This window comes from Phoca vitulina, unplaced genomic scaffold, assembly GCF_004348235.1.
Source record: "Phoca vitulina isolate PV1807 unplaced genomic scaffold, GSC_HSeal_1.0 scaffold22, whole genome shotgun sequence".
Taxonomy (NCBI): Eukaryota; Metazoa; Chordata; class Mammalia; order Carnivora; family Phocidae; genus Phoca; species Phoca vitulina.
The window spans coordinates 39932227-40065596 of record NW_022589725.1 but is presented as its reverse complement, the minus strand read 5'-3'; the positions used below and the strand labels follow the sequence as shown (position 1 = coordinate 40065596).

Genomic DNA, 133370 nt, shown 5'->3' with positions numbered 1-133370 from the left:
CACTCTGTTCCTTGCATTATCCTCAGGGTCAGGGTCAAGGTTAATGCTGGACATATAGTAGGCATGCAGTGAATGTTTACTCACTGAGTGAATGAATAAAGAATGACACATCTCGAGACACCTGGGTGGCTCAGTTGGTTAAGCATCTGCCTTTGGCTCAGGTCATGATCTCAGGGTCCTGAGATCGAGCCCCTGCGTCGGGTTCCCTGCTCAGTGGGGAGCCTGCTTCTCCCTCTGCTCCACCCCCTGCTTGTGCTCGCTCTCTCTGACAAATAAATAAAATCTTTAAAAAAAAAAAAAGACACATCTCTGTAGAGAAGCCACCATGAATTGCACTTGGCTAACAGAGAAAACTGGAGATACTGGGATGTCAGGGTGGAAGGTGGGAAAGCAGAGGATGCAGGGCTTGGCTACCAGGAATAAGGTGGCCAACTAGGACTGTGGGCTAGATCAGGAGTCCAGTCATGGCGGGATGAAACTGCAGACCTTAGAGATTCAAAGAGAATGGAGACCAGAACTCCATCAGTGATAGAGATGAAATGCAAGATCACATGCAAGATTCTTTCGGCCTGAAAAATGTTACAGAGCATGTTTCTTATCCCCTTGCAGGTATTTTTAAACATACCCTCTCCATTTCAAGGGCTCTGCTTTCTGATCTGGTTGCAGAGAAAGAACGGCCACTAGTAATTGGACAATTCAACGCAGCATCTAGTGTGGGCTTCATCTTGGGCCCCATGGTTGGTGGATATCTTACTGAGCTAGATGGTGGATTTTATCTGACAGCCTTCATCTGTTTTTCTGTTTTCATTCTCAATGCTGGTAAGTTGACATTTCATCATCAGAAGACTGGTGTATGCATTCATACTGACCAATCTACTTGCTTTACTTTTATCTCCTTAACACTTTGTTGTTCTTAAAACAGGCAGACTTTTTGTTGTTGTTGTTTCACTATAGTTGACACACAGTGCTATATTAGTTTCAGGTGTGCAATAGAGTGATTCAGCAATTCTGTACATCACTCAGGGCTCATCCTGATAAGTGTACTCTTAATCCCCTTCACCTCAGAATAGCAGACTTATTTTTCAAAGTTGGACCACCTCATCCCCTGCTGCAGACCGCCTGCCCGTGTCGTCCTATCATGCTAAAGCACGGATGTGTCTCACACAGCATGGTCGTGTGCAGGCCCTGCCCTGCCCCCTCCCCCAGCTCTCTCTCTCCTTCCATGTGCACCAGCCACACCGGCTTCCTGGTCAGGCTCATACACGCCAGGCTCATTCCCGCAGGAGGGCACTGCAATTTGCTCTTTCCTCCACCAACAACATTCTTCCCACATATCTTTACTGGGTCTTTCTTATCATTCAGGTATCAAATATTTACTTCCTTGGAAAGCCCTTTCCTGATGATTCTGTTTCAGATAATTCAGGTTTCTTCATAGCACTTCTGAAATTATATTATCAATTTGTTTTCATGCTTATATTCTCTCCTCCTTACCTCCCCACAAATACCATTAGAAACTAAATGCCACCGGGTAGAGATTTTCTCACTATTGTCACTCCTGCCCACAACTGGCCAGGCATAAAGCCAATGTTCAATAACATTTGATGAGTAAAAGAACACTTACTGGACTATGAGCTCCTTGGATGCAGGGCCAGTCGCCTAAAGCAAAGAGGATAAGCCTCTTTGCCCAGAGACTAGTACCTTCCTGAGCCTTAGATAAACACCTTCATAAACAAGAGGATTGGTTCATGTTACTCAGTTTTCCTTAAGTTTAATGATAGTCTACTCTACTACATCTTTTTTAGTCTTTGTATTCAAGGCTCCAGGTTGAGTGGTGGATTCCATGTTGAGCTAGGATATCACACTCAGAAAACAGAGTTCAGGAGTTCAATGTCAATCCTCATAGGTATATTTTATGATTTCCTGCCAGAAGTTTAACCTGTAACCTCGGCCAGGAGGTGAGGTCTGACGGATTAGTGTAAATCTAGATAAAATACTTGAGCACATGACCGGCTGGTGTGGCCAGGTACCTTCCCCTACAAAGGAATGTGATGAATGTGATGGCTCCCAAAGTCAGAAGTCAGTGTATGAACGAAGGCCATGATTATGGAGTTCTGTTTCGGATTCTCCAGCAATGATGCTGTTTAATATCATGCCCTAACCTAAGCCTGTGAATGGATCCGAGTCAGTCAGGGATAGTTCAGCCACAAGTGTTCTCAACCACAATGGCTAAAAATAGTAATAGGGATTTCTTGTGCATTCTTAAGAAACGTGGAGGTCAGTAGGCCAAGCTGATGCAGGGAATAGCAGAGGAGAGCGAGGGGGGCAGGCCAGCAGACAGTGTCTCACACCGGGCTTTGCCTTCCAGCACAGTGAACACAGCGTATTGCGTTTTTTTCCCTCAGTGACCTCGGCTGTTTTCCTCAACTCCTTTTACCCCTTCAGTTTCTCATATCCTCATTCTGATCGGCCACTTTGCCTGAGAAAGGCCTCTTAGGTCTTTCTTTCCGTGATTTCTGTTTTCATGGTTAAGAACTCAGACTCTGGAGTCTGACAGACTTGGATTCAGATTCCTGCTGTGCCACTTTTTAGTGTGGGCCTTGGGCGAGTTGCCTCGGTTCACTCATCCCTAAAATGGGGTAACAACACTCCCGGTCTTACTAGGATGAGCACCGGAGGTCTTGCCCACGAGCGCTTCACCCCACTGCATCAAGTATGCTAAGCATACTCAGTGAATGTCAGTTGCTGTCCTCATTATCATTTTTATTATTTTAATTATACTCTTCCTCTCAGTCCACCAGCGATGGTCCTTTCATAGTTTTATCAAGATTCTATAAAATGCCCAAGGGGCATTTTAAAGGTAAGAAGGGGTAAAAAGTCCAGGCCTGCATTCTTGCGTGGTAGAGTTTTCTGTCATAAATTAGTCCCTGGCGAATAGTCCACCTAGACTGTGGAGAAACCACATACACAGATGTGGTTGCTGAAAACAGCATGAAGCAGTCTGAATGGCCACTGGTCCGGGCTGAATTGAAGTGTGGAAGGACTGAAAACCCCACAGGATGAGTTTGGAAAAGATGTCCTAGTATGGCAAGAAATTTGGGGGCATGGATTGGCGATAGGTCATTCTACTTGGATGGCGTGGGATACATAAAATGACCGAGGCGGGAATGAGCCAGTCACAAGAGTGGAGGTGGGATTATCTGAATAGGAATTGAGCCACTCCATAATGGTCCATGAGAATGGCACCCCCCAAGATTTTGAGGTGTGACTTGTAAAAGCACATGGTGGCCCTGAAGTGGGGGCAGATCCAAGCAGGTGCTTCCTGACAGGTCATTGGTATCAAGCTGCCCTTCCTCCCTCCACAAACCAAGGCTGGCTGTCTCTGTTCATAGCATCCTGTGCTTCCCCTAACATAGCACTTACCCTGTAATCTAACTGCTAGGTTTTACTTGTCCAAACCCCCTTTTAGACTTAAATTCCTCGAGGGCAGGGATTTTATAGGCCTTGTGTTGTCAAGTTAATATATTCCTACTGGTTAGCACAGGACTTAGCATTTAGGAAGCATAAATATTCAGTGTTTAGATGAAGTATGGATGGGGAATGGATGAGTGGGTGGATGGATGGGTGGGCAAGATGGTGGATAGGCACAGAATTAGAAAGGTAATGAATTTAAACATAGGCATGAGAATTTCAATATCACATGATACAGGAAACGGTCATGGGCTCTTGAGCTTTAGAAAAAAGTGAACATCTTGTAGGTATAGATTTTTTTGAGGTGACTAGCGGAATTCTGCTATCAAAATGGAGTAGAAGTAGCTGTGGGAATAGTTAAAAACTGGATTCAAAACCACGGATTAGTAAATGGTCCAAATACAAAACTACACAATGGTGATCTCCCACACGTACTTGCTCCTCCCCCACGGGGCACCGTGGGAGCCGGGGCGTGCAGCCTGCTTTGACAGGTCCTGTGCCACCCTACCAGGTCTGGTTTGGCTGTTTCCCTGGTGTGAAGCGAAGCTCTCCAGTGCAGAGAAAGGCCTGCCAGCGAGGAAGGACTCTGCACCCTGGGGGAGGACAGACGGGCACGGGCAGGGAGCAGCCACCCCCCGCCAGAGCACGGCCAGCGCCAGGCCTGCCAGGCCGCCGTGGCTGGAGGTCGCATCCACGCTGCGCGACATGAAGAGCCTGGTATTTTCCGAGATGTGGGACATCTTCGCGGTGCGCTTGCTGATGGCCGTGGCGGTCATGCTGTACTACAGTAACTTTGTGCTGGCCCTGGAGGAGCGCTTCGGGGTGCGGCCGCGGGCGGCGGGCTACCTCATCAGCTACAGCGGCGCGGTGGGCGCCCTGGCCGGCCTGGCGCTGCGGCCCCTGCTGCGGCTGTACCGGCACGACGGCCGCGCCATCCTGATGCACTCGAGCGCGCTCACCTGCCTGCTGCTGGTGCTGCACGCCGCCGCCCGCTCCGTGGCCGTGGCCGTGCTGTGCTCCTCGCTGCTGGCCGTGTCCACCGCCGTGGGCAGGACCTGCATCACCGACCTGCAGCTGGCGGCGGGCGGGGCGCGGGCCAGCGGCGCGGTCATCGGCGTGGGGCAGTCGGTGACGGCCGTGGGCCGGATCATCGCCCCGCTCCTCTCGGGGCTCGTGCAGGAGGTGAGCCCGTGCGGGCCCCCCAGCCTGGGGGCTGTGCTGGCCCTCGTGGCGATTTTCCTAATGTCCCTCAACAGAGCCCGCTATGGCGGCGGCGGCGGTGGCGGCGGTGGTGGTGGGAGTGACAAATTAAAACGTGCGTAGCGTGGAACTGGATGGAGGATACCAACTCTGAGGCCAGGAAGGGTGGTTTCCCAGCGGGTGTGCTTCGGGGGCAGACGCCCAGGGCCGGCCTGCGGGCTGATCAGAAGTCAGAGCCTTGTCAAAGGGGAAGGTATTATTAAACCGTATGTAAAAGTCTCCTCTTCGAACCGGCCAGTGGGGTTAAAACTTTCCAGGGGGGATCCCTACCAGCTTCAGGACAGGAAGAGGGTGGTGGGATTACAGAAGGTGATGTGGTCCCCTGCTAAGTAAAAAATAGGGTAAGCCATTAATAACATGACCGGCTGGGTTCATGTCACCTTGTATAAGTAAGCTAAGAGGGGGTTTTTCTGCTATCAGAATCCTAGAGATTAAATAAGCTACTTTATTGAAATTAGCCTGTCCCTTACTCAAGTTATAACAAGGTTCCACCTGGGAAGCTGCGGGAAAATCACATGGCTGGCCTCACCCCCAGACATTGATTCTGCGGGCCTAGGGGAGGCCCAGAAACCTGTACTTAATAAGCAATACTTGCACTTTCTCATGGAGGCAGAAAAAGGGTCATTTGGAGACATACTGGTTTTGAGTCAAGTCAAAGCCAGAGACTTGGTTGTGTTTATTGATGGCTAACTCAGTTTGAACCATTAAGATTATGTGATCCCGATGTGTTACCTTCTCCCCAGCTCTTGGCAGTCACGCTCCATAGTAGGAGAAACAGGTTCATGGAGCTTGTCCTTTGTGTCCACTGCCTTGGAGGTCCCATGCTCTGCAGAGAGCTGAGGTGGTCCGTCTGGCTAGTTCTCCCTGGATATCAGGCATGAACTGCTTCCAGAAGCCGGTGCTCCATTGGGCTGCATCGATTGGATGATGGTAGAGCCCAGTGGAGAAGACAAAGCACAGGAATGCCTTTAAGATGAACGTCTCGTGCAGTGTAAGAGAGTCTGGTGTCATGACTCATCAGAAGGACTTAACTGTACAGCGTCTTATGTTGAAAGTCATTTCTTTTCTCTCATTTTAATACCCTACCTGAGAATGAAAGAGCTACACTGATCTACAGGGAAAATGCCTTTTCCTAGGCTTAGGCTAAACGGTCATTCCAAAAGTAGCACCCCAGGGTCCAGCTGAGAGGCTCAGAGTGAGGGTTAGCACAAACTCACAGGGAAGCATCTGTGTGGTTCTTGCTATTCGGATGATGTCACCTATTAATAATTATATTGGAGCCCCCCCCCTCTTTTCCCCATGCAAACTACCGAAGTTCACATTCCTTTCATTCTTTTTGATTGGTCCACTAGGAAATTATTCCTGTTCTCAACCTAACACATGTATAATTATAAATGCATTGTATGTAAAGCAGAAAAAAAATGTTTCTCTAGTTTTAGAAGTTGTGTATGGGGTAAACTCAAATATTTATGATAAAGAATTAATGGGATGTTTGAAGATTGTCCTTTCTCCTATCTAGCTACAAGGAAAATATTAACTTTTTATTAAGTGTTGTAATTGTGAACTTTAAGCGCTAAGCGCTTTTAAGGAAAGCAAAATATAATATAAAATGGCGTGGCCCTTAAGGAGCACACCAGATCGTCATAGAGGTTAGACTCAAAGGACAGGAAGTAATCAAGGGTTTATGCAATGAAGTAGAATTTCTCCAAAGATTATCTTTTCTGTGAACTCAGAAACAGCCAGGTTTCTTAGACATTCTTTAATGTAGTCATTATTAAATTTTTGAAATCCTAGCACTTTATTTTTGAAGTTAAATAAAGCCTATAAATTTATTAAGGCTTTACAGTTAATCAGATACATGGAAATACTGAAAACCAGGGTTGATCTTCATATAGAGAATAGAGAAACATTTTTGTTATTCTCCACACTCATGTGGGTTTTTTAAAGATAAATATTATACAGGCATACCTCTTTCTATGGCACTTCATTTTATTGTGCATCACAGATACTGCGTTTTTTTACCAATTGAAGGTTCGTGGCAACCGTGTGTTGAGTTTATCAGCACCATTTTTCCACCAGCATTTGCTCACTTTGTGTCTGTCACATTTTGGTAATTCTCACAGTATTTCAAACTTTTTCATTATATTTGGTATGGTGATGTGTGATCAGTGAGTGATCTTTGATGTTACTGTTGTAATTGTTTTGGGGTGCCATGAACCGTGCCCATATAAGGGGGTGAATTTAATCGATAAATGTATGTGTTCCAACGGCTTCACCACCTGGCTCGTCACCCGTCTCTTGCCCTCTGCTCGGGCCTCCCTATTTCTTGAGTCGCAACAATATTGAATATTGAAATCAGGCCAATTAACAACCCTACAGTGGCCTTAAAGTGAAAGGAAGTGTCAGCCGATGTGGCAAACTTCCTTGCTGTCTTACTTTAAAAAATTGCCACAGGCCATCCCAGCCTTCAGCAACCACCACCCTGCTCAAGATTGAAAAGACCCCCCACCAGCAAAAAGATTGCCACTTGCTGAAAACTCAGATGATGGTTGGCATTTTTTAGCAATAAAGTCTTTTTAATTAAGGTATGTACATTGTTTTTTAGACATAATGCTACTGTAAATTTAATAGACTACAGTATAGTATAAACATAATTTTTTTTTTTAAAGATTTTATTTATTTTTTTGACAGAGAGAGACACAGCGAGAGAGGGAACACAAACGGGGGGGTGGGAGAGGGAGAAGCAGCTTCCCACCGAGCAGGGAGCCTGATGCGGGGCTCGATCACAGGACCCTGGGATCATGACCTGAGCCGAAGGCAGACGCTTAACCGACTGAGCCACTCAGGTGCCCCTAAACATAATTTTTTATGTACGCTGAGAAACCAAAAAATTCATTTGACTCACTTTATTACAATATGTACTTTATTGTGGTGGTCGGGAACCAAGCCCACAATATCTCTGATGTATGCCTGTAGTTCCTCTTAAAAAGTCTGATATGTGAATATTCAGAAATGTGTTCCACAACCAGCAGCGTCCACATTCCCCTGGAGCTTATTAAACATGCAGACACTCACACCCCAGCCCGGACCTGCTGGGAACCATTCTCACAAGATTCCCACCTGCTCTGTGTGCACAGTAAATTTTGAAAACCACTGGTCTGTAGACAGTATTTGTATAATTTATGGAATATGATCTCAGGGAAATTAAATCTGCTCAACTAAAGTTTGTGTTATTTTGTTTTTGAGTTCTTGAGCAACTTCTCTAATAATTTCCCAAGTATTTAGGTTGAGCCACACAAAATTGCTGTTTTTCTAAGTCAAAATTACCTGCAGTTTCACATGGTTCAACTTAATGGTATATGGAATCTTATTTTAGGGGCATTGAACTTGCCCGAGAAGTTTATAAAGGATATGGCACCCTCCTGGCATTATGCCAGCCCCAACTGCTAAGTTCTGTGAATCAGCCTCAGGGTTTTGGGTTCTAGAAGACTCTGGCCTTCTCCACGGAGGGAAGGTGTACCTCTCTGCCCTCCTGTCCAGAGAGATGAGCAGACATCAGAAAGGGAGTGGGGCATGCGTAGCCAGGGCAGTAACATGGGCAAGGCTCCCAAGCCCAGGCGTGTGGGTCAAGAGAGATGCCTGCAGCAAACAGAAGGGGGGAGAAGCAGTGGTTCTGGCTGCATAGGAGCATCACCTGATGCCCTAGACCTCTAGAACCAGACTCCAGAGTGCCCCAGAGTTGAGAGTCCCTGGGTTGGATTATGAAGGGGCTCATGTACCATGCTCAGGACTGAGCTTCTATTCTCACAGGTGTGGAGGGAAGCCACTGAAGAATGCATGCTGGAGAATGCTCTGTGGACTTCCCATTAAAGATTCCTCGAGGGCAGTCATCCAAGAGCAATGGGAGGGAGAAGTCATGTGCTCTGAGGGAATCAGGTGGGGCACAAAATCTGAAAGGCCTGGGGACTGTCCGCTTGTGACCTCCGGGGAGACACTGGACAGGCTGTGGGTGACGCCCAGGTGTCTGGTCCAGGCAGAGCTCAGGCAAGGTTAGCTGGTAATGAGTGTTGAGGCCTTCTTCCCCGTTCTGTTAGCTGGCAGAGAACATGTGTGGGCATTTATGAGAGTTCGTTCTCTGCATGTTGTGAATATTAAGAAGACGTCTTTTCCCAAGGACACTTCTATAAGAAATATAGACACCTGTGGGGGCGGGGGAGTCAAGCCACTTAGGAGAAATTTGCAGGCTTTTGGGCACCTGCTATAAGAGGATAGCTTTTTATTTGGAATGTATAGCAAAAGCCAGCATGGTGATTCCCCGTGCCCTCTATCCCCAGGAAACCCTAGCCTCTCAGAAGTTTCTGAAGTAAGATTCCCACAGATCTAGCCAGGATGATGTATAAGGCAGCTCTTCTCAGAACAGGGTGATGGACTGAAAAAATTGTTTTTCTGTCCTAAAATTTTATTTTTCCCAAAGAACTTGCCAGTTACATGGTAATAATTTTCTTTAATAATACAATCCCTTTAAAAATTGTAGCAAAGTGTTATCATTTATTCTGATTGTAATTTTTAGGAGCTATTGCAGTATCCTGATTGTATATGTTAAGTCAGGGTCCAGAATCTCTTGAAAATGTTAACCTCCAGTTATGCTAAAACACGTCCTAAGAGTAAGAACAAGCTTAACTGTTTTCAAACCATATGCTAATACCAAATGTATACATAATCTGAAATTTATTGCACATCTTTGGCAAGCAAATCGTTTTAAGATGACATCTCATCAGTAGGATTTATTTTTTACTTAATCAGTACACAAATACTAACTTATTTTAACACAGTATTTTACTTTAGATTTCTCATTTTTCCCAAACAGATCATCTAAACTCACCACTTTACAGACAGCTGTGTGCGAAGACAATACAGACAATTTCTGTTTTCCTGATTTAGTACATTGTAAGAAATAATGCTGATTTTAATTTGGAATTGGATAGTCTCAAACAGCTTGCGCTGTTCCTCGAGGGGAAAAGATAATTATAAACATTAAGGAAGGAGGTGTTAATTATTACCCATAATTATATAGCATAAACTATAGCATAAAAGTGGACTAAGGACGTTGTTAGAATAAAAAATTGTATTTTGATCAGCCTTGATTTAAACTATACTGATAAATAAAAGTCCTTTTTTCCAAAGCATACACTGTGGAGGGAAAAATAGTTGAAATACCTGTTAATAGTTGCAATTTACAACATTGAATAGGAGATGACCTTTCTTTAGGCTTATCAAAGAATCTCTTCCATTTTGGATCACTGGGACTCAGGTGCTTACCCAGACTGAGAATTTTTTTTTTCGTGTGATAGCTTACCCACTTAAACCTATCCTGAGTTTGCCTAAAGAAACTGAAACCACGTGAACTATCCAGAATGAGCCTGATGTAATAAATGCATTTGCTGCTATGGGGCCTGGCCCTTGGATCTGAGTGCACGTGAATAGGTGCATGCTCCGGGCTTACCTTGGTCTGTGCTGTGGGCTGAAACATAGGCCTGGGAATCATAAGCCAATTTCTGCCAGTGCCAGGTGGTCATGACCCAGAAAAGGGTGAGCATTTTCTCCTGGTCACCTTCAGAGCATCTTCACTGTGCCATCTTTTTGGAATGAACAAAATGATAAAGTATGTCAAGTTGTAACACCTTCAAACTAACTTTCCAGCTAAAGGTAAGGACTTGAACTGGATGCCCAACAGTCAGAGGTACATAATTATGATAGCAAATACAGTAAACGGTGTTGAGCAGGTGCCAAAAACTATGTTAGTGAAAACCTAAAAATTTGATATGTTGGTCCAGAACCCTGCATAATCTTTACAAACCATTTGGTAAGACAGTGGATGGCATTCACCTAATTTGTCTTGCTTGAGTTGGCTTGGGAAGGCAGCATTTAATATTCCAGAGCATGCATGATTTTTGAACCCTTTACAAGGGTCTGTTTACATAGAGAAAATTAATGGACCAGTCATAATCTTCATTACGTTTCTTTAACACAGTTAACAATGTTAGCCCTGTTTGAGATACTATGTGTATTTGAAACTAAAGCAACTGAAATTTGTAATACTCTTAAATTCTTACCTTTCACAAATTCCGGCTATCATGACCCCATTTTAGCACACATGAGAATGGTTTTGATATATAAATGTAAAAATCGGAATTGGGGGGCTGTACTAGTTTCTTGTGATGCATTATTTTCTCCATAGTGATTATGTTTATTCCATTAAATGTTTCCACTCCATACTGATTTAACACTTAGACTTTTGTACATTTCACAGAAACCAAGAAAAATGCCTTGTTGGTATACATACATAAAATTTCTGTTTGGCAAGCGGAGTTACCAAACTCTGGATGCAGAGAGCCCTCATTTAAATTACAAATTTTGTTACCACGTGTAGTGATGACATAACAGGATCCCCTGACATAACAGGGGAGAAAAACATTTGCATGTTTAATTCAGGGCATTTTGTTACAGTAGTGAAAATGAGAAAAGTCACCGCCGAGGCGTCTGGCATTGTATCTACTGGGCATCTCATTTCTCCATACCACACAATACAAGGATAACAGATCCCCATGAGACCTCTGTGACCTAAAACCCCTGAAGTCGGTTCTCAGACATTCAAAGTCATCAGTATGCTGTGCAGATTGAAAATTCGATAATCCATTGAGAGCAGATATATTAACTCTACACATAGAAACTCCTGTTTCTCTGACCAGACAGGTAAGAGAACTGACCACAATTTCTCGACGGTCTTCTTAGAGGTAGTAAAATAGAATTTTCTTTGAAAAAAATTGTAGAAAGTTAGAAGACAGAAGGGATCCAAAAACTATGTACCATTGCAACATTAAAGAAGATGTTCAAAACTAACCATGGGGGTGCTTCGTCCGCACATCTGGAGGGGGTGACCACGTTTGAGGGGCTCAGCCACGTGTGGAGTGAATGACATTGGAAAAAAATCCGTAGGGAGGAGACCCTTCTCTTGAACAAAGAGCCATGCTCACAGCCAGGCAGCAGTTACCCAGATGGGGCTCTCTCTGCCTTACACGCAGATGGAGGAAAGGGCCTGGTTAAGATGTCAGATACAAAGTCCCAGCAAGCCACACGTTTTGCTCTAAAAGTTAGACACACACACGCACACGTACAAGATCTCAGATCGTCAGACAGCCGGGTCCTGAGCGCTTCTCGCTCATCTTAACAAAGGGAATCAACGTACAGCGTCCAGGCTCCGGCAGATAATGCCAATACCTACTTCAACCAGACGAAGAAATCTCTTTAATCACTCTTCAGAGAAGAAAGTCAAGCGTGAACTCTGAACTAACAAAATACTACAGTTCTCACACTTGTTTATAAAATGCCAGTTTTAACATAAACATGATTTGGGCAGCGTGACAAATGGAAAACACACTGAGACACGTAATAAATAACTTGTCTATGCTCTTTATATAAATAAACACTCCCCTCCCCCACTACAAAGCTTAGTAAAAGCCAAAGGGAATTTCATCCCAGATATTCTGGGGGTTTATACACAAAACGCACATGTTTTTAAAAGTTTCGAACTTTGGAGCCACTTTCTAGTTGTTTACTAACTGGCCTGTTCCCAACAGTCAGCCCTTAACATTACAGGTAAAGAAATAAGCCTAGACTGTGCACTTACAGGTAGTTCAAGTCAAATTTGTTGCAACAAATACCAAAGACCCATCAGAATTCTATTGTCCCACTGGAACTTTGGTTGGATCAAGTATTGCTTGAATTAGGGGAGTCATTTACAAAGGGTTGGCGATGTATCCGTAGTACAGAAAATTTAGACTTTTGATATTTACAGGGTTTCATATTCTCTCCTATAGTGTCTAGAACTTAATTTTATTTGAAGAAAAGAAAGTATAGAAAAAAAGCAAAATGAAGTCAAATTTATTTTTCATTGCTTCTGTCATTCAACAAGTAAGAAAAAATTAAACTGGTAAGATGACACGTGCTTTTTTTTTTAATTTACACAATGTCAACCAAATTCTTTATAGACTTTTAATCAGTGCAAGCTAAATTTGGTCTACCTGCTTAACAAGAAGAAATTTAATAAAAACTTTCATGTTTTCTCCTTTGGTTCCAGAAAATTAGACTCATTATAATATTTATTATTCTAGGACACCAGGAAAAATCAGGAAATTTATGTTTAAGGTCATTTTCCACTTTAACCTTTCTTTTCAGAAAGGTAACCTTTCTTTTCATTAAGTTCTAAAAATTTACTCCTGGCATTCTCAAAAATATACATCCCATCTCTTGATGAATCACATTCCTATAATAAAATTCTAAGTTAAAAGTCAGTTTCAATTTCTTTTCAGCAGATGAAATATATATATATTTTTTATATAAATATTTTCATTTAAAATTAAGATATTTGGCACAGAGTCCTAAGCTTACAGTTTTCAAATGGTGTCTGTCCTGCTCTCCACTGATCAACGTGGAAGAATTTGGGAAGGAAATTGTGCTCTTCATGAACTTGTACCTTGTGTGTTTATCTTTCCCTCTGCCTCACGCCCAATGATCTAGCAGTATTCCAAGACTGTAGATGAGAGAAAGGGTAGATTTATTTCTCCACATCAATGGGGATAAAGGGAGGGGATAAGAGAAGCAGCCCTGGGGATTTCTCAGTACAGAATCTTCCTGTTTAATTCATTCATGTTTTCCCACTAACAATACTGTGGTCATTTGTATCCTTTACTATATCTCCAATGTGCACCCAGGGGCCTATATGCATGGCCTCATTTGTATTTAAACCCAGACATTTAGAGTCTTGTTCCAGTCCAGTTTTAAAGAGGAGTTTTTCGGGGGGGGGGGGGGGGGGAAAAGCCAATAAAACCTCAGTTTAAGATGGAAATTCCAATATTAATCTTTAATGATTATATTCCACTTCTTATCTTTCTGCTGTACTTTTAAAAAGTACTCATATGAGTAGAATCCATTTTTATATGAAGAATTTGAGTCACTACTTTATTGAGGGTGGAGAGGTAACAAATTACAGACTAGTGCAAAAAAAAAAAAAATAGAACTCCTATATTCTCCAAAGTGCTTCCTGAATAAATTTCAAAACCTGAACTCTCACCAATTTGTTAAACATTGGAATACCATTTATATAAACTGTCTGCTTGGAGCCTCTGACCTGTTTTCAAAGTTCTAGAATGTTCTACAGAAAAATTCTAAAGCAGGCAGTCATAGATGGGCATGAAAGGGAATCTTCTGCATCCTCCTTCCAGTATTGCACAATATAAAACCTGCCAACAAGTTGTAAGCAGGTGCAGCCGTGTCTCCCCACATACAACATGAGGCCCACACGTTGGAACTTCATCAAAAGCTGCCACCAAGTCTGTCATACATCGTGTCACCCCCACAGCCTTTCTCTTTGCACCATTCAAACACAAATGAGAGATGGAATCTCTAGGTCACCCTCAAATGTACGGTAGCATGAGGAACAAATTAAATCCAGATGACTCATTATTTCACGGGAATCTGCGCTCTGGGAGCCAGGCCTCCTCATCTGCCCAGACGTTCTGACTGCCTCCCCAGGCTGAGCTCACCAGGCATCCTTGCTCCATGCTGTGCTCTCCCTTTACCGACTGCTCATCAGCTCAGGATGGGGAAACACCTTGACTCCAAGCAGATGGTCCACCATCCTCCTTTATGCCTTGGAAAGATATGGAGCATTTTTAGCGCCCTTTGCTTAAAAACTGATTACAGATATACATAGGGTTTCCATAAATAAAATTTGAGGCATGTATGTATATATTAAAATTTTCACCAACATGGGTGTGTTCAAAATTTCAAGTTCTGTCATTCAAGTTCAATAAAGGCACACAATTTTTTTTCTTTAGGCTTGCAAAGAATACAGCTGCTAGCGAGAAGTCATAAAAGGCATTTTATGGGGCTTTTTTCTTTGATTTTCCTCTTCTTGGGTTAAGCATTCATCCCGTCAATCAATGGCATGACTCTACTACCCAAAGAAAGTATTTAGATGCATAGAGGGTATTAAATGGATCCCACTGTTGTGTCAGGTTTCAAAGTAACAAGCCCCAGCCATGCCGGGTCAGTCACCCCAGGCCTGCTTTGGCCATTTCCATTAAGGCTTCTCACTTCCAAATCGGGCTTTCCGGTTGCCGGGTTCCGATGCCCTTCGGACCAGCCTGGGTGGCGGCTTGGGTCGGATGCCTTCAGTCCCACGGTCTTCCAGCACTGGGCCAAATTGGCCTTTGGAGAGAAGGGGCTGCCGCAGCACGCCTGGGGTTGGGGTGCCTCCCTCTTTGCTGTGGGGAGCTGGAGGGGTACAAGGCTGCCCCTGTCCGGAATCAACGTCAACCTCGTTCTTCCATTCCATCTTATAGGACTGTGGGGCTTTCTTTGAGAACTGTTCTGGCAAGAAGCACCTTGCTCGGGGCTGCAAATTGAGGACGGTGGTCCCAGCATCTGTCTCTGAGTCGCTGCTATTGCCGCCTACCACAGAGCAAAAGAAGGACAACATGGCAAGCATTTTAGAGAGAAGGGACTGTAGGTGACTCAGCAGTGCACGAGTGGGTCCAGCACCTGCTGTGCCCTCGGGCCCTGGGGGCTGGGCGGTGGGGGGCGGTCAGAGGGCTCACCACCTCTAGCCCCCAGACCTGGGCATGAGGCATGATCTCTGTGGGCCTTAATGTTGAATGCTCACACCCACGTTGAAGGGCTTACTGTCATGATAATAAGCACTTTTAAATGCATTCACCTATTTAATCCTCACAATCACCCATTTGCCAGGGGAAGTCACTGAAGTTCAAGAGGCATTAGTTGAGTGGTGGAGCTGGCTAGCAAAGTGAGAGTCCCAGGCGGCAGCAGCACTGGGTTCCCACCTGCCCCAGCAGAATGCTCCCAGGAGGGCTCAGCTCCGCGACTGGCGCACAGAGCAGCAATTAGCTGCTATTATGAAAACTCGTGACTTGATCTGGAATCTCAGAGACAACCTTCTTTATCTCCTTTTTATTTTCATAGAAGAGCCGAAATACCAATGTGCACTTTCCAAACAATGGGATCATTGATGGGACACAGGATCAGAACTAGCTGGTTGTCAAAATTCAGGTTCTAGAGAACGGTGGGGAGGACAGCTGGTGGGAGCTGGGATTCTTGGGATGAAAACGTGCTCTGGTGGATGCGCGGTGGTGACATGGCCCTGCCCTAAGTACTCAGTGCTGCCCGGCCTCCCTTCTCATTTCTCATCTCACCCATCATCACCACCAGCCATCACCAGACTTTCCTCTTCTTGGTTAATTAAATAAACAACCAAAAATAAAGGGGGGGGGGTACTCTTACATCCCACATTTTAATAACATGGTATCCTAATATACTTCTTCTGGGGTTCACAGAAAATGGCTTGGAGACTACATAAAGATTATTATTAAATCAAGAGATATTAGACTTTATATGCCAAAGCTTTAATGATTTGGGGCAGAAGTAAAATTTATGGCTGCCTATATGAAAATTGTAAAAATTTAAATATACCTTTGCAAATTTACAACTTTCTGTTTACCTGTTCACTAACCACAGGTAACAGCATTTGCTTGTGCTATATCCAGTAGAATTATTATGGAAGATAATGGACTCAGTTACTTTTAATATGTACAGAAGCTCCATCGAAAAAGCTTATGATGCTAATAATAAGTCACCATAGTCTTATTTTAGACTTGCAAATCATTAACCTCATTATCCTTAATGAAGACAAAGAATGGGGAAATTCTCTGTTTTATGAACATTAGTAGATAAATTTACTCATTCTGCACCAACTGAATTCATTACCTGCATTAGACATATTCTTTTTCTTTTGTAGCTTTTCTGGAAGCTTTGTGTTTTTTGGTAAGGACAAATATCGAGAGGCTGAAGTGGAAGCCTGTGGAAAACATGGAAAATCTTATTTAGACTATGCAGATATCATTTATTGTATATCAAAAATTTAAAATCTTATGTCAAACCCTGATGTTAAAAATTAAAATCGTACTTCTCTATTCCAAAATTACTTTGTGAGGAGCTGTGGGGATGGTGAATAAAGCTCCATGCAATAATTATTTCACTTAAAACAACTAAATCTCTTCTAAAATGTAATAGAAATCAGTATTAAGGAAAATGAAAATAAAGTGGGACCTTCAGAAAGAAGAATAATGAAATAATAATGAAAACCATTGATCTTCTGAAAGAGAAGCTATAAAGACACCTATTTATAAGAGTATTACCAAAAAAGAAGTAGGACCTATACATATAGAAAGAAAATATGTGAAAAATGTAGCATATTTAAGTTTTAATTACTTTAGTGAGTCTCGAAAATGAAAGAATGAAAAGTATTACCAAAGCTAATTGGCTGACAATTCCAATGCCACAATCTCTACTTTCTTTAACTCTTCATCAGTTCTGCCACATTTTCACATTAAAAAAAATCTTCTTGTTCCCATATTACCATTTTGGTCTCTGACGACCCAATACAGAATATTATTAAAAATGAGATGCAATCCAGGAACGCCTGTGTGGCTAAGTGAGTTAAGCGTCTGCCTTCGGCTCAGGTCATGATCCCGGAGTCCTGGCATCGGGCTCTTTGCTCAGCGGGGAGCCTGCTTCTCCCTCTGCCTGCCCCTCCCCCTGCTTGTGCTCTTTCTCTCTCTCTCTCAAATAAATATATAAAAATCTTTTAAAAATAAATAAATAAATAAAAATGAGATGCAATCCTAAAACTAACGCAGACTTGCGTGTCAATTATACTCAAAAAAATAATACTAAGATGCAATGTCTGCTGTGTGAAATCAATCGATCGTAATGTCATTTAAAAATGATTGTCCTTGTCTGTTGACAGTGCCCTGCGCCAGGTGAAAAGGTGGACACTCGCACGCCCCAGCTGCAGTGATTCTACAGTTCCAGCACAAGCAGCTTGCCCAGCTCTGGGCTGCAACCTCTCCCTGGGGAGATCAAATTAGCCTTTCCAAATGTAGCTTGGTCCAGCCATGCTGTTCAGATTTATAACTTGACTGACCCTTTCCTGTCCTCCCAGTCTCCCTCCTCAAGCACTGTTTTTCTCCACAGCACTCACTGTTTACTAACGTAACAGATAATGCATTCCATTGCTGGGCACCTTCTCCCCACTAGAATATGAATTCTACAAGCAAAGGTATCCTGGTCTGTTTCGTTCACCAACATATTTCAAGTGCCTACAACAGTGCCTGGAACACAACAGGTGTTCTAGAAACATCTAGAAAGACTTTACACTTTGCGTCCCAGAATTCCCATGAATCAACCCTCAGCGGCCATTCTGTCAGTAGGGCCTCCAGAATGGCTGTTGGCTCTACTCCTGGAAGCCTTCCTCGTCCCAGACAAACGGTAACAAACAGCAGTTACCCTGCGTTCCTGGTTCAAGCTGCTGTCTTTCCTGATACTTTCTCGCAAACTGTGCCTCCGTCTGATTAGAATCTCCTTGGCTTGTCGCTCACTTGTGTCGGCTGTCAGATTGTGTCTGTTGTAGGACAAAGTCTGAAATGAGAACACAAGAGACCTTTTACAAGAACTGATTGCTACCCTAGAGATCCCAAAATGTTACTGTGTTGCTTTGGCTTTGCACCTGAGTGAGGTACTTAACGAATGTGCAGAGCAGAAAAATAAATCAATAGAAAGCATAAAAGTTAACATGCGGGAAAAAAAAAAAAGTTGACATTCATTCCAGGTTTGAAAGCACTTGTCTTCTAATAAAAGTCTGTAAGTTATTTTTCACTGCAAAGTGTGATCTTCATAAATCGAAAGAATGATAGAATTTATCAAGTACTTCTATCTACCTTGAACTACTTTGTATGTATTTAGCCATCATTAACAGCTAGGGAAAAAATACAATTCATCTTTATACATTCTCTACTGAATAGGAATTACTGGTATAAAAACAAACCACTTTGAGCCACTTGGTGGTGCCATGTCCTTTTGATTAACTTAAGAACGCTTCTTTTCAACTGGGTTGTCAAACTGGAAAAAGCTGCTGCTAGAATCAGCAATAACCACGTGCTAGTACTTGAAGCAGTAAAATTTCTAAACCAGGGCTGCGCATGGCATACATTTTTAGTTTTATAAGTTTCCTAAAATGAATTGCAATTAGTAATCAAGTTCATTTTCTGATAGAATAAATACATATTTTTCTAGGAAGGCAGGGAGCCTTCGGCTCAGGTCATGATCCCAGGGTTCTGGGATGGAGCCCCGCATCAGGCTCCCTGCTCAGCGGGAAGCCTGCTTCTCCCTCTCCCACTCCCCCTGCTTGTGTTCCCTCTCTTGCTGTCTCTCTGTCAAATAAATAAATGAAATCTTAAAAAAAAAAAAAAAAAGGTGCTGTAGGGAAAAAGGCGGAACAACAGTAATGAGTAATGGAATGAGGACAGCCTTTGGGGAGACCAGCAAGAAGGTACAGAAATGACCCCAACAGTAGTGAGGAAGTCTCCTGACATACTATGTGGACTGTGTGACACCTCCCCCCTCACTGTACCTTAATGTATTCATCTATAAAATGGGAACAATAGTAACACCACTTGGAGGACTGAGTTAATACATGTTGCAGTGGGGCATGGCCAACTGCATGCACCCTCAAAATGTTAGCTATATTATTAGCCAATTGGTAGAATGAAGGGTTAACAATGGAACAGCAGGGACGCCTGGGTGGCTCAGTCGGTTAAGCAGCTGCCTTTGGCTCAGCTCATGATCCCAGGGTCCTGGGATCGAGCCCCACATCGGCTCCTGGCTCAGAGGGGAGTCTGCTTCTCCCTCTGCCCCTGCCTCTGCCCCCAGCTTGTGCTCTCTCTTTCTCTCTCACTCTCAAATAAATAAAATCTTTATTAAAGAAAAAAAGCAAAAACAATGGAACAGCAGTGAAAGAAGTCACTCGGGAGATACATTAAAGGGAGAAACTATAGCACTTTATGAATAACAAGAAAGATTAAATACATTTTAATAAGTTTTCTATAAGCTATAAAGCGATTGCATTAAAATAATTAAAAGAGAGCCACAATTAGTTAACTCAGATGCTTTTATCTCCATAGTAGCAGAACTCCTGGGGGACTCCAGGCTTTCCCCATGGTGTCCGAGAGGGAGTGGTACCCTAACAAGATAGGACTCTCAGAGAAGAGAAGATGGCTGATGTAGGACATGCAAAAGGTAGCCGTAATGGTTGGGCGACCTCCGCTACAACTGAGTAGCATGAAATCAGAAGGCATATTTTTAGCCAAAGGCAAGGAAACATTTTGCTAAATAAATTATTCTCACTCGCTGACGGATTTGATAGAGATTTCTGGATAATATTTCTCGAATTTCATCCATTTCACCAGGTGTGAGCTTCCTTATTTTTTCTTCACGACAATCACTGTGAAAGGTTAGAAAAAGAGTATCTTTTACTATTCAACAAACACTGGAATCCTAAATTTTCCTTTTTGGAGATATAGTATCATTTAAGAAGAATATCATTTAAGATTAAGAATCTTAGCTTAAAGAATAACACTTAAGGAGTATTCAATATTTTAAAATAACTCAAACTTCTAAAACTTTTCAGTGTTAAAATTATTCAAAATGAGTTTAGTCATGCACAGGTTTTCAGAGTCTGTTCATGCAATTATTTTTTTTCCACACAAGTATTCTTTAAGGAAGAAAAACTGTAGTAGCTTATAATGCTATCATTTTATTATTAATAATACTCTATTAATAAGGTAATACACAGGGTGCCTGGGTGGCTCAGTTGGTTAAGCGACTGCCTTTGGCTCAGGTCATGATCCTGGAGTCCTGGGATCGAGTCCCGCATCGGGCTCCCTGCTCAGCGGGGAGTCTACTTCTCCCTCTGACCCTCCCCCGTCTCATGCTCTCTCTCTCTAATTCTCTTTCTCTCAAATAAATAAATAAAATCTTTAAAAAAAAAAAAAAAAGGTAATACACAATTGGGTTTTTTTCCAACAGAAACTTAATTACCTACATTTTGCTAATTATTAAGTCCTAGTCTTTTAAACACTTCATTAAAAATATTTTCAAAGACACCATTTATAATATGTAGGTATATACAGTCAATCACCATTATTCAAGGATTTCATATTCGCAAAGTCACCTACTTGCTAAAATTTATTTGTAAACACAGTGCCAATACTCACGACACTTTTTCATAGACATGCGTAAAGTGGGGGAAAATTTGAGTTCCCCAACGCACAGGTTCCTAGATGAGGCTGAACACGGCGATGCCGTGCCTTCTTGTTTCAGCTCCTGTACTGTAAACAAACGTCCTTTCCATGGTCTATTTAATGACATATTTTTCATATTTTTGTGCTTTCTGTTTGGTGACTTCACTGTTTAAAATGGCGCCAAGCATAGGTCTGAAGTGATGTCGAACGTTCCTGAGCAAAAGAAAGCTGTGATGTGCCTTCCAAAGAAAAGTCATGTCAGATGAGCTTTGTTCAAGCATGAGTTATGGTGCTGTTGGCCAGGAGTGGAGTGTTAATGAAACAACATATATTAAATAAGGTGTTTTCAAATAGAAACATACATAAAACAAGGTTATGTATCGAATGGTTAATGAAAATGTTGTGACCAGAAGCTCACAAGAACCTAATCCTGCATTTCCCCTAGGAGCAAGGGTTCAGTATTCCCAAATCCGTGTTCATGACAATTTTATAAAACATAACTACTGCCCACAATGAGAACCAACTGTACTGATACGGTTTTATTCCAACTCCTTCAAAAAGGCTTTGAGGGGGCCTACAAAAATATATAGTACAATAAAATACACAGATAAGATAAATTAAAGCTGAGAAGGCTAATATACATTAATGCAGGTCTTACAGAAGATGGGCTAGGGACATACCAATTGAAGAGCATAGTTCTCTTATTTATTTTTAATGCAAACTTGTTACTGAAAAACAAGCATAATATTAATTACCTATGCCCAAAGGGTAATGGAGAAACACAAAGGAATGAACGCAGAAATCTAAGGCTTCAGCCTTAGACTTCTCTAGATATAAAGGATCCATTTTTGTCTCAACCTCAATTGCTTGGATGAGTTTTTAAGAAGCATCTTCTTAGACTGAGGCATTGTTGTTTAGACAGCTGTCTGAGTTTCTAATCAGGTTTTTTGATCAGCAAAGTTAATTCACAGAATTTTAGAAGGACTTATAAGGTCAAGAGGTAACAATCTTTTGGGGATCTGATATTCTTATTTTATCCAACAAATGTTTGTATACCTCTAGAGATAAGTGCACAACTACCTCCCTTGTTTATGCTTAAAATATATTTTATTGGAATATAATTCAAAAGAGAAAAGTACATGAATCTTACACGTACGGCTCAATGAACTATCACAAAGTGAATGTACTTGTATAACCACTACCCAAGTCAAAAAACAGAACATGAATTAAAACCCCAGAAACCACATCACATTCCACCCCCCAATAATCACTACTTCGCTCCCTCTTTGACAAAACAACCACTATCCTAACTTCTGAGTTGACAGAATAGTTGCACCTGAATTTGAACTCTATATAAATGGAGTCTTACCTATATAAATGGAGTGTACCTACTACCACAATAGGTAGTCAGTTATTTATTTATTTATTTATTTATTTATTTATTTATTTATTTATTTACAATAGGTAGTCTTTTAAATTTAGCTTCTTTTGCTTAGCATTGTGTTGGAGATTCATCTGTGTTATCTCACGTAGCTGTGGTTTGTTCATTTTATTCATTGTATAATATCCCACTACATGAATATATAACAATTTATCCATTTTATTCTTGATGGGTATTTGCCTTATTTCTGAATTTTGGATATGACAAACAATGCTTTTATGAGTATTCTCATATATATATTTTTGAACACGTATGATTATTGATTATTGACCATTTGGATACCCTATTTTGTAAACTGCCTGAACAAGTCTCTTGTCCATTTTCCCATGGGACTATCTTTTTTTTTTTTTAGACCTTTCTCAGTTTTATGTGAGGCAAGTATCTTCTTCCATTCTATGGCTTGCCTTTTCATTCCTTTAATGAAATATTTTCCTATCACAACAGTAACAGGATATTCTCTCATATAATTTTCAAAAGCTTTATTGTTTCCCCACTCCCATACATACCTATGATACTCCCTGGCTTGATATAATGTGAAGTACTGTTCAATTTCACTTTATCTCCATATGGATCCCTAATTGACCCAGGGCCATTTTTTTAAGGCCATCTTTTCCCTACTGCTTTGTAATGTAAACTTTGTCATTAATAAGTATCCATATATGTGTGGGTCTATTCCAAACTCTTACTTTGTTCCACTGGTCTATTTGTCCTTTTGTCTTTGTTCAGTATCACATTGTCTCAATCATGGGAGCTTTACAGAAAGTCTTGCTACCTAACAGTATAAATCCTCTAAATTTGTTGTTCAGTTTTGAAGACAATTTTGTCTTGGTTAATTTGGGCCCTTTATATTTCCATAGAAATTTTAGGACCAGACTGTCTAATGACACACCCACATACAAACACATTGGGATTTTTAATGGAATTGCTTTGAATCCATAGATTAATTTGAGAAGAATTAAAAATCGTATAATATTGAGTCTTTCTTTTTAGTAATACAGTCTTTATCTGTTTTGGACTTTCTGTGGAGAGGTTTCACACATATTCTCTAAATTTCATTTTGATGTTTGATACTGATGTATATGCCTCATAATATTATTATAAATTAAGCATTTTTTAAATGTCACTTTCTATTTGTTAATACTTATGAAAATTACCCACTGATTTATTTTTACCATGTATTAAGAAACCTGGATAAATTTACTTATTATGTCTAATTATTTATCTGTAGGTTCTTTTGGATTTTCTGTGAAAACAATCAAGCTGTTTGGGAATAATGAAAGCTTTACTTCTTTCCCTATCCTTAATCTTTAATTTTTTTTTTTTTTGCTTAGCATTGGTAAAATATTCATAGAAATAGTAATAATAGGCATCTGTGTTCCAGATCTTAGTATAAACCTTTCAACATTTCAACATTAAAAATATTATTTGCCGTAGATTATTTGTGAATAAACTTTATCAGCTTGAGAAAGGATTTCTTCTATTCTTAGTCCACTTAGATTTTTTTTTTAAAAAATCAAGAATAGAAGGGCACCTGGCTGGCTCAGTTGGTTAAGTGTCCGACTCTTGATTTTGGCTCAGGTCATGATCTCAGGGTTGTGAGATCAGGCCCCGTGTCAGGCTCTGAGCTCCGTGCAGAGTCTGCTTGGCCCTCTCCCTCTGTTCCTCCCCCTGCTTGTGTGCTCTCTCTCTCTCTCTCTCTCTCTCATAAATAAATAAATAAAATCTTTTTAAAAAATCAAGAATAGATATTCAATTTTATCATATAATTTCTCTGCCTCTATTACAGATAAATAATAACCTTTGATTTTTCTTCCTTTATTCTGTAAAAGTGGCAAATAACTGATTTTTTACTTTTAAGCTACCCTTATGTTCCTGGAATAAGTCAAAATTATTTTGATGTATATCTTTTTTACATATCTCTGGACTTGGTTTGCTAATACTATGTTTATAATTTTTACAGAAATATTACAATTTTCCTTCTGTATAAGTGTCTTTGTCAGGTTCAATACCAAAATTATGCTAGTCGCATAAAGTAATTTGGGAAGATTTCCATCTTTTCTTACTTTCTGAAGAAGTCTGTGCAAGATTGGTTTTATCTCCTCCTTAAATGTTTGGTAGAATTTACAAATAAAGCCATATGGTCTTGGGGTTTACTCTGTGGAAACTATTTCAATTACAGATTTATTTACTTAATACTTAGAGTACTATTCAAACTTTCTGGTCTTTTATGGGTTTAATTTGTTGTTCCTTTTTCTAATTTCCTAGCATGGATTATTGATTTTCAGCCTGACTTTAACATTTTCATTAAAGGTTAAAAAAATTTCCCTTTAAACAATGCTTTACACAAGTTTTCATACGTCGCATTTTTCAAAATATTTTCTGATTTACATCATAATTTGTTTGATCCAGTTTTTATTCAACTTCTAAATAGAGGGATATTTGACTTTTTATACTGTTTTATATTTTATTTTGTTTTTGATTCCCTTCTGGTAAGGGAACATGCCCTATATGAAACTTTTAAAGACTTGATTGTTTATTATGTGGTTGAAATCTATATCTTTACTGAAAGTCTGTCTGCTTGTACTATCAGTTTATAGGAGAAGAGCAATACAATTATCCACTATGATTATGAGTTTGTGTATTTCTACTTGTGGCTCTGTCAAGTTTTGGTTTATATATTTTGAGGCTATGTTATTATTTGTATGCTAATTTAGACTTTTATATCTTCTTTTAGAATTAAACCTTTTATCATTATGAAATGAATCTCTTTATGCCTAGCAATATTTTCCTCATAATGTTTACATTTTATGATAATAATTACACAAACTTTCTTTTGTTTAGTGCTTCAACAAAATATCTTTTTTTTTTTTTTAAAGATTTTACTTATTTGACAGAGAGAGACCCACAGCGAGAGAGGGAACACAAGCAGGGTAAGTGGGAGAGGGAGAAGCAGGCTTCCCACTGAGCAGGGAGCCCGATGCGGGGCTCAATCCCAGGACCCTGAGATCATGACCTGAGCCGAAGGCAGACGCTTAACGACTGAGCCACCCAGGCGCCCAACAAAATATCTTTTTATCAACCTTTCACCTGTAAACTTTCTGTACTATCTCTTATAGATGGAAGTACTATCTCTTATAAGCAACATCTAGTGAGTTGTATATTTTCATCCATTCTGATCATCCATCCTTTTAAATGGAATAAATTTATATTTAATGTAATTACTTTTGGGTTCAAAACTATCATCTTACTATTTGCATTCTATTTGTTCTATAATACTTTTTTTTTCTACTTTGTTTTTTCTACTTTGTTGCCTTTTTAAATTTTATTTTATTTTGCTTTTTATTTCCCTATTCTGTTAGCTTGTTACATTCTTTTACTGTTTTTTAGTGGTTACCTGGGATTACAACATTAGAATACAACAACGCCAGTCACCTCCCTCCAATTTATAAGCTATTTTTGTTGTTAATTTTAATTCTATTTACATTCAAAACCCCACAGACATTATTATTTTATGCAATTACTATTCATTTAGGTTTTACAAATATTCATCATTTCCATTATTTTAATTCCTTCCTTAATCTCCAAGCTTCTCTTCGAGACTCTTCCTTCTTCTGTCTGAAACTTTTTATCATTCAATTTAGTATGATGGGTTTTTTTTATCTGAAAATATTTTTATTCTACTTTTTTTAAATAATATTTTAGCAGGATATGAACCCTAAGTCATCAGTCACTTTCTTTCAGAATCTGGACGATACCAATGGTTTCCATGGCTTTTGTTGCAAAGGGTTTTTTTTTTCTCTCTTTTGAAGAAAATAGGGTCTCTTCTTTCCTCTGATTATGTTTAAAATTTTCTCTTTGTGTTTTTGACTTGTAGCAGTTTTACTAGCATTTGGTTTTGGTTTTCTTCTTATTTAATCTGCTTAGGGCTTGTCATAGTTCATGTCTTTTATCTATTTGGGGAAATGCTCAGTCATGATCTCTTAAAATACTATTCCTACTAATTTACCTCTCATTTCCTTTCGGAACTTTTCACAATATCCCATATATTTCTTATTTTGTTTTCCATATTTTCCATTGTTTTTTTTTTTCACTCTATTCTTCATTCTGATTATTCTTTCTTTCCTATCTTCCAATCAATCGATCGATTCTCTCTACAGCTGTGTCTAATCTACTTGTACACTATCAAATGAGATCCTAAATTTAGTTAATTTTTAGCTCAACTATTCCATTTAGATCTTTTTTATTTATATCATCTCTATGACAATGTCAAAAGTGTTGATGCCATTTTCCTTCCTTAAACATACTTTTAATTTTAAAGCCCCTAACTCAACTATCTGAAACCCACTTGTGTCTGTTACTACAGTTTTTGTTTATCTTTTTCTCAAAGTTTCCAATAACATTTCCTTGTCTACTCATATGCTTTTGACATTATATATGAAAAATCATGGAGGTAGTTTAAGACTCTTTAAAATCTTATTTTCCTCCAGAGAAGATTTAAGTTTATTTCTCTCAGTCAGCTGGGATAAAAGTAATATCAATCTCAGATAATTTAAACAATCATGGATTGAGATAATTCTAGGTCAGACTTCTTTCCTTTGAGGGTTAAGGTGTAGAATTCTGAAGTAATAACCTATAGCTGAGTACAAGAGCTCCTCCTTCTTGGTAGGTCCTAAATTCCAATTTAATTCTCGGAGACCAATCAGTCTGTCAAAACTTTTGTTTTAGCCTTTTAGACTCTCAGATAATTTCTCTGTGATCCAGGAAGAAAAGGGCACTAAATGCCAGTTCCATCTTCTTGGACTTCCCTTTTCTGTTGACTCTTGGCCAAGAAATTCCTCATTGTATTGGTACTTTCCAGCTTTTAAGCAGATTTTTAAAATATATTTTGTCCTTTTTTTCTAGTTGTTTTCATAGGATAGTTTGGTCTAGAACACTTAATCCTTTACTGTCAGAAATACAATTCCTTTATTACCTCCCTTTTTGCTTCTAATTTCCCCTAAAGAAAACATTTCAGGAGATGTGGAATGGTCAACATGGTACTGATTTATCTAACCATGCAGCTGACCATTAATTCTGCTACCTACTTCCATAACCTTTGCATTTGCTCTGCTTACTACCAGTTCCTAAATGAACTATAAGCAGGGAGTAAAACTAAGATATTTTATCTTCTGTGATCACAAAGACAATGGCTCTCCCTTGTGAAGCTGAATAATTGAATTATCCCTTGCTACAACTGCAGATGAATAGTGCATAAGAAAGATCGTTAACTTATAGAGCTAGAAGGAAACAAAGATCAAGTCTAGCCCCATTTTCTACTTGGAAGAAACTCAATCTCAGGGAAACAGATGACCCAGCTTAAGGTCACACAGTGAATTATTGCAGGGTGAGACTATAAATCAGTCACTCTGCTCACACCACTACTGTTTTTAGTGCAGTATAATGCCTTTAGCTCTAAGCCATCCTGACCACTATTTCTTTTTATTCTGGATTGTGTAAACTCCCGTATTTTTAATAGGGGATTTAGGGTCTTAGTAAAAATCCTAGTTTATATGGTTGGGTGTGATTTGGAGTTTCCTGTCTCATTTCAGCTCTCCCATAGATAGCATTTTAATTAGGTGACATGTATTTTAAATGTACTTCAAGCTCATCAGTGAAGGAAGAAATCAGCAGAACCTGTAATTTCTGTCATTTTTGTAGCAGGGAAGGATGGATGTTTACATGATAAAATGACCCATTGTTAACTGAGTGTTTACAGTTCTGCTACGGATTTGCTATAAGATTTTGGGTAAGTCACTTTACCATTCTGAATTTTCATTTCCTCATTTTTAAAAGTAGGGAGACAGACTAGATCAGTGGCTCTCAAACCTGACTGCATATTGGAAATATCTGAAGAACTTATAAATAAAATATACCCATACCCGGGCCTTACCACCAGAGATTTGGGTTTTACTGGTGTGGGTGGGGCCCGGACATGTGTATTATTTAAATGCTCTTAAGATATTTTTAATATGCAGCCTATGTTGAGAATCCCTGTACCAGATGATCACTAATGTTCTTTACAAGCCTTAAACTATGACTGTATGAGAAATCTATATAATTACATGCATATTTACAATCACACACCTTAAGATATTCCATTCCAAATTGCTTGCTAAAGAGGCACCTTAACAAAGCAATGAGTTACCGCAAGAAAATATAACAAAGACATAGTCGTCTTAAACATGACAAAGTATTTTCTGACAAGCCAGTTCTAAAATAACACAACATGATGTGACCTGGGGTGACGTAAAGGAAGGTATACATTTCTAGGGTTCACAGTTTAACCAGAATCTCATTCTTCCGTGAGGTCTAGGACGTAGGTGAAATTTGTTACTCTTACTGGTGTCAAAAAGCTAGAAAGATGGACTTAGTGGTAGTAACTTTTATTTGCAAAATGGTACTTACTTCAGAGAGGCAAAGGAAGGAACCGCGCTTATCATCCCCGTCTCCGCCATCTCGATGGCATGTTTTATTTCCAGCTTTTTATACAAAGACACAATGCTTGACTTGGGTTGGTTTTCCCGAATCAAAAGCTTCCGCAGGTATTTGTCATCGAACTTCTTAAACCTGGAAATAAAGAAAATCCAAGCTTCAGTTAATTAATACTACATTGACCAGAAAAACAAAACAAAACAAAAAACACAAGCCTGTTTTTACCATCATTTCTACCACACCCAGGGAAAAACTGAGTAGTAGTGTTTTGCTTGTCTGCTCAATATATATATTTTTATATGTGCATACCTGAATATATGTGTATATAAAATATATGTGTATATAAATGATACTACTGGTACATTTTTGTATATAGCCATGATATACATATATCTAATAATCCACTCATTATAGATTAAAATATGTATATTTTTAACATTTGTGATTTTGCTGCTTCTCTTTTCAGCGACATTACTCAAAAGTGTTAATACTTGGGGCATCAGGGGGGCTCAGTCGGTTAAGTGTCTGCCTTCGGCTTAGGTCATGATCCCAGGGTCCTGGGATCGAGCCCCGCATCGGGCTCTCTGCAGGAAGCCTGCTTCTCCTTCTCCCACTCCCCCTGCTTGTGTTCCCTCTCTCACTGTCTCTCTCTCTCTCTCTTTCTGTGTCAAATAAATAAATAAAATCTTAAAAAAAAAAAAAAAAAGAAATGTAAATACTTCCTCCAATTCCTCTCTGATTTTCTCTTGAATGTTCACAAATTAGGCTTTTGCCCCCAATACTCTGCTGAAGCTACTCGTATTGAGGTCATCAGTGACCCCACAGTATAAATCCAATGGCCAATCATTGGCCCTCACCTTTCCTGACCACTCCTGCTTAACACGTCATTTTCCAGAACATGACACACCCCTGGGTTCCCTCCTGCCTCTTTCTCAGCCTCGTTTGTCTGGTCTTTCTCTTTTTTCTGGCCTCTTGATGTAGGAGTGCCCAGGGTTCCATCTTGGCCCTCTTTACCTCCACTTGCTCTCTGGCCATCTTGCCCAGTCTCCTGATTTTAATGGCATCTCTCTGCCAGTGACTCCCACATTTGTATCTCCTGCTCCAGTCTTGCCCCCAAGCCCTAGAAATGACTATTCAGCTGCCTAGTCAACATCCCCACTTGGATATCCAGTTCTCAATCTTGATGTTCCCAGACTGAACACATTTTCTCCTATAGTCCTCGCCATTTCAGTTAATGACCACTCCACCAGGTCAAAAACCCTGATGTCACCTTTGATTCTTCTCCTTCTCTCACATTCCATGTTATGGCCTGAATTGTGTCCCCCTAAAAATTCACAGATTGAAGTCCTCACCCCTCGCACCTCAGAATGTGACTGTATTTGGAGACAGGGTCTTTACAGTGGCGACTTCGTTAAAATGAGGCCATGAAGGCAGGTCTCAATCAAATATGACTGGTGTCTCTATGACTAAAGGAAATTTGACACAAACACATAAAGAGGCAGGAAGGAGACCACCTGCAAGCCAAAGAGAGAGGTCTGTAACCGATGTTTCCCTTACAGCCCACAGAAAAAAACAAATCTGCTGATACTTTGATCTTGGACTTCTAGTCCCCAAAACTGTGAGAAAAAAAGATAGTAGGAGAAAATAAATTTCTATTGTTTAAACCACCCAGTCTGTGGTACTTTGTTATAACAACTCCTATCCACTCTATTGGCAATTTCTGCTAGTTCCACCATCAACACACACACACACACACACACACAATCCAACCATGCCTCACCACTTCTACACTCCTACCTCTTGGATCTACCCTGGTCCAAGACATCATCATCCCTTAATGGATTCTGGCAACAGGCACCCGACTGGTCTCCCTGCTTCCACCACTGCATTCCTACAGACTACCCTCGACACAGAAGCCAGAGTGAGCCTGATAAAATGTAAGTCAAACCATGTAAAACTCTGCATCTCACTTGAGTAAATGCACAATGACCTGGGGGCCCTACACAATTTGGAGCTGCGTCTCTTAGCAGTGCGCTTCTCACATCCAGCCTCACTGGTGTCCTTCCTGCCCTGGAAGCTCGCCAGCTCTGCTCCGACCCGTGGGCCTTTATACCCAGTGTCCCTTCCACCACGAACACCCTTCCCCCACACACCTGCAGGGCTCAGTTTAAATCTTTCCTCTGGAGTCACTTACCAGAAAAGCCTCTCCCATCCATCCCATTAGAACTGCATGCCTTTTCCCACCCCCTGAGCTTCCTATTCTACCTGCCAGCTATAATTTTCTCCATAGCAATTATCATTTTCAAACACGCTCTATAATTTATCTTACTTTCTGTCCCCTAGCACTAGAATGATATATATGGGCAGAGATTTGTTTTTTTCCCAGTTTCTCCTTATCACCAGTGCCTCGGACAGTGCCTGGCACACTCTAAGCACAGATAGTAGAATGGATCATTTGGTCTCAATTCCTCCCCGTATCCACACCGTCTGCCCTATTACTTGGCAATGTCCTTCCACCACGGCCTAGGTGACCTGCGCTGTCCTGTTTCCTCAACATTGTTCCCTGCTCTGGTCAGTGGGCTGTAGCAGACGTGACAATTGGGGCAGAGGCTTAAAATGGGTTTGCGTATTGAAGCTTACCTCTTTTGTTTCTATAATTACCATGAGAAGGATATGTGTGGAGTGACTCCTTAGTCCCAGGACAAAGGTGAATGCCACATGAAGCAGAGTTCAGTCACTCCAGTCACATCAGAGAAGGCCAGCCGGGATCAGCTGACAAAATCAACCAACCCTGGGAAGCATGAGCAAGACCAGTCCACAGCAGCCCAGCGCAGCCCAGAGCCTGGACTCTCAGACTCGTGCGTGACTCATGCACTTTAATAATGTCACTGTTGTTTGAGCAGCTGAGTATCAGGGTGGTTTGTTATGTAACATTATTATGCCAATAGGTAAGCAAAACAGCATGCAATGAATATTTGTTGAGAAAGAAAAAAAATGCGTTACGGTGATTACCATAAGCCCAAGGAGGTTTATAGGTACACCCGTGCTATGAAAGGAACAATGTGAACCCACATTCTTGGTACTAGCCCTTTGTTCTACACTGGAGGGCAAAAAACAATTAAAGAGTCCTCCTTTTGACTGGCCACTACAGGAAACAGGGGCCAAGTTTTTTCTATGTTTATTCTGAATTTCACATGAGGCTCATTGGGCTAGGACTCCTGGCAGCAACGCATCTTTTTAAACTTCTGTTATTCTTATTATTGTTTTGGCTTTTCACTAGAGAGAAACAAAAGAAAGAATAAGCATTAAGAGCAAGGGCATCTGATTTATAGGAACTGTGCACTTTCTTTGCTTTATTTTCACACCTTTCATTTCTCTGCCAACCTACACCTAGGCACTCTCTCTCGCCATCATTAGACTCCTTTTACCAAGTTTGAGAAACTTCCCTACTCAAAGGTTTAAGCCTTACCCTTTCTCAAAGGATCAGCTACCTCACAAATTCTCTGGCAAGACCACTAGAAATCCACAGCATTAAGGATTCCAGAGGAAATGGAAAGAAACCCGACATACCTAAAACAATCCACTTCTTTATATGTGATCTTTAGTAACATCAACAATTATGTACATACCAGAGATAGGATCTGAGCAGAGCTAATTTTAAGAATGACCTGCGTCAGCACCAAATTCCTCCATACCCACACACACTTCCCTGCTCTACCTGCGATATCCAGTGGGCTTGACAATCCAGGGAATTATTTTGAAATTTACCTGGAGAATGTCATGCATGGAAATATACAGGGGTTGAATGAAACATGTACACTGCAGAGAAAAACCTGAGACACGTAGCAATATTACCTTTTAGACGTGAAATCAGACTTGGCTCTGCCATCTTTAGTATTTATAGTCCAATTAGCCTGGCAGCCTCTAGATGTTTGCCTGGAACAGACTCATGTACCCCAGAGAACAGAGTATCTCTGCCTGAAAGACAGGATGTAACCAGACTTTCTTTGACGTTCCTTTACCTGAGGTTCCAGACCAAAACCACATGACCACAGGGTCCACGACTTCCTCCTAACACTGCCCCAGGGATGCTGACCTGATTCCTACACCTGCTCACGTCTATTTCCCCGTTTGGGAGGCAGAGGAGTGGTATAAATCCTTAACCCAATTTCCACTTTGGAAAGGAACCAGCTGTCCTGGGTGACTACTCTCTCTTGTCCCTCCGGGGAAGGACTGATGGGATGCTGGAGGAGGGAGAAAAGTGATCAGGTGGATAGGGAGGAGGTAGGTGGAAAACAGGCCTGGCTGAGAAAAAAAACAGAGGAAGAGAGGCAGAAAAGTCTGAATCGCTGACTTGGCAAAGACAAGGACCCGTCTTTGTTAGGAAGGTCCCGAGGACATAAAGCAGGGTAGTGCGTAGAGAATACTGTGCAGCTGGGTAGGCTTGGTTCTTTCATCCACCCCCTGCCTGCAAAAATGTGAATCCTGCCCAAGATAAATGGTCCTTTTTTTTCCCCCTATTTTAGCAATGAAGATTTTAGTTTGCTTTATTACTTTGTGCTCCCACATAGCTAACTGGGTGCTCTCACCATACAAATAAACTATTTTTTCTTTGCTTATAAAGTAAGGCTAGGTCAAAGAGGCTTTTCTACATTAGTAAACAGTGTGGTCAGGTTTGTAAAGGGTGTTTTAGCACTTAGAGTCTCTGTAACTCACCTTATTACTTAATGATAGCACTCACTCACACACACACACACACACACCCATTGCTGTGTTGCCCTTATTATATTGCAAAATTTTAAAGTCCTGAGTTCATGGTTTATACTTCTCCTATAATCCAGTATCATGTCAGAACATGTGAACAAACAGTAAGCACTCAAAACCTCCCTAATGTTAAATTACATAAATCGGTAGGTTGGTCAACTTCACGTAAATTAGCAGGGGGGAGGGAAGGCATCTATTAGCAAGTTAGGAAAGCAAAGGCAAGAAAGTAAGAGGAATCTACCAAAATATAGTTTAAATCTGTTGTCTGTCTCCTTCAAAAGGCTTTCCTAACCAGTGATGTGCTGATAAATGTTAACAAATTGTTTTATGGGGAAAAAAATAGGCCCTGGTTTATAGCATTTGTCAGTTCCACGGCACATGGAACACGACTCCGGCTACCCATGTGGATGGCACTGAATACGAAGTCAGGAGGAGAGGCACACGGTCAGCTCCTGGTGATTGGGTGAGCTGGCTCCTGCGCTCCGTGGTCCCCAACCCTGCTGTCCGAATTAATCCTGGAAGTCTGTTTTTCAATTTATATGAAAACATATATTTAATTCTGCCTGGATAGTGTACCTTGCCCATTTCAACTACAGGATCCTTGAAGAGGGGCGCCTGGGTGGCGCAGTCGGTTAAGTGTCTGACTCCTGGTTTCGGCTCAGGTCATGATCTTGTGGTACGGGATCGAGTCCTGCATTAGGCTCTGTGCTCAGTGCAGAGTCTGCTTGAGATTCTTTCTCTCTTCCTCTGCCCCTCCCCACTCTTACTCGTGCACGTGCGCGCTCTCTCTCTCTCAAATAAAATCTTAAAAAAAAAAAAAAGATCCTTGAAGAGAGACACTGAATCTTATTTATCCACCACAAAGCTTTTTTTTTTTTTTTAAATACTTTATTTATTTATTTGACAGACAGAGACACAGAGAGAGAGGGAACACAAGCAGGGGGAGTGGGAGAGGGAGAAGCAGGCTTCCCGCTGAGCAGGGAGCCCAATGCGGGACCGATCCCAGGACCCCGGGATCATGACCTGAGCCAAAGGCAGACGCTTAAGAACTGAGCCACCCAGGCGCCCCTACCACAAAGGCTTTAAAGGTTAAAAACAAACAGAGATAGATAGACACATTATATAAGCACACATAATCTTTCATATAAGTGCAGCTTTTAAAATATTTATTTCTATTTGTTATAATATTTGTATTTAAAATTTATTTGTAAAATACTTGTTAGTCTATTTATATTGTCAGGTGCTCCGAAGCTCTGCATTTAACAAAGCCCCTTGTCATGTGTGGGACAACAAACAGTAACAGAACCCTCAGTGCTTCACCAAATAGACTATATTCCTCAGCCTCCCTTGCAGTGAGAAAAGCCCGCATGACTGAATGCTGGCCACAGAAGGCCAGGCCATGTGTGTAACTGGAAGAATTGTGTGAAAGCTTCTGGTAACTCTAGTTAGGAGGAAGCTAGTACATATTCTTTGTCTCTTCATTATCTTTCTTCCTATGTGTAGCCTGGAATGTGCGCACGATGGCTAACGCGGGAGCAGCCATTCTGGTCTAAAAGGCAACCTTGGAAATGGAAGTGGTTCATGGACTGACCAGGACAGAAGCGTCCTGGGACCATGATGAGTCTGTGGAGCAGAGCTCACCTATTACACCTACATTGCCTACAGAGTTCTGGCTTTTTACAGAAGAGCAAGATAAGCTTCTATCTTGCTCCGGGTCTCTGTGATTGCTGAACTTTATCTCAAAGTACATACTACAGCACAATACAGGAAAGATTTGCAACACTGAGAAATAACACAGGTCAGTAAGTCCTGCTTCCAGAGTGAGCCAGAGCCCCTTCATACTATAATGGCATAAGACCTTCTTACTTGTCTCTCCAAAAGTTGTGACCCCAATGTCCACAAACATCTTCAATCCCAGTCTTCACATGATCAAAAAACTAAAACAGAAAAAGTAGGCTACTGATTAATTTTTACCTGAAATCAGTAATTTGCACTCTACTTACATCATGCCTACACTTCAAAGACCCTGACCGTTTTTGCTTTTTTCTGTTGTTGGGTTTTTGTTTGTTTGTTTTGTTTTGTTTTATTTTTACTAAAAGCAATGAAACAATGATTCCTCTCCAAATACACTGATTTTATTATATTAATAATAGGCAATTCTCAGGTTATTTTTCTCATCATAACAGTTTGTTCATGATTTTGGAAAATATGAAATATGGTGATAATTTTCCAGTAGAAACATTTTCAGATTGAAGGAAGTAACAAGAGGGATTCCTTGTTCCTGGGGTGCCTGGGTGGCTTAGTCGGTTGAGCATCTGGCTCTTGGTTTCCACTCAGGTCATGATCTCAGGGTCACGGATTGAGCCCCGAGTTGGGCTCTGCACTCAGGGGGAGTCTACTTTGGGATTCTCTCTTTCTCTCCCTCTTCCTCTGCCCCTCCCTGGTCATGCTCTCTCGCTCTCGCTCTCTCTAAAATAAAATCTTTAAAGAAAAGAGGGATCCCTTGTTCCCCCATTCCCAGGAGGTCTAGCAGGTTAATTTGGAGAAGCCACTGTGCAGCTGTGCTCACACCCCCCGACTCAAGTCCTTCTTGGCCCTCTCTCCCTTTTACCCTCTGCCACTTCCCTCTCCTTCAAGAAATGAGTGCCAGAATGTCAAGCTGTCGACTGAATCCAACAAGTTTTTCTTTTATCACTTAAATCATTATTACTACGTTAACACTTACCCGGCAATGGATTTCTTCACTGACCGCTTGCTGTTTCTTATTGGACCTCTTAACATCGAGAAATTCCACCAGTGGTCGGATAGTAATTCCCTGCACAAAAAAAAAAAAAATAGTATATCTTCTTATAGAATTAAGTGAAAAATTCAAGAATAACTTTTATTCTTCTGAGCTTTGATAACCAACAAAAGATATCCTCCTCTCAAGATTTAATACAGTACATGTAACACTTTATTAATTTTTCCTCCTCTCCAATAACTGGCACATTTTCATAGGGCCATGACCCAACATGTGCTACTAGAAACCAAACAATGGACAAAGTTCAAGAAATTGCAAACTAATTCTAAGTAATTCTAAGAAATAGAGAAAGAAAGAAATTCCAAGAAACAATAAAGTATTATCCAAATCAGAGGAATCACCTACTTGCATTATCCATAGAAAACTTTTCAATAATTCTTATATTCATTAATTTATTAAGACCATTTTAATGGTACTTCTGCTAGACACATGTTAGGGTCTTGGCATTTGGGATACAAAGATAAAATAGTTAAGGCACTCAGTTCTAGGCCTTTGTAGTTTTATAGGGAGAAGGATATGCCAAAAATAGTTACAGAGTAGGCAAAAGGAAGGATGAGAGAGACACAGGAAGCCAGTCCAGAAAGGCCTCATAGAGAGGGAACAGTGAATAGTAGTCTTAAAAGATGTCAGAAGCATATCTTAGCGGGGACCAACCACGAGCAAAGAATCAGCAGTGAGAAAGGGTACAGAGGGGTTTGGGCATGTTTGTGAACTTGAAAAGTGGAGAGAACCATAAGCTATTTAGTAACCTAAGAAGAGAAGAAAAATTTCCTTAACATGATAAAAAAGACATCTGCCAGAAATCTATAGTGAACATCTGACTTAATAATTAAACATTAAAAGCCTTTCCATTAGAACTAGAAATAACACAAGGATACTCTTTATCTGCTATTTGACACAGTTCTGCATGTCCCAGTAAATTAAATAAGAAACAAAGAGGTAGAAGTATAGATACTAAAAATGAAATAACAAGATTTTTGTTGTTCATGAGTGATCTAGTTTTTGTCCTAAAATATCTAACACAATCTCTTTTCATTTAAAAATACCAAGAAAGTTTAATAATGTGATTAGACATATCAACATATACAAATCCGTCCCATATGCTAATTTTAAAAAAGAAACAGAATAAACACCTACATGAGAGAGAATAGATATATATATTAGTGTGTACTCATATATAATAATATATAAAATATATATAGTATACTATACAGACACTAACTATATACACTTATATAATCCATCCATGTATATATATAATATACAATCCTATCATGAAATGCATAAAATCTTCACAAAAAGAACTATAAAACTTAGTAAAAGGATATTCAAAAGATCTGGGTTTTAAAAAGACACTTCCTAGATGGGATTACATACGATATTATGTTGACAATTTTATCTCAGTGCATGCAATACAATTCCGATACCTATTCCAAAAGGATTTTTATTAACAGAACTTGAGAAGTCAGCTCTAAATTAGTCGGGGGCAGTAAAAGTAACCAGGAAAATTTAGCAAAATAAGAATGATAGGAGAACTTAGATATCAAAACAATCAGCTAATATACTTAAAATTACGAGATATTAGCACTAAAACAGGCCAAGTGAGGAGGGGGTGAGAACATGGGGTCAAGGAAGATCCCAAAGACTCCTGCATGGTAGGCAGGTGGCTGGCCCTTCTTGGCATGGGGAACACATGCATGGGGGCAATAAGTGGATTTTGGGGGGTGAGGAGGGATGGGTACATTGAGATATGTTCCCTGTCACGCATTTGATTTCGTCTCGCCTTTCTGCATGTCTTTATTCGGGAATGCTTTTGATAATATAAACTGTGACACACACACACACACTTTTTAAGGGAGGTCATTCACTGTGTTCCATCAATCCGGTTTCGGGCATTTTTAAGCTTAACTTTAACTTTCTGAAGTGTAAACTGATTTTGACCGAATTTAGTAGAAGACACACCTTACGTCCTATTTGCTTTTCAGTCTGTCACTTTGAAATAACACAGGAGGTAATAAACAGTTTTCTAATCAACACGTATCCTGTCATTTTTAACTTACGTAAATGAAAATGGGTATAAACATGGTTTATGGAGTTGGGTGATTCCACTGAACTCCAGATTCCATGAAGCCACTGATTTAATAACCACTCCAGGAAAAAAAAAAAATCAACAAAATCAATGCAATTTTGAAACTATATAATGTATTCTAAGGACGCTAACTGTTGTTTTGCATGCTTTTTTCCTATCAGTATCCACTTAGGAAAAAAAATAAGTGAGGGCCCAGCAGTTGTAAATACGGGACATAGAAATAAAGATAGGACACAGGCCCCAATCCAGATGTTGACTCCTTCCACTGGACAGATAATCTAGAGGTTAGTGCACTGTCACAAATAAAACAACACTGATCAACTACCGGAAGCAAGTATGGCCTGGTACCTAGCGTAACCCCAGCTTCTAAAAATACAACATATTGTAGTTTATAACTAATACAATTTATTGGTTATATGCAACGGATCACGGACACTGTCTTTGAACAACCTCTACTTAAACAGCTCCTTTCAGAGTCTCCTATTTGCTCTTTGAAGTATTTGCAGTTGTCATGTCATGTCAACAGGAATGATCTGATAGGTTTCTCTCCCTCCCTTCTTCCTTCCTTCCTCAATCCATCTATTTTGGAGGCAGAGTACCTGGCATCTGCGAACGTCATATTAAGTTCCCTAGGCTGGATGCTATCCTCTAGGAGCCCTGAGTCTTGGGTTGGGAGAAATAAAGGAAAAGCACAAACAAAAACAAAAACAACAGCTAACGTTTGAGAAGGCACCTTATTTTAACCACATTGGAAAATTTCCAGTTCAGGTCACCTGCGAAGCAACCTTTGATAAGCCTTAGAAAAACAGCTTGTTACGATCCATGTAGGTTGAAACAATAAAGAAACACCTTGGTTTTCCATCAAACCACTGAAAACCATATTTGCAAAGGGCAAGTGATGGTTCCCCCATTCACTCGGCTTTGGCACAATACGCACAACACCTCGGGGCCAGACCTGATGGAAGGGAATCATTTAGCCGCAGGCACCACCAGGCAGCCAGCCCGGTGAGCTCTGTTTTTTCCACCCTGTGCCACCTCTATCTCCACCTGCCTGCTTCTGCAGACACAAAAAAGAACTGCTGTCTGATGAAGTAATGAGCATTCTTTTGGTTTGAGCTTTTGGAAGAAAATGATTTCTTGTTTGGTTGTTTTTTGTTTTTTATTTCATTAAATTTTGCACAAAAAAAAAAAAAGTGGGAGGAACTGCCTTACATTTCTCTGCTGATCTAGTAGACAATGTCCAGCAAAACTCAAAGAAACTCTCTAACAACAACCAAAAAAAGTCACTATCATTGCTCTGCTATCCCATATCCTCTGTAAGGCCTTGCTCACATTACAAACTTAATTATAGAGATCATAAGCCCGGCTTAACAGGTGGTATTTATCTTTGAATGGGATAAGTGGGCAAGAACCATAAAAGTGTTCTCGGGGGGTGCTCACGCTCTTCACGCCACAGTCTCCCGGCCTCTGTGTATCTTTCTTTCTGGACTTAACCACACTGCACAGTAACTGGCTGTCAGACATCTGTCTCTTCCCCTGAATCATGTCTTTCTCTTTCCTGTGCCATCAGTGTTTCTCTCTACCGTCCCACCAGCATTCAGGCACGCTACTATGGCTCCCGTCTTTGCAAAACACAAACAAAACCCTCCTCTGGCTCACATTCTCCTCTTGTGGCCACTCCTTTCCTCTCCCAGACCTCAGCAGACTTGCCTTCTATCTCCTGTCTGTCTCCAATCTCTCTTTATCCTTCTCCCTGGAATCCAACTGATGGGAGTTTCCTCACCATCTGACCCCAGCACTCTTGTGAAGATGTCCACTCATCACGGACTTGCTGCATACAATAGTCCACTCTTTGTTCCCACCTTGCCTGACCATGCACCCCATTTGTCACAGTTGCTAGAACCCTCTCCTTCCTCAACACTCTCTTCACTTGTGTGGATGAGCCCCTCTTGATGTTTCTCCCATTTTACTATTCACCTTTTTCATTCTCCTCGACTGGTTCATGAACGTTTTCTTGACTTCTCAATATTGGTATGCCTCCTTATCTATTCTCTCCCTATGCTCACTCCTGAATTGTTTCTTCCAGACTCATGTTTTACAAACCATCTATATACCAATGAGTCTCAAATTTCTATTTCCCACTCTGGCTTCTCCCATAAATTCTAGACCCATACATACAATTGCCTAGTCAATATCTCTATTTGGATGTCTAATAGGCAATAGGCACATCCAAGATATATGTGTCCAAAACCAAACACCCGATTCCCCACCCTTCAAACCCAATACTCCACCGATATTAAATTAAACATCACCTTCTTTTACCTAGTTGCTCAGTCACAAACCCTTGCAACTATCTTTGTGCTTTCTCTTACATCCTAAATTACTCACCTACATTTTTTATCTTAAAAAGTCCTGATCATCTTGCTCATTTTATTGTAGGACCAGAATGAATTTTTGTTAGTTCCACTGAATTCCACTTAGTAATGGTATATGCTAATTAAATATAGGCATGTGTCATTGTTACACTATATACATATCTTAAACACGACCATTCGTTTAACAAATGAAAGCACAATGTCTATAAAATAGTTGGCATCACCGCCCCAGTTTGACAGGCTAAGTCAGCAAAGGTATTTTTTTTATTTTTATTTTTTATTGGGAGGAGGGGCAGAGGGAGAGGAAGAGAGAGAGAATCTTAAGCAGGCTTCATACCTAGTGCAGAGCCCCATGTAGGGCTTGATCTCAGGACCCTGAGATCATGACCTGAGCTGAAATCAAGAGTCGGATGCTTAACTGACTGAGCTACCCAGGTGCCCCCAGAGGTATTTGATTTTTGGGAAAAGCCAGCCCACCCTGGGTCCTGAGTATCCCACACACTCTTGCAGGGGGTGCCCATGATGCAGGGCTTCAACTGCCTTTACCCAGGCCATTTTTCAGGGTTGCATTTGCAACAAGCAATATTGAGAGATGAGGTAATGTCACCCTCGAGAGTGATAAATCCTCCACCTCAGTGCCTGTCTCCTGTAATGCGACCCGCCACATGTGTGGACATCCATCCTGGGCCCTCTGTGGGGGGACCTGAGGTGTGGAACACTGACCCAAACCAACACGAAGCTCTGGCTACTGCTTTGGCCATGAGTAATAAAGCCCTTTGTCTATGATGCAGGAGTCAGGTGTCCTCTGCAAGCATCCATGGAAGTTTTACAGGCAAGTTAAACTTGTTAACTTGCAAATAGGGTAAAATCCCAGATGCTTCACAGTTCTAGACAATGACTTACAATAGACACAACATGGATCTGTGGTGGAGGCAGAAAGAGACTGTCCTCTTTTGAATTCCAGTCAACCTTGCTACCTGATGGGCTTCTAGATAACCACTGATGGATTTCCAGAATTCGGAGGATCTGCTTATGATCATAGGGATTTATTAAATAATAACCAGATTGTTAGTTGTTCTGCAATCATTTTTCTTTTCAAAGAAAAGATATGTACATCAAAGGGCATTGTTTTTCTTACTTCTATAGCCATTTTACTTAATGTTATAATTAAAACAGCAAATCATCAGGTTAAATCATCAAGTACTATGTTTACATACAAATTTCTTCTCTACTGCCTGGGAGGGAGGTACCATTATCCAGAGGCTGTTCTAGACAATAACTATCAGAATATCAACCAGAAGTTTAACCCAGGACAGCCTTACTCCAACGTCTGTGCTTTCTACTACTAGACTCTACCTCGCCCCCAATCTCAAATATAATTTTAAAATGAGAGACAGCTTATATTTTATGTAATATTACCAATCTTATCTGAAAGAAAAAGAATTCACATGAGCAAGGAATCAGAATTGTTTACTCATTCAATATTCCACAAGCAAGACTGTATTCTGGTAACATGTTAATATGCTTCATCAAGAGGCTACTTTCCTAATTATCAGCATGATTCAAAGAATGTTAAAATTCTCATTATAAGTCTAGGTGTCAGATAATAAACCATATGTCACATGGAATTCTATTTTAGAAGATAGTGCTAACTCAACAGTATTAGGGATGGAAGAGCTCATCATACAAGACATGTTGAAATAAAGGGGAAAGACACTTAGAAGTTGAATGATAGATCCATCAACATAAAAGTTGTCACTTGAAAAAGAATGCATAGCCCTTAATCAGAAGGCAAATATTATGCATAGATTATAATTAATTATTTCTACTATGTTTATAACCCATAAGTATTTTCTTTCAGGATTCTTTCCCTGAGTTCCTTAATTATTGATGTATTCTGGAAAAAAAGATCCTTTCTGAAGGGAGTATGTGTGTGTTTGTGTGGGTGTGAACGTGTGTGTTCATAACCCAGAACCACTTAAGAGCAGGTCATTAGTCTCCAATCTGTGCACACAAAAGGGTGGGCCAGACAACAGTGGCAGGAAGATTACAGTATGGATGGAACTACAGAAATTCCACGTCCCCACGGGCATCAGAGAGAGCTTCACCAGGTTAGTCTTAAACCTAATCGGAGGAGAAGACTGCTCATGATGTATGCTTATAGACTCCAAATACTGACCCCCCCAAAATCTCTGAAAGGTAAATTTGATATGCTTACAATACCAAATATAGCCAATAAATCTAGACTATTCTGTCTGTGGCCTCTGATTTTTCATCTGTCACATCAAAAATTCTGTTAAATATTGCTATACATGCTATTCATTCAAAGTGGGTGTGTAGGCTTTGAAGATGGGGAATCTAAATTTCACCTATATCTTTTGGTTGATTTACAATTCCCAAAAGCCAAGATATATGAGTATAATAACAAGACTCTATATTAATCACCTATGTCCACATATGCATTGAATAATAGTATACCTTTCTGCAATACTTTCCTTTTTCCTATGTATGCTATGTTTGTTCTGATTGTAGAAATGTCATTTTATGTCTCTGTTGAATCTACTAACTAAAAAATTTGAGCTTGTCTTTTGTATGTGCTCTCCTGAATTACATCTTCCTATTTTGTCATTTTTTATTGGATTTTACAAATGCACGTGTCCATGATGTTGGGGGAGGGGGCCACTTCTACACTGTAGATATCTGAGAAACACTTGTGTGGATAACAGCAGCTGATATATTCATCTCCAAATGACCCAGTTCCTAGTTACACTAGACTGACATGGTTCTATTTTTGTATTTGACACCTTAAGTTCTGCGAGCACGGAGGAGTCCAGAACACTGACTAAGCCCTGGCAGGGCTCGCGGGGAGTGCTAAAGGACAGGGCAGCTGGCCTAGGAGAGGGCGGTGAGTCACTCACCCCTGCCTGACTTTTCCCCTCAAGCCTGCTGCCCTAGGATTCTCCCGAGAGATTAAAAGGCTCAAGGCAAAATGAATTCAATGCACAATTTTGCCTCAGGTAAAATGTGGGAGTAGCAAATTGGATGACTTTTTACAAGGATCCTATAAACTCTTTAATAAAAAGATAGAGACAAGAGCATTCGCTTCTCCTCTACACCCAGGTGTCTCCCTGAGTTTAAGAAGGACATGGGATATTTGAACCAAAACTAGCATGTATTACTATAACTGAAACTGTTACTAACCACGACCTGGTCAATAATATCTTCTGAGTGAAGTCAACGGAGCTCAGTAGGTCTGAGCTCGTCTGTGGGTCAGAGTCCTAGGCTCAAGTTCAGCTTCTGTCACGGGGCTCATTCTCAAAGGTCTGTTGTGAGGAATGAAATGAGATAATACATATGGAAAAGGCCTTGTCTGAGTTCCTGGCACAAGAAAGCCATCACTGATGGGTACCAGCAGTAGGAAGGTGCTGGTGACAAAGACAATAACAGGAAGCGGCCACTTCTTGACTTAGGACAGGCGCTCCCGAGGCATTCTTCTCCAGGATTCCTCACATAGGACAACCCACTGTCGCCAGCCCTGGGAGGTGTGAATGGATGAAGGATGCACTGCTTTTTGGGGAACTGATCAGTGAAGGAGGGGCACAGTGAGTTACAATACTGAACTCTTATTATGCACTTCATTTACAGTTAACATTAAACTGGTTCCTGTTTCACATTTTACTATCTGTGTAGACGTGGGAGAGGCACTGACGCACAGGCTCATTGCCTCAGTGTCCTCATCTGTAATTCTGTAATATGGCAATAATAACAGTGACTCCTAGAGTTCTGTGCCATAGAATTGTTATGAGGAATAAATGTGATCATATAAAGAGAGCTTAGATCTGAGTCAGGCACCTAGAAAGCATTCTGTGATGAACTGTTAAACATTTTTTTTTGTAAAGCACCTCCTAAAGGGGTGCCTGGGTTGGGCAGTCAGTTAAGCACCAGACTCTTGGTTTTGTTCAGCTCAGGTCGTGATCTCAGGGTCCTGAGATGGAGCCCCGCGTCTGGCTCTGCACTCAGTGTGGAGTTTGCTCGTCCTTCTCTCTCCTTCTCTGTCCCTCCCCCACCCCTGGCATCTCTCTCTCTCTCTCAGTCTCTAATAAATAAATAAATCTTTAAAACAAAGAATAAATAAATAAAAATTACCTCCTATAAATAAATAAATAAATAAATAAATAAATAAATAAATAAAAACTACCTCCTGGTTTTCCCCCTTTGTCATTATCACTTGCCCTCAGGCTCCTTGGCTGCCTTCCTCTTCTCCCCAGTGTCTTAAGGTTGGGCTGCCCTAGAAACCAGTTCTTGGTCCTGTGTACTGGCTTCTTTGATATATATTCACTCCCTTGACCATCCTGTCCAGTTTCAGTGCTTCAAACGTCAGCTCTCAGCTGTCTCCTGAACTCCAGACCCAGTACCCTGCTGCCTACTCATCCCCCTGCTTGTAGGTCTAATCGGCACACCTAAGCGGGCATGCTTGTAACCAAGTCTCATCCCTTCATCCACACCCTTCCCTTCTCATGTGAGAGGAAGTCTGTCCTCCCAGCCACTTGGACCAGAAGCCCTGGAGTCCTCAGGGATGGCTCTTTCTCTCACACCCATGTCTAACCCACTGGGGATCCTGTAGGTTCCACCTTCATGATGTCGAGGATCTCATTCCTTCTTGGCACCAGTCTGCTTGGTGACTGCACTGGTCTCCACACTACATTTCCCAAGTCTATCCTGTCCTCTTAGCAGACTATTCTTCAGTGTCCAGGATGATTCTTTTACAAAGTAAGTCAAAAACACATCAGGCTTCTGCACAGAACCCAAAGGCTTCCATTCCACTTGGAGAAGAGCCAGCCCCTACATGGGCCTGTGTGGCCTTATCCTATCTAGGACCCTAGGGTCTCCCTCACTGTGTTCATCCCCATCCCTCCAGCCACACTGGCCAGGAACATACTGCCTGCATACCTTTGGTCCTATCAGCCTGGAATGTTCTTTGGCTTAGCTAATTCCTTCACTATCCCCCACAAGCCTTTACTCAAATGTCATTTTTTTCACTGTTGCCTTTCATGACAATTCTATTTAGAACTACAACTCCCCCTCACTCACTATTCTGCTTCTTGATACACAGCACCTTTCACCTTCTTATATACTCTGTAATTTACTCACTTAGCATGTCTAGTGTCTAGCATCTGCCATCCCCTCTGGGATCTAGGATGGGGATATTTCTGCATTTTGTTCATCATGGATCCTAAGCCCCTAAAGCACTGCCTGGCACACAGCAGGAGTCTAATACATATTTACTAAATGAGTATCTGCAAAATATAATCTCCTAAGGGCTGGCTTAGTAACTTAAAGAGACTGATTGGCAAAGTCAGGATCTTGACACAGGCCCGTGTTCTTCCTACCACACTTTCTGCCTCCAGATACTAAGCATGTGTTCACGCATCCCAGCATTTCAAGGGACACACTGCTATGCAGTCAACTAACGTCACACTGCTGTTGGAAGGTCATCACACAAGTAGCATTTAACGAGTACATTTCCTAGGTCAGAGAGTTAGACGAATGACAAGGATTAGCGAGCTCAGTTCCTAAGTTTCCAGTAGTAAGCTTAGATCACTAAGCTGAGTTTCCTTAAATAAAAATGCCTGCGTGTGGGCCAAGTGACCAGATTGGATTCCCTTAGGCCCCTGCACAATCAGGTGACACCAGGAAGCAGCATTTTCCCTGACATCATAATTACCAAAGCCGCAACACACCTTCACCACTTGGCCTCTTGTGGAAGGCGTCCGTTATGATAGCCTGAACGATCCTGTCTCCTCCTGGTAACCAGAGAGACTCTGCCGGGAGAGAGAAGCTTACTCACCAGGATGAAGACAGTAAAGAATATGACAACAATGGCCGCTGTAATGAACAGCTTCTTCCGGGGAAACACAGCAGCCGGGAGGAGAAACACCAGTGCAAAGCAGATGGCACCTCGGAGCCCTCCATAGGCGATGATGAACTGGTCCTTAAAGGTCAGGGGGATCGTCCGGAACCAGTTGATGACCTGAGTCAGGACAAAGACACCTGAGAACGAAAAGCAAAACCAAAGAAAACAGACTGTGTGAGGCCAGAGCATGAAACTAGGAAGGAAGACTCATTCTCGGTGCTTCTGTGACAGGGAGAAGTGTCTAATAAGCCCCACAGTCTTTCCCCTTTTCCTCTGCTCTCGGGCATTTGGTGTTCGGGGATAACGGGTGAAAATGTGAACTCAGGGAGGCCAAGAGACGTCAGTGTGACTTATGGCAAAGTCATGAAGGTACTTGGGGATGAACAGAATCCATGAGGAATGGGGCGGGGAGGGAGAGGGAGAAGTAGATGAAGCAGATGAAGCAGCAGCAGCCAGGGGGAGGGATGGGAAGCAGCAAGCCCCATTCTTCTAGTGAGTGCTGCCGAATATTCCTTCAGGAAACAAGCACCATTACCCAGTGCTCGCCAGATCAGACAGAAGGCAAGAGTGAAGCACACAAAGGCCCAGTTCCACTCATGGTTCTTCCCGACGGTGGACACGCCCATGAAGATGAAGATCAGGGTCTCACTGACGCTGCTCAGCATCTTCATGAAATACTTGATGGTGGTGTACGACTTCTGAGATACGTTTTCTTCCACATACTTGTTCATAGTCATTGCACAAGCAGTGATTCTGCAAGGAAAGATATAGCTTGACAACGATCCTAATCAGAATAGAAGAGTCAACACTTAAGAGCTGAGTTATGGCTCTACCCTTCTTCCCAACACTGTAACATTATTGATTGATTTGTATAAGTGAATGTGATTTGCATCATTGGACCCCACTATCTCTGGAAGTCTTCATCAATACCTATGGCTTGAACTTCTCTGCTCTGCCCAGCTTTGTAGTCTATGGGCATCGGCACCTGTCAGCATCACAAATAGAACAGGTCCACAATATATTCAAAACCCGCTATCTTCCTATAAAACCAGTTTTGTTTTCTCTATTGCTCTAGTGCCTAAAATGCTAAGGTATTGCCTACAATGCTAAACTTGAAACTGTAGTCTCACTGGCCTTCTCTCCCTGCCACACCTCCTCCATGCCCCCCACTCCACCATCTCATTGGTCACCAACTGTTTTCAACCCCTCATCCTGAGTATCTCTTGGACCTACTTACTCTTTCTTTATCCTAATGCCTTAGTTTCCACTTCTGGAAAATTCACAACGTATTTATAGGCTCTGAGATCACCTAAAGAACAGAAACCCCTTTTCCTGTTTCCCCCCGAATCTTCAAAACTCTGGGACCACAGAGCTCTGGTTTCCCCTCCAATGATACTATTTTAATAGAGCACGTGCGCACACTCTGGTAAGGGAAGGGCTCTAGGGTCAAGTCCATGCTCCTAAGCTGGGTGGCTGAAGATCTTTACACTCTTCACTCAGTGGACAGATCCAGTTTCACCTCCTATCCCCTCTCCACCCAGTATACACCATATGCCTCAACTGTCTGTAATTTCCCCAACATGCCCTGCTCTTTGCTATCTTCTTGCCTTACTGTGTGCATAAGCTCCTCTCTGTCTGAAATGCTACCCCTGCCCATCTCAAATGCCCCCTCAGAGGGAAATTCAGTATGAACTGGGTGACAGCTCATCCTAGGTTCCATCTGAAGAGACACCGATACTAGACATCAGCTGTAGCAACATTTTTCTAGATATGTGTCTTGAGGCAAGGGAAATAAAAGCAAAAAAAAAAAAAAAAAAAAACACAAAAAACTATTGGGACTTCATCAAAATAAAAAGTCTCTGCACAGTGAAGAAAGCAATCAACAAACCAAAGGACAACCTACTGAACGGGAGAAGATATTTGCAAATGACATATCCAATAAAGGGTTAGTATCCAAAATATATAAAGAACGTATACAACTCAATACCCAAAAAACAAATAATCCAATTAAAAAATGCTCACAAGACATGAACAGACATTTCTCCAAAGATGACATACAGATGGCCAATAAGCACATGAAAAGATGCTCAACATGCCTGATCATCAGGGAAATGCAAATCAAAACCACAACGAGATACCACCTCACACCTGTCAGAATGGCTAAAACCAAAACCGTAAGAAACAACAAATGTTGGTGAGGATGTGGAGAAAGGGGAACCCTCGTGTACTGTTGGTGGGAATGCAAACTGGTGCAGCCACCATGGAAAACAGTATGGAGGTTCCTCAAAAAGTTAAAAATAGAACTACCTATGATCCAGGAATCACACTAGTGGGTATTTACCCAAAAAATACAAAAACACTAATTCAAAGGGATATATGCACCCCTATGTTTATAGCAGCATTATTTACAATAGCCAAACTATGGAAGCAGCCCAAGTGTCCATCTATAGATGAGTAGGTAAAGAAGATGTGGTATATACATAAAATAGAATATTATTCAGCCATAAAAAAGAACAAAACCTTGCCATTTGCAATGACATGGACTGAGCTAGAGAGTATAATGCTAATAAGCAAAATAAGTCAGTCAGAGAAAGATAAATACCATATAATTTCACTCATATGTGGAATTTAAGAAACAAACAAGCAAAGGAAAAAAGAGAGAGAGAGAAAGAGATAAACCAAGAAACAGACACTTAACTACAGAGAACAAACTGGTGGTTACCAGAGGGGAGGTGGGTGGGCAGATGGGGGAAATAGAGGATGAGCATTAAAGAGTATACTTATCATGATGAAAAAAAAATGATAAAAAAATACAGAGACATGGATACTAGAAAGCACCAAAGGACTCCATTATCAGAAGGCATTCTAGAATGAAGGAAGACAGAATTTGAGTGAGCTGTCTGCCTTGCACTGAGTGATCACCATGCTATAAGCCAACCACTGGTCATGATCTGTGAAGTTTTCCACATTCTCCTAACTTCAGAGCTACAACGACCCTAAAGGCACCTTGCCACCAACCGCTGCATGGAGTCCTCCTTACCCTGAGAAGATTTCTGCTATTTTAGGAAAATCCTCCTACTGCGAGCACACGGATAGGCAGAAGAACACAGACCTAAGGGCTCTCTGAGTGAAGACCTAAACGGGTAATCATGAACACATTTCATTGCAAGAAAAAGACCTGTTTCTTACACACACACAACATGTCTATTTATTTGTGTGCCCCTATTAAAAGAAAACAGAGACCCCGCCAGGTCAGGAACCATGCATTTAGCCACAATGTCATCGGCCCCAGAATGAGTGGGTACTTCTTTTGAGATTTATATGAGAGAGGAATGCATAATTCACGTGGTTCCCAAAAGAAAGAGTGCCTTATTAAATAAGCTAATAAAATTCAGCAAACACAAACACATGGCAAGGCCTTTGAATAGCTGAGGGCTTATATAATAACAGTCAACTTTTATAGGACCCCTGCTCTGTGCCAGGGACTATGTAAGCACCCTGTGTGGATTATGTCAGTTCACCTCATTACAAACCTCTGAACAAGTTCTGTTAGCATTCCCATTTTACAGATGAGAGAACAAAGGCAGACAGAGGCCCACTTATTCAATACGACACTGCTTATAAATGGTGGTGCCAGGAGTTTTACTCAAGCAGTCTGACTCAAAGCCGGCACTGTTGAGGATGTAACCCTTGTTCTGTCCAAGCTCTCAACGAGCCTGGTCACCTTGGATGGGGAAGAGGTCTTACTCCCCTCCCAAGCACTTGCTCATACTTTCTCAAGTACAAGCCTGTTTGTATTAGCTTCAGTAAGAAATTAGCCAGGACTTAGTGACAACACACAGATTCATCATCTTACGCTTCCAGAGGTCAGCAGTCTAAAACCACTTTCACTGGGCTAAAATCAAGGTGCTAATAAGGCTGTGTGCCTTCTGGAAGCTTTAGGGGAGATTGTTCCTCACTTTTTCTGGTCTGGAGGCTGTTCACGTGCCTTGGCTCATGAGCCTGTCACGCCAACCTCTGCCTCCTTGGCCATGTCTCCTTCTGATGGCTGACTTCCTCCTACTGTCCTCTCCTCGGTATCCCTGTGATTTTATCCAGTGTCATCTCCCCATCTCAAGACTCTAACTTAATCACACCTGCAAAGTCCCTTCTGCCATGTAAGGTAATATATTTGCAAGGAGGGTCTGGAGATGAGAATCTTTGGGGGCCGGTATTCAGCGGATCACACCATTGTTGGCATTCACCTCCCTGGCGTGGTGGCCACAACCAAGTGCATGTCTCCAGGTGATTGTGGCCAGAGTTGCTCAAGCGTGCTTGGTGACAGAAGCTAACAGATGCTCTGACACGCTGGCTCGAATCATAGACTAGAACCTCCACCAGCAGGCGAGAGAGACTGAGGAGAACAGAATGGCAAGTGGCATCTCTCTGAGTAAGCCTACGTACGGCATCTTGCCAGCCCCCACTGCAATAAAAACCATTTGTTAACTATGGTTCTGAACATCTTTGCCTTTCATATTTGGTTTAATTTTTCTTTAACCAGACTTCAAAAAGTAAGATTTGCCCGATATAAAATAATGAAGGCAAAAGCCTGATTAAACTGATTACAAATCTAAAGCAAAATGTGTTTTATCAAAAAAAAAGATACATACACAGCAACACAAACTAAGGAGCCTTTCTTAAATGTTATCAAGCTAAAACTCTGTAACAAAAACAAATTATAATGGTCATATTACTTCCTGAAATTCTCTAATGCTATGCAAGAGGTGCCTCCAAATGATATTATAAAGCATTTAAGCTTAGAGACAAATATAGAGAATAAACACCAAAGTACCCACTTCCCAGCTCTTTATAATCACTTTATTTTTTTTTAATAAATAAAGCATGAGCTACACAGTTGAAATTGCTCCATTTTTCATATTACCCCTATTTCCCTCTCTCCTTCCTGGCATTGGATTATTTTTATCATTCAAAAAGTGATTTTTAAAAGGCTGGAGAATATTGTTTTTGTGAACATGATAAACATTTCCCTCTAAGATCAAGTTCCCGTCAGTCACTGGGAAAAAGGTAAACCATACAGGTAAAGAGTAATCTTCAGTTCATTATGTAAGCAATGTAATAAAAATTTTATTCAGAAATTATCGAAAAACATAGCTTTGGTGTAAGAATAAAAAATAAATAAATAAATGAATTTTACATGAATGTCCATGGGATCAATTTCCATTGCTTTGTGTCCTGAACATGACACCAGCAGTGATGCTCATGTCTGCCAGACACTTCGCTGTAACTTAAAGCTATTTCCTACCAGCACAGTGAGACACTGGAGGGAGAACGGCCCCAGTGGGTACCAGAGGCCTCAGCATCTGGTAGTGCCCCGTTCAGGAAGCCTGGGCATGTCTATGACATTGATGCGTTCTACGGGCTGGGGACAGATGTTCCAAATATCCCTGTTCTGGTCTGTCACGTAGAGCTTAATGCAAAGGCCAGGAGGTGTTTTCATTGCAAAGAGGTTTTTTGTTGTGGTATACTCTGACCTGAAGTCAAACCCCCTCACTGCAATAACATCACAAGTACACAAAACTACCAACTAGGGAGGCAAACACAATACAGTCTCCCAGAAGTAGAGAAGAAGAGAAACCTTCTCTCCCCTCTGCAAAGACCATCATCTAAATGGATATTCTTGGCATCATAACTTTGCTTCTTCTTCATTTTCCTAAAAGAAGCACAAGAAACTTATGTGGTAGGAATGGTGTTAGCTGGTGTCAGACTGTCCTCAGCCTCACTGGGTCTGAAGTGCCTGGCCAGGAGTGTCCTTGGGTATAAGGTCATGTCAAAGCATATCACAGTAGCACTGCCCTTCCAGAGAAGTGAGATTCCTTCCTCCATCAGCATGGACACCCATGGGGATTTCAGGCCTGAAATCCATGGCTTCTCATTCTGAACATCAATGCAAGAGATAATATCCACATCAAAATAATAACCCAAAGAGACTCATTACATTTTAGAAAATTCTAGTTGATTTTTTTCTTTTTTAAAGGTTTATTTACCTGAGAGAGAGAGAGAGTGTGTGTGTGCACACATGAGTGGGAGGGGCAAAGGGAGAGGGAGAGAGAATCTGAAGCAGACTCAGCACTGAGCACAGAGCCCAGTGCAGGGCTGGACCTCAAGACCCTGAGATGATCACCTGAGCCAAAACCATGAGTAAGATGCTGAACCAACTGTGCCACCCAGGCGCCCCTCTAGTTGAACTTCTTAACTCTAAAGAGCCTTCAAATATAGAACTATTGGCCTTTAGCATTTGCAATATGACCTTACTTTTATTAACCTAGGTCACTGAGTCATCCCCCTCTTCCCATGCACTTCTCTCTTTCCTAGTCTCCATATTTGGCTAATATGATTATGAAGAACAATTTAATATCAACCAACATTTTCTTAGCATCTACTTGGGAGAAGTTCTGTGCTGGGGTCTAGGAAGATAAAAGCTAGTAAGACACAGCTTTGACTTTTAAGGGTTCAAAGTCACAGAGAGAAAGGGTCCCAAAGATATCATCGTGAGAGAACAGTGGAAATGTCATAAATGGGGTTGGGAGTGCAGGGAAGGAAATCACCACCTCTGCCACAGAAGAGGGTCCATTTGAGCCACATCTCCACGGCGAAGTGAAGAGCTCAGCCAGCGGGGAGAAGTAAGCCAAGAAAAAGAAGTGGCCATGTGCAAAGGCTTGAAAGAAAGAAACAGGTTGGCATATTTGGGCAATGGGGAATGATTCTGGTAGCCAGAGAAGAGAGGGATGATAACGTTAAGGGACAAGGATGAAAGGAGTTAGGGGCCAGATAATAACAACTGACACTGTTGTGCATTATGTTAAGGAGTTTCAAATTTATTCCATAGGCTGGAGGGAAAAAGTGAGAGATTATATCTTTGATCATATAATTAATACCTACTTCCCCAACCCAACTGGTAGTTTGATGAGGAAAAAAAAAAGTGTCATCAATGCTTAGCATAGTGTCCAGCAGGTCATTAGCGTGTTTTGAATCAATGACTACATGGATGAATTGCTCATAGGGACGGTGGTGTGGTGTGGACAGATTTTGTGTTTTAGAAAGATAACTCTGAAGGAAATATGGAGAACAGATTTGGAAGGACACGAACCTAGAAGCTGGACTCAATTCATTTCCTACAGGGGTCTGTCATTTTGTTTGCAAAATCCATGATAGCACCTACCTGGTCCATACAATATCCCAAAATATGTCTGTGTTTTTACAGGTGTTACTTCCATTCCATGGGGCCACATGGAGGTAAGGTATGTATAGAATTCACTGGTTCTTTCTGCTTTATTACTTTACCTCACATTACGTTTTAACATAAATGTATGGTGATTATCGCCAATTTAGAGACCGAGAAGCTAAAGCCCTGCAATTAGTGGTTTTTACAGTCACCAGCATATACCACTACATCATGCTAAATACAGCATACAAGAAATTCATGCCAGCTAATACAATCTCAACAGAGTCTTCCAGAGGAAAAACAGACTTTGTATTTAAATGATCTGTCATTTGACAATTTCTGAAGAGAAAAATTCCAACAAACACTTTTCTCTGTACTATTCCATGACTCCATCTTAGCAGTCCATGAAGCCATTCTTGCATGGATGTTCAGTTCCTTCTACCAGAATGTACACTCTGAAAGAGCAGGGCTAGTGCTTATCCATGCTTACCGTGGTTGCCTACATGTCATGGTACCAAGATGCATAGTCAAATAATCCTGGCTGAGATTAGTTTAATGAAGGTCTAGAACCTTTCATTTAGATGGCTGTGATCTGTAGAACCAAAAGGACCAACATCAGTACTGAAGGCAGGTGGTGACAGAGGATTTCTGGTTGTGAAGATAAAAAATATATATCCTGTCTGTGTTTATGTACATATGGTGACACCATGCCTCAGTGAATTCAGTTACTAAGTACAAGTGCTTTCATTTTCTTTTTTTTAAGGAGTGGTCAATTCTCTAGTTTCCATTCCCAGGTTTGGAGACATTTTCTGTAATCTGAACGGCTTAGGATTTGAGTTAAACAGGTAAGAAGAATGTTGCAAAATTCTTTTGCTCCCATTCTATCTCTTCAGTGTGAACTGAAAAAGTATGGATCCAATTGTAGACAAATACAGTCCAAACAGTAGTTGCATATTCTCAATAAAGACTTTGCCAGATATGAAGGCATATTCCACCCCTCAGTGTCAAATACTAGCAATGATGAAGGACAATTAAAAAGCTTTCTCTGTATTGATTACAGCCAGGTCTTGTGGTGACTCAGGGTGAACTGCATGCTCTCAGAATAAAGTATTCACTCATGTGAGATTAATTATTCCAGGGCATGAATTTACCATATAATACTCAGAATTCACCATTACCATATAATGGATTGCCTCTTCTAGGACACCTAACAACCAAGAAGAGAGGGAGTTTGACATACGAGAAAATGCGAACAAAATTTGTTTTTGTTTTGTTTTTTTGAGAGAGCAAGAGCATAGGAGCTGGGTGGAAGTAGGGGCAGAGGGAGAGAGGAAATCTTAAGGAGTCTCCAGGTCAAGCACAGAGCCTGACAACGGGCTTGATCTCATAACCCAACCCTGAGATCATGACCTGAGCCAAAATCAAGAGTTGGACCCTTAACCAACTGAGCCACCCAGGGCCCCCCAAGGTTTGTTTTTAAGAGAGGATCCAAGCACAAAAACTGAACCACTTTTCTTAAAATACCAAGAAAAGTAAACTTAAACTATTATAAATGCCTGATTATTCATATAGTCTTGCCCATTTCATGGATTCTCCACATCTTTTGTCTCTTCTCCTTATAGGCTTTCAACTCAATTCAACTAATGCTTATAGGTGATTCACTGACACTTAAAGCAGTCATGATTGTGTGGAGAGAACACGTATAGAATCACAATTCACTGTCAATAGTGTGAGGACACACAAAGCATCAAGGGACCCACAGAGTCCACCGATTCTAGTGGGAGAGTGCTGGCAAAGGCCTTGTGCTTCTTTTGTAAAAGTATGGCGTTTCTATAACTCCTAGAAATCCTTGGAAAAATGCATATGCCTGGGCCCCATCCCAGACCTATGGAATCAGAATCTCTGGCTGGGGCCTGGGGTTCTGTATATGTAAACCATCTTTCCAGGTGATTCCTAAATACCTCCAAGGTTGAGGAAAGCAAGAGGGGTTATAGGCAGAGGGTTCAGGAGAGGAAGAATGAATGAGGGAAAAGAGCTGAAACTTGAATCATTTTGTTCACAATTTTATTGAAGTCTGAAAATAAGGGCCAACATGAGATGTGAGGACTTAATTATACTTTGCCACCTATTTTCTCCTTCCCTTCTCCCAATTTCCATTACTTGGTTCTGGGAACAGGTTCCATCTTCTCTTGCCTGGGTGGAAGTCTTGTGCGCAGGACTCCGCACACATTCTTTTCCTGGCAAGTCTCCACCTAGGCTCCTTCACCCTGTTGCTAGCAGCTCTTCCCTCTCCTGCTGCCCAGACAGCCATGCCCCAGCGCTGGGGGCTTCCAGCAAGCCTGAGGTCGTGACCTCCAGCTGTGCTCTGGAAACACTCTCAGTTTTCTGGGTGATGGCATAAGAAAGCTTCGGAGGCACTCCAATCTTCACTGAGGAACAGAAACACAGTGGTGTCTCCTCTTTGCTCAAAGCTTCCAAAGTTCCCGACTGCCTACAGAACAACACAGGGCAGGAATTACCACCTACTACCTTTCTCGCCAGGCTGAGGTTCGCTTCCCTGGAGGTAGCAGAGCTTTTCGCCTTTGAGCCCTCGGCCACACGCCACCCTCGACACACAGCGTTCTTCTCTTCATCCCTGAAGCTTCAGCTCAGCCTATCACCAGTCCAACCCTCACGCTACTCTACTGTAAAGTACTAAACTTTCCTCGCTAACTGGTAGTCCACACAGACTGTGAGGCAGGTCGCAACGTAAATGTAACTTGACTGCCTTCTGGTGCTTCTCATGCTGCCGGGCTGGTCGTGTGACACAGTCTGAGCCAATCACAGTTCTTCAAATCCCTGAGCCAATCACAATCCTTCCTTTGAAATTTCTTTTGACGAGGGGCTGATGTTTTGTCTGATGTTTTAGAGATCAGAAGGAAGCCATCACACAGAGGAAGATGAGACACAGAGAAAGAGAGACAGAGAGAGAGGTGGTTCCGGCCTGGGGTCCCACCACCCCAAGGCCAAATCTAACACCTGCCCTCATCAAGAATTCATTTCTGTGAGCCAGTAACTCTGGCTTGATTTGGGTTTCACTGAGTAACCAATAATCTGGTTTGATTTGGGTTTCCCTTGCTCACACAGAACCTCCCTCTACTGTCTGAGCTGGGCTCCTGCTTGCAAAGACCCCGGGTGACTCGACTTACCTCAAATAGCTGGGGATTAACTGTGAGGGTGCACGTGGGGAAAAGAATCTTGGCCACTTGGCCAGGTCCCCTGGGAACATCAAAAAAAGCCCTGAGGTCTGATTGATGTAAGGGAAAAGTGGCAGCAGAGGGAGCAGGCACACTGAGAGAACATACTACAGCATCCAGAGGAGCGACTCACAGCTTCCCTATGCCAAAGAAACCAACAGAGCAAGACTCTGGGTTCACACCAGGCTAGCTTCCTCCCCCCACAGAGAACTGCTGAGAAGTAAACTAACGTTTTTAAAGCGAGGTGAAGGAGAAAGAGGTTTTCCTTAGGTCACCTATCCTGTTCTTGAAAGAGCAAACCCTGACTCCCATAGCTGAACTCCCTGACGAAGGGAACGGCGCATTGGCTTCTGCCATGTGTCCCAAGGCTGGCGTCCTACTCAGAAGTACTAGCTGGGCGGTACCTGTATGCATCCCTTCAGTGCCAGTTTTCTGACAAGATTTTCATTGAAACAAAAAAGGTAATTATTTCTCAGCAATTACGCAATATTGACATTTCTGATTTACAATCTTGTTGTTTACATTTTGGCCTATGTATTACTAGGAAATAATTTTAGCCTTTACTTATTACTGCAATTCCTTTTACCTGAAAGTCTGAAAGAAGAAAATGCTACTTTAAAGAGTAAGTTCAGGACTAAGAGTAACCTAGTGATGCAATGACATCATCATTTTTACATAAAACCCACAAAGAATAGTTAAGAAACAGTCAAAAAGAGCAAAACAAGAGCAAAACCAGTATTATCCAGTTACTGGTTATTATCCAGAACCTCCATTCTTCAAAGAGATCTCAGGGAAGGCGTTCTTAATTCAGGAGCAAATTGTTAAAGTTTCACGTAATTTACATTTAGCAGGCAAACACCAAATTTGTTCCCTGAATAAGAGTGCGTGACAATGACACACCCAAGGAGACACCAAAGCCCTTCAGTGAGGCAGACCCCAAATTATATCGCTTTATTCATTTGTTCCTAAAAAGAAATCCATAAAATGCATTTCACAAAACGAAACACTTTTTGAGAGAGAGAGAAGAAAGAAAGATAGAGGGAGAGGGAGGAGGGGGGAGGGACGGAGGGAAAGGCAGAAAGTGAATCTTAAGCAGGCTCCACACCCAGCACAGAGCCCCATACAGGGCTCGATCTCACGACCCTGAGATCATGACCCGAGCCAAAATCAAGAGCCAGATGCTTAACTGACTAAGCCACCCAGGCACCCCAAAATGAAGCTCTCTTATCGTGGCATTTATCATGTCAGCTCTTTTTCATTTTTATACCGTTTTCGGGAACTACTACAAAATATCCCATATGCTATTTCCTGCATTCTTACCATACCTGAAAATACCTAATTACCAACTGTGTAACTAAATCATATACCACTCATGAGGTTGAGAATTCATGGACTGTATGAATGATATTCCCCATACAGATGATTATGATCATGTTTTTAATGTTCTTTTACTTATGAGGCATGAAAATATATTATCTTGAACACTGAATAATTATAATTTCAGTCTGTGAAAAATACAAACTACCCAACCCCAGAGAATCTCTTTTAATGGACTTCGCTCATTCCTATAGCAATGAAAACTTTGTATCAGGGAGAGTCCCGTCCCTCAGCTAGGTTTTGAAGAGTTTATATCAAAACCCCTAAATGTGGATCTTGGGCAATGTTTTGCCTTTGTTCCCAGTGGCTTCTGCCCCTCCCTTCAGTTATTCCTCTCTCGTTTTCTAACCTCCCCTACTCTCAAAGAAATGTTCCTTATAAACAGCATGATTAACATCGATGAAGGGAATGCATTTCTGTTCTGTTTTTTTCTCCATTTTTCATGCCCTATTTTTTTTCTTTTACTTCATCAGAGGGAAGAAAACGTATTTCAACAAGTCTTCGAATATCCAAATAGCAAAAACTAACAGTGAGTGCTAGAGAACAATGCTGTCTAACAGAAATATAATACAAGCCGTATTTGTACTTTTAAACTTCCTAGTAGTCATGATTAAAAGTGTAAAAAGAAACTGAAGAGTTTAATTTTCATAATATATTCATTTAACTCAACAAATCTAATTTATTGTCATGTCAACATGGAATCAATATAAAAATCATTAATTGGAGTTTCTACAGTCTTTTCCTACTAAATCTTAAAAATCTAGTGTATATTTTAAACTTAGAGCACCTCTCAATTTAGACTAGCCACATTTTAAGTACTCAAAAGCCACATGTCGCTGATGGTCACCATGCTGGACAGCACCCAGGGAAAAACTAACAGGCCACTGGTTCTGCTCTTTCTTCACAAAAACCAAGCAAATGCTAGAGGTCATGAGTTGAACCTATTTAATTAAACAGTTTAAACCATAAAAATAAATCCAAGTAATTTCATCAATCACTTAACACTACTCTGGACAAATACTGCATGATCTCACTCATGTGGGGGATCTAAACAAACAAAGTCATAGGGCGCCTGGGTGGCTCAGTCGGTTGAGCGTCTGCCTTCAGCTCAGGTCATGATCCTAAGGTCCTGGGATTGAGCCCCCTGGTTGGGCTCCCTGCTCAGGGGGGAGCCTGCTTCTCCCTCTCCCTCTGCCTACCGCTCCCCCTGCTTGTGCTCTCTAATAAATAAAACCTTTATTAAAAAAAAAAAAAAGTCATAGGGGCACCTGGGTGGCTCAGTCAATTAAGCGTCCAACTCTTGGTTTCAGCTCGGGTCATGATCTCAGGGTCATGAGATCGAACCCCACGTCAGGCTCTACACTCAGTGCAGAGTCTGCTTGTCCCTCTCCCTCTGTTCCTCCCCCTGCCCTTTCTCTCTCTCTCTCAAATAAATTAAAACTTAAAAAAAAAAAAAAACATAGAAACAAGAGAGTAGACTAGTAATTATCAGGAGCAGAGAGTAGGGAGAGTTCGTAGGGGGGAGGAGATGAGGGAAATGGGTAAAGGTGGCCAAGTGTACAAACTTCCCCTATAAGATGAATAAGTTATGGGATTTAATGTACAGCAAGGTGACTATAGTTAATACAGTATCACATACTTGAAAGTTGCTAAGAGAATAGATCTTAAAAGTTCTCACCACACACACACACACAAGGGTCACTACATGTGGTGATGGATGTGTTAACTAATCTAATTATGGTAATAATTTTGCAGTATATACATATATTAAGTCATCATGTTGTATACCTTAAACTTACACATGTCAATTATAAAGCTGGGGGAAAAGTTTATAATTTCAAATTTCCTTCTGCCTTTTCTAGTTTTACCCTACATTTTAGGCAAAGTTGTACAAAAGGAAATAAAAGACATGTGACTGGTAATAAAAAATAATAAGCTTTTCATTTGTTTGTTTTTATTGTTCCCTGAATGTGCCCAGAAAATTAAGGGAGATATGATTCATTTTCTTATTATTTAACTAATTTCCTGCCTTATTTTACTATGTCCTCCCAAAGCCCCACCATTTAGCATTTTTGTTTGAGGTGGTCATGTAAGACTTTAGAGAGGTCAGTTTTGGCCAGAGTCACAAGTGAAGGCATACACCAAAATCAAAAATAAAGCTTTGATTTGCCAAGGCAATAGAAGGTATAATGAGCCAATGAAAAGAGAAGAGGTCACAGAACCAGAGATCTAAGGCTACCATCTTGGTCCCCCTGTCCTCCCCTCCAACTTTCTACTCTCCCTGCTCTTCTTCATAATCCAAAGGGTTGACATTGAGGCTCAAGGGGCACCGTGTATTTGAAGTGTGTTATTACCATGATGCTCTGTGTCTGATGGCTACAACATGACATGGCCTGGATTAACAGAGCAGAACAACAAAACTACGACCTGAGCTTCTTCCCACTTCGTCTCCACTCCGACTCCACTCTCTCCTCCCCCCAATAAAGGCGCCCCCATTACAAATGTCCTATATTGCTGTTGAGAAACCAGACCCCATCACCAGGAGCAATGAAGGATATTAGAGCTGAAGGCTCTTCCTGAAAGTGTGTTCACTAAAACCCCAAGCATCAAAGTCTAAATAATTTTTACTTCAGTAGGTTAGATGGGTAAATGTGTTTTTGGGAATGAGGACATGGTAAATTTAACCGAGGACTGATGCTTGTTAACTGTGGCATAAAGATTTGTATCCTAGGCCTACTTATTCAGCTGAGAGATGTTCTGTGTAAATCTGAGGCATAGATTAGAGCCCTAGGACAAGAATTACAAGTTGTTTGTTTTTTTGTTTTGTGGTTTTTTTTAGGCTCATTCACAATCACTGTGTGTTAAGTGTTCCTATCTATCATGACCCTGCCAATTTGTACATGTCAAAGAGCTGACATCATACAAAAAACTAAGATATACTGGACTACTGGACTGTACTGGATGAATCTGAAATTAGTGTTGAAGAAGTGTGGTGCCCAATATTACCAATGCCTCATTCTTACTGTGCAGCCGATGTCAGGGGCACAAAAGCATTCCCAGGACTACCCTTTGGGGGCAGTGTTGATGGCAGTGAGGCATTTTGGAGACTCAAAGGGAAACCTGTCATAGAGGCCAGAGCTGGGACCTGCCTTAGAAACTGTTATAAGCTTTGTTAATTACATTTCAGATCTTTGTAATAACTGGTATTTTATAGAACAGAGTACCTCTCTGTTCATTTGGTTGATGCTGTTAGAAATAAGAAACAACAAATGTTGGAGAGGTTGTGGAGAAAGGGGAACCCTCTTACACTGTTGTTGGTGGGAATGCAAGCTGGTGCAGCCACTTTGGAAAACAGTATGGAGATTCCTCTAAAAGTTAAAAATAGAGCTACCCTATGACCCAGCAATTGCACTACTGAGTATTTACCCCAAAGACACAGATGTAGTGAAAAGAAGGGCCACATGCACCCCAATGTTCATAGCAGCAATGTCCACAATAGCCAAACTATGGAAGGAGCCGAGATGCCCTTCAACAGATGAATGGATAAAGATGTGGTCCATATATACAATAGAATATTACTCAGCCATCAGAAAGGATGAATACCCAACTTTTACATCAACATGGATGGGACTGGAGGAGATTATGCTTAGTGAAATAAGTCAAGCTTCAGAGAAAGACAATTATCATATGGTTTCACTTATATGTGGAACATAAGGAATAGAACGGAGGACATTAGGAGAAGGAAGGGAAAAATGAAGGGGGGGAAATCAGAGGGGGAGACGAACCATGAGAGACTATGAACTCCAGGAAACAAACTGAGGGTTCTAGAGGGGAGGGGGGTGGGGGGATGGGTTAGCCTGGTGGTGGGTATTAAGGAGGGCACGCATTGCATGGAGCACTGGGTGTTATACACAAACAATGAATCATGGAACACTACATCAAAAACTAATGATGTACTGTATGGTGACTAACATAATAAAAAAAATTATAAAGAACAAAAAAAAAGAAATAAGATTATACCTTGCTTATTTAGAATAAGTTTCTGTCCATCTCTATGCCCCCAAATGTTAGTGTTACAAGCTCTAAAGAGCTAGAGGAAAACAGAGCTTAGACAGGAAGGGGGGGTGGAAGTGTGCATAGGTTACAATATGCATGCATGGAAGCCACATAGCACCAGGACCTGTGCCTGTCCTTAGAGCATCCCCTATCCATTCTTTACCTGTCATGCCTCAAGAGCCCCAGCTGGCCTGCACTGAATCTAACGACTGACTTAATTGTTGGCTGCAGGATAAGCCAATTCTTATGCACCACACACAGTCCTTAAAGGCCATTTCTTCTTTGTGTGTGTGCAGGGAAAAGTATGCATGTCTTGGATGGGAGTGTATTTGAAGTTTGAAGTTCACACTAGAAATAAGCTGATGTGATCTGCTTGCTCTCTGCTTAGACAGGCTTTAAGAACAATTGGATTTGCATGGAGGCCAAGCCAGGGAGTGTGTAATAACCAACAACTTGTGGGCAGACGAGTATTTATCCAGGTTGCATTATCCAGATCGATTTGTTAAAGCTCCAGGTCACTTTATTACACTAAGAAAAACATTCGATAAACATGAGACAAGTCTGGGAAAAAAATGAATGAAAGAAGCCTGTCTTACACATACATACGTATAAATATGCATATATCCGTACATACAGAAGATGCTTTGTATAAGGTTTTATGAACGTCCTGTAGTGTCATGTGTTCATTTTTTTTTCCATATTTGGAGAAGACCAGAACATGTGAACATTCTGTAAGGGGGAAAATTCTGGCACACTGGACTGTGATTTCATATGACTGTATCTTAAAGACGTGGTCTCCTAGATGCTACCAATGGTGGGCCAATCAAGAGGAACCAGGACAGAAGATTCAAAATGGCAGATGAAGACATGCTTTCCTGTTTTTCTCAAAGTTTGAAATAGATGACAATCACCAACTCATACACAGAGAAATGAGAAAGAGAGAGAACATGGTCTTCACATCTTCAGTGGCAACTGCCTCAGTCCCACTAGCTTGGCCTGCTCCTAGACTTCATGCCTGAGCTTATCACCCTGGAAATTCCTGTTAAAAGTCTCTTGCTTAAAAATTTTCACTGAAATGTGCTTGTTTTTACTTTTTAAGTGGATGCTGGGACATGTGCTGGCTGGCCTGAGAACTGGAGACTTAGGTCCAGGCCCAACTTTCACAGACTCACCCGCAGCCATGTTTTTTGCCCATCTGAGCCTCAATTTACTCATTCATAAGACAGGACTAATATTTACCATTTCCTACTTTCTTTGCCATAACGCTGCTGGAATAATTGAAACAGCAAATGGAAAACATTTTAAGTCCCCTCAAGAGAAGGAAGACTAAGGAATTATGAACCCATGGGAAAAAAAAAAACAATTGGGGCATCTGGGTGACTCAGTCAGTTGAGCATCTGACTCTTGATTTCAGCTCAGGTCATGATCACAGGGTCAGGAGATCCAGCCCCGCAACCGTCAGGGTCTGCTCAGCACAGTCTGCTTGTCCCTCTCCCTCTGCTCTTCACCAGCCCCCTCTCTCCCCACTCAAGTTTCTCTCTCTCAAATAAATAAATAAATAAATAAAATCTTAAAAAAAAAAAAAAACAAGAAATATTGAGTGCCTACTCTCCTATCCAAAGGATGACTTAGCCACTTTTTGAAATTCCTGGAGCAACTCAGCGAGAAATCCACACATCCCCGATCCCCGCAGACCCAACTCTTCTGTTCTGCGGAAGGATGTTTTTAACCAGACTTTCGTGTTAATGTCCTGCTCGTTGAGTGCTCTCAGTCGAGGACAGGCTGCCTCAGAGCCCCCCCCAAGACAAAGAGGAGGTACAGAGGGTTGCAGGATCTGAAAGGCAATCCGAAGGGGAGGGGAGAGGAAGGAGAGATGGATGGAAAGAAGGTGGAGAGGGAGACAGGGAGGAGAGCCGGCAAAACTCACGCAGGACAGAGTCACGTTGCTACACTGTTTTACAGGGGGGCTTTAACCTTTCTGCGCCCCGGCTGCCTAACCTCAGTGCTTCTTTCCCTTTCTGTGTGGCCGCCCACTTCCCTTAAGCAAACAAGGCAAATTACTGAGCATGCTCAGCATGTCACATGCCTTCCTTCCCATTAACCTTAAAATTTGTTTTCAAATGGCAAAAGAGTGTAATTAGCATGAAGCATGATAGGAATTCCTAAACTCAGTGCAATTTAAATGCAGAAAAAAATCACTAGTTCTATAAAAGAAGTGCACGTGAATGTGCAATTTTAATTGCATCATTATAGTGGATCCTCTGGACCAACATCCCAAGGTAAGGAAGGTACTTGCAATGTGGAGTGTCACTTTTCAAACAGGGAGGGGGAGGGGTGATACAGAAGCATCACACCTGGGCAGGTTCTGAATAGCATAGGAATCACCTCACATTAGAAAACAGGGTATTGCTTTCTGAGAACAAACACACTCCAACATCAATCTGTCCCTTCATTGGCTATCATAGGATAAGGGGTGTACATGGTAATTCCAGATCCAAAAATGTTTAAACCTCCTGTAATATCTTATTTAAGTTAATTTATGATTTAGGTGTACTCTGTGCAGTGACAATATTAGTTTAAATGTAATAAAGGACCTTTCTGTGTGCTAAGCTGTAAAATAAATGTTTGCTTTGAAGTTGGAAACAGAGGTGATATTTTTCTTCCCCCGACAAAGCACACAGAGAATTACCTGTGCTATTTATTAGGAATATGGTGTCCTATTTGTCCCTTATTTCCTAATTCCCAGAGCAAGTAAACCCACAATCCCGTCTTCACAGGAGGTCAGGGCCAACCTCCAACCTCTGTGGACTCTGGCCCTCACGGACATTTCTAAGCAAGATGCACCCACAACCCCAACCCCTTCCAACACTTTCACTATCCCCCCGGACTCTAGATCTTCCCATCACAGTTCCTGCCCCTGAATGAACATCAGGCCAATTGACACACATATTGAGACAACTGTGTGGGCGTTCTAGAACTTTTACTTATGCACGTGGTCAAAACAGATTCAAGGTTCTTCAGCAAACTGCTGTTAGAATATTGCTAAAACACCAGACACAGAGTCCCACCCCCACTATTCTGGAGAGAGCTTGTAACTCGCTGATCACACACTTTCAATGACACTGGTCAAAGAACAGTGAGGAAACTGGAAGTCATACAGATGATATGAATAGCAACCAGGAAGATACAGAACATTTTATTACTGGGTCAAACTGGATTAATATGTTGCTTTATTTAGGTTCTCGGTGAAACAGAAAACCACACAACCTTTAACTCATGGCTTGCATTATAATGGGTCCCACTCTCCTCTGGGAGAGGCACCTGACCTCTCCCACCACAAATCTAATCTGCTTCCGATACAAAACCCGTGACACGAGGTGAAAAACACATAGCCCTTAATCAAAGCAACACCCAAATCAGGCTACGCGAGAAAACCTCAAGAACCAGACCTATGTTTACCACACCAAAACATGGTATGTCACAGGCCCTCGCATAGAGCCCAGCACGTACAGAGCTGTAAATAAGTATCTGTCAAAATGAAAACTTATAAAGGCTTTCCATTACTAAGTATTTTTCTCACCAACCCTATATGGGGTGTGACCATAATAAAATAGGCTTGTTTTGGGAAGCTTTGTTACAAGAACATCCACACCCAACAAGAAGCCTCCTTCAAAGTGACCCTCAGAAGTAGAATCAGATCCAAACACCACCCTCCTTCAGCCCACTTGCAGATCTTCTTGAGAACATCCTTCTAAATCTGTTAGTGAATATGCTAACTGTATCTGTGATACAGAATTTCTTGCTTTATAATCATGCCTGTTTATTCAAAAAGCTAAGCCAGAATGACATGATGACATACATGCCTTATTCATTGGATTTTGCTTTGAATGACTTAATGCCATTATTTCAAATCTAATCTAGCATACAAAGTGAAGGTTCCCTACCACTAATGTCATTCAAATGAACATCCTAAGCAATTCCAGAATTCCAGATGCAGTTTAGGTGAGATGACCTTGCTGGAGTAAGTGGAGAGCCTCCTATACGGACTACCCTGAGTGGGCATCAAACTCAGAAAATTCTTGGTGCCTGACAATCGACCCCAACAGTTTACTGTCATATTTCATACAAGACCCCAGAGATAATCCTTATGTAGTTTTCCATTCTAGCACCAGATCGCTATAGTATAAATTTGGCTGAGTGTCTTCATTTCTTTGAAACAAAGAGTTGGGAAAATCCATTTTCAATTTTTCTGAAAAGAATTTAAGAAAACCTCTTTTATGAAACTTATGTGACCTTAGCATCTTATCTTAGAATACACAAATTGAATGAAATGTCATCACATTAAGTACTTTTTAACAAAGAGGTGAATACTTACGCCATGATACCTGAGAGGTGAAACATTTCGGCTGTTATATAGGACAAATAACTGTACAGGAAGACAAAGAGTGGCTCAATCACTCGGATGTTATGCGTGAACCGAGTAGTAAATGCCGCTATAAATCCCAGGAAGATGCCAATCAACACCCCACCAATTCCCACAACAAAGAAGTTTGCAATTCCAGCAAACACGTCAATGGTCTCAATGGTTTTCATCTGGCAAAAAGACTTGAACAAGTTGTACAGGACCTGTGGGAGAAAGAGAACGCGTGGTCAAGACCCCTTCCAACATCCCCGTTTTCACTGCGGCCACAGGAAAATCCACCTGGCCTCCTAACAAGGACATTTCTTCTGTGCCCCCAAGTTGATGACCAGTGGAAATAACTGTATTTAGATTGATACCATCTAAAAGATAATCTTAAAAGACTTGGTTGCCATCCAACAGGCCCTGCTTGTGTCACCGATGCTGGGGAAGGAATAGGTCACAGAGACAGCTGGTCCGTGCTGCTGTGAAGTCAGTTACTTTGCAAGGCTCTCTGGTGGGGTCGTGCCATGGAAGGGGCCCCAGCCATCAGTACAGGTAGCCCACCTGAAGATATCTTCCTCCCAGGGCACTGAGGTCCTTCCTCCTCACCCCAGCCCCTCCCCACACACACACACATCTGCTATAACATGAGACCCGAAGGAACTTTCTTAAAGCAAAGAGGCAGCCACCTGTGTTTTGTGTGTGTGTGTGTGTGTGTGTGTGTGTGTGTTGTATGTATATGTGCTGTAATTTCATACATATTTTGTCCCTCTTCTAAAGGAATGAGCCCACACGGCTGCTTGGCTTCTGAAACATCCACACAGTCTTTACATAGTCTTCGTTTAATTAAGCTTCAAAAATGCTCGGCACTTCACGTCTGCTGGGAATCTGCTTGCAAACGTGTTTCTAAGGACCCAACTGAGACAGGAAGTGACGGCTGGGGCCCTACCACATTTTTCACAAAGCCAGCAAAGGAAACAGGAGTCCAGCGGGTGCCCTGCTTCTTCTCACTGGGTTATTTACAGCCAGAATGTCCAGGAAAGCTGGCTGTCAGGACACTGGGATGAAGGCCTTTTATGGTACAGGCCATGCTACGCCCTTATCTGGTTTCTGAGAAACTCAAATTGAACCCCTTTGTCCATGGTCACACCAAATGTCAGACGCGATACGAGAACCCGGGTCTCCTGACCTTCTGGGTAAGTTTTTCAAGGTCCAGGCATGGGAGAATGAGTCAGGTTCTGACCCTGCTCCACTCTTCGCCTCCCTGAAGGTCCGTCAGAGCCCACCACATTTGCAGGTTTTGTGTCATTTTTCCCTCTTTTCTGCTGGATCATAAACTTGTCGTGGTCAAGGTTCATTCCTTATTATGATTTGCTTTTTCCATGCTGCCTGGGAGAAGACAATAAAGGTCTGCTGGCTTTGAAGAAAGCAGCAGATTAGGACTTAGAAATGAATGAGCTTTTCTTTTCTGGTAATCGCAGGTATGACATTTGAGAGCATTTTGGTATTGTACCACCAGGAAATGACTTGAGTAAGAAGGAAAAAAAAAAAAAAGCAACTCCTTCCCCTGAGGATTTAAATACGTTGAGAGTATCATCATTTGCCAGAAAAGAAACTGACTTCAAGTAGCTGCCGCTTCCCACTTCCAACCAGAGGCCTGCTGCACGTGGGATTCCGTCAGCCTCAACATGCTGTGGTCACTTCCGGCGCCAGGATCAGAGATGTGCTATATATACCCGTTGTCTCCAAACAGCCAAGGCCGAAGGGGGACGGTCACCTGCTGCCAGAAGAGAGAGGCAGGCTTTCCCCCCCCCCAGCTATCTCTGCAAAGCCTCCCTCCTCCCCCAGGCCATTTGGTCACTGCAGTTCTGTCCCCCAACTCTCAGGCTTCTGTCCTCCCTGACTCCCGCCTGCACCAGCAAATCTCAGCTCACTCTTGCTCGAATGACCCCTGAAGCCAACACAGGCCTCACTTCCTTTAAATACTGCTATTCCATTTGTCACTCTCAAGTTTAAAATCCTTGACTTTGGGAAGGCTCAATACACCTGGCTTTTGTTGTTGTTCTTGTTTTGGTTTTGGGGGTTTTTTTTTTTGTTTGTTTGTTTTGTTTTTACTGCTTTCCAACACCCTTCAGTCTGGGAGAGGGTCTCATCACAGCTCCACAAAACATAATACCGTAATTCCCCACTGCTCCTGCTTTCCTTCTTGTGGTTTCTCTTGGCAGGAAACCAGTCCCTACACCCAGGGAAACTTTGTCCATCTTCCAGGGCCCAGCTGAAGCCACTGCTCTTCTCAAGAGCCTTCTTGAACTCCTACAGCCCCCGTAAATCACCTTCACCTCTGCCCTCCCGCAACAAAGATGATCTCCCAGACCAGTCAGGCTTCGGGGACAGGCCATCTCCCACGTGGACGCTGCCTCCTGGGTGCCTACCCCATTGCCCCAGCAAAATTAGAGAGTGCTCATGCACAGGACCCAGATCTCCTCCTCCTCCTCCTCCCTCGGCTCTCCCGTCCCCACCCCATTGAGCACTTTTATGAGGCCTCCAAAGGAGGCTCAGGCCTGTGTCCCTGAGGAAAAACTGACACACAGTCATAGATTTTCCAGAGGCATTTTCCTGGCAACTCAATCCATCAAACCGATCAAAGAGACATGCTGGTTTCAATAGCTCTTTGGGTTTTGCAGAGAACAAAGCTGAGTCACAGGCACTGTACTTTCAGCACACGGGGAAGAAGCTCCAGTTCGACCATTCTACTGCCTCGGAGGCCAAGTCAATGTTACAGGGCAATGTCTTAGGTAGAGACGTTGCCTTGACAACCAGAAGGCTTTCCACACCCTCCCACCTGCTTTACACTGAACCTGATACCCAGTGATCAGCACAAGATAAAATTCTTTTAGTTACCGCTGGCTATAACCCATAGTTAGTTCATTCCCGTTAAATGCTTTAATGGTATCGCAAGGGAATCTATGTCGGAAAGTGCTTCTGGAGTTATAATTTATATATGCATGTGCATGTGCATATGTACTATGTATGTTGGCTACAATTATGTCTCCAGCTGGTCTGTGTAAAGTTGACCTCAAATTGTCAACTGCATTTTTCAAAGACCAAAATACCAGCACTGCCTATATTTTGTAGTGGGCTAATTTGGCCATTGAGGGAAGGGGAAAGGAAGAGCACTTTCAAATCATTCTACTCATTATTGTGATTTTTAAAATACTTATACAAGCACCCAGCGAGCTCAGGTGGTAGAGTAGGAGACCCCTAAAATACTTATGTGTTATAAGAATTAGAAATTATCTATTTGGACCTTTGATTTAAAAGGTGCAAGAACTCAGTGAAATCATGTAACACAAAGATGCAAACAATATAGAATTTTTTATCAGAATAGCTGTTCCAGAAAAACTTAGTTTTCGGGTCATTTTTTTTTTTATATGAAATACAAGAAACAATCATTTTTGCCTAAGGAATTTAAAATATATTATGCAATTTGCAAGAGCAAAAATGAGTACCAAGTGGTTACTGTTTACCTTCCAACTTCCTGAAGTTAAATTCCAATGCACAGCACATAATGCCTGGACCATAAAGCCCAGCCCGAGCCTGGTTCCATAACCAAGCCTCATTATGACAGACTGAGGAAATTCTTTTAAGTGTTCTTGGAAAATGTATTAGATTATTCAATGGTTGCATTATTAACATGTTCTAGAAGTGATGTTGGAAATTACCATACGAACATAAGCCATTTGATCCTGGACTACTGTGGAGTGGCAGGACTGATCTGATAACTGAGAACCTGAGCAATTTTTGCCTAATATTTACACTAAGGGAAAGCACAAAAGTCCCATTTAAAAAATCTGACCTTTGTTCCTTCAGCTGTCATTTCTGCAGTTGATTCCAATCTACTGTAACCTTGGACACAGGCACAGTTGGATGGCAATTTATATATTATCAATTTCTCTTTGCACTGAGACATTTTTATGGTAGGTTTTCTCCCCTTCACTCTGCTACCTCAATATTGAATCTCCCATGATTTGGGGACGGAAGTAATTGCATGGACCTATAATTTTACTCATCCTCCAGACTACACTTTTAACACGAATCTTTTCTGTTTAATCTTCACCCTTCTAGTTGCAACTCCTAGTGACTCATCATTTTCACTGTAGGCAGCAGGGCCCATACTTTTCATGCCTTCCCTTACCCCGTGAGTTCCTTAAACCTCTCCGAGAGATAAGACTAGATGTCAAAGAATCTTCCACAGAACATCTCAACCTCTGTACTCTGAGGGTACCTCACAAGGAGGCAAATGATCATTTTTTACAATGTTCTAATTCTTCCTAACACTAGATCCGTTCAGTCCACTATTCAGCCAATTCAAGGAATATAATACCTGGTGGTTTATTCTTCAGCTTTAGGTAGGTAAAAGCAGATAGGCTTGCTCTCTTATGGGTGTGGCTTTAAGGGTCCACAGGCTTTGAGCCCAGAGTACCTAACCTGAGGAAGGCTCATTCACTGGAAGCCGTTACCGTCATTCTGACTTACAAGCTTTGGCCTTGTAACAAGGGATTCCACATCTAAAGAGCAGCCATGTCCTTTCTCTGTCCTTGCCCTCCTTCCTGTATTGGAGTGGCGCCCTCAATCTGGCCCACTGCCCTCTTTGGATCAGGCCTCCCTCTCTGTCCATAAAATCATATTTGACAGCTTGGGGCCTCTTGACAGGAAGCACCGATACGCCCCTGGAAAGCCTGGGGCCTTCACACAGTTTGAATGGTGGTTTAGCCAGACTGTTTCCTCAGATCTGATTATTGACAAGCTCAAAGAATGGACACTGAGGTGTCTGACTGAGAAATTTAAGAGATGAGAGAGCAATGTAAAGGCAGGGCAGAGCACTCCAAAACTGAGCTGGCTTTGCTAGACTGCCCTAGAAGGAGTGCAGCATGGGGTTATTATTTCTTTATAAAGTTTCCTATACACGAAGGGGATCCAAGAAATCCTCATGAAAATGTCCGTGATCTACCTCAACAAGGGTAACATGTATACAGCAAACATAAGTCACAATGAAAACCTTGAAGCCTCTGGAAATTAGAATAAATTATAAAATGTCTTCACTGCTATGGTACTTTCCCAGTGAAAATTTAATATTGGTTAAGTTAATGACTAATCACTGTTAATGCATAATGGAATAAACGAAGTGTATTTTGTTACCTGAGTGAGGAACCTTAGCTGCCTCAAAACAGCTATCTTAGCGGCTATTCTAAAACATGGGATTTCCTTATCAATAAATTACTTTCTACCTAATAACGTCCACATGGAGCTAAGGGACATCCTTCAAGATGATATTTTATTCCGTTCATAAGCTAATGAGGAGTGATGTTGGTTTCTATGCTGACTTTTAAGTGAATCTGGAATAATATTTTAATGAGAGGAACTAATGAAGGGGGTAATACAAATTAGTTAAGTTACTTAAAAACACTTAATTTTTCTCTGCCTCAACTTTCTTACCTACCAAATGGGAAAAAAAATTACTACATAGGTTGCACAAAGACCCAAGCACAAGGTAGGCATTCACAAGAGGTTAATGGCTCCGTTAAACAACTCTCACCATCACCTCCGCAGAATGGTGGCTAACATAATAAAACAGCATCACTGGGGCTCGCTGACCGGTTTCCCCAAACAGGGTCACCAGAGTGTCTTTCACCGGGGGAAGAGCATTTTGTAGGCCCGTGGCGGGGGGGAGACACTTCCTCCTCACTGCTCTGTACTTTGCCTGAGCTCAGAAAGCGGGGTGGAGGTAAATTCCGCGAACATGAAGATCACAACAGCCTCTGACTCTAATTATGTGTTAATTAGTGAGAGTCAAAAATAAATGAGCATTTTCTGAATAAATACCCACTTAAGGGAAAATCGTGGGGACCAGAAATAAGCTAGCTGAGTAGTAACAGAAAATGAGAGTGTAATGAAAAACTGGCTTAAAATCGGAAAATAATTAATAAACCTTCCCCAGACACAGGTTGACACTTGGTGGGTGCTGTCACTTCGCTCCTGTTATACATGTTCACTCCTGACAGCATCACATCGCATGGAGAATTCCGAAGGACCTGAAGTCCTTTAATTCTGATCAAAGACCATCACTTTTGAAAATGCCAACTGAGAAAGCCTCAGAGATAGGAAAGGTCACAATCACTTTTATCCTCCTCTGGTACCAGCAGGACCTTGCAAGCAGGGACCAGCTACACAGTCTGTGCAACCTCGTGCAACACGAAAATGAGGGGCCCGTTGTATAATAATAAATAAAAAATAGTCAATAAAAAAATTTCACAAAGCGTTTCAAGACCGCAATGACAGAGCATTAAACCAAGTGAGGGGCCCGCCTGAGAGCAGGGCTGAGTGACTGTCCAGGTGTGCGTGGCGCCTGCAGGTTCTCCCCTCAGCTGTCACTGTCAGAAAGCTGATGCAGACTGAGGGTGGCCGGTGGTGTTGGAGTGACGCAGCACGAACGAGTTACTCACCACTGTCACTGCATCATTCAGCAGGGACTCTCCAAAGACCAGGATGTAGAGCTGCTCGTTGACGTGAATGTTCTCGAAGACGGCGAGCACAGCCACTGGGTCCACAGCTGAGATCAAGCTGCCAAAGAGCAGATTCTGGAGCAGAGTGATGTCACTCAGGCCAAAGGCTTCAATTTGGCAGATACCATACAAAGACACCCCAATGCCAATGGAATTCCAAAGGGTCCCTACCACAGCATACCAGAAAATGGTGCCAATGTTCTCAAAGAACGGGCGAGTGGGCATGAAATAGCCCGCGTCGAGCACGATGGGTGGGAGGAGATACAAGAAAAACACATCAGTCTTCATTGCCGGGGGGGACTTTTCATCGACCCCAAAAATAATCCCTCCTAGCAGCAGGCCAACCATTATAAGGAGGCAGCTCTCAGGCACTATTGTGGGCAACTTGTGATACAGATGGAAGCCTGTGAAGGAAAAACATAAAGACAAAGCATTTGGGGTGTGCGAGAATTAGGGCGAAGATAAACTGCTTCTCTTTGCTGGAACCGACAGATGCTATTTCAAAACCTCCCGGGTCAGCATAATTGGCTGCAGAGAATGATGTAAAAGTCAGATGACCCTAAAACTATTCACGAAGCACGGGCAGGCACGAATGCAACTTTACATCAGAAGCTGAATGATACAGGTACATCATACTTACACAGCACAGCTGTTGTCTAGATTCCAATGAAGTTTTCTCAAATAAGACCGTGCGATTTTATATTTGAGGCAGTTTTGTGATTTCCAACACATTTTCAAAGGTGACGTCTCATTTCATCCTCATAAAAACTTTAGGAGGAGGCAGGGAAGTTATTTTCACCTTTTTAAGTTCTTTGATTTAAGTGGAGACTGAGGCTCAAAGAGATACAGGGTCTTGTCGAGGTGGCCGGATCACACACCAGCTTTCAGGCTACCACTGTCCCCTCCGGGCTTGATAAGAGTTTGCAACTTATTTAATACTTTTAATTTCAGGGATGCCTGGGTGGCTCAGTGGGTTAAGCTTCCAACTCTTGATTTCGGCTCAGGTCATGATCTCAGGGTCGTGAGATTGAGCCCCGCGTCAGGATCTGCAATCAGTGGGGAGTCTGCCTGAGATTCTCTCTCCCCCACCTCTGCTCCCCTCCCATTGCATGTGCTTGCTTTCTCTCTCTCTCTCTCAAATAAATAAATAAGTCTTTTAAATTTTTTTTTTTAATTTCAGACTATTTCACTTGGAATGCTAAGTATGTTTAATTTTTCAGAGGTCTGCTCCTTCAGAAACAACCAAATCAATCCTTCAAAGGCACTTCAGGTAATTACTACTTAAGGGATATAAACCACCATGATCTCCAGTCTCAGAGTTTCTAATCAAGGCAAAGGAACTGATGTGTTTATGACCTACTCTAACATAGGACACCGTGTGATGAGGTCCCAGACAAGCTCTAGCGGAGTGGAGGAGGAGGAAATCAGGAAGGACATCATGGAGGAGGCAGCATCTGGCAGGGCTTCCTGAAAGGACAGACATTAAATACACAGAGAAGGCATGAAGAGCCTCCTAGGAAGTGAAGAAATGGAGGAAAATACCCATCTCCTAATTCATGGTGGACCCCAGTGGGCCTTTAATGCAACGACAATGTTAGGGGGAGGCCGGCAGCAGGGGAAGAGGAGAGGACTGTGGGTTGTTCCAGCACATGCGGTAACATGAGGAGCAACGTCACACAGGAAGGTCACCTGACAGGGCTTAAGTGAGGACGGCCCTTATTTACAAGGCAACGGCGAGCCATCCTGCAGGAACCTCATACATTTTAGAATTAAAGCAGCATACGCAAGTTATCTGAATTATGGGAACACAGTATTAAAATGCCAGAATGAGTCTTAGAAACGTAGCATCACAGCAAGTTTAAAAAGTCAACCCTTAAAGGTCTACACACTGTACTAAAGACACGGCATGGCTTGGCTTGTGAAAAACAACAAAAAAGTAGTCATAATAATTTGAAGAGATTTCAAGAATTTCTAGATAATAAAGTGAACACCTTTAAACTGGGATTCAAGTCATCCCACCCTCACTGATCATGTTCTTATTCATATTATAGGGGGCTCCAATCATTGTTGGGGAATAAATGTATTCAGCTGGTTCAGCCACTCTTTACCCATGACCTCTGCCCTGCTGACCTCTGCTGAACAGAGACATTGAAGAAAGTCCCCTGAGAACCCTGTCTTTGGAACCTCTTCTCCCACTGAGCCCTGCTTCGCCATGCAGCGTTCCCTGGGTGATAAGGATGTGCCTGCCCATAACAGCCCCCTCGAGTCCAAGTGAAATCAGCTCCTTTCTGGAAGGCAGGGCATGAAGACCCAACGTGAAGGCGCCGTGTGTGCCGTGGGCCTTGCTGGCCGCTATATGATGACTGCCCCCGACCTCGGATCCAGTACCCCCCACGCTGCTCGCAACTGTGGAGAGGCTACCACCAGGCCTGGGCCTGGTTTGCTCACTTACAAAATGGGGACACATGCACCCGCCACGTCAAGGGCTGTAACCATAAGGAGGTACCACTGTGCCTGTGACGTCACGAATGCCCCCCAATTGTGGTTTCCTACACCCTCTCCCACATGAAGACACAAGAGAAAACGGTTCTGAAGAAACGCACAGAAGCAAGGGACAGGCTCCTCTGCAGACAGACTGGGGAGTGAGCAAGGCCTCTCCCCGGCAGCTCCCACTTCTCTGCTGGCCTCTCACTTTCCTTTTCCTGCCATCCGGCCCCATGTACCCAGGGCTCTCACGTGGGGTACCATCTCCTGTCATTGGGCTGCAAGGAGGTCCTTATTCCCAAGGACGGAGGGTGGGAAACACGGTCAAAGGGAGAAAGGCACAAACAGACACTGCGTCTGTGCATCTCGCAGGATGATGCCTGCCACAGTCCAGCACGGTGACGGAACCTGACCAGGAATGGGGAGAGCAGAACAGCACCAAGCAGAGCCCAGAGAAAGGCAGCAACAGATATCCAGGATGGCCTGAGACAGAAGGGCCAGTGGGACAGGAGGTGGGGGGCATCTGGCCCCTGATGGGATATTTTGCAACATATACACTAGTAGGAAACAGTAACATATAAACGAGCAGCAAATATCAGAAAAGAACAGCAACAAACCAACAACTGTTGTTTAAAAAGATCCTATGTTTACATTTTGAAAACACTCTTCTCCTTTCTTTTATGAATGCTTCAGTCACCCCAAATTGGCCCGAGTGACCTTTGCTTGAAACTGGATGGTAGTTAATGGATCTGCCCAGTTGTTCCAGGAGCAAGGAGGGATTCAACAAAGGGTAGTCACCAGAGATCTTAGTTCTGTGCTTTTTTGATGACCATAAAGCAGAGACACCAAATCTTCTAACATGCTCTCTGCGGGCATGGAAGGTTTGGTGTGTCAGTGTGTATGGTTTTACAAATGACAGGAGTCAAACGTAGTAGCAAAATAATTAATCAAAACAAAAGTCTTCTTAAATTTCATCGTTCACAGAATAAAACAAGTGAATCAACATTTGCAAATGTGCATTCATTTATGGCTCTCCCCACCCCCAACCATTCCTTGGAGGGTAAATGAACTTGAATAGACAGAACTGGTTCTCCAGAGTCGTTATCTCATCAAAATGTTACGGAGAAATAGATCAGTTATCAGGAAAAACAAAATGAAGTTTTTGATGGTTTTTACAAGGCTGAATGTGAGCTGCTGCAAGTACAATCAACTGCTCAGTCCAGGGGTCAGCTAACTTTTTTCTATCAAGGGCCAGATAGTAAATATTTCCAGTTCGCAGGCCATATTTTACTCTGCTGTCATAGTACAAAAGGAGCCAGAGATAATACCTAAGTGTACGAGGGGCTGTTTTTGTTTTTTTTTTTTTAAGATTTTATTTATTTGACACAGAGAGAGAGAGAGTGTGCACAAGCAGGGGGAGGGGCAGAGGGAGAGGGAGAAGCAGGCTCCCCAAGGAGCAGGGAGCCCAATGTGGGGCTCGATCCCAGGACTCCGGAATCATGACCTGAGCTGAAGGCAGTTGCTTAACCCACTGAGCCACCCAGGCACCCGAGTGGCTGTGTTCTTATGAAACTTTATTTGTGGACATGGAAACGAGAATTTCCTACTAGTTTATATGTCACAGAATATCATTCTTCTTTTGATTTTGTTTAACAGTTTAAAAATATAACAGCCATTCTTGACCCACAGGCCATACAAAACCGGGGGCAGGGAGGCATGCTTGACCCCTAGGCAGTGGTTTACCTCCCCCTGTTTTAGTTTGATCTTTGTATTTCCTGCTAAATTCTACTTAGTAGAATTTAGTACTTGTGTCATTCACTTTTTATTACTAGCACATAAACGTCTGCAAGGATGGATACTTTAAAGTTTATTTTATTTTTAATTGCTATAGAAATTCACTTAGTGAGAAGGGGAACAGGATTAGGGTCTCATACAAAATACACTGTTAAAACAACCCTCTCTTAGACTGAGTCTATTTTAATCTCTCTTTGCATACAAGTGTTGAAATGAACTGAGCTTAAAAGCTAAAGATCTACATATAGCTGAGTACAAAGCTATTGATTCATTCTATTTTCTCATTATACTTAAAATAATCTGTTTGTCAAATGCTGGGAAGAGAAGACAGGAAGCTTCCAGATAGCAGGATCCACAAAAGAGCAACAATGTAAAAATCTGAATCACCAACTATAACAAAAAACCATCCAAGATAAGTTTCAAAAATTATATACAGTTGTACTTAACAAGAGACACAGCAAGGAGGGAAAGGGGAAACCGGCAGAGGTGAGCAGGGACAAAGCCCTCTGGAGAGAAAGCACAACCTCCCAGTGCAGATGAACACAAGCTATCCAATTAATGTTCCGTATTTTATGAGAGCTTAAAGAAAAAATAATGACATTTATTAGCCCCACCAATACTTTCCAAGTTTGTGTTGAGTAGGCAAAAGTACCCTGCGAAACAAAATCAGCAGAGGCAGCCTGACTCAGAATTAGCTTCCCAGGCTGCTCCTTCTTGAAGCAACTCTGGGAAATACTGGATTTAACATAAAGAATAGTCTGAAATGAGCCATGCTTATTTGGCTGGGGGAAAAAAGGTAAATATTTACAGAGTATATTAAATTTGCTTTTAAGTATTAAGAGAAATAAGCAAGTTCATTCAAAGGTAAAAATGCTGGGTGCATGTATCCCAATTCACATAGCAACCAAATACACACTTTTAAAAAACAGAATTGCAATAAGCAACAGATAATGAGAAACAGGAAATAGTGAGAAACAACATTTTGATCTGATACATCAACAAGCTGCTATTATTGCATGATAATGCTAAGTAGACAAAGACTGAGTGAAAAAATTCAATCCTAAAAATAAGTAGAGGGGCACCTGGGTGGCTCAGTCAGTTAAGCATCTGCCTTCAGCTCAGGTCGTGATCGCAGGGTCCTGGGATCGAGCCTCCTGTGGGGCTCCCCATTCAGCAGGGAGTCTGCTTCTCCCTCTGCCTCTGCTGCTCCCCCTGCTCTCTCTCTTAAATAAATAAAATCTTTTAAAAATAAATAAAATAAAAATAAATAGAATCAAGTTGAGTAAATAAATAAAAATATGGAAATAAATACATAAAATAAACAGAATGGAATTCAATAAATAAAAAAGAATTAACTGATTTATGTCAGTAACTCACTAACACATTCTTACATTTAGTCACATGCTGGGGCTGAAACATACATTTAATTTCCCCCCACTAAAAAATAGTGCAACTATGAATATGGAGCCAAACCTTGCCTTACTGCACTTTGTTTTATTGTGCTTTGCAGATACTGCATTTTTTTATAAATTGAAGGTTTGTGGCAGTTCTGTGTCCTTGAGCAAGTCAATTGGCACCATTTTAACAACAGCATTTGCTCACTTCGTGTCTCATATCACATTTTGGTAATTCTCCCAATATTTCAAACTTCTGTATTATTGTATTTGTTATGGTGATCTGTGATCAGTGATTATAACTTGCTCAAAGCTCAGATGATGGTTAGCATTTTTTAGCAATAAAGTATTTTTAATTAAGGTATATATATTATTATTTTACACATAATGCTATTGAACATTTAGTAGTAGACTACAGTGTGGTATGAACATAGCTTTTATAAGCACTGGGAAATCAAAAAATTCATTTGACTTGCTTTACTGCAATATTCGCTTTATTGCAGTGGTCTGGAACTGAATCTGCAATCTTTCTGTAGAGATTTTAAAAAATGCTCTCCTTATGAGGTTGCAAAGGACTTATAATAATAAAATAATTGGGAAAAAATGAAAATATAAATGAAACATTAAAAATCTGTTGGACTTATTCCAAAGCAGAACTTAGGTGGTATTTGATTTTTCCAAATGACATGACTGCTTGCGAAGAAAAGAGAAACACAGTAAGTACAGTCTGTCCATGAAGAATTCTGAAAAGGAACAAAGTGTTAAACTGTTCATCAGACTACTGAGTCCCTTTCCCAGCACAAGGCTCTGAGGGACCTGGTACTAGATCTTGAATGGGCTGTATCTTCAGCTTGTATTTGGTACAGAAGATCAGACACGAACACAAGTCATTATCATACAAGACAGGAACGAAGAGATGTAGTAAGTACTAGAGGAGCAGGGAAGGCAAGGAAATTACGGATAAGGAGGTTCAGGAAGGAATTGGAGGTGGCATTAAGAGAACTGGCTGTGGATATTTCGGTTTCACGGGGATAAGGCACAAGGGAGGAACGGGGAAAAGGCTGGGCGCCATGAGGGTGGGGCGGCACAGCTGACCTGGCTACAAAGTGTGTACAGCAAGGAAGAGATGAGCCAATCAAACAGGGAGCGGCCCCACCGTAGAAGGTCTGGCGTGCCAATCTTTGAAGACCTGCCTCTGTTCTGTGGGCAAGGGGGAGCCATTGAGGGTGTCTCAGAACCATCCTTGTCTTCCACACACGGAGTGAACGGGGACAAGCCCTGCCCGAGAGACTAGAGACTAGAATTTGGAAATGAGGGGATGAGAGCTGCCTGATTAGCGTTTTACACCAGATGGAAGTGATTAACCATCAGTGAAAATAAATAAGATGTTGATGCAAACATGTGATGAAAAAGTTTAAGAAGAGTCCAAATTCCAAAGGGAATCTATGCATAATCTTAGAAAGGGAAGTCTGAGAGGAGAGCCACTCAGTACAACTATGTAGTAATGATAAAGAACACTGATAGGTAACAAGAAAATGCTATATTGCAACATTGTATATGACAGGGAAAATTCAGAAGTACAAATGATCAATGTCATCCAATGGTATTTCTCATTCAATATACCCTTACTGGGACTCTACTATGTGCTGGGTACCGTATCAGGCGCTAGGAATGCAGCAGTGAATGAGAGAAAGCCCCTGCGCTGGAAGGCAGCAGTTTAATGGAGGGAAACAGGAAATGAAGAAATCAACCAGTAAATTCATAGCGGCAAGTAGTGATGATCCCTACAAAGAAAGACAAAGAAGGGTGAGGGCATCCAAAGTAACAAAACGAGGTGATATTGGATACCAGTCTGGTCAAAGAAAGCCTCTCTGATGGGTGACATCTGCACAAAACCCTGTATGGACAGAGTATGTGAAACATGGTGGAAGAACAAGGGCCCTGAGTTGGGAGTACCCTGACCAAGGAAGCCACCGTGGCTGGAGCACAGGAAGTAAAGAGAACATGGTAAGAAATGAAGTGGAAAGGCAGCAAAAGGGTACAGCACACAGCGCCATGGGAAAGACTTTAGATACTTTTTTTTTTTTTTTGAGTGCAACAGGAGCCACTGGAAGCTTTTTTTTTTTCTTTTAAGATTTTATTTATTTATTTGACAGACAGAGAGAGAGCACAAGTGGGCAGAGAGGCAGGCAGAGGGAGAGGGAGAAGCAGGCTCTCCACTGAGCAGGGAGCCCAACGAGGGGCTCGATCCCAGGACTCTGCGACCATGACCTGAGCCGAAGGCAGCCACTTAACCAGTTGAGCCACCCAGGCGCCCCCACTGGAAGCTTTTGAGCAGAGAAATGTCATGATCAGATTCACCATTTTACAGGGTCATTCTAGCTGCTACTGAAGAATGGAGGCAGGAACACCAGTGTGTCAATAATCCAGGAAGAAGATGATGGTTTTCACTAAAGTGGTGGTGTGTATGAGAGGAAGTCACATGCAAAATATATTTTGACACTTGCTCCAACAGAACGTGTTGCTGGTCTGGATGAGGGATGTGAGTGTGATTCTCTGGTACAATAAAAATACATATATTTTGGTCTTCATCCCTAATCTCCTGGCCCTTACATCCCAAGCGCCTAAAACCTTTGTAATTTCCTAAGTGATAGAAGGTCTAGGAGCATCTTTTATTCTAATATTTGGGCTTTGACCCCAGTTCTTGACACAGAGCTCTTAAATTCCTTGGAATTTCCTGGGTGATAGAAGTGTCTTTGGTTTTTGGGTGCCTGGGTGCCTCAGTCGTTAAGCGTCTGCCTTAGGCTCAGGTCATGACCCCAGGATCCTGGGATCAAGCCCCGCATCCGCTTCTCCTTCTCCCACTCCCCCTGCTTGTGTTCCCTCTCTTGCTGTGTCTCTCTCTGTCAAATAAATAAATAAAATCTTAAAAAAAAAAAAAAAAGTGTCTTTGGTTCTAATGAGGCAACTCATAGTGAGTTCCTGTATAGTTTCAGGATGAGGACTGGTCACCAGGAAGACCAAGCCATGAGGAGAAGCTCATAACTTTCAGCTTCATTCCCTCACCCTCTGGGGAGGGGAAAGGAGCTGGAGATAGAGTTAATAATTGATCAGGCCTAGTGATAAAGGCTCCATAGAAATCCCTCAACTATGGTGTTCAGAGAGCTTAAGGACTGATGAACAAATCTACCTGACGGGAGGGTGGTACAATGCAACTCCACAGGGACAAAAGTTCCTGCACTGGAGACCCTTCCAGATCTTGCTTTATATCTCTTTGCCTGGCTATTCATCTGTATCCTTTATCCCCTAAGTTCTGTGAGCAGTTCTGGCAAATGACTGAACCCAAGGAGGGCATCATGGGAACCTCAATTTATAGCTGGTCAGTAAGAAGTACAGGGACTTACAATTGGCATCTGTAATGGGAACAGTCTTATGAGACGGGGCCTTTTGCTAGTGGGCTCTGACACTAACTCCAGGTAGATAATGTCAGAACGGAATTGAATTATAGCACACCCACTTGGTGTCCTCAGAGAACTGGAGAGCTGCTTGGTGTGGAAAAACCCACACATCTGGTGGCCAAAAGTGTTCTATAAGTGCAGAGAGAAAAACATTGGTCGTTTTTCACCAACGTTTTTGCTCTCAGACAGATGAATCAAAGACGAATCCAAGAGTTTTGGAAAATTCCGTATGTGTCAAAGAATATAGCATTAGAGAAAAGAAAGAAGAATCTATAAAACACACAAGGAGATCCTATGCTGCAATCATCTCTCCTATAGAGCAGTTGATATATTACAGTGACCCAAAAGTAAAGACTATTAAGACAGAACTTAGGTATGCCTGAATTATTCACCTTTTAAAGATGGTGGGGGGGAAAAGAAAATGAAGATTGAAGAAAAAGAACCAACTTCTGCTTCTGGAAAGGTGGAATATGCATTTTCCTCTACTCCTCCCACTAACTAAAAAAAAACCTAAAATCCCTAGACATTATATACAAATAAGCACAAGAAAGTTCTGAAAGTGGCCCAAGAAGGAAAACCAGCTAGGGACCTTGAGATCTGAAGAACAACACAGCTGTGAGTTTCTTGGGTTTTCTTCTTGCCTCTCACATCCCAGACTTGAAGAAGCCATCAGGCTGGAAATGCCAATGATCACAGACAACAAAAGTCCCAACAAAAGCCTGCTCTGTCTATACTCTGGACCGGGAAAGAATCAGCATAGACAAAGAGAAAACTTTGAGGTAATAAGCTGCTCTACTCCTTCCAAACACCAAAAAAAACCCCAAAAAAAAACAAAAACAAAACAAAAAAATGTGGCCCCAGTGTCAGCAAAATCTGAGCGGGGAATCTAGATTCTATGCTTACTAGACTATAAAGAAAACCCCAACCTCCCTATGGGGGCGGTGTCAGAAAAGAAAAAGCAGGGAGGCAGGACTTTCTTCACCACTGAGTGGTAACTCTCTTCCATGATGCCAGTAAAGACTACATGGAGAACCTGGACTTCCACCACTTGCAGTAATAGGCATTCCACATGCTCTTCACCGAGGCCAGTCAAAGGAGGCCTAGTGGAGTCAGGACCTGCATTTCCACCCACCAGAAATGAAGCCACCACTACACTTTAGTGTCAGGGGAGGCCACCAGAGGAACAGCAAGGAGGTACTCCTAACCCCTCTCTCAGCCAAATAGGTGTCAGGAGAGAACTAGTAAGAATACAGAATCTCCAGCCCCCATATGGTAATGAAGAGCATCCCCCCCTCAGGTAGTCAATAAAAGCAAAGTGAGGAACCTGAAAATCTACCCCCAACTGGCAATAACAATATGGAATCTCCCTCTCCCACTTAGTGTCATAAGAAGTCATCTAAAACAGAAGGTATAAATAATATCCCGAGTCTCATAACTAATACCCCAAGGTTCGTGTTCCAATAAAAAATAACTCATTGTACCAGGAATCAAGAAGATGTCAAACTGAATGGAAAAAAAAAAAAAAAAAAGAAAGAAAATTAATAGATACCACTATTACGATGACTGAGATGTTAGATTTACCTGACAAAAAAATGTGAATACGGCCATGATAAAAATGTTTCATGAACAATTACAAACACACTTGAAACAAATGAAAAAAAAATAAAAAGCCTGAGCAAAGAAATAGAAGATATAAAGAAGAACTTTATGGAAATTTTAGAACTGAAAAATAGATGATTGAAATAAAAAATTTAATCTTGTAGACTCAATAGCAGAATGCAGTAAATAGGAAGGAATTAGTCAACCTTAAGAGAGAATGATAGAAATTATCCAATCTGAACAACAGGGAGAAAACAGACCTAAAGCCTGAGAGAACCTATGGATCTAAAGCAGAAGATCTAACATTCCTGTCATCAGAGTCCCAGGAATGGAAAAGAAAGAAGGGCAGGCTACAAAAGTACTCAAAGAAATAAGGGCAAAAAACTCCCCAAATTTGGCAAAAGACATAAACCTACAGAATCAAGAAGATGAGTAAGCCCCAAATATGAGTAATCCAAAGAAACCTATAGCAAGACAACCCACATTAAACTTCTGAAAATACAAAAAAAAAAAAAAAATCATGATAGCCAAAGAGAAAGAACACCTTTCTCTGCAGGAGGGAAAATAGAACAACATCAGATTTCTTGTCAGGAGCCATGGAGACTATAAGGAAGTAACACAACGTTATTCATGTGCAGGAAAAAAAAAAAAGAAGAAGAACTGCCAGCCCAGAATTGTATATCCAGTGAAAATACCCTTTAGGAATAAAGGGAAAATCAAGGAAGGAAAACTAAGAAAATTTTTTGCCAGCAAACCTGCCCTAAAATAACAGCTAAAAGAAATTCTCAAAAAGAAAACAATGGAATCTTAGAACATCAAGAAGAAAGAAAAACAGAAAGAACAAAAATATGAGCAAATTCTATGCAGTTTCCTTCTTCTCTTGAATTTTCTTTTTCTTTTTTTTTTTTTTTTAAGATTTTATTTGACAGAGAGAGACACAGCGAGAGAGGGAACACAAGCATGGGGAGTGGGAGAGGGAGAAGCAGGCTCCCCGCAGAGCAGGGAGCCCGATGCGGGGCTCGATCCCAGGACCCTGGGATCATGACCTGAGCCAAAGGCAGACACTTAACAACTGAGCCACCCAGGTGCCCCTCCTCTTGAATTTTCTAAATTAAGTTTGACCACTGAAGCCAAAATTGGAATACCACTTGATGTGGTTCTCGATGTATATAGAGAAAATGTTTAAGCCAACTATATGACAAGTTGGGGAAAATAAAAAGATGTAACAGGAGGTGAGGTCTATACTTCACTCAAACTGGTAAATGACTATACCAGTAACTTATTAGTTATATTTTATATATACATATATATTTATAACATAATTCCTAGAGGAACCACTAAAGAGGCTATACAAAGAGGTACTCCCCAGAACATTATAGATAAAAGTGGAGTTCTAAAAAACTGTTCAAATGACCCATAGGAAGGCAAGAAAAGAAAACAGAGAAATGAAAAACAGAGAACAAAAATAAAGTTACAGATTTAAACACAAACATATCAATAATTACACAAAATTTTAAAAAATGGTCCAAATATATCAATTAAAGACAGCTGTTAGTAGAATAGATTAAAAAGTATCACCCAACATATATGCTGCCTAAAAAAGCTTACTTCAAATACAGGGATATAGGCTGGGTTGAAAATAAAATAATAGAGAACATTATATCGTTAAACATTAATCAAATGAAAGTAGGAGTAGCTATAATAATACTCGATAACGTAAGCTTCAGTGCAAATAAAATTACCAGAGACAGGAAAGGCCATTACATAATGATAAAAGGGTCAATTTACCAAGACATGGCAAGCCTAAATGCATACATACCAAACACCGGAACTACAAAATACATGAAACAAAAAGTGATAGAATTAAAAGAAATAGACAAATACAGAATTATAAAAACTTCAATACCCCACTCTCAATAACTGATAGAATAACTAGACCATCAATTCTATAGAGAACTCCCAACCACGAACAGCAGAATCCACATTAAAGAATCCACAGAACATATATCAACATAGAATATATCCTGGGCCACAAAAACAAACTTCAATAAACTTTTTAAAAGAACTAAAATCATACAGAATATATTCTCACATCACAATGGAGTCAAACTAGAAAGCAGTAACATATAAAAAAAAAAAAAACAGGAAAATCTCAACTTGGGGACTCAACACACTTCTACATAACCTATGGGTCTTCACACACACTAGGATGACTATAATAAAAAAGGCAGGTAATTACAAAAGTTTATGAGGATGTGGAAAAATAGGAGCCCTCCTACACTGCTGTTAGGAACATAAATTGTACAGCCACATTGGAAAACAATCTGGCAGTCCCTCAAAAAGTTAAACACAGACTTCTTTGGCCTAGAAATTTCATTCTCAAGTATATACACAAAAGAAACAAAAATTTGTCCACATAAAAACTTGTACAGGAATGTCATAGCAGCATTATTCATAATAACCAAAAGGTGAAAACAACCCAAATGCCCATCAACTGATGAATGGATAAACAAAATATGGCAAAAAATGGAATACTATTTGGCCATAAAATGGTACGACCTATTGATACATGCTACCACATAGATAAACCTTGAAAACATTGTGCTAAGTGAAAGAAACCAGTCACTACTGACCCTGTCGACATCAAAAGGATGATATGGGAATACAATGAACAACTTTACACACACATTTGACATCTTCAATGAAATGGACTGATTCCTCGAAAAATACAAATAGCCACAATTCACCCAACATGAAGGAGATAATTTAAACAGTGCTGTAACTAACAAAAAAAAAAACATGGGGCGCCTGGGTGGTTCAGTCGGTTAAACAGCTGCCTTCGGCTGAGGTCATGATCCCAGAGTCCTGGGATCGAGTCCCACATCGGGCTCCTTGCTTGGTGGGGAGCCTGCTTCTCTCCTCCCTGCTGTCCCCCCTGCTTGGGCTTGCTCTCTCCCCTCTCTCCCTCTTTCTCTTTCAAATAAATAAATAAAATCTTTTTTTTAAAAAAGCTGAATTTGTAATTTAAAACTCCTAAAAAACCAAATCTTTAGGCCTAGATGGTTTTACTAGTGAATTCCACAAAATCATACCAATTCTACGTAATCTCTTCCAAAAAACAGAAGCGATGGAACATTTCCCAGTTGATTTCATGAAGCTAGTATTATATTACCCTGATACCAAAATTAAACAAAGAGTACAAAAAATAAAGCAACAGACCAATATCCTTTATGAGTATGGTGACATGGTAATTTATAATAAGAAACACGTATTTGTTCTTCCAACGCCTTTCCTCGTACAGAGCCCCTAAAACCTTTGTTTGATAAGAGGGCAGTCTTGCGGGACTGAACCCTTAACTTGTGGGATCTGACACTACCTCCTGGTGGATGGTGTCAGAACTGAGTTGTAGGGCACCTAGCTGGTGTCCAAGAATTGCTTGGTGACCCTGGGGCTGGGCGCAGGATTATAGTATAAATGTAAAAATCCTTAGCCAAAAATTCAGCAATATATGAAAAGATTTATACGTTGTGACCAAATAAGGTTTATCTCAGGGAATGCCAATGGGGCTCAATGTTGAAAAACCAATCAATGTAACCCATCTTATCAAGAGACTAAAGAGGAAGAATTATGTGATTGATGCGGAAAGCGTGTTTAGCAAAAATTCAACATCCGTTCATCATACAGACCCTCTGCAAATTACTAATTGAAGGAACTTTCTCAACTCGATAAAGATCATCTACAAAATCCTGATTCCAAATGCCAAGTCGTAACTACCATGCAAAAAAAAAAAAGTGCCCAGATGGCTGAAAAGTGGCCTGCTTGCTTTTAAAACCCCAAGTTGGTACTCGAGACACCTTTGTTTGAGAAATGCCTGAACAGCCTGTAAATCATTAGGTGGAAATCATGTCTATTATGGAAAAATCATTGCAAAGAAAATATTCATCCTTCCTAAAACCTGATAAATAACTTACATGATCACCTATTCTTTCATTTATTGACCCACAAGCATTTCCAAGTACTCACATAATGGCTCTGTCTCCAAAGAGTTCACCATCCACAGGGACAAAGGATGTCAAAGAAGTCATTACAAATGTCATGCTTGTTATGGAAAGGGAAATGTAAGTCACAGTGGAACCACAGCAAGGCCTCTAATCTTGTCTGTCTCACCGGAGAGGAGCTCCTTAAGGAAATGAGGGGTAGAAGTTGTCAAAGCCAAGAGGTGTGGGAGGGGCTTCCAAGCAGAGGGAAACAGGGTGTGCAAAACTCATTAGGGTGGGCACCAAGTGTGGCCCCTAGGAGGCGCTGCAAGAAATCTGAGAGAGGGTAAGAGTAATGTGTCCTAGGCGTTGTCATCCACAGTTCGGACTTACCTCCAGGTACTGGGAAGTTGTACCACCCAATACGGGCAACGATATGAAGAAAAAGGTATGCTCTCCATCGAAGACATGAACAAAATGTTTTGAGAGGACAGTGAGTGGCTCATGTGGCTCTCTGTCTTCAGTCACACCGTGCTGATGCCTTTAGCAGACTTTTTACTGCACTAGAGTTCCCAGATCCACCTGAGGGTCTGTCTCACCCACTAGAACACGTTCCCAGGGTGGTGGCAAGGTTTACTCAATTCTGCACTCCCAGTGGCTCATAGTTTGTAGCAGATGGACAAAAATGGCAATAGAGAGAGAAGCTCTTTACCTTCCCTTCGCTCTGGCTATTCTCCTTTAGGGGTTTTTCTCCATGCCCATGGATAGGCATGTGGCCACCGCCTGTGCGTGCTCTCGCTGGGGTTCAAGCCCCTGAAAGCAAAGATCGTAGGCCTCGCCTTTTATCACAGTCTTCACTCACATTCTTAGTTCCAACTTTCCTCTCGTCTTCTTTAACCTGCAGTTTTGTTATTTTATTTACCACAGAATGCCCAGACAACTCGTTTCTATCTGATTACCCTAAAGGTTTATGCTTTCATCACTCAAGGTGATTTCTGCCTTCACCTCAGTTTTGTTTACGCTGTAAGAGCTATGCTTAAAATCTTCACTTCCACCAAACACAGAAGAACAATTACTGTATGATTCCACTTACATGAAGTACCTAGATACGTCGCATTCATAGAGACAGAAAGAAGAACACAGGTTCCCAGGGGCTGGGAGGACAGAGGACAGGGACTTATTGTTTCATGGGCAGAGTTTCTGTTTGGGAAGATGGAGGAGTTCGGGAGACAGACAGGGGTGATGACTGCACAACACTGTGAATGTACTTAGTGCCACCGAATTGTACTTGTTAGGGTGAATGTGGTAAATTTTATGTTATGTATCTTTTCCCACAATAGAAAACAAATCTTCATGTTTGTTTCTCACTTTCCTACTCGTTCTTATAAAATGATGATGGCACAGCAGAAAGAAATACTGATATAGCTGCATAAACACTGCTAAGCAAACAAGTATGAAAAGATGTAGATCAAAGTGATCTCTGCGGATAGGCGCTGCCACCATGCACATATCCCAAAATAACTAACTCATCAGCTGACCCACAGCCTCTGAACCAGGCCTTTGAAAGGCAACTCTCAGAGAGGGGATGTAAAACGTGGGTCTGGTATTTTCACTGCGGACATCTTGGCCACAAGCATTTTCACTTGCAAACATTTTCATCGCTAACTAATTGACCATAAGGCAATTCTGCTCTGAAAGATGGAAGAACTGATTGACTCTTTGGTTTCACTGCTCCATTGACAAAGTTCCCATTTATACATTATCTAACTCTTGGCTAGAGCTTATCATGTTCTATACAGTGATGAGTAGACATGGTGGTCTTAAATAGTGGACGATGACTAGTATATATCGACTTGATAGAAAATTATTTGCTGGAAAAACTTACTGAATAAATACTGGAAGTGTGAAATAAGACAGTATAAAGCTGTATTGCATACTATACTAGAAAACAACCTATCAGTTACAATGGTAACAAAGATCAGTTAAAAATGTGTTACAGCATTCCTATGTCTTGTACATTTCCCATAGAACTCTGGAACGTGTATGAATGGACATGTGACTGTATGTCAAGAATGAACAGCAATGTAGAAGCCTTTCACAGTGCAATACAAAACTCAGTTACAAATGTGCATCCTAATATTTGGAAAATTGACACCTCTCTATCTAAATGAAGGAAGACATTAACAATTAGTTTTATCATTAATTTTTTCATGTTTAATTATGTCCTTTTAAAATATCCCTGTTTTATTTTTCACAGCTTTAGCTTTTGTGGCAAATATCCTTACATCACTTTTATTAATTTTTTCATGTTTGATTATGTCCTCCTTGATGAATGTCCTTGTTATTTTTCGTGATTTTCTCTTTTATGGCAAAATTGCCTTACGGCCAATTAGACAGGTGGCAAAATGTTGTGTTTATGGTGAAATGACCGGAAACCTCAAACTGTACAAAGCATGGGCTGTCCAAAAATAAAAAGCAAAAAAATCAGAACGTTCTGCAATGCAAAGGGTCAAATAACTAATTGCTACAAAAATGCTCGTAGCAAAATATCAAAGAACGGACATGGCTGAGCAAGGTATAACATGCTAACGTGATATCCCAATCTACCAGAGCACGTATGTTTATTATGGCAATACTCCTACCGGTTTATTCTAAATGATGCTCAGTGAACAACAGCACAAGAACCTTACTTGTTTTTATTATCTTTAAAACTGTTAAAATATTCACAGACACATTTTTAAAGGAAAGCGCCTCTTGTATGGGACCTGATCATCTACTGAGACCCTAAGAACAGATATTCTTATTGAAATTGACAAAACACGCTTTAGTGAAGGGAAGTAACTCTTCATTGTTTAACAATTGTCAGAATAACATCTGATTTATCTGCAGAGTTTATCTTTCGTAGATAATGAAGTTGCTGTGTGACTTAGCTAACCAACCGTCAGAGGCAACGTGAGAGGCATGTGCCTGAGGCCTGACCTTCGTCCCAGCACTGCTTCCCGTGCCCATGCTTCTTATTCAAGGTGTAAAACGGAATGCCTTTTCTTGGAGATTCCAGAATGGCCTCCCCATTTTTATCAATGGCAAGATGATGTCCCCACTATTACTTACTTCTCTTTTTGTGACATAATCACATTCTGAGGATGGTATTCGTTTGGACTGTTATTAACTTCACAAATTCCAACTGATCCTGAGTGCGTAAGTCAGCTCCCTTAAATAAATATCAGCAGCTATGAATCCTGGAAGCAAACTTCATGTAACATGAAAAAGTCTAGGCCGGAGGTTACCAACCGGCAGGCCATGGGCCGCCGTGGCCTACAGGCCTACTTTGTTTTGCTCATCTGGTGTTTTTTGAATCTTGAGCTAACCTCTGGACATTGAGAGTCTGCACACATAAAATCCTCTGTTTAGTTTATCTTGAAAAATCAGCAGACTGGGCCTTCTGTCCCCCAATTTGAGCAAGGTGGCAATTGGCTGGAGCTGAGCAGGTGCTTCGTCTCATTAGGGCAAGTGCTGGCTCTCCAATGCGCCCGCAGGACCCCCCACTGCTGGCACCCTCCTCCACCCATCTCCCAGGGCATGCATGCCCACCACTAGGCCACCCTGTTGGCCGCCTGTCTGGACTGCAAGTCCAAAAGCCAACCTTCAGAGGCTCCTAAGACTGCAGTGGAGATGAGAGTGGGAAACCGTCCATTCTCTTTCTCTTCACTCTTCTTTTTTGACTTCTGACTTCAAATCTGAACTGGAGCAATGAGAACACAACTTAGCACTGAGATTCCACAGCTTACGGGACGGGCTTCCCATCTCTTAAGCAAGTGACTAGGGCTCAGCTCCTCAGGGGTACCTCCCTGTTCTTACTGGGCCCCAAAGCTGGTTTCTGTCAATGGGGCGAGCTCCCTGACGGGTCCTGAGCAGCACACTGAGGGTTGGTGACATTCGCTTCCGCAAGCTGAGAGAACTTCTGGAGTGGCCTGCAGGCCTCGGACTTTCCTCTCCATTGAAGATAGCTGAATCCTAATCTGACCCCCGCGCCAGGGCCGGCCCCAGGACTGGACTCATGCCCTTGCCTCACTACCACCTGCAGTAAGCCCTTTCTTTAATCTCAGACTCATCGTTTGCATTCCTGGGCCATTGGCAAGATAAGATCAATTTTCAGTATTATAGCTTCCTTTCTATAAGAAGTCGGGCCGAAAGACTTGGCCTATAACCACTAGGCCAGAAAAGTATTTTTGCTGAGTAGACTATGCACACATCCCTGAGCAGAAATTTCATATTTAGTTTTGAACTAGCAACCCTGTGATTGCTCATGAGCGACTTAAAAGCTGTGTGTGCGCGCGCGTATGGCGGCCTGTGTAACACACGCAGACACACCCACAAGAGTCATCCATAACTCCTGGCTTGCCCTGCTTCGTGGAAGACACTGTATCCAATGCTGACTGAGAATTTCATGTCCCACAGACACATATATACTGGGGCCAAAGGCAGATGTAACTGAAGGTGCTGTTCTCAGAAATCTGATGGGGGAATAATAGAAGACTATTATCTCTCTGGATTTCAAGGGAAGTCACAAATTGAAAGAATGCAAGCTACGCCTTCAAATGATAATGTTTTGGTTCCACGTGGGGAGGGGTTGGGGAGGCGCTATGCCCTGAGCAGGAAGGGGGTGGCCTGGGAAGATGCTCCTGGCCCTGAATCCCTCAGCTCTCAGGAGCCTGGAGGGTGAGCAAAAAGGCCCAGAGTCCCTCTGGGCTTCACTGCCCAAATCAACGTGGGGCAAGCCAGTGACTAAAGAAGTTGTCCTGGCTGTGAAAGAGGCCGAGCCACAGTGGTGAGCATATGATGCACACAGTAAAATGAAAACCTCCACTCATGCAGCTCCCCAGCTTGGGCCTTACAGAGAATCTACAGTCCTCCAGTTTCTCTCTATAAAAGCGATTCCAGTGAAGGGACAATCGCAGGCCCAGGCTGCCCAGTGGCTACTTCTGGGACAAAAAAGCTCACAATTTTTCCAGGAATTTTAAAAGAGACTGTCGTGCAAGAGGCTGGCTAATCAGCATCTACACAAAGTATACATACCACAATTACTTTGCATAATGATCTTGTAAAAAGCACATCAATTTCTTCCTTTCCAAGATTAAAGAAGAAATTGTGCTTGGAGAGTGAGAAAAGCCAGTGAAGAAAGAACAAATAATAAACACTGTGCTTTTCTGTAAATAATATTTCTCGCTTTTTATTTAGAGTTATTCATGGCTTTCAATTTTATATTAGCTAGCTTACCACTAACTGGCTTTCAGAGGATCAAAACCACTTACGTACTTTACCATCTTGGTTACTTCCTGCTGGAGTAGACCATCTTAGATTACTTCCTTGTAACACGTCACAGTCTCCTTTTTGAAGCTACGGGTGGGATAGGCCAGGGGGAGGAATTCCAAAGATGGTCAGTTCTTGCAATCGACATGCTCCGATGGTGTCCTAGGAGTTTCACAAAATGTTCCACGAGCACCTTGCCACCAAGATAGAGGAGACACACCACACCATCCACACAGCCCAGAAACGAACCAGTCCGGGTGCATCCTCATTGCCCACCGAGGCTGCAACCCTGCACCAGGAAATAACAATGATGCTGGATGGTGTCCCAAGTATTTTCGCATATTTTACATCTGGGTGTGAAATATGTGCCTCCCCGCGCCAAGTAAAGTAACCCACAGATGCCAGGGGAATTTCTAATGTCGCCAGGTGGGAAACAAGATCCAGGCTGTTAAAATGATGAGAGCAGCCCTTGGACACGCCAAGAATTCTTCTCTAGAAAAGTCCTCGACTCAGGTTTCTCGTGAAGTATACATAGAGTCATCACAGAACTTGTTCTGAATCTGTCAGGACTGCAGGTTGAGACTTTACGGCTCGGAAGTAGATTCGACAGCCTCAGATTCCAAACACCTTTAACTTTACCAAGCTTCACCCCCTTGTGGCTCTTGGTCCACACCCGTTTCTTTTTTTTTTCTTTTTCCATTTTAGTAACACCCTTTGATGAAGGGGATCGGCCAAGTAAAGGTTAGATTGAAAGAGATCGTTCTGAGGGTAAAAACTTCCCCGGGTGTAGGCATTATTTAGGGGGAATGACAGAATCCAGGGAGGAGTTAGGCTCTGTGGACTGTTTCTGCATAGACCCTCTGCAGATCAAGAAGAGGCACAGGGAGGCGGCACCAGGACCCAGGATCCGGGGAGGGTATGAGGACTCTGGTGTACTCTAACTGAGAGTCAAAACTTTCCATGCAGGTCAACAGTTGAAAGCAATTTTTTTTTTTCTATCGCCCCAGGCTAATGTTAAATCCCCAGACTTGTTATTCTTTCAGCCCATGTATAAGTAAATGATTTATGCCAATTTTGGTTTTGTTGTTTGCCCACCAATCATTAAGTTGTACACGCTTATCCAGGGAGACTACCCCACCCACTCAACCACCTTGTGCTGGAGTTTCATGTTCTGTTTGGTTTTTATTCCTCTGAGAGCCTGCCTTCCAAACAAATTTACCACTTGCTTAAAATAAAGAGATCAAAGTATAAAAGGGGAACCCACAATAGCCAGTAATTGCTACCTAATTTCATTTTTCAATTAAGTGGTTGCTAACACTTAGCTGCAGTCCCCAGTTATTTACACGGATGGGAGCTATGCGCACACGGGTGGCTAGAGCTAAATTAAGAAACTACCCTATTTGGTAAATTATACTATTTTCTGAACTTACCAGAATCATCATATTTTCGTTCATTTTGCCTCCTTTCCAGCTTCTGATTACCAACTCGGGGGTCTCTGCACATCCATGTGTCTTTCCATTTGTTTACTGTTGCAAAGACCAAAGGGATTCCAATTCTGAAGATGTATAGATCTTAAGAATTCTATGGTCCCACCGTCGTCATAATCTTTACATTTTATTAAAATAATGATCAATACTACTAACATATTTAGTGGAAAAATGAAAGACTGGAGTCCTGCAGATTACACGTTTGTTCAGAGATTCAGGAATAGCAGTAACTCCCCTGGTTTCGGCGGCCTCAAAACACAAAATTGAGGGACGCCTGAGGGGCGCCTGAGCGGCGCAGTCGGTTAAGCGTCCGACTCGGTTTGGGCTCAGGTCGTGATCTCAGCGTCATGAGATCGAGCCCCACATTGGGCTCTGCACTCAGCGCACAGTCTACTTCAGATTCTCCCTCCCTCTGCCTCTCTGCTTGTGCTCTTTTTCAAATAAAAATGAAACCTTTAAAAAAATAAAAAAAATAAAAAAACACAAAATTGAGACACGAAGACCAAATGAAAAGAAAAAGACCAAAAAAAATCACTGCAGAGGGAGTAAAGTCATTAAATACATAAATTAGCTATCTTATTAACCAAATCGCTTTAGCAAAACCCTTAGCACTCACCAACCGAGCTTAGAATGTAAGCATGTGAATGAATGATGAATGTCTGCAGTAAAACAAAACCAAATGAAGGCTCTTGTGAGCATCAAAAGAGGCTATAGACGTGAAACAGCTAAAAATATAAAACAGTACTGAGAATGTAGACATCATTAGTTTTAACTGTGTGCCTCCTCAGCTCCACAGAGGTGGATAAAACAAAAGACCCAAGGCCCCCACCCCAGAGCCATGACTTGAGAAGGGAGGGACAGCGAGCACACACAGGTGACTAATGAATAAATAAATACACGTTAGATGGTGATAAAAGTGCCGAAGGAACAGGACCCGGAGAGACTGAGGCAGGAGCTAGTTCACGCAGGCATATATATATATTTTCTAGTTCCTGTAAAGATGTGAGCTCCAGGAGCCAGAGGCAGCATTTTCATATCCTTCCAGACAGGTCAGCAGAGAATGCACAAGGAATGATGCCATTCTCCTAAGAAAATCGGCTGATAGGAACGGTGTATTCTTACCAATCCTGAAGACCAGACATTTCAATTGGATGGAAAGGAGGGGCCGCAATTTCTCATTCTCTTCTCTCCACACCATTCTGGTGTTTTGTTTGAGAAAATGGACACTCAGCCAGTGTGGGCTTCTGCCTTAGAATACTGCTGATAGGGAGGTCCAGGCGACAGTTTTTAAATAGCAATGATTACTTTGGGCAGCATTTTGTTTTAAAATGCTTTTCTGCCTCGATTCCTAAAGAAACACGGTTTGTAAAAAAGTACAGATGGACTTGGGAAGGATGGGCTGAAACACACAATCCCCCCTCCCCCGTGTGTGAACTAACATATCTGGGGACCCTGAGGACACAGAGTATACCCAGCAGCTCAGAGGAGGGTCAAGAAGAGAGCTCGCTCCTACGGGGAAGGTCTCACTGGACCATGAGCCTTGTGTGCGGGGCCCTCTCTTCAGCCTCCCACCTATTACGCCTTGCTGTTCACCCTTTAGTGTACAACACAGGAACCTGGGACCAAACAAAGGGTGCGCACTGCCTTTTATTTCCATTGCAAATTAACTTACAAAAGCAGATCTTTTTTTTTTTTTTTAATTTATGTAACAATGAAAACTGAAATGCGTATGATTCAGAGAGAAACCCGGGCATAACACCAACAGCAGGAGACAGGACCATCCAGATGATCTAACAACTTGTTACAGAATAACTGGACAGAATAGACTTTCTTGGTGCAACACCAGTATGCTTTGGAAGAGGAAGCAAGACCTCTGTTCTTGTGAAGGTGGCAAGTTTTCCACAGGCATTAACTCTACCCTCACAACAACCTAAGAAGGAAGCTACTATCATCATCCTATTTCACAGATGAAATAACTGAGGTTATAGAGGCTTATTAACTCACCCAAACTCCACACCTAGCAAGTGGTAGAGCTGTAGAGCTCGGATTTTGGACAACAGAGCTGAAGTGATCACTCAAATATGTGCAAGAACAGTATATGCATTACAAGTAGAGTGGCCAAATAAATGATCATATAAATGAGTACAGTTGAGAGTGAAGGGCACACTATTAACACGTGTGCCCGGCTAACACAAATCGTGGATATCACAGACAAACCAGGATGCACGGTTACCTTGGTTACCACATGATTAAGCTGAGGTGAAACGAAAAGTACCTCTAAACATTATTTAGTTATTTGTTTTCTCAGTGCTTCCTTACTGAGTACCTGCTAGGTGCCAAGCACTGTCCCAGAGAGCAGGTCAAAGAGGAAAGTCCCTTCCCTCATGGAGCTGACGTCCTAATGAATGTCACTCATGTGTGCTTATATGTCTGCATGCTGCACATGCATTGTGTATGCAGTTCAACACATGTGCATATACATGCAACACAAAACAGATTGAATACCTTCTCTCCTGTCAACCTGCTGAAATTGAACTTTGGCCTATTAAAATTTACATGGTGGCCCAAGTTACAGGTTGAACCCTTCACCTATGAATCTTAACATGTTAAATCTACATTTCAAAACCATTAGAATTCTACATTCCCTAAGTTATGCATGGTGGCAAAAGCGAGACCAAGATTCAGAAATTCTATTTTTTTTTTAAGATTTTATTTATTTATCAGAGAGAGAGAGCACAAGCAGGCGGAGCGGCAGGCAGAGGGAGAAGCAGGCTCCCCGCTGAGCAGGGAGCCCGATATGGGACTCCCTGAGCTGAAGGCAGACGCTTAACTGACTGAGCCCCCAGGCATCCCTCAAGATTCAGAAATTCTAGACTCAAGTTCCAGCTCTGATAGCACTATGAGTTCCGCCACCTTGCCTTCCATTCTACCAGTTTACAGAGTTGTGGTGAGCTTGGACTAATGTTAACTGGGGAGTCAAATGTGCTTTCATATATTATTTCAGTTGGTCCACACCATGATCCTCTGAAGTAGGCAGGATGTAATTATCATTGTTTGATTTTATAGTGAAAATCTGAGACAGTCAAGATTAAGGTTAAGAGTATCTGAGATAAGGCACATCAAGGTGCTCTGGAGACCCCAGACAGATACCTAGAATTTAAGATTCTTCTTCAGGGCGAAACACAGTGGAGCGATGAAGTACACTGGCCACGGATCCCACCTCTACCCCTTAAGTGCTGTGATACTCTGGACCTAAGTTCTCTCAACCTGTTTCCTCATCTATTTTTTAAAACTGGGGATTATAATGGTGCCTACCAACCAGAGTTGCTATAAAAATTAAATAAGACAATGGGTATAAAACACTTGGCCCAAATACCTGGCATGGAATAATGCTTCATCCTTGTTAGCTATTATTATTTTATTAATGAAACCATAATAGAGGGATTATCTAGGCCCACCCATCTCCACCCTCCAATGCCACAACAAAAGACTCTGCTCGGCTGCATTACACTGATCAGATTTCCCAGCCCCAGGATCCCTAGGAAAGAAGCTTAGTGATAGGGAGCAGCAGAATCGCCAGTGGAAGGGTCACAGGAATATGGCAAAAGAATTGTTCCAGGGCGTCTGAGTTGCTCAGTCACTAAGCGTCTGCCTTCGGCTCAGGCCATGATCCCAGGGTCCTGGGATCGAGCCTGGCATCTGGCTCCCTGCTCCGCTTACCCCTCTCACACACCCCCTGCTTGTGTTCCCTCTCTCTGTCAAATAAATAAATAAAATATTAAAAAAATAAAAAGAATTGTTCCACTGCCTCGTGACTGCACGAGGAACTTTCTCTGGATAACAAAACTTTTAAAGCTTCTTTAGAGCACTTTCACATACAGAGGGTAGGCATGTGTCATCTGTTTCATTTTCAGTTGAAATGTCTAAATACATTTGTGAATTTGACTTTTCTGTTTTAACATGTGAGCCTTTCTATGCCAACGCTAAGTAATAACATGAAACTCACCTTTAAAATATGATTATGTCACAGCCACATAGCTTTCAAAGGAATTCTCATGTCCTCCCCTGGAATGATTGAAGAGGGAAAGGAATACATATATCTTCAAACAAGGGATGAATTTTACAAATCAAGATTAGAAAGCCCTTGGATGGTGATGAACAATGTGCACAATTGTTGCAGGAAGTACATCAATTATGATTCATTACATTTAAAAGACGTAATTGCAAGAGAGTAACCTGTAATTGTGCATGCCTCATTTGGAATGACAATACGCCCATGTCTGCACATCACTTTAATATAATAAACACATGCTTCTCTTAGCTTAAGTTTCCTTTGCTATATAAAAGTAAAACCTTTGTTATAAATTACTTCCTCCTCTACAGAGTATCTCATATTATCCCTGTGGAAATGTTAAACAGATGGGGCAGATACATATCCCTACTTCTACTAATTAAATGTGAGAACCAAGTAGTTGAAGACTTGGCAGGGTCATACAACAAAGTTGATGGCAGAACTCGATTGCAATAGGGTCTTCCTACTTCTAATCTGGGGGACATCTTTTCCAAAACTTAGGTCCAACACTTGTTCAATTGATGAGTTATTTCTCTTCTACCCAACTATGAAAACACAGAAGATAAAAGCAAAATAGTCACATCTTCACATCCTGAACACAGGAAAACTAGGAAAACACATATTATATTCACCTTACATTATTAAAGAGAATCCATTATGATATTCTATAAACAGAACATATCCATGGACTTTAAACATTATATAGCAAGCATTTGTTTAAAAAGTGCCAAGTACAATGTCACTGAGCCATCCAACAATGTGAACACAGATAAAGCCACCTCTTACTTCAAACATACAAGATTAATATCTGGCCACATTCAAAATAAGGGAAAATGTCTGCAAGGCCAGAAATAAAGAGAAGAGTCAAAGCAAGAGATGACAGGAGGATTTCAAGCCACAGTGAACCAGGGGGATTCCAGACAAATTACCTGCCCTATGTGCTAGGACCCAGTATTTGAACACCTACATGAAGACAAAAAAATTGACATCAGACCAGTAAGGGAAGCATTCATGCATAAATTCCTGAGTCTCAAAGAGCTACTTTGTGCCAAATAAATAAATACTAAAAGATACCAATAGCCGGAAAAATAGAAGGAAACACATCAACTCTTTATGGCCTTGGGCAGAGAGAAAATTCTCCCTATAAAGTTTAAAATTCCAGGTTTATACCACATACAGGTATAAAGTCCACTTGAATCATATGAGAAAACCAAGCTAGTACTAAAAGCCAACCACTAAAACTCTGGGTCCCAGCATGAAAACTCAAAACCATTTTTGGAAGAACCATTCATAACTTAAGGGAAACAAACCACTTCCAAGTAAACATCCCCTGCTGAAGCTAAGCTCACAACAAAAAATATAATCTATATAAGGAAATAAATACCCAAAAGGGAAAGTCAGTAAATGTGATAAACATAAGAATTAGCAACAACTAAAAATAACAGAAAAATCTAAAAAAAACTATAAAATGAATATAGTTTAAATAAATGAAAAATCAAAGGAGGAATAAAAATTAATTGAATAGTAGAAAAGTATGAACAAAACGCAGATCCACTTAAAAAAGAGCCAAAACAGCATAATGAAAATATAATTAAAATGAAAAATCCAGTGAGTAGGTTAAGCAGATTAGAAACACTCTGAGAGTAATGGGATACTAGTAAAAAGGTCTGATAAAATTACTAAGAAATAGAAAAGAAAAATAAAGAGATGAAAAACATGAAACCACATTAAGAAACATGGAAGCTCAAGTTCCAAGAAACCAAAACAAAATAAATCAATACCTAGACGCATCAAAGAAACAGAAGAATATCAGAAATAACCAAATGAAGAATCTTAAATACAAGCCAACAGAAAAGTCAGATTAATTCCAAAGGGCAATGAGAATAATAACATAATTCTCCTTAGCAACAAAAGGGGTCAGAAAGTAATGAAATAATGTCTTCCAACTGATAAGAGATAATATTTCCAACCCCTATACTCTTGTTATATAATCGTTCAAAAGAATAATCAAAGACATTGTCAAAGATCAAGAGAATTTCTCATTCAAAGGCCCTCCCTGAAGTATACACCAAAGAACATATTTCAGTAAAAAGAAAACAATCTGGGGGAAAGGGGGAGACAGAAGAAGTAATAATAAAAAAATTGATAAGCATGTTTGCAAATATAAACACTGCTTATAAAAATTAAAAACTAATTTGGAGGAAATGAAATACAAATCATGTCAAAAAATTAAAATCTAATTTGGAATAAATTAAATATAGACCAGGTCTAAATTATAAGACAAAAAATTAAAATCCTGCAACAGACAGATAGCAGTCAAAAATTTTTATAGTTTAAGTATTATTCAGAAAGAGGATAAAATGATAATAAAATCGCAAATACTATGTTTACCACATTTCAAAAAATTATTTTAAGATTTTACATATATTAGCTAATTTAATTTTCACAACAGCCTATGACATTGGTACTTTTATTTACCCATTTAACCAATAAAGCAACTGAACCCAGAGAGTTTAAGTTATGCACACAATATCATACAACTACAAAATATGTGTAGGAAAATGTGAGCCAAAGCAGCCTGGCCTGACTCCTGTTAAATCAGGTAATCAGATTAAAATTGAAGAGTCAACCACAAAAGGAATAGAAACAGAATATATAATAATATATAAAAAATAAATGAAAAAAAAAAAAAACTAAGCCAAAATATGACAAGAAAACTAAAGACACCACATAAAAGCACAGTAAACAAAGAAAGTAAGCTCACATATATAACTCACAATAAATGCAAAATAAATGTAACTGCACTTCTTTTGAAATTACAGATATTTTTAAAATTTAAATTAAAGACAAAGAAATCCAGCTATAGGTGGTTTAATAAAATGTATCTAAATGAAAATTATCTAGTTGATTTAATAGTAATGGTATAGGAAAAGATATGTCTGGAAAATATAGATGGGGAAAACAGATACAGAAAAAAGACATGTGCAAAATCTAGTTTTATTTTGAATAGCAATTGTAATAAAAGAAAAAACAGACTGTGAGCCACAAGAATACTACTGAAAATAAAGAAGTTCATAACTTAATAATTAAAGGACAAATTTGCTCAGAAGATATAACAATATTAAACTTGTATGCACCTAATAACTTAGCATCAAAATATACAAAGCAAAAAATAACAAAATTATAAACAGTAATTGGCATCACAATCTTAGACATTGATTTTAATGTACCATATAACCTAATAGTTAAAACAGCCAAAAAACTCGGCAATTCTATTAAAGATCTGAACATCATAATTACAAATTTAATCTAGTGTGTATGTGTGTCTGCATATGTGCACATGTGCCTGTATAAAATCCTTCACGAAATAAATAGAGAATATATAATCTTTTTTAAGCAAGCATGGAAAATGCAGTTTAAAAAGGACCATATAATTAGGTGATGAATCACTACATTCTGCTCCCAAAACCAATATTGCACTGTATGTTTACTAACTAAAATTTAAATAAAAATAAACAAGGACCATATATTAAACCACAGAAAACATCCTATCTAAACAAAATGTAATAAAATATGAATAAAATAAAAAATAACCACATATCTCTATATGTTTACTAACTAAAACCTATCATTGTAAATAATTATTGGGCTAGAATAATAAAAATCACAAGGAGGGGGTGCCCGGGTGGCTCAGTGGGTTAAGGGACCGACTCCTGATTTTGGCTCAGGTCTTGATCTCAGGTCATAAGATTGAGCCCCGTGTCAGGCTCCACACTCAGCTCAGAGTCTGCTTGAGATTCTCTCTCTCCCTCTCCCTCTGCCTCTCGCCCTGCTCATGCACTCTCTCTCTCTCTCTTCCTCTCCCTCTCTCTCTCAAAACTAAATAAATAGATAAATAAAATCTTTTTTAAAAAATCACAAGGAAATTTAAAAATACTGAGAACTAAACAACAGTGAAAACTCTACATATCAAAACTCTACAGTGCAACTGAAGTAGGGCAGAGCAATGTATTTCTAGCCTTCAATACATATATTGCCATTCCTTGAAGATATACCCATTTGGATTATGAGAAACCATCTTTAAAAAGAGTTTCTTTTAATATTCCTGATCATGAGAAACCATCTTTAAGAAGAGTTTCTTTTAATATTCCTATTTCAGCTCATGAGGCATTTCTTTGATTTCATGAAGACTAAATTGGATTTTATAGACTTTTAATTAGTGGCGGAGCGCCCCTGATGAGATACATCAGTTATCTTTTCAGCTTTATCACTGATATGTTGTGTTAAGTTCTCCTCTCAGAATATAAAGGTTTGTCAGTTGACAGCAATAATGATTTCATGCAATTTACTGGGAAAGTACAATTTCATCTGCATCCCCTCCCTGAATTCTTTAGTCTCTGCCATGCTCTTTATTGTTACAATTTGCAATAAAGATGAATTTACATAAACTTAGAATTATCATGACTATGCTTTGTACCATAGTCTTAAATGTCAGTTTATCATAGCTTTGAATTTATTTTTTTTTAAAGATTTTATTTATTTATTTGACAGAGAGAGACACAGCGAGAGAGGGAACACAAGCAGGGGGAGTGGGAGAGGGAGAAGCAGGCTTCCCTCAGAGCAGGGAGCCCGATGCGGGGCTCGATCCCAGGACCCTGGGATCATGACCTGAGCCGAAGGCAGACGCTTAATGACTGAGCCACCCAGGCACCCCCATAGCTTTGAACTTAATGAAAACACAGAAATAGCCATATTTTGGAGAGACTGATGAAGAAAAATGGCTTCTTAAGAGTTATAATAACTAAAATAAACTGTTGAAAGAGTTTTGTCTATTTTAATAAGACTGATGTCATTTTAGTGTAAGGACATGACAATTTTGGAGCAGAGTTCATAAAAATATTCATCACTGAAATTATTGAAAGTAACATTATGTTTTCAACTATAAGTGTTTTTCAGGGATTAACTACCTTTGTAAGGTGGGAGTCGACATATAAGAAAACAAGTAAATTCAATAACTAATGAGCTAAGCTCTAAATTCAGGAATGAAAAAAAATTTAAAAATACACACCAATAAAGTAGGAGTAGCTAAATAATAAAGAGAAGAAAGTGATAAACTAGAAACCAATCAAAATCCAATTCTTTGAAAAAGTATAAAATAGATAAACTTCTGAGAATGTTGGTCAAGGTAAAGAAAAACAAAAATAACAGTATTAGGAATAAAAAGGTAGAATAATAAATGCAGATAAAGTAGGTATTTTTAAATAGAAAATAACTTCCTTCCCATAAATGTAAAAACTCAAATGAAATGATGATTTTCCAGAAAAATAAAAACACAAGTACTAAAACTGACTGAAGAAGAAATAGATACGCCAAATAGAACTGTAAACTTTAAAAAGCAATTGAATCACTGATGAAAATCTATCCACATACAAATCAACAAATTCACTTGGTTTTACAGGTGAGTTTTTACAACCCTACAAGGAACAAACACATTTATACAAAAAGTCCTTTGTATAATTTTAGGGCTTCATAATATGTGAAAGAATTCTGTAAAAAAATAAAAAAGTATCCCCTTAATGATAATTACTGTCATTGTGGAAGTTGATACAGAGAGTAACATTTTTGGTGAAAAATTACCTGTTATTCTTTTAAAAGATAAGAAAATATTTCTCTGTTAGAGTGATAAAATTCTAGAAGACACCTAAAATGATCTTTATAAAGAATATAAGAAAGCTATTGCAGCCATCCTTCATCCTTTGTTTAGCCCAAAGGGAAAAGATGGAAACTTAGAGACAAAAAGGATCAAAACTCTTCTTTTAGCTTAAGAACAAACACATGCCATGAGGAAGACTTAGCTTCAGAAGTGTGTTCAAAGTGAGATGTGATTCACAAACAGGTGAAGATCATGTGCTTCATCCCCTGACCAACCAGCTGCTGTATATGCTTCAAGAACACCAAATACAACAAAGAGAAACAGATCAAGGGCAAGGGTAGGTTTTTCTAAGAGATCGAGATCTCAGGTAATACAGATAGATATCAACGGAAGAAACTATCTGGTTTCGGGCGCCTGGGTGGCTCAGTTGGTTAAGCGACTGCCTTCGGCTCAGGTCATGATCCTGGAGTCCCGGGATCGAGTCCTGCATCGGGCTCCCTGCTCTGCAGGGAGTCTGCTCCTCCCTCTGACCCTCCCCCCTCTCATGTGCTCTCTCTCTCATTCTCTCTCTCTCAAATAAATAAATAAAATCTTTAAAAAAAAAAAAGAAACTATCTGGTTTCATATTTCAAATCAGGACAGACTGGAGCCCAGAGGAGAAACCTTCACGGACCAAATTGCTTTGCCTTTTCCTTAAAACAATACTACAAACAAGTTATTTAATGTCAAGACAACAGGGTGGAAGACAGTGGAAAATTCTGCATCCTAACCCCAAGTTTAAGGGTAAAGGAAATGAAAAGGTCAGGATGCATGGTGACACCTGGAAGAGGCAAACAGGCCAGCTCAAGACTACAAGATAAGTGAGGGGACATCTGGGAAACCACTGAGGACAAAGAAGGGAGTTCTGTTGCTTTAAAGAGTAGAGACCCAGTGCTCTGTTCCTGGACTTCAAAGAGAGGTAGAACACATGCCCAAGTTCACCCAGTTTAGGGCAAAGCCCACTGATCCACTTCATGGGCAAGGAAAGCAGAGAAGACCATCTTAGAACACTCCAGGAAATTTTTCTCTTCTTAATTCTTTGGCTACCTATTATTCTAAGCTACAGAACTCCATCCCTGTGTATAGGATTTACCAAGCAAGGTGTGCATTTATAGCTGTTAAAAAAATCAACAGTTATTCAAAATATAAGCATTCAAAATAAAGAACAATACAACTTCACCTCTGTAAGGATCTAAGTGAAAAACAAATTGGGAAATGTTTCTTGCCAAAATTTTAAAAACTATTCAAAGTTGTACTAAATTCTATGTTCTTTTATTTATTTAACCTACTTTACATATGCACTGACATCATCATCATGACTATAGAACGTTCTTTTTAACCAAATAATTCAGAAATTGAGTTTCCCTGATAATCAGGTAAAAACAATGAAAAGTTGAATCATTCAACACTCTGCCAAAAATGCACTTGCGCACTTCTTACTGCAATATTTCTAAGATTATATTGTGCTGCAATCTAGCAAACTATGCTGAATTCACCATCCGGCATGATTGAAACCTCCTACAGATGTGATTAGGAGCCTCCATTCGGGGCAACCTGTTATCTTTGTTTAGATTAATCACTAGCAATATGTCTCCATGTTCTCTGCAGCAGGTTAAGTTCAGGTACACTGGGTTCACGGCATAAAAGTGCCCCAAATAGAAACCGTGGCATTTCGCATGAGTTAACACATCTGTTATCTCATCACCTCAAGTCCCCTGCACAGCTCAATTCATCATCCTGCCCCAAGTATGAGCAAATTAAGTCATCTAAGTCACCCCCAAATAACAGTTTTTCCAGTGCAAAAGTTAAAATAGAATTTGAATGACTAGATACTGCTGAATGGGCTGGAAGGGCATCCCTCAATACAAGGACAGTCTTCCCCAAAGCCCACAGAAAGTTTAGGGCCTGGGGGAGACGATGGGGGGTATCTGGGCATTTCCAGGCTTGTCTAAGGACAGACAGAGCTGCAACAGGAGGACAGGGTTGAACTATATACAGGAAGAACCTAGGAAAGACCCCAAGGACTAGCTTTTAGGACCCTAAAACTGCACTTTCTGCTCTCGGAACTATACCCTTCACCCCACCCATGGCAGTCTCTACTCAGGTCTCTCTCTGCTCAGACCCTTCTGGTTGGGAGACATGAACATCTGTCTGTATTTTCATCTCTGTGCCACCCCAGATGCAGAAGAGAAAGAGGAGATAGTAGCCAGTGAAGTTGAGAACTGGGGGGAAGGGGGGGAAGGCCTGAAAGACTGGGAGAACAGCAAGTGCCAGGGGATAGAAATACATCTGGATTAAAAAAAAAAAAAAAAAAGTACTGCCCATGGGCAGATCAATACACCTATGACCTCAGACAAGCATTTTAATAAAATGCCACACAATTAACAGAGTAAGGCCCAACAAGATGAATGGATCATGATGGAAAAAGAACAAGTATGAAAAAGCAACCCAGGCAAATAAGAGCACTTGGAAAAGGCTGAGCCTAAAACAGAAACAGAGAAAGGCAGGAGGTAGCCCAGTCCAGTGGAAAAGGAGACACAGTACCGGAGAACCGAGTGAGGATACTGTGACTCCTTTTCCACTCCTACTAATGATGACAGTATTCAGCACTCATTCCATGCCCAGGATTTTCTAAGAATGTTAAACATAGGTAGTCTCATTTAATCCTCCTGAGAAAACAAGCCTCCAGGATAGCCACGAAGATGAGACATCAGACAGACCTGGGTGGAATTCTGGCTCCCCACCCACCAGCAAGGTAACCTCCCCACTTCTGCTTCGCCGTATAGGAAACGGGGTAATCATACCTACCCAGGATGGTTGTGAAAATTAGAGATAATGAACTTAAGTGCCTACCAGCGGCTGTTATTAGTGTAATTAATTAGATTAAAATAATCAGGAGTGAAGAACAAAACAAAATGTTGTAATTGAATAGAAATGGCAACCAAGAAGCAGTAATGGAAACAGGGCACAAAAGCAGCAGGCCAGTGATGGAGGCTGGGAGAGAGAGTGAGTCAACAGAGCCTGCATTTGGCTCCGCACTTGGTGTGTCTGTGAGCAACTCATGTCAACTCTCTGGAATTTCAGTTTCCACCTCTACCCAGTGTGTGTGTGTGTGGGGGGGGGGTATTAATATCTGTCCTTCCCACATGGCAGGGTTGTTGTGAGGACCGTGTGAGGAGATAGCACCTGAGTTTATTATTACGGGCAATGAATTTATGCAAATGCACATACCTACTGGATAGATAGGGAAATCCATTTCCTCTGCTTCCATTTCTCAGGTGGAATTAAAACACGCAACTAGTACAACCATGTCAAAGCCAGGCAATCGCAGACTGCGAAGTCATTAAACAGCATGTGCCCCCTTTTGTCATCATTAATAGAATCTAATTAATTTAATCTGACATCAGGCTCACCTACCCCAACTTCCACCCTCATAGAAACCCATCTCTTCGGACTGCTTTGTGTTTGCCCTCAATTTATGTCTCTATTTATGCCTGTCTGGAACGTTGTTCCCTTTCATCTCCAACTGACCATATCCTGGTCTTCCTTGAAAACCCCATTTAAATGCTTCCTTTGCATGAGGAAGTGATTTCTGCCTCCCTGCCCTGCCATATTATCTTTTCGGAGTTTGTCACACTACTTAGCACTTTCCTGTATTAACGGTCACTGGTGTGTGTGGCACCTCTCCCACCAATCAATAAGCTGGAGGCTGACAGGCAAGGCGTCTTCATCCTTTATGAAGACCTGCCTCATCATACAGCACGGGATCCTTCCCAGGACAAATGTTGAAGACGTATGCAATAATGCAAACATTCTTTTGACCTAATAACTTCTTTGAATCTTTACAACAACAGTAGTTGACATATTTCAAAATAAAAAAAAGTACTTAAAATATAAAGTAAAAATAACGTAAAGCCCCCATGATCACAACAAAAGTTTATATGGGGGGGGGGGGGGCGATGGGGAATGAAGGTGAGAAAATACATCCTGAGCTTCGGCTTTCCAAATGAGAGTTAAAGATAGAGTTTGAAAAGTGGGTTAATGATCTTTACATACGCATCTCACTTCACTAGGCTCAGTCGCCTAAGAAAAAGCTTCCTGGAGAGTGACAGCCTCAGCCCAAAGGAGGGAGGAGACAGGGTGTTCCTGTCCCAGCTGCAAGCGCTCAGTTGTCCCTGGTCCCCTCCCACGCACTTCATTAGTCAGGTGCATGGCAGGGTCTGTGTCTTGGCCAAGGCGCCTGCTCTCCTCGGAGCATCTAGGGCTTTAACCGTTTTAGCCTCTGTGCTAGCCTGCGCCTCTCTCCCCATGACAGATAGGAATAAACCTCAGCCCACTCGCCTCCTCCCTCAGTAAACAGGTCTCTGCTTTGGCAGAGGGCTGTACCACTTGGCGTCTGAGGTAAAAGTAAGCAGCACGTCAGTGACTTCGTCTGGGCTAATAGTTTGGGGCTATTTCAAGGCCAATGTCCACTTAAGAACCAAAGCATGAAAATGCTCCTCCCCGGGTCCCTTTCGACTCAGATGCCCACCCGCGCTTCCCCACCCGATCGCCCTCACCCCAGCTGCTGGGTCCAGCTCGCTCACCTATCTTAGCCAGGGAGGCCAGCAGGATCCACAGGGTGATCTCGAAGGGGATCTGCACGTGGGGGTAATCCAGGGTGAACACTGGCAGGCGACTCTCCTCGAACGGCGTCGTTCCGGGAGCCACCACGCTCGCGGGGCTGGGCGGGCTGGAGCTGGCGCCCATGGCCCTCGACGCGTCCAGCAGGGTCTCAGCCAGGGTGCCCGCCGGCCCGGCCACCTGCAGGAGCAGCAGCAGCAGCAGCGGCGGCGGCGCCCGCAGGCTCCGCCCGGTGCCCGCGAGTTCCATGGGGTCGACTCCCCGCGCCGCCTGCGAGCCCCGCGCTCGGCCCTCCGTGCGCTCAGCGCATCGCTCCCGGGCAGCGCCGCCCGCTCGGCCGCGCACAGTGCGGAGCGGAGATCCGCCGCCCGCCGCCCGCCGCGGGGCCGGGTCTCTGCAGCCGACGGCTCGGTCCCCGCTGCGAACGGGCACACCGCCTGGCCGGGCGCGCACCCTCAGCCGCCCTCCGCCGCCGACAGCCGGCCCATGCCCCGTGCGCCACTGGCGGGCCGCAGCCGCAGGCCCTGCCCCGGGCGGCCCGCGGGCGGGGGCGGGGGCGGGGCGGGCGCGGCGCCCGGGCCGCGGGGCGGGAGGACGCGAACACCGGGCCGACGCGCCGCGCACCTGCCCGAGCCCGCGGGCGACGCGGGGCCGCGCTCCCCTCTCGCCAGCGCCGCGCGCCCAGACCCCCCACCCCCGGAACCAGCCAGCTCTGGGCGGAATCGCGCAAGGTGGCCGGAGCTGTCCCCGCCCCGGAGGCAGCGTCGGGCGTCCCTCCAGCGAAGGGGCCGGCGCGACCCACGCGTCGCGCCCTTTCCCCCGCAGGCTCCTACGAGGGGACGCGGGGTGTGTTGGGCACGCGGGGAGGCGCCGCCGGCTTGGGGTCGGGAAGGGAAGCTGGGCCCCGCGGGGGTGGGGGAGCTACCGGCCGGGCCCGGGAGCTGCGGAGGCCGGGACACACTGTGGAGCTCTGTGGAGGGTACAGAAACTTGAGAAAAGCCTCGTTTTGTTCCCCTTCTTGGGGTTATCAAATCGCGTACTGTACGGGGCATTGTGTCTGCGTGCTGAAACTGCCCGTGCGGGACTCAGTGTTCCCACGCTCCCACGGAATCCTTTCCTCTCTCCCTCCACCTTGTCCTGGTCTCGCTCCCTGTACCCCCGTCGCTTCCCCTTTTTTCTCCCTGCCCCCGGTCACGAAAAAGAAAAACATCTCTCTCTGTTTTTCAGGCTTAGAGGTGCACACGTCCGAGAGCAACAGAAATATAATTATTTCGTCAAAAGCCAGTGATTTGCCTAGCTCAGATTGACTTGCTCCGCTAATTACAGGACGGGTTGTGGTAAGGAAAGGAAAGGGAGCGCGAATCTCCTTCTGGATCTGAAAGGGCTTCCAGCGCCAACAGCTCCCCCCACCCCACCCCCGCATTCGGAGCGCAGCCTTCTTACAAGGGAGTCTTACACTTCACTGGTTGCAGTCTTTGTTGGCCCAACATCTTTATCACCAGAAAATGAACGTAAAAGCAGACTAGTCGTCACTCAAATAATTGAAACAATTTTCCCTTCTATATTTAGGAAATAAAATCCTTCTCTTCTTTCAAGTTTTTTGACTGTCAAAACATGACTGCTACTATTAAGCACTCGAGTTTCAAAATTTCAAACAAATTTCTTTTTTCAAAGTTCTGACGTAGGAAATCCATGAGATGTCAGTAGAGGACACAAGAAAAAGAAAAAAAAAAAAGAAAGAAAGGAAAAAAAAACACTTTTCCACCTGAATAGGTGCATATAAGAAACAGTCATCTTCAAACTTTGAATGTAATGCAGGGACAAGTCCAGAATAAAATGAAAGGATTCTAGGAAGAGACAGAGTACTTCAGTCAATATTTTATAAAGCATTAGATTTCAAAATAAAACAAAACTGAATCTATGGATGTCCTATCTTCTTAAAAAGAATCATTGAGCTGTCCAAAAATCTGCTTCCCTACCTAAATTCACGGGAAATCGTCATTTAAAGGTATGTGCTTCGTATTCCCCTGAAGGAGCAGCAAATAATAACTTTATAAAATTGTGTAGCTCTACATAGGAAGTTCCATGCAAGGCACTTTATCTGTATTTTTGGTCAATTATCACAAAGCCCCAAAGAGAAACATTCTTGTACCCATTTTTTCAGCGAAGAGTTGTAGATGCAGAGATGTTTAAAAACAAACAAGCAAACAGATGTGTCCAAGTTTACAAGTCAAATAAGAGTGTAGAAGGAATTTAAATCAGCTTATCCATGCTGACACTGGTTTCAGCCCACCCTCTGGTTGGGGACCAGTTTCCCATAAATAGCAGGCTATTTTCTCAAATACTTTTAAATATAACAGTGGAGGATAATTTAGAGATTGTCCCAAAAAATGCCATAGCAGAATAAAGTTTTATTTGCAGTAAGCAAATCAGGCCAGTTCTACAAGTTTGGTGAAATAATAATAGGGCAAGGGCACATTCGGACAATAATTTCTAGGAGTTTGAGTCACATAATGCTTTTAAGAATTATTATGCATCAGGGGTGTCTGGGTGGCACAGTTGGGTGGGCATCTGACTCTTGGTTTCAGCTTGGGTGGTGATCTCAGAGTCATGAGGTTGAGCCCTGTATCAGGCTCAGTGCAGAGTCAGCTTTAGATTCTTGTTGTCCCGCCCCCTAAGTGTGCTTGCGCTCTCTCTCTCTCTCTCTCTCCCCCTCCATCTCTGAAATAAATAAATCTTAAAAAATATATATTTTTAAAAGATTTTATTTATTTTTTGACAGAGAGACAGCAAGAGAGGGAACACAAGCACGGGGAGTGGGAGAGGGAGAAGCAGTCTTCCCACCGAGCAGGGAGCCCGATGCGGGGCTCGATCCCAGGACCCTGGGATCATGACCTGAGCTGAAGGCAGATGCTTAACCGACTGAGCCACCCAGGCACCCCTAAAAAAATGTTTATAAAAAGGAAGATTGTGCATCATAAACAAGAAGATGAATGACAAATCTACATTTCTGGGATCTTACTCCCCAGAATAACTGTAGAAATTATAGACTGTAGTATCACTTTACTTTTATAAATCTATATTATTGTAGTTAAAGATTAGCAACTTTTTCTTACATTTAGAAAAGTGTTCTTTTATATAAGTGGAAGATGAAGGACTTAGTTTTAAAAACAATCTTCTCATTTTTCCCCTAAAGCAAATAAGAAACAATTAAGCTACACCCCCATGTTGACGAGGACTTGGCTGAGCCATTTTTCAAAGGGCCCTATGACTAGGAGCTCACCCCCAGAAAGTGGTAACACCACCTATTACTGTACCCCTGAAATGACTGAAGACAAGATCATGGCTCTATAAGGTTAAAATCCTTCAGTGACTTTTCAGTGCCATTTGGAAAGATTAAAAATCCTACAGTGACTTAACCTGATTTGACCTCTCCCTTTCACTCCACTACCTTACTCCCCCCACCCCCACTACCAATGCTTTATGAACTCTGACCAAAATTCCAGGCTTCCTTTTGCCTCAGGACCTTTGCACATTCTGTTCTTTCTCCTCTCTGCCCTTCACCTTGTTAATTCCACCTAGGTAATTGACTCAAGGGTGTCTTACCTGACACCTGCCTTCCTGTTTTATGCCCTCTGATATCTGTCCGTACTTTTCGATCTTAGCATTTAATCATTTTACTTTTCCCCCACTAGACTGAAAGCTCTGTGAAGGTAAGGACGATTGATTTGATTCACTTGTTTACCCTTAGTTCCTAGCACAGTGCCTAGAATACCACTTAGTATGTATTGTATGGATGTCAGCTCTCCTGCCTTAGGGATATGGGCCGCAGGCCTTTCCCATGGTTGAATCAGTGGCAGGACGGACATGAATAGTTCCACATGAAATGTTTCCCCCCAACGATCCCTGGTTCATATTTTATGATCTCACATCTCCTTTTTTTCTTTCTACCCAAATGCTTTGAAAATCCAATCACATGACAGGATTTCTAAATATGTTCATACGTTATAATTACCTGATTTGAGACTGACCTTCACATAGTAGCACAGATCTGCTTACTGGGATCTTATGAACCCTCTCAGAGAAACTGGCGAATCTTTTTTCTCTGCCCTCTGATCTGAAGCGGTCTCTTGGAATATTAGTGTATGTAATGGAATAACGCCTGCATCATGCAGTCACCAAGCTGGCCAGTACCTCTGGCATCACTAACACTCACAAAGGACTTTGGAATTTAGCTTAAGAGAAAGTGCACCTTAAAAAAATAAAAATGTAAGCTCTGCCCAGAAGATCAGGATCATCGCCTCGCACAGGGCTGTTCTTCAGTCTCCGCCTCCTGCCCTGGAAACTCTGGAGATCTGGGATTTAACTTGGTGGCTTGCCACACAGAACTTGGAGCTTCGCGGGGTTCTTAAGTGTTGGGCCCCCCAGGAACTTCTGTGAAGGAGCAGGCTGGGATTCCCATACCCTAGCAGACAACTCCAGGAGGTTGTGTATCACCCCGATTTTTCAGAGGTAGAGGGGAGGCTGACCAAGAAGAGAGGAGGTGATGTGTCCATAGGCGGCAGTAGCTCCCCTGCACCACACCGTGGCGCCCGTCCCCTCCCCACCTGCAGCAGCTCCTGGGGATCCAGTCCGCTGTGCGTGCTTGCTCCAGAGGGGGAGCAGCGAAGGGCTCCACTGGGAGGTACTACAGAGTCCCTCGTACTAGAAAAGACTTAGAACTGACAGTTCGCACTATTTGTTTTCTACATATTTTTTTTTAAAGATCTTATTTATTTATTTGACAGAGAGAGACACAGCCAGAGAGGGAACACAAGCAGGGGGAGTGGGAGAGGGAGAAGCAGGCTCCCCGTGAGCAGGGAGCCTGATGCGGGGCTTGATCCCAGGACCCTGGGATCATGACCTGAGCTTAAGGCAGATTCCTTAACGACTGAGCCACCCAGGCGCCCCTATTTTCTATATATTTTTATAATATTCATATTTTAACTTCTCCTTTGCAATCTGCATTGTACAACTACTGACCCTTAATTTTGTAGTGGTATTTCAAGTCAAAATCTTTGCCTTTAAAAAGTCAGCACTCATAGTATCGTCTTGATAATTATTATATATGAAAGTCTTAAAGTCTAAACTAGTTTCGTTTTTGTTTTGTTTTTAAAGACGGTCCTCAGCAAAAATCTGGAGCCATCCTTTCAAAGAGCTACACTAACAAGGATCACGCAGTGGTGTGAATGTTTTATTATGTGCATGGAATTAAATGCTTTTCTCTCTTTTTAGCCAGAGATACTTGTTTCATTTCAGGGGAGAAATGTTTTGCTATCTGAAAAGCTACTTTCTGCAAAGTGAAGGTTAATAAACAAGAGTGGTACTTTTAATATTGGAATCTCCTGGTGTATTTAAAAATAAGATTCTGTCTCCAGATATTCAACCACTAAGCTCTTCAGAGCCTCAGTTTTCCTGTGTGAAAGAAAAGACTTGTAATAATGAACTTCATGTTTCTTTCTAAAAGGCTTAAATAAAATCTAGGATTTGAATCCCACATATTTCTGTAAGAGAGATACACACCTACATCTTGTGTCACCCTCCTCAGGCCCTGTGTCGTCAGGTGTGGATGAGAGGCTCCCTCTCCTCTAAGCTCTGTTGTGTTATGTCTCAATTCTGATACGCAGTGCTCTTAGAAAGCAAAAAGACAACCTCCCGGGAACTTCTGAATAGTATCCCATTATTACACATAAGGCACACCCATTCACCAATTCAACAAATATTTATGAAGTGAGCCTGTGCGGTTGCTAAACACCTGCTACTAAAAGTCTCTTTGTACCTTTGGGGGCCCAATAAATAAGAGAACTTCAGGGGATTGTAGGGGAGGGAAAATCATTTTCCTTCTACCCTTCTCAGTTTTTAGCTGAGACCCCTATAATAAAAGGTTAACATGAGAAAAACAGAAGCTTATTAACATGTGTGCTTCATGCAAACATGGGAGCTATCCAGGGAAAAATGAGGATCTCTCCAGGGTGGCGTAGAATTCAGGATGAACTACCGTCTTTGTAGGAAAGGGTGCGGGGGGAGGATTGTTAAGAAAGATGAATGGGGGGTGCCTGGGTGGCTCAGTCGTTAAGCGGCTGCCTTCGGCTCAGGTCATGATCCCAGGATCCTGGGATCGAGCCCCGCATCGGGCTCCCTGCTCAGCAGAGAGCCTGCTTCTCCCTCTCCCTCTGTCTGCTGCGCTGCCTCCTTGTGCTCTCTATCTCTGTTAAATAAATAAAAAAAGAAAAAAGAAAGAAAGAAAGAAAGATGAATGGACCCTTAGAATAATAGATGGGAGATGAGAGTTCGTGACACAGTTTGTCTGGTGTCAACTTCTAGTCTCCTTTTCCATGACAAGTCAATCTTTCCTGGTTGATGAAACTCCTGGGAAGATGTACAACAGCCGACTTCCTTTTGGAGAATCTGTCTTTAGGCAGATAAAGGGAGTTCGAAGAAAGCCTCTCCCTGCATCTGCTGTTTTTCAAACATCCACAGCTCAAAATAATCAATATACCCAAGTGGCATATTTGGGGGTAGCATATTCATTCTGCTACTCTTCAGGATCATGGCAAAAATGCTTCTAGAAATGGTTGGAAATGAGGAATACCCTTGCAAATGTATATTTTCATTAGTATTCTAGAATGTAATCAACAGCTTACCATACCGGAAATAGAAATCTGACCAAACCCAAACCTGGAAATAAAGGAAGCAGAGTATAAATCACAAATCTTCACCCAACTGTCTTCATCCACTTCCTACGGCTCTTTGATCTGAAGTAATTCCTTAAAGCTTTTTGAGTTTTAATTTGTCTCTCCAAAGGTCACTGTAAAGGCATGCTTGTGCAGATCTTATTTATTAAGGGTTTGTGCTGAGAAAATCTCATCAGCTGCATCCAATGTGAACTCTGGCCCAGACTGTTCAGAGCACTGTTTCTCTGGATTCCCAGTGCTTCCGCAAGGCAAAACCAAGTGTGTATGCCTCTGAATCTCCATTCTCCCTTCTACAGTTCTCTTTATCAGCCTTTAGAACTTGAAAACATCTTAAGGAGACAACATTAGTTTAAAATTGAATGTGTGCTACGTTATGCCCTGCCTATCTTTGACCTATGTTTTATTCATCCATCCATTCATTTGTACAACCAAACCTCAAGTATTTAACTGAGACTCTACTATGTGGTAAGCATTCATTGCAGCAGGAAATAGAGATAGACCATATGATGCTTGTCCTTGAGAACTATAGTTCTCATGATAGAATCAATGGACGATCCATAGCTAACATTTACTGATCACATGCCTTGAGACAGGCTCTTTCTCAAAGACAGTATCTATCATCTTATTAAATACTCTTGACACCTTAAATTTATAGATATTATTAGTAGAACCTATCTCACAAATGAGGAAACTATAGATAGAAGAGTTATGTAACTTGCCCAAGGTCACCCAGCTAGTGAAGTTTTAAATATAGATAATTTGACCCTAGAGGCTATACTAGACACTGTGCTACAGAACAGTGATGATGGTGATAATGGTGGTGTTGATTGTAATGGTGATGATGGTGGTGGTGATCGTGGTGAGGATGATGGTGATGATCATGGTGGATGGTGGTGATGATCATGATGGATGGTGGTGATGATGATCATGATGAGGGTGATGAGGGTGATGAAGGACAGTGATGATGATGATAGTGGTGATGATGGTGAGGTTAATTATGATGTCAACATGAATGTAGAGCTTTCAGCATGTTTTTTTTTACTTACTGGTACCCAACCATCCTATGTTGAGTATTATCTCCCATCCCCGTTTAGACATAGGAAATGTGAGGCTCCACAAAATTTTTAAAAAGTTGATCAAAAGCTATTCATCCTCTAAGTGACAGAGCTGAAATGAGAACAGAAATTTCTTTCCACTCTTGTAGGCTGTGAATAAATAGCCATGAGAGTGCCTCAAATGGGATAGAAGCCACAAAAGAAACAAATATCAAAGGTTATGGAATTCAGAAGTGAGGATCCAGGAAGAAATAGGGGCCTTAGCACCGAGGGCTCTGGAGGCCCTGACAAGGACATTGACATTTACACTAAGATGGGAAATCTTTGAAAAGTTTGAACAGAAATAAATGAGACGATCTGACTTTTGTTTTAATGGGATTCCTCCAGTTCTTGCCTTGAGAATGGAGTTTAGGAGAGCAAGGACAAAAGCAGAGATGCAAGTTAGGAAGAGACGATGCTAGTTTGCGTCCGCATAGGGACAGTAGCGATGGGAAGAAGTGGTTGGATTCTGAATATATTTGAATTATGGATGTATTTTGAAGGTAGAATGAACACTATTACCTGAAAGATCAGACTTGGAGGGTAGGAGAAAAAGAAGAATCTAGGTTAACTGTAAGCTATCTTCTCTGAGCCACTGGGAAAATGGAGTTGCCTTAAAAAAGTTCTGGGTTTTGGGTGCCTGGGTGGCTCAGTCCGTTAAGCGTCTGCCTTTGGCTCAGGTCATGATCCCAGGGTCCTGGGATGGGGCCCCGCATTGGGCTCCCTACTTAGCAGGGAGTCTGCTTCTCCCTCTCCCTCTGCCCACCCCCCACTCATGCTTCCTTTCTCACTCTGCTCTCTTTCTCTCTCAAATAAATAAATAAAATCTTTTAAAAAAGGAAAAAAAAAGAATTCTGGGTTTTCTGTTTTTTGTTTCTTTGTTTGTTTGTTTTAACACAGACAAGGAAGGTTGTGGAGGAGCTGGTTTAGAGGGTGTTTATCAGGAACTTTGGAAATGGTAAGCTTAGGGTGCCTATCAGACCTCCAAGTGGAAATGTCAAAAAAGGTTGAATATTCAGGTTTAGGATTTAGGGGAGAAGCTCAGAGTGGATATATTAATCTGTGAGTCATCAGCTAATAGATTGGTGTATTAATTAGGGCAATACTGTTGTTATTACAGAAAAACACAGCCCCTAGGTGACTGGAGCTGAAACTCAAACCCAAAACCTTACGCTTCAAATTCATAGAAATTTCTCATTTCATTGAAGTCCAATCCACAGTGGGGAATATGGAAATCTCAGGGGAAGGGTTCACACAGTCATTAAGGGACGTAGGCTGATCAAGACTTGCCAATTGGTACCATCACCCCACTGGTAGAGAGGAAAAAGAAATGATGGCCATGGGAAATTTTTGAGGAGTACAGATCACTTCATTGGCAAGAAATAGACCAGTGGTCATAATTAGATGTAAGAACTTAGAAATATAATCTCTGGCTAGGCAGTTTTTTTCCCAAGCCACAACAATCACTAAGGAAGGGGAGCACGAGTCTTTGCCAGTTAGCTGGGTACTGAGACTAGCTAAGGAGGGAGTGTAGAGGGAAAAAAGAAGAGAGGTCCAGGGACTGAGCCATGGGATGTGCTGACACTTGGAGGTTGTAGAGCTGAGGAAGAACCAGTAAACAAAGATTGGGAATCCACATTGAGAAAATAAGAGGAGACTCAGTTGAGCATGTCTCCTGGAAGCCAAATGAAGAGAGTATTTCAGGGACAGAAGCGTGAGTAAAAATATCTAATTCCATGATGGGTTGAGTAAGATGAGGATGAAGACAAGGCTTTTGATTTAGAAACATAGAGTTTTGGGGACGTGGGGAAGAACAATTTTTTTGTAAAGCACTACGTGTTAAATCCTGACAAGTTGAAGAAGGGAGTAGAGGAGAGGAATTGAAGACAGTGAGTCCCAACCTCTATTACAAGGATTTTACTGTATGGGGAAGAAAATAAATAGGACAATAGCCAGAGGGAAACAGGGGGTCAAAGAAGAAAAATTTGTAAAGGCTGGGGAACTAAGAGCCATATTTGCCTAGTGATGACCATGATCCCATGCAAAGGGGAAAAAATGACTTAGACGAGAAACAAACAAACAAAAAAATCGCTGAAGCACTGTCCAGTTAGATGAGAGGGATGGTATCCAGTGTGCAGGTGGAAGGACCCAGCTCGTCTGGGAGCAAGGCCAGTTTATCCACAGCAGCAGGAAAGAAGGGCGCAGACAGGTCAGTGAGCATTTGTGATGACAGCAGCTTAATGGGTTCTGACCTCAATGCTTTGATTCTTCATGAGAGTGAGGTTAGGGAGAGTGGCATTGGAGGTCAAAGGAGAAAATTAAAATAGAAAATATTCGTTCAAGGATATTGGAAGAGTGAATGACTAGGCATATAAATTATAAATTCCAAATAGAATTAGAGTTCACTTGAGGTTTATAACCAGGAATATAAAAAGGGACCAATTAGTTGGACTGTGTGTTTCTGGATCCACATTCGCTTGCACAGGTGCAAGCATTCGGTGGGCAGAGATCAAATTAACCTATACTGAGGTTTCACCAGGCATGTAGGAAGGAGTGAGGGGCTTGAGAGCATATGCAAGGGAGTGGTACAATGGCACTAGTAAAATGGCATTTAAGTCAGGTAGGACCAAGGGACCACAGGTGCCAGTGAAGGTAAGGATTGATACACTTGGAGTATTTGAAGGAGTGAACCGGAAAGATATGAAGGAGCACTAGAGAGTGGAATGTTTAATATTTGAATTTATTAATGAATTTATTTTCATGAAGACTTTCATTTATGGAAAAGGGGCTGCAAAAGGTTAAAGTACTTTGTGAAATGTGTTCAGACATTGATTTGTTCATTCAACAAATGATTATTCAACTGAATTCTTTTAGACTTTGTGACAGACTCTCATCATTGTACAACATGAAGTATTTTAACTAATGAAGCTCATTATCTCATGGGTTGGCACAAATCATACATGGTATTTCAAGCTTAAAGACTGTTCAGATTCTAGAAGCAAATGAACAGCCCATAAGATACTGGCTTTATAGACTTAAGTTTATATACCAATATAGATCACAATTTATTTTTGCACAGGGACACGGCCTGGGATTTCTTCAGAATTCTGTACTTGAGTAAAATGGGTTATTTTGTATTAAATAATAATTTATTCCCAATATGAGCATTGTAAGAACTATACAAATTTAAAGCAAGATTTAAATACCATAAAGTATTTCCAAATAATTTCCAATGCTTAATCTGAGCTAGAATTTCCCCAGGCTGTTAAAAAAATTGCCCTGATTTGCTCTAGGCACCTACTTTCTTCTGGGACATAGACATTACTTAGAGGTAGTTTTGTCAATTCTAGAATTCTGAGGAATATTATACATAAAAAAATCCTTACAGAAGACTTTATATAGCCCTTCATTAGCTGCTTACAAGATAGTCCATGGCTCTCTTCCCTGTATTCATTCATTCTCTGTCCCCATCCCTCCATGTGTGTGCCCCTCTCTAGGAACGTGAACTATTGAGCAGAGGCCATAGGGTTTGTCAGAATGGTAGTGCATAGTAAATGCTCAGCCAGGGGTTGAATGAGTGGAAAAAAAAAATCAGTGAATGGGGGGCGCCTGGGTGGTTCAGTCGTTAAGCACCTGCCTTCCACTCAGGTCATGATCCCAGGGTCCTGGGATCGAGCCCCACATCAGGCTGCCTGCTCACGGGGAGCCTCCTTCTCCCTCTCCCACATGTTCCCTCCCTGGCTGTGTCTCTCTCTGTCAAATAAATAATAAAATCTTTAAAAAAAATCAGTGAATGATCTTGATTTACTTTCTGGACATGCCCTACTTAATTCTTAGAGAATTCTTTTTCATTCTGTTTGTCATTCGGTCCAATGTTTGCTCCTTGCGCTTTCATCTAAACTCTCCCTCAGTCTTTACTACATGCTTTTCACATTCTTGTAAATTACACTGATAAAGAGCAAATGCAAGTCTAGCTTGCAACTGGCTTTTTCTACCCAGGAGTCCTGGGAGCGTCCTCCCAAATTGTAACATTGCACTGGTGGCTTCCTCCATGTGGAATGCCAAAGACAATTGACTAACTTGAAAAGAAATGAAAGGGTCAATTTATGTGACAGCCTCAATGAAAAGTACAAAGTAATTAGGTACAACAAATCGGGTGAATAGCCATGCCTTTGCCTCTCCGCACATGTCACTTGTTCCAAAGGAGTTATTACTGAGCTTCCTTCAAAAAATGAAACATTCTCGTTTTCTTTTTAAAGATTTATTTATTTATTTATTTATTTATTTATTTATTTATTTGAGAGAGAGAGCACGACCGCCGGAGTGGGGGAAGGGGCAGAGGGAGAAGTTGAGAGAGAATCTCAAGTGGACTTCCCACTGAGCCCAAAGCCCGGGAGGAGCTCCATCTCATGACCCTGAGATCATGACCTGAGCTGAAACCAAGAGTTCAACCGATGACTACACAGCCAGCCAGGTGCCCCAGAAAATGAAACAGTTTCAGCTCAAAATGTAACCCCTCCACTCCTAAAATGAAACTGATTGCACTCATCTCAAGTCCGCGGAAGTTCAGAACCATTCACCGCTGGTCTCCGAGGCTAGGACCACATCAGTAGCAGAGTAGGTCCTCACAGACCAAATGAGTCAAACTGTTGTATTTTAAAACTCAAATATACAAAAATTGGATGTCAAATTTATTATGACAATTGGAGACACAAAATGGATGAACCTGATAAATAGGAATGATAGAAACCAGGACCAAGACATTTCTTACCACCTCATGAAAGGGTCCCTTGTGTTCTTTCTTAGGAAGAAAATTGGAAATCAATGCAGAACCATACAGCATATCACTTCTAATTTGATTAATATACTACTTGCCTTTTCAATTTTTACATTTTTAGAAAACAGTATATATTTCCTGTTTATGCCACAACGTAAGAGAGAGAACATTTTTGCTCACTCTGGGTTTAGAGAATTGAGATATTTCCGATACATTGTTTGCAAAGATACTTGGCCTGGCTTCCACAGAACTTAATTTTATGAAAAATAATGTAATAGTTTTGAAGAGATAAGTATACCTTGGGCCAACTAACAGGTACATATAACAAAGTACACACTAAATAGTCTCCTGTATTAGAGAGGTGCCTGGGTGGCTCAGTCAGTTAAGCATCTGCCTTCGGCTCAGGTCATGATCCCCGGATCCTGGGATCAAGTCCCCAGTCGGGCTCCCCACTCAGCAGACACTCTGCTTCTCCCCCTGTCTCTACCCCTCCCCCTGCTTGTGTTCTCTCTCTGGAATAAATAAATAAAATCTTTAAAAAATAAATAAAATAGAAATAACGATGATAATGATAATAATAATAGTACTCTTATTGTATTGTAACAATGTGTGTTCAATAAAATAGACAAACAGACTAAAAACCCGCAAAGAGAGAGTCACTGATGAAGCGCAGTATAGCATCATCAACGTACATGACTCACACATGCACAAGCACTGGTCCTAAAAATGGAATTTTACGTTGCAGTTAGGTTTCCTAAGAATTCTATTGAGGAAGTAAAATTATCCTTCTATATTTATAGATATATATTTATATATATTATATTTATAGATATATTTATATAGATATATATTTATTCCCTTCTCTGGAATAATTGACCAAATACTAGACTGGGTTGTTTGTCAGTGCTTATTACTGTTAACATTGCTTTGATGTTTCCTCATAAATTTTATACCTATACTGATCATATTTCTATCTTGAGTTGCTCTTCCATTTTATAAGGTGGATATCTTTTCTATCCTAGAATTAGTTGAGAAAAAAGTGATATACATATACGAATTCATGAGTGGCAAAAAAAAAAACAAACCCAAAAACATAGTAACAGTGAATATGCATGATACTTACGAGGGTCCCTATGTGGGTACATTTTTACAGCTTCACAAACATCCATTTCTTTATTTTTTCATGTATGCAATTAGAGTGAATGGTGTCTACTTTAGAGAGCTGCTGTCACGATTGATTGCAAAAATGTATGGTTAAGCACCCAGTGCAAGTCTGCACAGAGTACACACTAAATATTAACTGTCCTTCCTACATAATCACTGGAAGTCCCTGGCAGCCTCAAGATTCTCTGTACTACATCATGTAATGCCTAATGACCATTGATATCGCTCAATAACACTCGGGTCTTATCTGAATCCCAAAGAATCCTAAAAATATATATTTAGACTTGGCATCACTTCACTTATGTAAAGTATGCCAATCTGAACTGGAGAAAATATAACTCCTCTACACATATAGTTAAGAAATGAAATTCTTTGCCTTCATGGACCCAAGGGACTTAAATTTTCAATGATTCAAAATTAACTTGTGATCTTACTTCTCTTTTTCTAATTACTTAGGCACTTATGAAAACAATCAGAAAGACAAAAATAATGGGGGTGAGGAGTGATTGGCTAAAGCACCAGTTTATACTGTGGACTCAACCCATCAATTTCCTTTGAATCTATAGGTACACTGGACATCCAGAATCACTAACGCCAACTGGGTATGCAAATAAGAAATCAGTTTCAGTTCTACTAGACTAAATTTCAGGCCTATCTAGGTTTAAATTCAGGCCTAGGCAGGTTTGAATTTTAGATTAAATTCACTCCTACTTGGATTCATCTCCAACTACTCAAAAACGTGGACACGGTTACCATGCTCAGGAGTGAATGGTTCAATTATCCAAAAACTCTGTGTAGTCCTTGAAGCCAAAGTTTAGTAGAAAGGCCTTCCAACAACAATTTAGTAGGAAAACACACAGTATGGCCACCAAAGCAGCTGCTTGTACAAAGTTACACTGGCCTGGACACGGTTTTCCCAGATGTTCGTGTTTAGTTGTTACATCACAGGTATGAGCCAGATGACCCAGGTTTAGAAACTGGAGCCAGAAGAATCACTGAAACCCAAAGGGTTCAGGTGCCTTTTTAGTAATACTTACAGTGGGGCATGACATCCCCACAGTGCTAAGTAGTAGAAGGAAACACGGAAGTGAAAGGTCCATGTGTCAGTTCTAAGGAATAGCATCTCCAATTTCCCAACTTCATGCGCACGCGCACACGGGCACACACACGCACGAACGCAATCTTTGCCATTCCGATGCCTGCATTTACAGAAGAGAATGAGGTTCTAACAAATGCACTGACTTAATTAAAAAAAATCAGTGCCATATCCAAGAAAAGAATTCTAACCTGACTTTTAGCTTCCTCTCTTCCCATTCAGCTTAATAATCCTGGTAGCTTGATGGTCCCATCAGGTTAATGTACCTTGAACGTTTCCCGGTATCTATCTGGGATTGACTAGGAAGTTTTCTTTATGAATGTCTGGCCTAAATAAAGATACCACATGAATAAAACATAATCACAGATGTTGCTGAGGCATAATGAGGTTCCATACTACTGGATTGCCATCATGAAATATTATATTTTTATTAAGGAGGGTGAGATTTAGGAGGAAAGAATTAGCTAAGGACAGAAGAGAAAGGGAAATGATTTTTCTGATCCCAAAGAATGCAGGCACAACCTGATCTACACTCCTATATGCAGAGAAGAAAGAATTATGAAAAGTTATTGTTGATCTGCCGTGAAAATACAGGCTCACTCAGAAGTTGAAATCAAATCTAGCTAAACCCAAGAAACTGTATTTTGTAACACATGCATGTGCACACTGCCCCCCCCCCACCCCCCCAGTTCAGCCATGGCCTGGGTTCTCAGCAGGGAAAGCCAGGAGGGCCTTTACTGACACCAGCACCTGCTGCCTTCCCTGCCTTATTGTCAAGACTCCGGCAACCTTGCCTGCCCTTCCTAGGGAAAACAGCTGCAGAAGGGAGGTTTCAGTGACGGAGAATAATGGCCTCCATGTGGTAAAGCGTAGTAAAAAAGGTCAGTTGTGATAAGAATCTCCATAGTTGTTGATAGGGAGGAAACAAAACCGGAAAAGAAATCTCAACCCAGTTTTTTTTCCCCTCCGTTCTCTATTTACTCACTTAATGATACCCTTATTATTCTCAGATTTCAGGTACCTGTCTATTGACAAGTGGAAAATTTTGTAATTATCTGGAAGAATGAAGTAAGGCAGTCACACTCCCATTCCTACATGACTCTCTACTTTTATTATGGTCCCTTTTATGAATTGTACTTGAGTGCATGATACACATTCGTAAAAACAAGTCTGTATGTTTATGTGTTTTGTCTTGCTCTTTGTATCTTTGCGAAAGAGAGTAGAGAAACCAAAATTATCCCTTAGGGTGGGCAGAGAGTGTGCTGCGTGCTTTTCATAGGTTTTTCTCCTGGTATGTCTCTATCTTCCTCCTCCTCCCCCTCCTCCTTTTTCCTTTTCTTCTTTTGTTTCGCTTCTTCCTCCTTCCTTGTCTTTCCTCCTCTCCCCCTTCCTTTTCCCTAATAGATCTTTCCTCTTACACACACAGGTACACACGTGTACATGTGCATACATATACATATACACCTCAGTTTGAAGCCATGTATAGAGAATTCAATAATGATCCGGTGACAACATTGCTATATCTAGCTCACTCTATCTATCTATTGTCTGTCTCTCTCTCTCTCTCTCTCCAGTGTGATAACTTTTCTGCATCTAAACAAGGAGGCGGGCTTCCTTTTCTTCATAATTCACTCCAAGTCTCCTCGGCTCCAGGTTTTTATTGCATTTCAGTGGTCAAGAAGTGTTCTCGGATTACTCTCAACTTCTTCCTATCATGAGCCTCACTTCCTATGGTCCTAGAGAGGTGATATTATAGGATTTTGGCTTATAACAGAGACAAAGAAAACCTGGAAATTAGCCATCAAAGGGGAAAAAAGGATAAGTCCATTTATCTAAAAGTAGTGGCCAAGCTGTGTTCACAAGAACACATTATTTGGCTTATATTTAAATCATTTTTAACAACTAATGTGGCTCACTGCCTGAGTCATAGTTATATTGTGAAGACAACAAAAACATATGAAATCCTTTGGCTCATTCACCTTGTGTATAGTCTACTCAAGGTAAGAGGTAGTTTACTCTTCAAAAATGCTTGTGGTGCAATCTAGCTTTCACTATTTAAGAACCAGTTCTTATAAACCTGTTTTTAAGACCTGTTGTTTACTTCACAGACATCATACAAAGTTGTAAAACCAGTTCCTCTATTAGGCTGTACCAAGAAGAGCCTACTTCTTGTCATTAGATTCTATGGTTGTCTCTGTTAAGTGGACCTACATTCTTCTAATAGTACCTGGGTTCCACCTTTTATAACTAAATTGCTCCTGTTGGGTTGATAAAGATGCTTTATCATAACTTATTAATTTATTTTATTTTATTTTTAAAAGATTTTATTTATTTATTTGAGACACCTAGTGAGCTAGAGAGAACATAATCAGGGTGAAGGGCAGGGGGAGAGGCAGGCTCCCTGCTGAGCAGGGAACCCAATGTGGGACTGGATCCCTGGACCCGGGGAGCATGACCTGAGCCGAAGGCAGACATTTAACTGGCTGAGCCACCCAGGCACCTTCATAATTTATTAATTTAAAGACATACTCATGGGGGAGCCTGGGTGGCTCTGTCGGTTAAGGGTCTGCCTTCGGCTCAGGTCATGATCCCAGGGTCCTGGGATTGAGTTCCGAGTCAGGCTCCCTCCTCAGCAGGGAGTGTTTCTCCCTCTCCCTCTGCCTCTCTACCCACTTGTACTCTCTCTTTCCCTCTCTTTCTCAAATCAATAAATCTTTTAAAAAATAATAAAAGTATACTCATGTTTTCCACCAACATCTTAGTGTGCTTCTGTCCTGAGATGTGTTACACTCTGGGAAGTGGGAATCTGCCTTATCAGGCATGGTTGTACCTTGATTCAAAAGACTGTGGTTGAAATTTCTTATTTAAAAGTGTATCTCTTAATTAGATGCCTTAACACATAAAATGTGATCCATACGGATTTTTTTCAAAATGTTTAAAGTATCATGGTAAATTACTATACATACAGGATATGCTCCTAAGGTATTGGGCCTAGAGAATAAGCAAATAAATTAATAAAGTAAGCAATTAAATTCACCTTGTCCATTGAAGTCACCTGAAAACAAACATAAGAATATCAACAAGAGATTGAGCAATGGAATGAACGTTGTTATGGAAAGCCCATTTTTATTTCTTTACTATTGACTAAAAAGTATTATTTTTGAGAAGCTGATCAAAAAATAACTAAAATTCTGAATTTCTCAATCATATCTAAGAAAATTTTAAAAATACAAAATAAGGAGTTGGTTTTGAGCAAAACAAACCCAATATCCTCAAATCTCTTGTTCCATCGTCCTTCTGGCAGGTACTGCCCTTGACTAAGGGAGGCAAGGTAAAGTACATTTTTATTCTGCATAGTTAAGGTACAAAATATCCCCACTTCCCTCGAGAAACAGTTATCATACAGTATCATACCTAAAACATTTTGATGAACACTGAATATTAAACCATTATATGACACTACATAAATTGACTGAATAAAAGTGAACACAAATACATACTCTTCAGTTTTTTAATATGCTAAGAGTATATCACAGCATTGACAATATGAAGACAAACATTTGGATTTATTTTTAAATTCAAAATTCTTCTGGTTGTTCTTCACTGAAGGGCCTTAAAGGTGAAAAGGTAATCAGGTTACCACCAAAGGAAATGAGTCTGGCATGTTCTTGATGTCTCCCCTCCACCTGAGTGAATCAAGCCAAATGTCTGCTTTCTTTTTATGTGCTCCCAAACACTGGTGGAAAACAGCAAAGTCATTAAGATTTGGGACATGATAAATTCACAGTGCCCCACCACTCCTGGGACCTTAATGCTGCTAGGAGAACAATTAAGTTTTCTTCATTTTCTCTCACATTTTATTTTTTTAAACCTTCTCTACTTTCCTAAAGAATAATACTTCACCTCCTTCCCATACCACTCTATCCTCCTTGAAAGAAAGAAAGAAAGAAAGAAAGAAAGAAAGAAAGAAAGAAAGAAAGAGAAAGAAGCCATCAACAAGAACTCTCTCACTTAGACCAGATCAAGCATTTATTTGCTTCCATACCATCTCTTTCTCTTCTCCTACTGAAGAGGGCCTTGATTCCTATCTAAACTTTGTTCTTCCATCTGAGCTTCAAATGTCATTCTCTTCGTCTTTTCAGGAACATCTCCATACCGATTATTCCCTTGCTCTTTGCTATTCAGTCTCTTCATGCAAGTGGGCATGAACACTTCCTCCATAGTATTCCTTCCTATGGCTTTGGCTGCACATTCTTAGCCTCCCAGGCAAGATCCCCTCACCTGTCCACCCTTTCCTTGTTGACCGGCTGACTGATATTCTTCCCCATTCTGCCCTCCTACTTTGTGTATTTTCCATGAGCATTTTCACCCTCTCCCCTGGTGTTCAATCCTGACAATACTTGTGACCTGTAAATCTACCATCAGCCCTAAATTCTCTACTAAACTTCAGGTTCAAATTTACTGCTAACTGGAAGACAATACCTCCCAGGTATCTCACAAGTGCTAAAAATAAGACAATAGGCCCCAAATAGGGTTCCTTATGCTAAGCCCCATATCACCAAACCAAGACTTAATTTAATTACAGTTCCAGCTCTCCCAGAAATGGGATCTTAAACCAGTTGATCAGGAACCATCTCATCAGCACTAATTAGGTAATCTTCCAGAGAAATCTCTGTCATCCCCCAAAGGAAAGTAACCTTGCCATAGCCTTGCCCCTGTTAATGTGCCTCTTCTCCATCTTTGTTCCAACTCCTTTCTGCCCATATAAGTCTTCCATTTTATACGGTTCCTTGGAGCTTCTTTATGGCTTCTAGATGGGTTACTACTTGATTTGAATTAATTTTTCCTCATATAAACTCTTAAAATATTTAATATGCCTCAGTTTACCTTTTAACACAGGTAACTCAATATTTTAGAATAAAAGTTATCTGTTCCTCCCATCAACCCAATGTGACCCTTTCCTCTAAGTCTTATTTCATTAAATATAAAGTCATCTATTTGATTAGTCAAGAAATTTGGGCATTATACTTGATTTCTCACTCTCCCTTCATCCTACATAAAATCAAACTCCAAGCCCCCTCACTGGGACTCCAAGATGTCACTGGAATCTATCCACATCTCTCTCCCCCTGCTGCTTCTACCCCTGGTTGTTGGACTGTCACCTCTAGCTTAGACACTGTAGTAGCTTCCCTGCCTCCTGTTTCTCCATGTCTTTGATGCACTCTTCACTCCTTGGCCATAGTCACCTCTCCACTCAAACTCTGGGCTGCAGCTAACTACTTTCACTTCCAAGTCAGCTTGCCCTCCATCACCTCTTGCACAGGCTACTACACCTCTTCTCCACCTTTGCCTTTTTAACTCATATGTATTGGTCAGGCTTTAGCTTAGATGTCATTTTCTTTGTAAAACCTTCCTTCACACCAGGATTCTGGGTAAACTGCCCTTCCACTGGACTCCCATAGCATCCTACTGAATGAACTTTCCTACTCAGTTGTTCTGAACTTCATAATTTTTTTTAAAAGATTTTATTTATTTATTTGACAGAGAGAGAGAGACAGCGAGAGAGGGAACACAAGCAGGGGGAGTGGAAGAGGGAGAAACACACTTCCCGCTGAGCAGGGAGCTCGATGCGGGGCTCGATCCCAGGACCCTGGGATCATGACCTGAGCTGAAGGCAGACACTTAACGACTGAACCACCCAGGCGCCCCTGAACTTCATAATTTCTGCTTGTCTTATTCACTGTTGTGGTTCTAGAATCTAGCACACAGTACCTGGCATAGATGAAATATTCTAAATAATTATTAAATAAATTCATGAATTCACAAATGAATGGTTGTAGGACTAGTTGAATACTAAATGGAATAAATTGGGTTGAAGGAGGGAAATCAAACACTCAGCAAGACAGTGAATGAGGTCAAAATATTCTGTGAATTATTCCTAATGTCTATTTTCTATCATAAATTCTTTAAAAGTGCATTTATAAACTTGTGACTTTTACATGTTTGCAACAGATTTCATTAAGTCCCATTATTCCCTCCTCCCTGTATCTATGCCATTTGTCAAGTAATTTTGCAAAGGTCACTAACTGTGGGCAGGGCACACTTCTCACTTCAGCTCTGGTTTCAACCATGACAGATGCTTTGGTCCACAGGTGAAAGTAACACAGTGTTTGTCCGAGTCTCAGACTCTCGAGGCCTTGCATCTTTCTGTTGGTCCTTTTGTGCCTCAGCAATTGCCATTAGAAGAATATGGCTGTGCCCACCCACTGATTCCAGGAAGAGAATATGAGACCCATGGAGCAGAAAGACCCCAGCCAAGATGCTTCAGCTGAACCCAGCCTAGATCAGCTGAGCCCAGCTGACCTCTACCCTTGGTTGCTATATATATGCTTATTGTTTTAAGTCACTGTGTTTTAGGATAGTTTTTTATACCAAATTTTTGTGATGGCAATAACTGCCTGGCATATTTGTCCCTTGAATGTTTCGGTATAGCTATTCCAGAGAATGGTTATGATATGTCCTTGCCCTGGCTCATTAAAAAATAATAGTCTGGGAAAAAATGTTTATAGTACATATATCTAACTAAAGAGTTGAATCCAAAATACATAAAGAACTGTGCTCACTTCAGCAGCACATATACTAAAATTGGAATGATACAGAGCAGATTAGCATGGCCCCTGCACAAAGATGAATGCGAATTTGCAAAATACATAAAGAACTCATAAGAAAAAATACAAACAACCCAATTTAAAATAACAGGAAAAAAAACCCACACTTGAACACATATTTTACCAAAAAAGTACGCAAAATAGCCAATAAGCACATGGAAAGGTATTCAATATCATTAGCCATCAGGGGATGCCAATTAAAACCACAGTGAGATATACCATTTCACACACACTAGTGGGGCTGTTTTCAAAAAAAAACCCTGACAAAACGAATGTTAGTAAGTATCAGAAGCAACTAAAAGTCTCATCTATTGCTGGCAGGAGTATAGAAATGTCCAACCATGCTGGAAAACTCCTTTGCAATTTCTCATAAAGTTAAACTTACCCCATGACCCCAAAATTTCACTTCCAGGTATTACACCAGTAGAGTAGTATAGACTTTATTTAAAGTAAAGAAGTAAAGACTATATGTCCACAGAAAGTCTTAGAGAAGAATGTTCATAGTAACCTTATCCATAATTGCCTCAGACTGGAAATGACCCAAATAACAATCAACAGGTGAATGGATAAACACACTGTGGCAAACTCAAACAGTGAAATGCTTCTTAGTAAAAAGAAATGAACTACTGACATACACAATAATTTGGATCAACTTCAAAAACATTATATCAAGCACCCCCACCAAAAAAAACACAAATTTTATGATTCAATTTATATGAATTGCAATACAGGCAAAACAAGTCTATGTGTTAGAAACTAGTATTTCTCTCTCTCTCTCTCTCTCTTAGTGAAAATAGTGCAGAACTGACTATAAAGAAGCTTGAGAGGATTTTCTGGGGTTTGGGGGAATGTTTTCTATTTCCACAGATGGTTAAATAGGTGTATAGGATTAACAAAACTCTTCAGAACGAATACTTAAAATCTATGTATTGTATGTAAATTATGCAGCTACATCCTTAAAGATTGTTCTGGCCAAAGGGGATGGGGAGAATATATACATAGATGAAAAAGAAAGAGACACACACACACACAGAGAAAGAAAGAGAAATAATCAAAACTTAAGACTACACTTCAAGTTGCAGTGTTTTACAACCATTTGATAAGGGAAGATGCTCCCCATACACACAGTTTAATAACAAAAAGAAATAGTACTTTCTCCAGGGACCATGTGGTATTTGTGAATGAATGGCTGCTACAGATGGTCCTGAGGTAGCCACAGTGAGATCTCCTGAAGACCCATGCTGCAGTAAGAACACTGAAGCCCACAGCGAACACAGGAGACCACAATTTTGGTGCAGCAAGACATTGCTGTACAAGGTAGCATGTGATCGGCAGACCCTTGAGGCCAACATGGCACTTTCCTGCCTAACAGTGCACACACAGAACTCTCAAGACTTCAGGTTTCCTTGAATTGAATGGCTTTCTCCTGGGCTCTATACTTGACAGAACATCAGACCATGGGCATCTAGAGTACCTACTTACTCAGCAGATATGTTTATTTGGTACTGTCTTTGGTGCTAGTGTAGGGAAGGGAAAAAACCTTTTCCCCTCTACTTGCCTAGGTTTTCCAGCTGGAGTCTGAAAAAAATCTGACAAAATACAGATGAACAAGAGAAAAACAGAATTTATTAACATGGACAGCATACGTGCACGTGGGAGATACTCAGTGATGGGTAACTCAAAGGGGTGGTTCGAACTTGGACTTACATGGCATCTTAACAAAGAAGGACAAATTTGTAGGGAAGTGAAAAGACAAAGGGAAAAGAGTTTTCAGGCTTCTAGAGGAAGGTGACTACATGGGAGAAACTAATAGGAAAGGAGGGCCATCTTAGCAAAGTTTGTTTGTGCAGGTTCAGTTTGGTGCCAGGTTTCCATCTTCTCCTTGGCCATAGAGCTTCCCTGGGAGAGGGCGTTTGGGGCAGTTTTCATTTTCAGAGGCTTCTGCTTTGAGTCAGAGAAGAGAAGCTCTGAGAAGGCTTCTTTCTGCATCTCTCGATTCTCCTTATACCCAAGCTATATATCTGGGGTGGCATATTTGATCCTCCACATTAGCTAGTAAGCTGAGATGAAAGGATTTATTTTTAGGGCTAAGTCCTTATTTTTACTAATCTTGGAACCTGGAGATCAACAAACTTCAGTTCTCCTCACTATGTTCTATATGCCAAAAGTAAACACCACTTCATACCATGGTATAATAGTTCTGTTTAAAAATGCACCAGTCTTTAATGAGAGCTGATAATACTGCACTCTAGATGGGTTCACGCTAATCATTTTTTTTTGTAATTTAGATTTAAT

General features: G+C 41.5%; 2 protein-coding genes and 1 non-coding gene across 4 annotated transcripts in view; 2 read left to right on the top strand and 1 right to left on the bottom strand.

Annotated features, from left to right (window-relative positions):
* MFSD9 (major facilitator superfamily domain containing 9) overlaps positions 1–7263 on the top strand; it is a 16628-nt gene extending 9365 nt beyond the window's left edge. The window contains exons 5-6 of one of the 2 annotated variants that reach the window (XM_032419810.1): positions 667–819; positions 3980–7263. In XM_032419810.1, the coding sequence (XP_032275701.1) occupies positions 667–819; positions 3980–4791 (965 nt within the window). In that variant the 3' untranslated portion in view covers positions 4792–7263. Of the gene's footprint in view, positions 1–609; positions 820–3979 lie in introns of both variants that reach the window. The other variant, XM_032419809.1, reaches the window with a different exon arrangement.
* A 7373-nt stretch (positions 7264–14636) lies between these two features.
* On the bottom strand, positions 14637–109791 carry SLC9A2 (solute carrier family 9 member A2). Its single transcript, XM_032419808.1, has 12 exons — positions 109506–109791; positions 73593–74056; positions 67063–67313; positions 47332–47549; positions 46731–46933; positions 36344–36433; positions 35485–35555; positions 28828–28989; positions 20047–20143; positions 18151–18282; positions 16570–16660; positions 14637–15240 (listed from the first exon to the last, which is right to left on the bottom strand). Exons 1-12 carry the CDS (start codon positions 109789–109791, stop codon positions 14870–14872), a joined length of 2436 nt encoding a protein of 811 aa, XP_032275699.1. The 3' UTR covers positions 14637–14869.
* A 21231-nt stretch (positions 109792–131022) lies between these two features.
* Positions 131023–131130, top strand: LOC116642101. Its single transcript, XR_004301291.1, has one exon. It is a non-coding gene; the product is annotated as a U6 spliceosomal RNA (small nuclear RNA).
* Positions 131131–133370: the final 2240 nt, after the last annotated feature.

What these genes read in the sequence shown, in the direction of transcription:
- SLC9A2 (XM_032419808.1), bottom strand. Translation starts at nt 109,791, where the DNA reads ATGGAACTCGCGGGCACCGGGCGGAGCCTGCGGGCGCCGCCGCCGCTG. An exon ending in CACAACTTTTGGAGAGACAA is followed by an intron (nt 28,990 to 35,484) that starts GTAAGAAGGTCT and finishes CTTTATTTCCAG; the next exon opens with GTTTAAGAAGTTCGATGACA. An exon ending in AAAGAATATGTCTAATGCAG is followed by an intron (nt 15,241 to 16,569) that starts GTAATGAATTCA and finishes GCTCTGTGGTAG; the next exon opens with GCGGCAATAGCAGCGACTCA.